The sequence below is a fragment of the Gambusia affinis genome, linkage group LG16 (genome assembly GCF_019740435.1).
Source record: "Gambusia affinis linkage group LG16, SWU_Gaff_1.0, whole genome shotgun sequence".
Lineage (NCBI taxonomy): Eukaryota > Metazoa > Chordata > Actinopteri > Cyprinodontiformes > Poeciliidae > Gambusia > Gambusia affinis.
The window spans coordinates 9,813,082-9,956,209 of record NC_057883.1 but is presented as its reverse complement, the minus strand read 5'-3'; the positions used below and the strand labels follow the sequence as shown (position 1 = coordinate 9,956,209).

Genomic DNA, 143,128 nt, shown 5'->3' with positions numbered 1-143,128 from the left:
TGCAAAAGTGTGAGAATAAAGATATGTGTGTATGTGTGTGTGTGTGTGGCTATCAAGAGAGGATGGGTGGTAATTGAATAATGACAGTCATCCTTCTGATGGATTACCTGTCATTCCTCTATCTTTGCCCCCTCCATCACTGTCATTTCTCTCTTCTGTGCCGCTTTCGCCCCACAACCTCTGGTCAGATGGCGGCCCGTCCAGGGCGTCCCTCGTGCCAGCGTAAATAAAGACACTCGCAAAGTCACACAAGGTTTACATTTCGTTTGTATGCCTGTGCATCGACATGCCGTGCATACTTAGTTTCTAACGCTGACAGGTCAGAGGTGAAGCCAATTTTGAATAAATAAAATACGTTTTAGAAAAGTGGTGACAGAACATTCAATCATTTTCCGTGTTTCTGATATGATATTGAAGTGGAGTTAATTCAACTAACAATATTAAGTATAGGTCTTGTGTTTTGTTGAGCACATAGCATTATAAAATGGGAATGTCTAAAAGTTATACACATTACGTGCTTGAAAGGTTTATATGGATACCACATATTTCCAGACTCTGTGTAAAATGGAACATTACCTGGTTTTTATCACACTCAGACATTAAATCAGACCAATCTTTCTTGCATAAAGTCAGTAAGCACAGTAGCAAAAATAGTATTTTAAGATTTTTTCAAACTGAAAAAAAAAATAAATTTAGGAAATCTTACATGGCTTTGTAATCTTTAGCTGCTAATTCACAACTTTTGCGTTAAATGGATGTGCGGCGCTGCGATGGACTGTGTCTTTGTAGAATGTTTTCACTGCTGGAATGGAAACGTTTGCCTTTTATAGCTCCATATCAATAAAAATCTGTGAAAAAAATGAAATGGAAAATCAATGAAAATCAGTTTCGTGTTTCCTAATATTATTTGCTTATTTATTTTTCAGGCCGGGCGTCTCTTAGTGTTGCAATTCCACAAAAATGCTCGAGAATTGCTTAGATGTTTCTGAACGTTTTTCTTCTTTCTTTTTTCCCCGTTTAAAAAAAAGAAATGGAAAGACAACAAACACGATGTGTTTGTTGTCTTTCAACAAAACACATTGTTGAAATGTGTTTTGTTCTATCTGTGTGTCCTGCTATGTAAAGCTACCGCCCTCTTTAATATGTCAGATTGTTGCAATAAAAAGGCATGCAAATCCACACTTTTTATAACGCTTTAATTATTCTCAGCTGAGAACTTGGACTGCACTGAGGCTGTTCTGTTTGTGATTTTATTGTTGCGTTACAGCAAAAAGGGGAGCAGCAGGAGATCCAAGGAGAGTGATTGCAGCATTTTGCTGCAGTGCAGTTCAATCTACAGTATCTGGTCGTTGCTAAATGGTTCCACTCCATCATGTGGAGGCTTTCTCTATAGGATTAATATTGTAAATGAGGTGAAGCTCTGCCAGAAGGCGTATTGGGTCTCTAGGAAGAGGTCTTTTTGGGGTTTTTTTGTGGGTTTTTTTTTTTTTTTTTTGCTGGGACCACTGATGATAATGGTTTTGTCCCTGATTTACCAGTGAAACCGTTAGTGTCGAAGCGTCATTCGTTTTCAGGAAAACCGGGATTGCGCGACTGCGTCAGCCGGAATAGTTGACACAAAATGAAGAGAGAAATATTCTTCATCATCATTTAATTGATTGAAAAAGGGGAAGTTTACAGCTCTACACATTCAGGCACAGATGACTTGTTTACATTAAGCCTTGTTTAAAGCAGCGGCATAAAAAGCACCAATGATACAAACCCAAGTTGAAAGGAAATAGAGCTCTTTGAAAATTCTGCCAATGGACCACCTGTGAATGCTTCATGCAAGGAGACTTCAAAAAGCAGTCTGATGAGAACAACTTCGTCCAGTTTATGTCGGAAGCGATGTGGGAAACAAAACACTTAAAAGGCTGAAATTTATTGACCGTTCCGACTTTTGTAGAAGACAATCCAGAAGATCAAGCAGCTATAAAGTGGTAAGTGATTTTATCTGTAGTTGCCAAACTTTTTCCTGTAACCAGAATTATAAATGATCACCAAAAAGACCTCAACCGACTAATATCGAGTGGCAAACCCAGCCTACAGCGCAATCATGAAAGTAGCTCCTTCTGCTCTAACACTCAGCTACAAATTACTCATACCTCTTAAACTTTTCCTTGTTTTATTATAATGCAATGACAAACTTTAATTTATTTTACGTTTATATGACAACACAAATTCAAAATGTGTCAGCACAATTCAATTCATCTAATCATTAATAATGAACCCTTCTCAGAATAAATACAGTTGTTCTGCAATGAGGTTGTTTTCTTGTCCGATACCTACATCAACGTTTTGCCCAACAAATGTTGGAAAACCAACATTTGTTTGCACCTCAAAACAATGAGGTTGTTTTGAGGTGCAAAACAATTCACCTCAAAATGTCATCTCTGCTGTGAAGCATGGTGGTGGCGGTGTTATTTCATGGAGATGCGACAAGAAAGCTGGTCAAAGTCTAAAGGTGATCATTCTGGTTGCTGCATTAAGTGTTTTTGTGTGCATGTGCTTGTAGGGTTGTGTGTGTGTGTGTGTGTGCGTGTGCGTGTGTGTGTGTGTGTGACAGAAAAACTGATTGGGAGGCACAATCTCCCCCCACCGACCAATTAGTCATGCCAACGAGGAAAGGAAATCTGGTTCCAAGTTGCAGCAAATATGGACAACTTTCTCGTTTGAAGAATTTATGCCACCCTCTGAAGGTGGCGCCATGAATGAAGAAACATGTTGAAAACATGTTGAAAGCACTAAAAGACTTGAGAATGACAGATGTTGACCTTTTACCAGGACAATAACCCTGAATATGCTCCCAGAGCTACAATAGGATGATTTAAATCAAAGTGAAGTGATGTGTCTAAATGGTCCAGTTACATTCCAATCCTAGATCCCACTGGGAATTTTTTTGTTTTGTTTTGTTTGTTTCACTTTCCTTCCTCTTCATAAATAGGCAGCGATTGTATTGGTTTTCCTCTTAAGAACCCAGTAAAATCCACTGACGTTTGTGGGCACCCTTTTATCAGAATGTGGAAAAGCTTGAAGGGCTTCATAATTTTGAAAGGAATCGTAAGTTTTTTTGTGGACAAAAAAAAAAAGAAAGAAAAGGAAAACAAGCAGGCACAGTTTGAAGAGTAAAAGTGTGGAAATCTTGATGATGCGAAGTAATGAAAAAATTTATTTCCCTCAAGAATCCCTAAGGGGGCAATAGAGGCGACTCAAGCCTCAACGTTCTTCCTCCAAACTGCATGGCGTTACAATACACAGTGTGCTGGCACGGTGCGGCCCACCATGCCAGACGTGAGAAAGCACTGATCCAAAACGGCGAGCTACACCAGCCATGGGAGTGAAGCAACCCTACCAACAGCTACACATAAACACACACACGCACGCACACACATTTCTTCTATCACACACCAGCGATATAAAATACACCATACCACCAATTAGGGCAGTAATGGCTGTGGGAAAGCGTGCATACTTCTCCCAAGCACACACACACACGCACACGTGCACCCACACACACACTGATACAGTAACTGAGACTCCTAACGTCAATGTTAATAGCACCCAGTTGTTCAGTGCCAGAGACGGACCCTGTGAGAAGGAGGTGAGAGGGTGGCGGTGCTGAAGCTGTGGACTAAGAAGGATGCAATTCCCCAACAGAAACACAGGAGTGAAACAGTTAGCAGGATGTTTCTGCGGTGTTCACATGGTTTCTGAGGGTCAAACTCAATGGTTACTGTTTGAACCTTTGAATTAAAAAATGAAGAGAGATCATCTGTAATTACCACGGGTACCATAACTATTATATTCAACATTAGTATCATGTATTTTTACCCAATTACCCATTTTGTTTTACAGGGTTTTTAAAAGTTGATTTGCCCGTTTTTGGCTTTCCTCACTCACACCAAGTTAGTGAAGGACAATGACTAAAATGAGAGATGGGTGGTGAAATTCAGGAACAAAACAAACATAAAACACAAAGCAATAGAAAAATTTTTTTTAAATGGTGTTAAAGCAGAGGGACACAGATGGCAGGGCGGGAAGGCAGAACACTAGCATGGAGACAGCAGGATGGGGTGGAAGTTGATGCGCTGGGTATCTTCCCCCTCTTCCATCAGCAGAAGCCTGTTTGTGGAAAAGAGCAGTAATGAGAGCAGCTGCAGCGGATACACACACACACACACACACACACACACACACGCAAACACGCACATATAAAAAGCAGAAAACACTTATCCAGCCACTTAGCCACCCACTCCTCATAAGCAAACCCACATAAACCCGATTGTGCACACTGGCGAATAGGCGAACATCATCACTCTTACCCTCACACTCGAAGGCCTGCAGTATGGTGGTGTAACTGGGGCCCAGCCAAGAGGTGTAACTACCCAGAACTCTCTGCAGGTGGTGGGTAGCGTCACTGAACAGCAGATCGGATTGGCCGTAGCCTGCCGAGCTGAACAGGCTGAAGCCCTCGGTGGCGTTGCCAAACACATTCTGCAGGAGAGACAGCGTGTGACAGCACTTAATGCATGAGGGCATGCATGGATGTGCGTTGGCGTGTTCAGGGAACATGTGTGGCTGGGAGATTGAGGACATGTGCAGCTGGAGGAATGGCGCAGGACGTGTCAGTCTTACACTCTCTTGCAAGGAAGGAAGGAGGAGTGAGGATTGCCTGCTATGATCTCCACAGTGAGCAGCACAGAGCGATAATATTCACTCTGGATATTTATATACACCCACTGGTCACATTGCTGGTTAAACCTCAGTATTACTAAATTCCTCATAGATTTAACAGAGATTTCAGCTCAAACTGACCTGAGAGCTGCTACAGATTTGTGGGCCAGAAATTGTAGAGGCTATTGGAGTGATTATGAACTATTTAAAAACTGGTTTGAGATGATTTAAGTTTTGTGACATCTTGCAGAAAGAAGTTATCACCAGATAGGTACTCTGGTCATAAAGGAAGGGCATTGTCAGCAACAATACTCAACAACACCGAGGAGCTTAAAAGACACTTAGTTGGTAACAAGGGCCCCAAAGTGTGATAAGAAATCACCCCCAAACCATTATACCACTTTCAGTCTTAACTGCTGTCACAAGGCAGATTGGGTCCCAGGATTCCTGTTGACCAGAGCTTACCTAACCTGCATGAAATCAAGATCCATTAGACCAAACAGCATTTTTACCAGTCTCTTATTGGCCAACTTTTGGAAATCTGGTCAAATTTTGGCCTTGTTTTTCTGTTCTTAAATTACCCAAGTGGGACCTGTAGTGTTAGTGTGACTGATCTGCTTCAAGGTTCAGAGACAGTTGTAATGACTGGCTTTTTGAGTTATTGTTGCCTTAGCATCTCAAACCAGTCTCCCCTGACCTCAACAAGGCATTTTCATCCGCACAGCTGCCCCTCAAGAGATGTTTTCTCTCTTCTGACCCATTTCCATGAATCTGAAACCATTTTCTTTCACATTTTGATGCTCGGTTTCAAGGCCAGCAAGTCCTCAACATCACATAAGACTCAAAATGCATTGAGTTGTAGCCATGTGACTTGGCTTATTCGTTAATTCTGTTGCAAGCAGTTGAACAGGTTCACCCCATAAAGTGGCTGGCGGGTGCCTTCGGGGGCTTAACACAAACTAATAATGACAGCTGATGCGTTCTACCTGTAAACGCTCCAGGTATTTCCAGACGCGGCACTTATCCTCCACGCGCACCACAACGCCGTTGGCGGGGACGGCTGACAGGTGGCATCGCAGATACTCATCCAGACCTGCCTCTGTCCCATCTGGACACAGCAGCTTGAGGTCCTCCAGCTCCAAGTCCAAGGCCCAGGATTCCTGATTCTTGCCTGACCAAAAGAAGTGTAAAACTGATTTTGGTTTTCTTTTTTTTAAAAAGAAAAGAAAAGTTGGAAATTCTGGTAAATTAACATATTTACATTTGTATTTCTTGCTGTATTTCTTCTTCTCCATGTTTTGAGAGCAATATTTCCAATTTGCCTTCTTAATCCTAAAAAATTAACCTTTCCGCATCCAAAGAGACGTTTTTGTAAAAAAGAGGTAGACCACCTTGATGCTGACTTCTCCCTAGACATCAGCTGAGCCCTTCTGTGCTCTCCTGACCTGCCCTAATTGGTGCCACTCTGGTCCTTTCTAAAGCATATGATGCAGCAAGCTTCGTTAAACAGCTGCAGTGTTCGTGGAGCCAGAGCCAAGCTGCTCCTTCTCGTCTACCAGCAGAGTCTGTGCAGCATGACTGTGATAATGATCACCATTAATTTTGGATGTTGCCCAAAGCAAAGCAGCAGATGCACCAAGCTGAGAATTAGGATGCTATTGCTGGACAGAAAAATGCTTGGACATCTGTTTGTTATGATATCATTTCTCTTTTGTTGTTTAATTCCTGTTTTTCATCCATCTTTCTGTCTTTATAAATCTCACAGGGAGACATATTGATGTGCCTCGCCGAATTTCAGTGAAATTTCCTCATTTGTCCTGGATTGCACACAGTTTTAAAAAGCAGAAATACTTTGTGCCGCAATGACATCTTGTGTCTGGCTTGGGTACTACAAGCCCAGTTGGGCTCCGGCAAACACCAGCAGTGTTTCATCGCCACTTGTCTATTATGGAACGTTCAAGAAATCTTTTTTTTTGCTCTTACCATCCGAATTGTCGAAGACTGTTGTGTGTTTGACAAACGCAACATCACCGAGGTTCTCAGCAACACACCTGAGAGGCAAAAAACAGTTAAACCCACTTAACCTATGGAAAAAAAACATCTATAGAAACACATGACCAGTGTTACAGCCCCTGGCCTCTTGAGGCTGTGCAGGCTCTTTTCTTTGTTATGCAGGTCCAGCTGTGAGAGCACATCTTCTGATTGGCTGCCTGGAAGCTGCCAGAGCTACACCTCATTGGACCAGCAGAGGATTACAAGCCAATCAGATGTTGATGAGCCTCACCTGTTCACTATAAAAGGCCTGGAAATCATTCCTCCTGTGGGGGCAGCTAGTGGACAGAGGTTTTGTAAAGCTGTTCCCCAACCTTTAGTGCTTGTAACTGCTTTGGGTGGTTTTTAACTTTTTGTTGTTTGGTCTGCTAGAGCAGTTTGACTTTGTTTGCTTTTTCAAGCTAGAAGCTTGAAAATGCTTCTAGCTTGGTGCTCCTTTTGTGTCTTGTCTTTCAGGTTATTTGTGTTTACTTTGGCTTGACTTGTTTGGACACTTTGTAATTTCATTTACACTTAATATTCTTTAGTTTGTTGGTTCTCCTTGTTTTGTTTTTTTTCTTCTCACCTGTATTATTTGGGTTGAATTTTATTGTGTCTTGGTTCTGCGAAACCTCCTTTTTTTTTGTAATAAATCACCTTTATATATAATCCCTATTTCTCTGGACATTTTTATGTTACCGTCCCTGGACCAGTAGACCTTGGGGGCGTAACAACCAGACTTATTTGTCTCTCAAATTCAGCAGGAATGGTAGGGGAGGTTATAAGCATTTCTCTCTATGACCTACAACAAGCAACAAGTCCAGACGTGTTGCTAAAACAATAGACTTTTCTGTCCTACCATCACAAACACGAAGATGCGGAGTTCCCTTATCTCCTCTGGTAATTTACCTACAACTTTTGGCTATAAGGAATCCAATTGGATTTGGCTTCAATGTATAGAAACCACATCATGCTAACTATAAGTATGAGGTGGCGGGGGGCATCTGGGATGATGCAAGCTTGTTTCTGTTCAATAAACCCTGAAATACCAGAATATTATGAAGAAAAATCTAATGAACTAAACTAGCAAACCCTTGTGTTTTTTGGCCGGAAAATTATCCAAAGCATACGAAGAAATCAGAACGCTGCAGGATCTACGTGTGTCCAATAAGCTAAATCACCACAAAACATGGGTCACTCTTCAAAATGACTTGAAGATTTTTGCAACGCTTCATGAATGGGCGTGCCAAATTCTGGTATTGAGCAAAAGTTGCTCAATAATAGTTGTCACACCAGGAGTCAAATACCCCGACTCCAGGTGTTGCTAGCGGGTTGTTGGTGAAGGAGTCGTACCTCAGGGCTCCTGCCTCTCCGTAATGTCTCTCCCTGTGATTGTTGGCACAGATGTGTCTGTCGTTCTCGTCTCCTATACATGCCTCACAGAGGTTCTTCGGGTTGTTGCCTCTGGGATCATGCAGAGGATCCTTAATGCCGGGCACACAGCTGTAACCAAAGAAGTTCCCCACCGCTGGCAGGAGAAGTGGAGAACAAGTCGGCTGAAATTAGACACTGACAAATGTTGTTTTTGCATATTTTTTTTAGTTTTTCTTATATCTTCTGCCAAAGCAGCTGCACATTTAGTGTTATGTGATTACATTTAAACTAAAGTCCAAGAAAAATGACGTGAAATACTCAACGAGGACACAGTCGTTGTTTTTTTTGTTTTTTGTTTTTTTTGGTAATTAAATCTTCCTGTCTGTTCTTTCAGAGTGTTTTTGAGTGTTTCATCTCATTCCCACATTCCCACGTCCCACCTCCGTCCATTCACCACTCTGCTTCCCCCACTTCCTGCCTCCGGACCTCTCAAATACCTTCCACGCATCAGTGTACACCAACACACACTCGCGCGCAGCCGTCACGCTTGCCTTCACCTTTGGGGAAATTGCACTGCTCTCCTACGCTGATTTGGGATGTGTTAACCAAGTAGCCGATGGGAACCGTCCAGCCCACCGTGGTACGGACGCCGGGGTGACAGGAGCTGCGCTCATGCATCTCCAGCAAGGACAGGTCTGAAGAGGAGCGCCGGGCCATTGCCACCACGTAGTAGCCGATTCCGTCTGGAATAAGGCGGTGGGACACACGTCACAGCAGGAAATCAGAATTAAGAATTCAATCGATGAGGCAGTAGACTGTAATTAGCTGGTTTTGCATTGGAAAATTATCAGATTTTTATTTTTTTTTAAATGCATCAAATTTAAAATCACACACCACTTTTAGTCTTTAAATACAGTTATCAACTTGCATGCACTTGGTTTGGTTAAATATCAATTTAATACATTTTTGGAGACATGTTCTTGGATAAAAGACGCTCTGAAGTTTCTGTTGAAATCTAAAGTACTACCCCAATCAACAAACCTGCCTGTTGCTTCCAAAAATCCTTACTATAAAATAAGTCAAACTGGCCAAAGTCAAAATCGTTATCAGCCAGAAAAAGCCTGATCAGTGCATCTCTACCAAATATTGTACTTCTACTGGAAACATAAATGTTGATACATTTGGGCAAAAATCCCAAGTGAGCTAATTGTACCAAGTGCTCCAACATGTGGCTTACCTACTCCATTATGAGACTCTCCTGCTGCAAGTTCCAGGCCGTGGCAGAGACCCGCAGCGTAGATATCATCTGCAAACATCGAAGCTGCATCTGCTGTGCCGTTCTGAGAAAACAGAGACGTCGTCATGTAGCCTACGAACATACAACTAATAACTAAATGCAAAAATAATATCAGATTCATTTCTTTTGTTTTTTTATTAAAAACAACACATCTTAATTTAGATGTTATTGCAGTGTTACTTTTCAGCATGTTGTGAAAATTTAAATGATATTTAAAGAATTCAGTCAAAATTGTTGCTGCGTTTTTTTAAGATGATAGACTCTATTATAATCCCTTTTGTCTGGGCTGGTAAACACCCTCGAATATCAAAATCTCACCTACAGAAACCTACAGCGGAGGGGGGCCTAGGCCTTCCTGTTTTTCAATACTATTACTGGGCGTGTAATGCCAGATCCTGGGTTTTCTGGACTCAGCTCTGTTCGAGGGGTGAGTTGGTTGACTCGCTACTACCCAAATGGCCATTGAACGAAAACCTTGCGTTATTGGAGCTGACTTCTTCTTCCTCAGCTGCAGTATTGTTTTCCAATCCGTCTCTGTCCTTTCAGTTGCTGAAGGATAACTTTATACTAAGAAATTCACTCAGGATTCTGAAGCAGTTAAAGAATGTACTGAATCTCCCTGGCTTGTCCATCTATGCCCCGATCTGTCAGAATTCAACATTTAAGCCAGGTAATATGGATGTAGTTTTTAAGCACTGGTTAAATAAGGGGATAGTTGCTGTTAAGGATTTATACATTAATAATCACTTTGCTACCTTCACGCAACTACAATCTAAATTTGGTCTTCCGTCTAGTCATTTTTTCAGGTACTTGCAAGCTCGGAACTTTGTAAAACAGCACCTCCCCCACTATGAAACCTTACCGGCACAGCATTGTTTCTTCGAGCTTATAAAAAAGCCCCCTACCTCTAAAAATCTAATTTCTCAGTTTGTTAATCTTTTCAGTTCATCCCCGTCTACTTGGCATATAAAAGAGGCCTGGGCTTCTGATTTACTTGGTGAGATTTCGGACGAGCAATGGGATTTGTCTCTTTCAAGAGTTCCATTAACTCTAGACTGCAACTTATTCAATTCAAAGTTATCCATCGGCTGCACTTTTCTAAAACTAAACTCAACAGGCTATTCCCCTGCGTCTCACCAAAATGCGACAAATGTAAATTAGATGATGGGACCCTGGGTCACATGTTTTGTTCCTGTCCTAAACTAATGGACTTCTGGTGCAAGATTTTTGAATTTTATAGCAACGCTTATGACAAGCCTCTCTGTCCGGATAGCCATTTGATCATTTTGGGTTGCTCTAAATCCTCTCTTGCTCTTCCCATGTCCCTACAACAGTCTCTAATGTTTGGTTTAGTGGTAGCAAAGCGGGTTATTCTACGGGAGTGGAAATCCTCTACCCTGCCTTGTTTTAAGAAATGGCTTAATGATATGGTGTCCTGTATCTATCTTGAGGAGATTCGATATTCTTTGTCTGACAATCATCATAAGTTCCTGGATGTTTGGGGTCCTTTCAATAGATACATAAAAAATAATAGGCTAAAATAACTGTCGTTTACATCTGGACCTGTTTTTTCTAATAATTTATTTTACTCATTTACCGTTTCGTCATGTTTATTGTGTTTATAACTTGTTTTCATCTTTTCTTGTTATTCCATATTCCATGGTGGGCTGTTTGATTCAATGTCCTCAGAAATGTCTCTTACTTGCTTGGTCTCTGTCTCATGCTCGATAACATTCTACAATCTGATGTACATTTATTTTATCCTCTTATCAGACCCTTTGTTAGCTGACAGTGTTTTGATTGTTCTGTTCTGTGAACTTTTGTTTTGATGACTCTGGTTAGTTTTTTTGTTTTGTTTTTTTTTATTTATTTTTTTATTTTTATCCTTGTTGTTTTGTCCTCTAATTTGCCTGTTTATTCTTGAAAATCATAAATAAATAAATAAAGTCAAAAAATAAAAAATAAAAAAAAATAAAAATTGTTGCTGCGTATTCTTCACAGAGTTAGAAATGATTTTTAAAACACAAGTATCTTATTTCCGTCGTTGTGTACCTTGATTTTCTCCATGCAGTCTCTGGTGCTCAGGCCGCGGACACACATCAGCGATCCCCTCACGTTCCTGGCCGTGGCATTCCCGGCTAAATCCAGGCACTTCTGCTCCTCGGCGTCCGACAGCACACACCAGGAAACTGAATCAGAGAAGATTTTTTTTTTTTTTTCGGCCCCCATTAAAGCAAGATCACATGAAAATGTCTGAACAAAAGTCCCCTGTAAACCTTCGACAGGTGTACCTGTAGTTTTCTGATGGGAGACGCAGTCGACGCTCAGAAGAGGCAGCGAAAGCAGGAAAGTCACAGCGAATCTTCTCTCCATGTCAACTCTGGTCTGAAACTGGCTGCAGAATGATTCTGTAATTCAGCAGAGATGAGGACCAGGTGGGATTCATTGGTTAGAAAAAAAAAAAATATTCAGCCCCCTCCCTCTCACATAACCTCACCACAGAGAGAGGAGGTATAAAGCAGGGGAATGTCGTAGGGAGATTGGATGTAGAGAAGAAAACATCATATTATTCCTCCATCCCTTGACTATGAAGTCTAAGTCCTCATTAGATAATCCTTACCTCCATCTCTCGATAGTGGTGTAGTGTTTCTTCATCCAATTATCCACTAAGATTTAAGCCCCATAGACACCGTTTTGGTTGGCTCATGTCATCGCAGCAGCTCAGGTCACCTGGCACAGAGACTCGAGCAGGGGTCTTTAATTAAAAAAAAAAAAAAAAAAAAAGCAACAGACAATTCATCTTTGTGCCTGAGCGGTGTTCGTGGAGAATAGATACCGAATAGGTCTTGCTCCGACTCGCCAGAGTACACAGCTCTAAGAAAGAAAGAACAAACAGCGTCTGCTGTTGTTCATGCCCAGCAGACCCAGAGAAGGGAACACATATCACCTACTGGAGACAATTAAACTATTTGTCTGCCTTTTACTCACATCTAACAACGTCCAGCCACATAAAAACTCATATAAAATTTTTTTTAAAAGTCATATGTAAATCTGTCAGAAAGGAATGCAAAACTGAATCTTCTGGATCAGTTTTTAGTTGAAATTTCAATTTCATGGAGATTTAGAAAGGTGTTTTTTGCAACAATTATAGTAGCAGGCCTCTACTAAATGTTTCCAAAATACCTTGAGTCCTGCTGGAATAAATGGAGCTGGTCTCTGAACAGCAGTTTTCAAGCCATGCCCGCACATTGTCAATTGGATTTCGATCTGAACTTTGACTGGGCCGTTCTACCACATGAAATTGCTTTGATTTAAACCTCTGTGTTTAGGGCGACTGTTTCACTGCAAGGTGAACCTCCACCCCTCCCTGGTTGATGGTATTTTACAGCTCCCAACAGGTTCTCCTCAAGGTTTATTCTCTGTTTAGCTCCATTTAACTTCACCGTCCTTACTGAAGAAAAGCTTCCCCACAGCATTGGCTCAGGACATAAAGGCTCATCTGGCCCTCGGGAACCATTCAAGGCCTATAAATACTCCACAAGAACACAGAGGTTTGTTTTCTCCCTTCCAGGCCTGAAAGAACAAAATGACGTCTTTCTGTCCCGTAGCCCGGTTTCAGCATTCTCAAAACTTCTTGTTGACTCCAAACCAGGACAGAATCATTTCTAGTGTGGTGTCCAAAAAATAGAGTGTGATCGGCCAGAAATTTGCTAAACTGACAAATAAGGGCTCCAGAAGAGTTCTGCATTTGAGTACTTCTCTTTAGTCTTACTTTATGCCACCACTGAGCATTCAGACTCAATGATACCTAATAAAAAACTATTTCGAGATGATTGTTTTACCATCTTGAAGTAAAACAATCTAGATGGTACTTTTGTTTTGCCTTTAAAAAAAACACACACACAAATGGAAAATGCAGAGAGGAAATCCTAAAACTGCGGGACAAACTGCTTCCTGGTAAAAATGGTTCTCACAAATGTCTTCTTCTGGCCAGCAAACGTATAATTTTGCAGTCAAAAGAGTAAATAGGTTTCCAGAGTTACTTCATATCAGTATTATGCTGCTGCCACCATATTTCACTATGCTGTGTTTGGAGTTATGTGTTGTGTTTTTAGATTTCCACCACAAGCAGCACTTCGCATTTGAGCCATGAAGTGCAAGTTTGGTCTCCTTTGACGAGATCAACTTCCTCCCCATGTTTGGCATGTCCCACTTTCTTTCCACAAAGGGAGTCCTTGTTGCTTCTCCTCAGTTTCCTCTCTGATCCGTCCGCCGTGTTCCTCGGTCTTTGTGTTGCTGTTAGTTCTCTAACCAATCTCTGGTACCTTTAGCGAGCAGCTGCATTTCTACTCAGATCTGATTAAATCAGGTTAAATATTCTATCGTATTGAAGAGTGAACTTCATTTGGAGGCTTCACAAAGTAATATTTGTGAACTTATAAAAAAAAAAAAAAAAAAAAAACACTTGCTGTGCATTACATAAAATTCATATTTAAATCGATGAAGTATGTTGTAAGGTGGGAAAATATCAATTTAACTTTGAAATAACTTTGGCTTAGATGGGTTACTAAGTAAAGATATCAGACTTGGTTTATTTTTTAATTAAACAGTTGAAACTTCACATAAAAAAGGACAAAGCATCTCTTACCTATTCTAAATCATCTTAATTAAAAACCGAACATGAGAAGTAAAGTCCAGATGAACACATTCAGTTCTTTTACATCTGCATTGTAGCTGAGAATTCACATCTCCTCACAGGGGGTCGTTTTCTATTTCCTACAAAATATTGCTCCGCTTCGTGTCTTTTGGACCTTATTTCATCTTCACTAATATCAGCATTCACCCTGCATGGGCACTTACTTCCCTCTTTAGCCGCCATCACTGTCATTTATGTCGAAGTTAAATTACCTGCAGCAGCCAATTCCAGGAGCCGCTGTGATCTCACTGCATGAATACATTACAAATATAAATCAGAGTTTGGAAATTCTTGCACGCAAGGTGTGTTTAGGTCCAAAACTAGTCAAACCTCAGCTCTAAAAAAACAAATAGTTTGGACCTTTACTGAATTCACCAACACAATTTGCTTAATTGACTGTTAGGCGTTGAGCTAACACTGATTCACCCCTGTAGGTTCAGGGGCTCCGTGCAAAGTTACTGACAAAAAGTCAAACTTTGAAAGATACGGAAAACTGACTGTAAGAAGGGGCTTCTATGAAGGAAAATGTAAAAAATGAGGAGGTAGCAGTGTTGTGTTCTGTGTTTTCCTGTGTATTTATTTCTAGTTTTCTTGTGTGTCTGAGTCTCTGTGTTGTCCTGTCTCCCCGTGATTAGTTCCCAGGTGTGTCTCGTTCCCTGATTACCTCTTGTGTATTTAGTGTCACCTGTGTGTGTCTGTCTTCGTCGGGTCCTACGTCAGTGTCAGTCAGAATCTACGTCTTGTAACGTCAGGGTACGTCTAGTCCTCGTAAAACCTGTTGCTACCTGTAGTGAGCTTCAGCCTTCCGCTCAGCAGTGCTGCCAGGTCTGTGGACTGTGTTTTCTGTTTATTTATATCATTCATTAAAACTCCTCTCACCTCATCTGGGTCTGCTGCGTTTGCCTCACCACCACCACAACACCACTTCATGACAGAAGGACCCGACCAAGCTGAACGGTGAGGCAAACAATTACCATCATGGACCCAGAGGAAATAAAAGAATTAACGGAGACCATACGCGAGTATGAGGCTGCCATGTCCAAGCCGTACGCTGCTACAAGACGGCTTGGATTCGCCATCCGTTTGGGTCTGCTGCTGGACTTCTGGGTTCCACGTTTTCCGCTTCCTGAGCTGGTGGCATTGCAGAGGGAGGCAGAGTGGGAGCGTGAGGCAGCGTATGCTGTCATGGCTGGAGAACCGCTGCCTCCCAGACCCAAGACTCTGTCCTCCCGATCCACCACCCCCGTTCCGTCGCCTGAAGAGCCAGCAGCAGACCCTCCGCAGCCGGAGCGGCCAGCAGCGCTTCCGCGGCCGGAGCCGCCAGCAGCGCTTCCGCGGCCGGAGCCGCCAGCAGACCCTCCGCAGCCGGAGCCGCAAGCAACACTTCCGCCACCCGAGCCCGTTCCTGCCGCCCAGCCGGCCGCACACCCGAGCCTGCTCGCGCTCCAGCCGGGCGCACCCGAGCCTGCTCCTGCCGCCCAGCCCAGCCGGCGCACCCAGCCTGTTCCTGCCCGCTCCAGCCGGGCGCACCCCGAGCCTGCTCCTGCCGCCGCTCCAGCCGGGCGCACCAGCCTGCTTCCTGCCGCCCAGCCGGGCGCCTAGAGAGTGCTTTCCCCGAGACTCCTAGTGCTTTCCCCGAGACTCCTAGTGCTTTCCCCGAGACTCCAAGTGCTTTCCCCGAGACTCCTAGTGCTTTCCCAGAGACTCCTAGTGCTTTCCCCGAGACTCCTAGTGCTTTCCCCGAGACTCCTAGTGCTTTCCCGAGACTCCTAGTGCTTTCCCGAGACTCCTAGTGCTTTCCCGAGACTCCTAGTGCTTTCCCGAGACTCCTAGTGCTTTCCCGAGACTCCTAGTGCTTTCCCGAGACTCCTAGTGCTTTCCCGAGACTCCTAGTGCTTTCCCGAGACTCCTAGTGCTTTCCCGAGACTCCTAGTGCTTTCCCGAGACTCCTAGTGCTTCCCCGAGACTCCTAGTGCTTCCCGAGACTCCTAGTGCTTCCCGAGACTCCTAGTGCTTCCCGAGACTCCTAGTGCTTCCCGAGACTCCTAGTGCTTCCCGAGACTCCTAGTGCTTCCCCGAGACTCCTAGTGCTTCCCCGAGACTCCTAGTGCTTCCCCGAGACTCCTAGTGCTTCCCCGAGACTCCTAGTGCTTCCCCGAGACTCCTAGTGCTTCCCCGAGACTCCTAGTGCTTCCCCGAGACTCCTAGTGCTTCCCGAGACTCCTAGTGCTTCCCGAGACTCCTAGTGCTTCCCGAGACTCCTAGTGCTTCCCGAGACTCCTAGTGCTTCCCCGAGACTCCTAGTGCTTCCCGAGACTCCTAGTGCTTCCCCGAGACTCCTAGTGCTTCCCGAGACTCCTAGTGCTTCCCCCGAGACTCCTAGTGCTTCCCCCGAGACGCCTAGTGCTTCCCGAGACTCCTAGTGCTTCCCGAGACTCCTAGTGCTTCCCGAGACTCCTAAGTGCTTCCCCGAGACTCCTAGTGCTTCCCGAGACTCCTAGTGCTTCCCCGAGACTCCTAGTGCCTCGTCCGCCGCGCGGCCCCCGAGACTCTTGTGCTCGTCACGCCTGCGGCGGCCCCAGAGACTCCTTGCTCCTCGTCCGCCCGGCGGCCCCAGAGACTCCTTGTGCTCCTCGTCGCCGCCTGCGGCGCCCCAGAGACTCCTTGTGCTCCTCGTCACGCCTGCGGCGCCCCAGAGACTCCTTGTGCTCCTCGCCGCCCTGCGTGCCCCAGAGACTCCTTGTGCTCTCGTCGCCGCCCTGCGTGCGCCCCAGAGACTCCTTGTGCCTCGTCCGCCGCCCGTGCGGCCCCAGAGACTCCTTGTGCTCCTGCCGCCGCCTGCGGCGGCCCCAGAGACTCCTTGTGCCTCCGCCGCCTGCGGCGCCCCAGAGACTTTTGTGCTCTCCGCCGCGCCGCCGTGCGGTCCTAGAGACTCCTCGTCGCCGCGGACGGCCGCCGGACAGCCTCCGTGGTTCCCGCCTCCTGCGCCGCGGACGGCCGCCGGACAGCCTCCGTGGTTCCCGCCTCCGGCGCCGCGGAGGGCCGCCGGATCTCCTCCGTGGTTCCCGCCTCCTGCGCCGCGGACGGCCGCCGGACAGCCTCCGTGGTTCCCGCCTCCTGCGCCGCGGACGGCCGCCGGACCTCCTCTGTGGTTCCCGCCTTCCGGTGCTTCCGCCCACCCAGTTGGGTTTGTTTTGTTTGTTTTTGGACTCTTGGCCTTCGTGTGCCTCCGCCCTCCCGGTTGGGTTAGTTTTTTGTTGTTTTATGGACTCTGGACCCCCCATCCAGCTCCCCTCCGCCCACCCTCGTTGGGTTTCCCGTTTTGGGCGTCTGGGAGCCGCCCGTTAAGGGGGGGGTACTGTTGTGTTCTGTGTTTTCCTGTGTATTTATTTCTAGTTTTCTTGTGTGTCTGAGTCTCTGTGTTGTCCTGTCTCCCCGTGATTAGTTCCCAGGTGTGTCTCGTTCCCTGATTACCTCTTGTGTATTTAGTGTCACCTGTGTGTGTCTGTCTTCGTCGGGTCCTACGTCAGTGTCAGTCAGAATCTACGTCTTGTAACGTCAGGGTACGTCTAGTCCTCGTAAAACCTGTTGCTACCTGTAGTGAGCTTCAGCCTTCCGCTCAGCAGTGCTGCCAGGTCTGTGGACTGTGTTTTCTGTTTATTTATATCATTCATTAAAACTCCTCTCACCTCATCTGGGTCTGCTGCGTTTGCCTCACCACCACCACAACACCACTTCATGACAAGCAGCCATTACGTCAATGATATTTTTATGTTTTTATGTGACCTTTGCCAACAAAACAAAAGCACTCTTCTATCATTGTGGATTTTGACTTTGAACAGGCTTTCTTCTCTGTAGCCAAAAGAATGTTGGATTTTTTATTTTATTTTATTTTTTTTAATGTATTGCTTTACACAAGAATTTCCAGGATCACGAAAATTTATCATGAAATAAAATCAGGCCCATTTATAGGTGAAATTCAATATTTATGGTGTATTGTTTTGTTTTTCCCATGATAAAGCATTTATTCACATTTCTGTCTGCAAATTCCTGTCTGAAAGTTACAAACAGAACAGAAAAAGTGTGAGCTTTAAAATACAGTGTTTACTTTAATGTACCGAGACTCCTAGCGATTTATAGACTATAGCATTGTGATAAAATGTTTCAATGATTCTGAATTATTTTTAAACAGCTAATCAAATCAGACTAAGTGACATAACATTACAGGCTCCGCCATTATCTTGATACATCTGGCATTCAGCTGGAACCACCTGAAATTTCTTTCCTGAAACAGATATCTTAGAAGCAGGAGGGGCGGGGGGGAAAGGTGTAAGGATTTAGGTGAGTTGCTATGAGCAACGGTGAGACAGTGAAACTCTACATCTGCAGCTCTCCTGACCTGCATTAGTTTTGCAGAAGAGAGGCTGTGGAGAATAATATTCCTCCACATTTACTCGCAGTGAAGGTGTGTATAAACTTTGAAATAAATTACCAATTTATTGTAGTAGCGTAATCCCGCCCTGAAAACAGTAAAAATATCAGGCCCTTAGATTAAGTATTTAGCAGGAAAGTCTGTGGCGAACCCACAGGCTTTCTGATTAGTTCTGGGTTCTGAGATGATTTTAGAGGAAGGTTGATTCAGTGTCTGCTGAATCATTCCTCTCTTGATTTGACCATGTCTGTTGGGTCACATACGTAGCTGGAGATTGGCACCAGCAACCCTCCCGACCCCAGTAGGGACAAGGGTGAACAGAAAATGGATGGATGGATGGATGTTGGGTCACATCGATCAAACTCAAGGGCCACCGGCCAAATCTGGCCCCCATAACTACATAACAAAATAAAACTACAACAGAAGTAGCGTGTCTAAGTATTATTTCACTAATCTAATCAAATTAGTTTTTGTTTCTATGGTGCCAAATTGCATAAATGTGAAAGTTTGTTTAGTAGTATTTAATTTTAAAGAATATTTATTAAATGCAGAGGTTTTATTTTTCATATTTACTTATATTTTAACAATTTTGAAATTGATAATTTGATCTATAAATTGTGCTATGACCAAACTTTATTGGGGCATTGATAATCTTCTTATAAAAGTGAGTCTGACACCCCTGCTTTAGATTATTAGCCTGCCATGACCAACCATTGAAAATGGTTGGTTGCACATCATTTTGTATTGATTGCTTGGATTTTTAAAGTAAAATTATTAAGACTTTTAATACTGAAATCAAAGAACCTTATTATCACATACATAGAAAATCACCTTTACTAAGATTATTAAGATCTTCCTGTTCTTGACAAACATGTCAGTATTTTTTTTTTTCTTGAACAAGTGAAAAAGAAGTTCCTAATTTCTTCTATTCTACTGGATTAATTGCTTATACCCTAGGTTAGTTCGTTTTTCCATTTTCACAAAGTAAAAAAAGCAAATAAGTCAGAACAGCACTTTTTAAAAAATGGGTAAAAAAGTTGACTGCCTTGACAGCCTTTACTTTCTCAAAAGTAGAAGTAAAGGAAAACTTATAAAAACGCATTATTTCACATATATACATTAACTCCAGTGCAGCACATGTCATTATGTTAAAAAGAAAGCAGCTATTTCAGAGAATGAAGTTCAGTGCATTTCTTTAACAGAAATATCAGGTTTCTGTTTATTTCAAACTCTTCACAGTAACCTTAGTCTCCTGTCTTTACTTATTTCATCTACGACTGTTCTCACCTTTCAATGTATTCTCAACATTTATACTGTGCTCTCGCTCCAAAGTGAGGACATAAATTCCCTCCACACTCACACATTATTGTGCGTACAGTGGATAAATGTTATAGCCAGGTGCTGCTATAGTTCTTGATGCACCATGCTACCATGGAAACCCAGATACCTTTTGAAAGTTTGGAAACAAGTTGGAATACTACAACTTCTTAGTTGTAGTATTCAACAACAATACTAAAACAAACAAAAAAAAGCTCTATAAATAAATTTGGAAAATGTAAAAACTAGAGAACAAGAAATTTAGAACAACTGTTTAAGAAGTTTGAAGAAAATGTTTGTTTCTTGAGTTAGGTGTTGTCTCGTTAATCAGCTAGAAAAAAAAGAATTTCCTCTAATCTAATCCCTTGTTCAGATTTAAAACATCTCAACAAAGAAACCAACAAACGTGAATGTAATCAAAAATATAATCAAAATCGAAACAATGAAAAGATTGTTCCGCTTCCTGGAGTTGGGAGGCTTCATTCAATAACAGCTTCGTTATAGTGACATCTAGTGGCGACACAGGAGAAAGAAAAACAGCGTCTGACTGGCCCAATGAACTCTGCTTTGGAGCATCCAGAAACAATTAGTCGGTTATTCTGGAATAGTCGTATCACAAGAAAATTTTGGAAAGAGTGTAATAAATTTACAAATTGTAATATTGATACGAAATGTTCCCTGACGTATGAACATATTATTTTTGGCTTTCATCACTCCAATACTAATGCAGACAAAAGACTGCCAATCAATCTAATTATTATATTTGGCAAATTTCATATTCACAAATGTAGATTTTTATTATATTCACCTTTTTTGCAGGTTTGTTTAAGGAAATCGAACTCTATTTATCTACTATTTCTAAAAGTATGAACAAAAAAGCTGTAAACAGACGTGAATATTATAGATCTCTGAATATTTTTATTTTGTCATGTTTGTAATATCTTCTATCTATTCTTTTTATTTTTCATACCAATATATTTACTATTGAGAGCTACACCCTGGCATACTTTATAATATATTGTGTTCTGTTTCTTTTCTTTGTAACTGTAAACAAAGATGTTCATTAATAATAAGAAGAAATAAATAAACTTAAAAAAACTGTTTTGGGTGAAAAAGAAAACCTCGTGACGCCTTCGTGACATCTTTTTTTATATGGTGGGTAGACTATGTTGTGCTGTTTATGAAAAAGATGCTGGGGGAAGCCACATGTGTTGTGATAAAGCAGCGCGCATGAGCTGTGATTATGTAATTGGGACTAAAACATTTCACTGATACCCAACCATTCCTCCTCTGGTTGGACTGGTTCCCGTTCAAACATCCGTGGGGATTATGACCACAACTGCGCCCTGATCTACTGAATTATTGCCACAAAGTGTTTCTACACACACAATAAAGCTGCTGGACTCATCGCAGCACTTTTAGGGTGTCAACTTCCACAGTAGAACTTCAACGACTGGCGTTATTAGAACCGCGTTGGTTTTTGACGTCATTGGTCACGTGACTTTTCCCACAACAAGCATCTCACTGTTTTGGTGTCTTTATTTAATTCATTTCATTCAGTAGTTTATTTGTTTGTTTAATTTATTATTAATATTATTAATTATAATAATGCTATACTAATTGAGTATAATAACATTAATATTATAACAACAATAATAATAATAATAATAATAATAATATTATTATTATTATTATTATTATTATTATTATTATTATTATTATTATTATTGTTATACATGATGCATATTCATAATTAATTTTATTATTATTATATATTATTATGTACTTATTTATTTATTATTAATTTTATAACAACAATATTATTATTATAATACATGATATATGTTAATTACTATTAGATTCTTATTATTATTCACACATGCACACAGGTGTTTGGATTCAACCAATACAAATACTCATTAAAGAAATGTGACAAAACATTTTTGATATTTTTGCAAATTTATTAAAAATAGAAATCCAAGAAATCTGCAAATAGCTCAAGTGAATCAACAGATGTGTCACCTAACTCCATTTTTCTGTTTTGCTTTATGGTATGTGTCAAGATAAATGACTTAAAACCTCTAACAATGTCAAAGTTTTAAAAAAAAAAGGCCTAAACCAGAATTACTTGAATTAGTTGATTACACACAGAACTCAGTGAATAACTGTAATCTATTTATCTTCTATGCTCAGGAAACCTTGATATAATTATTTTATAGCTCCTTTAACAAATCACATTAGCATACAGCCAATTTAATCTTTCATATGTTCAATAAAGGTATGAAAGAACGTGAAAATATTAACAGTAAAAAACAAAAAACAAGCTTGAAAACCAAGCACTGATCAAATAAACGGGGTCATAAGGTCTATGGTAGTTTATAGGCTAAACAGGAGACTCCCCATTCAAATCCAGGGAGTCTTAAATTGTTCCATATCAACAATTTAATCAACTAGTACACATAATGTGTCTTTCTTGAATCTAAAATTCTTATATAAATTATTCACCATTGTCTCACTGACTTACAGTGTGCCTGTCATGCAAGCATTGTGCAACAATTAGAAATAAATCTGGCCCAGTGCATCGTGTCAGCACAAATATGTTGGTGAATCACAAGACGAGTGATTACTGTTTCAGATGGAGATGATAGAATCTATTGAATTTTAGCTTAAAGTGCAGCGTTTTACGTTCTTGCAAACTCCAGTGACTTTTGCTGTTGTTCAGCCTCATCTGCGCTGTTCAAAAAAACTAGTCAACTAGGAATTGCTAATCAACTAGGTTTTAGTCATTGTGAAGCAACGTTTTACACATTAGTGAGTAAAAGCTCACCCACATGAGGCTGTTCATGTAGCTGGAACTACAGGACAGGTCACAGCCTTAAGCTGTAATAGTGAATCATACCCGACACTCCTCCACTACACATAAATAATCTGATTTAGGAATAAAGAAACACGAAAACCAGTTTGCTGCTGTTTTTCTAACCTCAGAATCTCTTAGACTTAAACGTGAATACTTAAGCTTGAAATTTACATTGTATACTATTTGTTGGATTGATAAAAATCTTCAGCTGCTTTGAAGACTGAACTTCATGTTTGGAGTACATTATTGTATATTTATATATACTCAGTTAAATTTTTGGCAATTCGCTTACGAGAATGACAGCATAAATGTGTGCCAGAATGAAAGCATTAATTAATGGCATTTACATTTTGTGAATGTTATATATTATGTAACCCAGTTGTTACTTTCTTTCCCATTCACAATTGTGTCCATCTTTGTGTTGGTTTATCACTTGAAATCCCAATATAATACCCGGAGGTTTGTGGTTGTGACGATGAGACAAAATGGATAACTGGTTCCTGAGAGCATAGCATTAATGTGTCCACGGTGCTTTGTAATAGTTTTAATCACGCCTAATTTATATTTTACTTTCTTTTCAAAGAACAGGAGTCTCTACATATTTACATTTGTGCTTTTTTTTGGCCACTGATCAATTGTTCTAAGTCAGTGTAAGTAAGTGCCACCATGCAATTATAACTGATAACGCTGAAGATGTGTTTGGAAAGGGGAGACTAGTGGCATTTTTCAAGGACAATTATAGCTTTAATCTTTCTAGAGAGAAATATGCAGAACATTTTAATCAGTACCTATTGCAGCTGGTGTGGGGTATCTTTGAGGAAAGAGCCTGAGACGTTGTCCAGGCATGCAGCTTTCACAGAGAGCCAACTAATATTCTCATTAGTTAAGCTGGGAGGCTGTTCAGCTGGGTGGGTCTGGCTTTAGGAGGTTCTGGAAGCTTCGAAGTGAGCAATGGGAGTGATCAAAGCATCTGGGGAAGACAGGAGCAAAAAGATGTGGTTCTTCTAAGCCCTGAGCTCAGTATTGAGGCCTGACTTTTGCTCAGCGTGGATGGTAGAGTCAGTGTTTGTCGCCGGAGAGGAAGATCAAGCAATGTATGTAAAGGAAGCGGTAAGAGAATGGAGATTAAGCATTGCGGATTACAAAGGATTTTGCTTCACATTGTTTTTACAGAATTACACTTTTCTTTCAGGGAGGAGGAAGAAAATGGAGCAATTAGACCCTCCACCAAGAGTTTAATGATTTATGTAAAGGTATTTTAACAGTTTTGTTCATGGGCTGTGGTAGGAAGTCTGTACCCTGTTTCTAAATACAGAATAGATTGAAATTATTGCTCGCCTCTCACATTAGCAGTGCAATACTTTCTTATCATTTATCACAATGTCAGGGCTCCTTCTAGAGAAGGATTTCAGTGTGTATAACATTTTTGTTTAATCTAAAAATTGTTTATTGTCATTTATCAACCCCAGACATTATTTATCTCTGTCAATTAAAAAGCAGAGACATAAAGATAGGCAGAAAGTTCATAATACATTCAAAATAAATAAAAAAGTGTCAATATAGAATATGATCCATAATGACATGTCAAACTAAGTTCAATCATAGAAGAACTTTTTGTGACTATCTCACAGTGGTCAGCGTTCAGATGCCAGATTGCAGTTCAGGTGGTGAACTGTGAACATAATTTGATCAATTCAATTTGAACTTGTTTGTTATCTTGTCGCATGTGACTTTGCAAAACACTGCAAATGCATGCATGTACGCTTCTTAACAAAATATCTAAAGTCGGTGCATGTTGGAGTTTCTAGCAAATGCTAAGCCTTTGGATAGAAGAAATAGGCTCTTTTTAGTTAAGCCGAGCAAAAATGATCCGAATCCACGAGAACAGTATGACTCATTACACCCAGGCACAGCAAATATAGTTTCTAATTGAGCTGATGTTCTATGGTGCTAAGTAGCATGTATCAACTACTATCTATTCAGTCTTAATTGAGTAAAGTGCCAGTTTGTCTTCAGAGGCTGTTGGAGGACTCTGCCGCCCCACAATGCTTCTCGGTGTTAATGTTTTGGTGACGTCTGGAGACGAAAACAGCCAGTGGGTGGGCTGGACCCCTGCTTTAGGACTGTTTTACACTGCAGATAACGTCGCTATGAATATTTGAGCCTCGTATGTGGACACACTGGGCTCCCAGAATGAGTTAGAGGGCGCACCTCCGCCAGGTATGTTGTTGTTTTTTAACCATTCCTGTCCCCGGCTGTCAGAGTTAGCCCTGTGCTCCTGCGATAGCTTAGCTCGCTGGGCTAACAGCCTGTCCGACTGGCGCCTCTCAGACGGCTGAGGTCGGACAATAAACCAGTCTGTGAACGGCCCCAGCGTACCAGCAGGCCTCCATTTACTGAGCTTTACCGTCAAAAACATCCTGGTGGCGTTTCTTTATCAGTCTGAAAAGGTTTTGTCATTTTTAAGCTACTCGCTTCCAAGGGGAAATCTTCGTCTTCTGCGCTACTGTGACTGCGGAGAATCTGTTAAAGTTGGTTAAAACCAATCTGTGCAGCGAGCAGCTTCTTTGTCAGCGGCTCAACTGCATCAATATGATACTTTGAGGTAAAGCTGTTCTATTTCAATCATTTTTATTTTACGATTTGATGCAGGCGCGATGCTAGATTCTGTAAACACTGAGGGCTTAGCCGAGCCTGGAAGTATGTAAGTTACAAACATTTTAAACTAGTTTCTGTACCAAAAACAATGAATGGGAAGGGAACTTTAAAATTGTGCCACTATCAAATGTATTGGTTAAAAGTTAAGAAATATTACTTCTAAAAGCTGAAAATTTGAACCTCTTGAACATAGCTTGATTTCAAAATGTTTCCATTTATTGCACTGGAATGTACAATACATAATTATTAGAATACATGTTTGTTAATTGATTTGTAATTGACCCTTTAATTAGCAAAAGGGTGTTGTTACTTGAGAATATATTTGTTGAGAGCTAAAGTAAAAATTTAAAAAGAAAATATTTAAGCTTAAATGCTTGGTTGAATGAAACTTGGTTAAATCCTGAAATTAAGACATGTATGGTTAATCAAGCATGTGCTTATGCATCACATTAGTTGATTATTTCTATTTATTTATGCCCATTGGTACCTAAAAACATTCTATAAAAGAGTATTTGATTTGTAAAGAGCCAATTAGTTTTGTGTTCAATCAGACAGAAGTTATTTACGTTTGTGTAATGTTTTTTTTGTTTGTTTCTTTTTAGGTTGTTAGTTAGGATTTTGCTACAATCCCCACTATTAAGGTAGCAAAGGTTTTCCTGACCGTTCAGTGTTTGCTCAGAAAATGTGAAAGAGTCCTGTACGTGAAGCTGGGTTATTGTAGGTTGAGGTAGTAAAATGAAAATTGAAATAAACTTGCTGACTCTGGGCAGGAAGCATCCAGAATCTGTTTCAAATTTAGCAGGGATTATTTTTTTTATGTACCAAGATGATACTTAAATAACTTATTGCAGAACTTTAGCACACCTTTCTAAGTTTATGTGATTATGTGTTTTTTTGTGTGTGGCTGTAACTCTCATAGTCCTCATCTGTCCTGAATTTGCTGCATCCCATTTGTCTGTCCCACAATTTCTAAATCAAAATCTAAAAACATGACGCTTCACATCTTTAGCTCATTTTAAAGAGGACAAACATATATTTAGATTTTCTTCTGTAATAATTCGAGTCGTTTGATGCTTAAATGGACCGTTCACATCTTAGGCTATTCAGCTCTTGGCTGCCAGACCTCATGTTACCCTTAGTCTAATCAAATAGAGATTTTTCTCTGAGCCTCTGAAAGTTCACTAAAATTCTAAACTGTCCTTTTCTTTCGGTCTGAATCCGTGATCATCAGAAAACAGAGGGCGGTAAATGAGATTATGCACATTGCTTCTGTCCTCATTGACCTCTCTCCATCTCTGGCATCTTTTCATCTGTGTTGTTAGCATAGGGTAACATGGATCTTGGCAGTTTCCTCGTCCTTCTGCTGCTCCTCTTGCAGGCTCTACAGGCATCAGCTGAGGACTCAGGTACTCTTTTGCATCTTCTTTATCTTCAGTGAAGGTTTTTATGCATTAGTGTGCAAATGTTGCCGTCAATTACAAACTGAAGGTTTTAACATTTTGTCCTGTTTAGTGAAATTTTATGTCATGGAGCAACACAAAGTGGCTCCTAATTATTAAGCGGGGAAAAAAAACAAAACTGTTCCAGATTTTTTTCACAAGTACAATTCTGAAAAGTATCTCAAGAGTTGATATCCCAAATAACTGGACATCTCACAGAGTTGTGATCAACCTAACCAGTCAGCCAGGCCTACAATGATATTTGATAGTTTAAATCAAATGCTGTGATTCAATTGTCTATTATATATTTTCCCAATAAAATTTGTGGGGGGAAAAAAATGTGACAAAATGTGAAAACTGCAAGATGTTTACAAGACACATTTCCTGTAATGTCAGGTGAAGATGTGATGACTCCTGCTTAGGTGTAGTAAAACATAAAAATATTTATTTCTGAAGAGGTTTTTCCCTCAGATGATTTCAGTCCTTTCTTTGTGTTTTTCTAACCTCATGTCCTTTTACAGAAGGACACCTGATGTGTCTTTGCGAAGGCTCCAAATGTCCTCAGACCCCAGAGTGTCGAGGCACCCGGTGCTTCTCCTCGATTAAAGTGAGCGGCGGTGAGGTGTTGCTGGAGCATGGCTGTTTTAAAGAGCGACTGCAATGCTTCACGGCGCCGTCCTTCCATCAGGCCGTCCACTGCTGCTCCAAGCACATGTGCAACGGAAACACCACCAGGAGCTTCCTGATGTCGCTTCTTATATCAGGTCCGACAGAAAGGCGTCGGACAGTAAATCAGAACGAGTGCCTTACCCATAAGCATCCTCTCCTTTCTTTCTCTGTTTTCCCACAGCGCCTGAAGGGGAACCGGTTCGGTACCGGGTGGAGACGTTGGCTCTCTTTGTGCTCGCCCCAGTGGTGGTTCTGGTCCTGCTGTCTGTGGTGTCGGTCCTGGCCTGCAGGAGGCTCCACCGTGGCCGCCTGCAGAGACTGCAAGAGTTCGACACTGAGCAGGGAGATGGTCTCATCACCTCCAATGTCGGAGACAGCACTTTAGCTGTAAGAGTTGTACAGATTAGTAAAAAAAAAAAAAAAAGTCATAGTGAACTTGGACAGGATTCAGTTTGGGCATCTGCTCGTCTTTTCTCCTGCAGGATCTTTTGGATCACTCGTGCACTTCAGGCAGTGGTTCAGGTCTTCCCTTCCTCGTCCAGAGAACGGTAGCCAGGCAGATTAGCCTGGCGGAGTGTGTTGGTAAGCAGACTTTGACTTCTCTGATTAGCCGTGTTTTCCTCTACTAGTTTGAAGCAACTCAACCAGGATATGCACAATAGGTAGACTTTTTTTAGTTTTGTGCCTCCAATAAGGCGTGATGTCCGAGGCAGTGAATGAAAGCATATCGCAAGACTTTTTGTTGTCCGTCATTTTGACAAAAGCAATAAAAAAAAAAATCCATCGTACCTAATTTTGCTCGTCATTTTTTAAAAGTAAAAATGACATTTATGTATGTGTTTTATTATTATTCAGTCTAGTATTTAACAAGTGAAACAGAGAATCCATATCGTGCCGTCACGCATCAAGCAGATGAATGCATGTGACTTTTTCACCGTAGTGACAAAAAGCATTGCATAGCTACATATAGATATCAAAATTGTTTTTGGACAAAACAATAATCACTTCGAGTGTAGAAACGTTTTGTGTGTGTGTTTTTTAAATTTGGCTGTTTCCCTCAAATTAAAACCTTTTCTAACACAAGTCTTCAAAATACGCATAAAAACCCCCCTGATGGAAACAAATTGCCGTACCTAATAAATTGAATATTGGTTGCTTTTCCACTTTTTCCGTTCAGCCATTTTCCGAGTATGTTATAGTTATAGTTTCTGTTATAGTTCCTGAACAGAAAAAATACTCTTTGTGTTTCAGGTAAGGGGCGATATGGAGAGGTGTGGCGCGGTCAGTGGCAAGGGGAGAACGTTGCCGTGAAAATCTTTTCCTCCAGAGACGAAAAGTCTTGGTTCAGGGAGACTGAGATCTACAACACTGTGATGCTAAGGCATGAAAACATTCTTGGTGAGTTAAACTTGAACTACCGAACCAAAATAGATGGAGGAAAGAATCAAGTGTTCATAGTTTTTAGTTTGGTTTGCTCGTTTCTCCCAGGATTCATGGCTTCCGACATGACTTCTCGAAACTCCAGCACTCAGCTGTGGCTCATCACTCAGTACCATGAAAACGGCTCGCTGTACGACTACCTGCAGCGAGTTGCGGTGGAGACGTCGGAGGGCCTGGCGATGGCGGCGTCCATCGCCAACGGCCTGGTTCACCTGCACACTGAGATCTTTGGCACCGAGGGAAAACCGGCCATTGCACACCGAGACCTGAAGAGCAAAAACATCCTGGTGACCAAGGAGCTGCGCTGCTGCATTGCAGACCTCGGTTAGTTTTTATTCCACTGCTTCATCTCCCATCATTAATTTTATTTTTTTATATATATATATATATATATATATAACAGATTCTGCCCTTATCAAACCTTGCAGGTTTGTAGACTGTGTGTAATTAACATAGCTTTCCTTTTCTTTCTATTTTGCTGTGATTCTGTTTGTGATTTGCAGGGCTGGCTGTGACACACACTCAGGCTGACAACCTGCTGGATGTGGGCAACAATCCCAAAGTTGGCACCAAACGCTACATGGCACCTGAAGTGCTGGATGAAACCATTCAGACCGACTGCTTCGACGCCTACAAGAGGGTTGACATATGGGCCTTCGGACTGGTGCTGTGGGAGATAGCGAGGCGCACGTACAGCAACGGTGAGCGCCATGTGCGAAACTCGGGTGCCATGGTGACGCAATCGTTCCAGTTTCTGTGTGGACTAGAATAGTTTTTGTAATTTCGCTCTTTTTTTTTTTTTCTTTTTTTCTTCTGTTGACTGCAGGTATCGTCGAAGAGTACAGACCTCCCTTTTACGACCAGGTTCCAAACGACCCCAGCTTCGAGGACATGAGGAAAGTGGCGTGTGTGGAGCAGCAGAGGCCTTTCATTCCTAATCGCTGGTTTTCAGATCCGGTAAGGGGAAAAAAAAACTTTTTTCTTCCTGCCTTTTTTTTTTTTTTTACTCACATTTGTTACAAACACACAAATTAGAAAATAAATTGCTATAAGAGCATCTAAGGAAATAACTTTAGTAAGACAACACAAAACTACAATGACTTAGTTCTGGTTTAAGTGCTCTATGTTTAGTTTTTCTTAAGTTGCTTCACTGACTTTGCAACCGCAACCCTAACACTAGTGTCAGGTTTGCACTATTAGATGTCCAGAGGTTTTGCCATATCGGCTAATGAGCCTTGGCTTCTTAAAACTAAACAGTTTTCTGATGCAATCATCCATAGAATTGTTTTTGTCTGAAGACTGTAGTGAAGACATTGATTGTGGAGTTTCCTCTAACACACGTTGTCTCCCTCAGACACTCTCTGCTCTGGTTAAACTGATGAAGGAGTGTTGGTACCAGAACCCCTCTGCCAGACTCACAGCGCTGCGCATCAAGAAGACCCTTGATAAGATCCACAGCTCCCTGGAGAAGGGCAAGGAGTCATGAGACGGAGGCGCCTGCGTGATGTCAGAGGCTTGACTTCGACATGAGCTTGGATTTTGTTGAAACAAGAGGCAATCTGAAGGATGGAGATGTACAGGAAAGCTTCTATCCTTCTCTTGCTCTTCCTTTCTCTGTTGTTGCCTTCCACCAACATCCCTCTGTTTGACTTGAAGACATTTGGAGCTGTCGCATTTGAACAAACCGTAGCCGTGCGAGCTACCGCCGCGGACTGTTACAGAGTGTGAAGGGTTGGCATATTATAGTACCCAATCATACCGCTTCAATGCACAGTTTACACGGCTCTGGGTCTGGCCTTTCTACACACACACACACACCAAACACTACGTGCTGAGTCCAATATCTGATCTCCAGCCAAGCATTTCTTTTGGCATGATTTTGTGGCATTCTGCTGAGAGACAATCAGATTTTACTTCACTCACTCGGCGTGATCCGAACAAGCCAACAAATACTCAACATGTTCACTTGCTAAAGGAAAAGAGCCAATGGAATCAAAACCTTTTAGTCCATTTTAAAAATGATATTTATGTATTGAACCTCCACTGTTACCACACTACTGAGGACTTATGTAAGACTGTTATACGATGATTATGTGTGCAAGCGATTGTGAACATATATAGGCATTAACGCTATTGGACTGTAACTATTGTCACTACCAAGTAGGAAATAATTTGTTGAGAAATGCAGAACGTTTAACTTTTTGATATTGAGAAATGGGATGAAACGGGATGTGGGTGAATATAAAGAGAGGAGAACAATATGCTGTTTGAAGTTTGAATTACATTCTCAATTGGGAAGAATATTATATTCATTTGGGGCTTTTAACTGTTTTAATTGTCCTGTGATGGAATGAACATACTTCACTGATCATTAAAAACAAGAATTAGGTGCAGAAGTTTAAACTTATAGAACCTTTTACCAGGAACATGATTCAAATGGATACATACAGATTTTCCCTAGCATTTTATAGTTTCTAGTTTGTTTACTGGGCGTTTCAACTGGTCAGTGAAACCAAACACAGACCAAGACTGGTTTTAGATTGGATGAAGCAGGCTAACAGTTAGCTCCTTAATTATGTCAAACATTTTCCAATGATGCTTAAAATCCAGGTCCACACAGGAACTCAACCAATTTAAATAAGCTCAAATGTTTTTCACAAGAAGGGCAGTCAAATGTGCAACTTTTAATTTCTGCTTTAACTTGGTATACGAATTTAGGAAATTTGTGAAAGTGTAATTATCTAAAAATAAACAAAAAACGTTTTTCACAAACATTAGGACGTATATGTTGAGTAAAAAAAAAAAAAGCAATTTATAATATTGGTCAGTGTCACTACAGGGACTTGTGATGAATGAATAAAAGAGTTCATAACAAACAAACTAAAGATTAAGTGCATAATTTAGTTTCCTGAAAGAAATTTCCATGTAAGGTTTTATTTTTTTAAAATAAAGCTTCTAGCTAATGCCTGCTGTATTAAGTTAGATATTTTAGTTGTAGGTTTTTAATGTCTTGACCACCTTTCCATGTTTAAAAACTTTGTATGCTGCATTAAACATATTACAGGCACAATGTGCCTGAATTACCTCTCAAAGAAGGCACAGGACATATTGATAGTGTGATAACAATTACATATCTTGTATATTTATATCTGAACCTGTGTGAAAACCTTTAACCATGTGTTGATTGCAGAAAACTAAAGCCAAATTGGTGCTCCAGACTTTTTTTTCTTTTCTGCCATACAATGAAGTTGTCAAATCCAAAAACCGTTAAAAGCCCCAAAATAACATTTTAAATGTCGATGCTTCAGACCTAAACTATAGGCAAGTGAATTTAGTCAGATCTAATATCTCACATTAAGACAATGAAACCCACTCTCTCTGCCCTGCATACTTAATTAAATGTGTGAAACTCGAGCTGAAAGGAATAGACAGGATCTGCTGGTGTTGAGCTACTTTTTCCTTTTTCTGTCATTCAGACGACAGCAGTTGATTTTTTATTTGAGTCTCTCGTCCTCAGTAATGCGACGGAGCAGAAGCCGACTAAATAACTGGAGGGAAAAGAAAACACCCCACATTCATTGGACACTTATTTATATTACTGGTTCAAAACTAAAACATTGCCTAGGTGTACAAAGAAATGAGCTCACTAGTGGTGGCTATGCTTTGAAGAAAAATACCGCTTTGTCTTTTTTTTAATATGTAATAAAACATTTACTGCATTCTTGCTTGACGATTAAGTGATTATCACAAGTTTAGTGTCTAAGCTTTGCTCACTCTCATTCAATTTCAATCTGAAGCCAATACACACCTATGAGACATTATCCAATGCCAATTTCTCTACTCTGGTCCATCATGATGGCCCTCTAGTGGAAGCCAAAAGGTTACATTAACATGCATAATTAACAGTTTCTTTTCTTTTTTTTTTTCTGAGCCACACTGAAAGGTCTGCCCTGTCCTTTTTAAAGCTACACCAAAGCAAGTCAAAGTGAATGTTAGACTGCAACTTTACCAAAAAGATCTCATTGTTGTTTTAGTGCAAAAGTGGCAGCTCTGAACTACAAACGTACAAAGAAGATTGCAGACAATGTGGCAGATACGCTGTAAAGGATGGCTTTTGGAATATTTCTATTTAAAATCACTTTAGATCATCTGGTAAAGTCTTATACGGGTTCAGGATACCTTTGGGGTCCAGCAACGTCTTCATTTTACCCATGACGGCCACAGTTGGCCTTGATTTACTGTAATAGATGTAATTCCTCTTTTTAAGGCCCAGTCCATGTTCTGCACTGATGCTGCCATGAAACTTGGCCGTCCATTCGTAGATGAACGGCTCAATGGACGCCAGCAGGGCGGGATCCTTTGCAGAAGAGGTGATGTTAAGGTGGAGGTTGCCGTCACCTACAACGGGAAGTGAGAGGAAGGGTGAGAATAGGACGAAAAACCTCCTGACTCATCCTCCCATCCTGCGGTCTTACCTACGTGTCCGTATCCCACCACGCTCCTGGCTCGCTTTCCCAGATGCTGCCTCATGTCCGTCACCAGCTGGTAGATCCGCTCCACCGGGAGGGAGATGTCGTACTTGTAGGTGAAGCCGTCGTGAGTCAGCGCCTCGGTGACACGTTCACGCAATGACCACAGCGTCTGGAGCGGCGGAAATGGAAAGTCTGAATACGTCATTCAGCTCTCAAAACCGATGCTCTAAAGCAGCAGCAGGAGGAAACGCGGCTTTATTTTCATTAATATAAAAAAGAAAAAAATGGTTCCCAAGAATATTAGATCCATAATTCTCTAGAATTTTCATTCATTTTAAAATATGAAATACATTCACTGTGAATTTATGGCAGACGTGTCTGCAGTGTTCGGGCTTTAAATATGAAACCTGGAAGAAAGACGAGACATGAAGGAGGGAAGGATGGCATTTGGAAAGGAGGATGAAAAAAAGCAGGGAAGAAGTAAGAAAGGGATGAATTGACACACAATATGGGATAGGGAATAAAGTTAGGATATAAATATTTTCTCATACTTATCCAGACAATATAAATGATTGTCCAAAACAAGAAGCTCCCATGAGGTTGATAACTATTTACAGTGGGAGCAGAGAAAATGCTGTGTGTTTTATAAGAATACATGCTAGTTGAGATTAAAAAAAACAAACAGAAAAAAAAAACTTTGCTTGTTTTCATCTTCAGCATGTTATCTTAGCTTTTAGCACTTTCAAAAGCAGAGATTTGAAAGTTTAGTGCCTGGAAAAAGTTCAAATGCTGAGTTTCCCATCAAAAAGCCAGAGATGGGTTGACTTCAGTTCAAAAGGACCGTCTGCAGCGGTTTCATTTTGAAGAAACATCAACATAATCACCTGAAGCAAAAGTTTTTCAGCTGATTCCGGCGCTGTGATCAGATGATCTTTGATCAGCGTTGATTACGTCACTCATTTAAAGTTTTGAGTGGTGTATTGCAGTGGTTTTGAGACATTTTTCAGGGCTTGCTGTGACTCTCTACTCAGTGACTCAGAATAGACCACAAAGTCTGAGTTTGTTAGAATGAAAACACGAGTCACCCACTGCAGGACTGTAGGCGTCTGATGTGCTTTTAATAGTCCAGAGACACAAGAACCGCTCTTACGATGCAAAGATATACGAGTCTGGATTTTTTTTTTTAAATTGTTCATCCTTATTATTTTATGTCACATTTGGTTGAATAGGTGAACCCATAAATGTGAAGAACATCCCCTTGCCTTTATTTTTGATTCCTCGGTTGCTACAGTACCGTCTGTAACTAATAACGACATCATTGCTTCCTCTAAAAAGTTGTGGAGCTTCTGTGAGTCGTGGCCCGAGTCAGATCCAGATGTTTCGATGAGAATGTAAAAGGGGCAATCTGCACAACAGAAAACATATATCCTGTAAAAGAATTCATACCACTAGAACCTTCATCACATTTTGTCTTATTACAACCACCGGCTTCAATAAACGTGACTGGAATTATATCTCATCATGCCTCAACGCAAAGTAGTAGTACATACATGGGAAGTGGAAACAAAATGATTGAAATAGTACAATTTTACACATAAAAATAAAAATAAAAAAACTGTGTAAATGTAAGCCTGTGGAGATGTGCAATTGAAATGAACTCAATAATTTTCAATTCTGACCAATTTTGTTTACAGAGACATGATAATTAATTTTATTTATGTACTGCTGAGTTTATTTTAGATATTCTAAATATCTTCCAGTGCTGAGTGCTCTTTACAAAATTAAGGTTTATTCATCTTTAAGAGGGAGAAATTGCATTGTTCCGTTATTATCAACATATTACTTGAATACAGTCTCAAAATAACAATATTATCGTTTATCACAATAATTGCAGGGACAATTAATGAAGGCAAAATCTGTTGTCATACCTGTTCAACCCTGTTTCTTGATTTTTCCCCCCCAAAAAATCCAGAGCAACCCACTCTGTTCAGGGCTAGGACTTAAATTCCTAGTAAAAGTAGCCAAGAGGTTCATGGTAACTGGAAGACATCCATTACCTTCTGTTGGAACGCCACATAAATTCCCAATAAAATACACTGAAGCTAGTGGTTGTAACATGAAAGAATGTAAAAAGGTTGCACGAGTTATGTGTTTTTATAAACTACTGGCATGTGTGTGCATACCAGAGATAGGATTGGCCAGCTTCAGGTGTGTGTTCAGCAGCCTCATACACTCACTATCCAGGAACTCGAAGGCTGACAGGATTTCTCCCAGCATGCCTTTGCAGAGCTGAAAGCTTTTCAGCAGCTGGTCAAAAGTTTCACAGCCTACAACGGAAAGCAGAAACACTCACTGCTCTGCCGAACCGCTGTCGTTTTTACACCCAGGGGACGAACGCGGAGAAACTCCTACCCAGGAAAACGACATTAACGGATTTTGGCTTTCGAGGGCAAAGGATGGAGACGGCAGTGATGACGCCCAGCGTTCCCTCTGAACCAATGAACAGCTGCTTGAGGTCATATCCTGTGTTATCCTTCCGCAGCGTGGACAAACAGTCCAGCACCTGTCCATCTGCCAGCACCTAAACAAGACACGCATTAACAATTTGAGCTTTGGGTCAAATACTGCACAATCCTCACAAAAACAAACGGTGTCAGATGGAAAAGTAACTGGGTTTTATTTGAACAATATTATACTTGTGAAGCTTGTCAAAATTAGTTTATTTTTTTCACGTTCATTTTGTTGAGGCAAAACGTTTGTTTTTCTCCTGACCTCTCTATGTTACGCTTGACGGTTGGTGGTTACCATGGCAACCAGTAACAGTCAGCTCCTCCCCTTCTCCTGTGTTTAATTTACTAGTATTCCATTTTAACATGCATTAGAAAAATGGAGTAACATGCAATGCTTCGTGGGTAATTTTGCCATGTTTTATAATATTTGGTTTTACCCGTTACTGTTGTACTATTTAGCTGTGTTTAATTTTACAACTGCTATCAACTGTTCATTGGGAACCACCGCTCTGTTTCTTTATATATATATATATATATATATTATTGCATTTTATTTAACGCAGAGGGGCAGAAGCTGCTGGACGGATGTTAACCACCAACGGGATTTTCTTTCTTGCTAAAATAAACACAGTGAGCCTGAGTGTGTATGTTGTGGGCTCAAAATATCCACTCACAACTTCAAGGCCTAGCACAGTCCCGTGCAGGGAGCCGTATCGGAGCAGCCGCAGGCCGCCTGCGTTGGTTGCCACATTGCCCCCGATCTGGCAGCTGCCCTTTGCTCCAAGATCCAGTGGCATGATGTAGTCTCTCTCCTCCAGGTAGAGGGACAAGTTCTCCAACACACAACCTGCCTGACAGGTCAGAATACCTGGGGAGGAGAATCTAAAGAGGCATTGTTCAAGCGACTTTCCTTAAAGCCGAGGCTGGTTTAGGTTGAACCTTACCAGAGATTTTATCAAAGGAAATTATGTTGTTCATGAGAGAGGTGGAGAGGATGATCTCGTCATACACAGGCACGCTGCCACCGACTAGACCAGTATTACCTCCTTGAGGGTTCACTGCCAGGTTGCGACTTTGACAGTAACTAAAGAAGGAAAACAAAAGTCCCCGTGAAAAATGACAATACGTTTTCAGGGCCTTGAATAAATATCCACAGTCCTTGAGTTTCTATCCCATTTTGTCACATATTGACACACCAACAAAATAGTACATAACTTTAAAGACAAAGTATTTGTTGGGTTTAAAAAAAAAAAACAAAAAAAAAAATTAAAGGTGTGTTGTGGATTTTTATTCTGCCTCTTGTGGTCATCCTTCTGCATCTCCATTCATCTTCCCATTAAGAAAACAGTTTCTATAACTCCTCCTGAAAAAAAGCCTTGCCACAAAATCACGTTATCGCCATTGGAGTGATGCAGTTAAGGTGATATTCAGTTGTTTTTTGGTTGTAGACCAAAAGATGGGCCTGCAAATGTGGTTTCATCTACCTTCTAGATTTACTACACAGCTTGTAATAAATTTCTTATTGCTTTCAACCACTGCACTCTCAAAGTCAGAATATGCTAGATGTATGACTAATAGTTGTCCTGTAGATTGGTCTTGCTCTCTCAAGCTCCTCCAGAGTTACAATAGGCCTCTTGGATGCTTTTCTTATCAATGTTCTCTTTTCGCCATCATGTCAGTGTAGCTGAACAGTCAGGTCTCGGTGGGCTTTCAGCAATTTTCTGATTTTTTTTTTTTTAAATATTAAAAAATAACCTTCTCTCCAGTTCAAATTTGTGCAGTGTGTTCAAATGTTATATTTTTAAAGAAATACAATATGGAACAATAGCTCAAAGCATTATTTAGTCACTAATATACCTGAGAATTCGTGACACTTCCTGTGTTGTCTGAGGTCTCAGCAACACTTCACTTGACCCTGCAGGACTCAAACACAAGCATCTAAACATGCAGTAAATTAAGCAAATGAAGTTAAATAAAAAATGATATATGCAATTCTAGGATTCACCTCTCACAGACTTCAGCCAGTCCTCATTACTGGACTGTACCAGGTCTGGGTCAGTGATGACCCTGCCTGGCAGTGTCTTCCTGAAAAAGGTCAAATCCTCCACAGTTACCCGGGAGAAAGGCAGCCTCTGTGGAGCAGCGGCCGGGGACGACGCGGATCCATCTGGTCCAAGGTGAAGCTCACGGGAGAAGGTCGCACTTTGTGGACAGCGGACCCTGAGAAGAAGCTGCACCTGGAGGTCAACAGGTGGGAGTCCCGCTCTGGACAGGAGTCTCAGAGATGTCCTCAGCTTTCGTGTCGTCTGGAAAATTCCAAACATGACTGGGAAGACAGAACGAGGAGGTGTGGATAGAAGCCACAGAAAAAAAGTGGGAAGAAAATCATATTTGATATTTGCACGTTTTTTTTTTCTTACCTAGTAGTGATACAAGAAAAGTTAGGTGAGCTATAACAATTATGTTAAAAATTACAGTCACTGCTAGTAATGCAAAATTTCTTTCTTGAAATGGTCATACACCAAGAATAAAATTGGTGGTCTCACACCTGCATTATTAGCTTGGAGTGTTTTATCACTGCCCTAAATTACTTAATACATAAAAATATATGTTTAACCCACCGTAAGCGTTTATTTCACTGCGCGCACTTCCCCTTCCGTGCGTCTGTATTTTCCCTTCATCTCACCCAGAGCCGTCTGATATAAAGTTCAAGGACACCTTAGCAATTTACAGATTTCAATTTGTTTACCACTAGCATGCTAACAGAAGCCGGAAGTTGTAACTAGGGCAAAGAGCTCCGGGGCAGCCAATCAAGAGGCCGCTCGTACATTCAGCCAATAGGCGAGGCTTCAGTTGTAACTGAACAGCCAATCATTGCTTACTATTTCAGTTTAGCTTTATTTTTGTTTTTAAAAAAATAGAAAGTCTTCTAGTTACTACAAATAAATGGACCAATTTCTTTCCAATGTTCTACAAATTATAACATTTAACTTTTGCAAGTCTTCTTTTCTCATGTCACTTTTTTAAGCCTATTTTTATTGTACAAAGCATATTTATGGGTGTTCCATAATTAACATAAATACTCCAAAACCTTTATTTTTTGCTCCAGTGCAACTACTGCTGCAAAAGTGGATAGAATTACAAAGAACTCCCTTTCAGTTCTTCAACTTCACCTCAAATCAAAAGTCGGATGGTTGAAGGCTTGACCAGGTGGGTGTTTCTGGTAAGACAACGATCCAAAACACACATCTATGCTGGTTTAGGAAAGCTGATGTTAGGATTCCTGGTACTGGGATAAGGCCAACTACCAGCTTATGCATTGGCCTCCAACTTTAACCTCATTTAGTATTTGTAGATAATGTTTACTAGTCAGGTCTATCCCATAAAATTAAACTACTGAGGTGAATTTTCCCTTTCAAATATACAACCATAACATTTTGAACATTTATCCGCTTATTAATATAGTGTATGTCTTGGTCCTGTGTACAACTTGATATCATATGTGAAGCTTAGAATAAAACCCAACTTACTTAAACTTGTTCATCTACTTCTATTATCTTAACAACATCCAGAACTATAACAGCAAAGGGATCACACTGGCAAAAGAAATGGATGGACAATGCAATTATCACTTGATACAAAAGAAAACACAAGAAGTTATAACATCTTATTATGCACACCAGTTAGAATCCAAGAAAAAAAAATAGAGAACTTGAGTCCATACAAAATTATTTATTAGAAACCTTGACAATACCTTTAGTTTTTCTCATCATACAGTCTGCAAAGTACACAACATGCATTATTTTCACATTCCAGTGTTTTCTTTAAATCATCTCAGCTTACAGTATGGACGGCTGTGTACATTAGTTTCAACCATTTGTAATTTACACTTTCAGCGAATGTCAAGAGTGCATTCTCTGATGACGCAGTTGATGAACAATGAGTCCTGGGTAGAAGTGGATTTTTAAATGATTTTATCCAAACTGATGAATAGTTAATACAGATGAAGAGCTCACCCGGCTTAAATAACATTGAAGGACAGGCCTTTGTATTGTCCTAGCTGCCATTGCAAAGAAAAAAAAACAAAAAACCCTCACCTGACAAATCATGCGGACTTTCTGGATATGTACAGCATGCAGTTTTCTCAGGTTAAAACTTGAACACTAACCTGGCAACCAGAACACACAAGCGATACTTCACAACTAAAGGATAACAAGAGCTGAGGACCTGCTAAATGTTTTCAGGGTTAGTGGCTCATCTCGGCACCCGTTTTCCAGTTTGAGCCGCCTGAACAGAGCTGTAGCGACTTCTTGTGTCTGCACCACGTCACTGCAGAGCTCCTCACTGTCTTAAGAAAATAAGCCACTTTTCTTTACTTCACTGCTGATGTTTACAGCAGGCTGCTCCAGCCAGGACGTCTGCAGGTTGATGGCGCTGAGCTCCGCAGCCTCAGGATGTTTCTTTTCTCCTCGTATTCTCCCCAGCCGGGCGCTTCATTTGGGGCCGGAGTGATCCACTGTGATCTGCTGCTGATCGAAGTCTGATATGAGCTTCTTGATGTGGGCCAGCTTGTTGTGTAGATATTCACAGCGAACTTTGTCCTGATTGTAGTTGGGATTGGACTAGAGAGACAAACGAAGAAAACAAAGAACACTGATTACCTCCAGGCGAACCAGAGGAAACATTTGTTCAGAAAAAGAGGAGAGCTACTTTTTTAATTTTCCGGTACTCTTGCAGGATTTTATTCCGAACAGTCTGTGAGAAAAAAACAACAACACAGAAATCAGAACAAGCAGGAAATATCCACACCTTCAATAAAATGTGTATTTTTCTTCTTATAGCTTACCTTGTATTTGTGTGACTCGTGGTGAAGTTGCTTGAGCTGAGTGTCCAGCTCCATGAACTGTTGCGTGACGCTGTCGATGCGAGCGTGTAAGTCTCTGTACTCGCTGTACTCGTTATTGAAGTCCAGTTTATAGCTCTGTCTCTGGTTGTGGCTGGAAATGGCCGTGTACTTCCTGCACGAAAAAAAACCACACTGGTTTGAGCAGGAAAGCGTCCATTATTGCTATCCTATAAAAAGGTGAACCAATCGACCTAAAAATAAATAACATGATTTTTTTTTTTTCCACATGTGGCAAACATGTGAGATCCTTCATAAGTTATGGATCTACCACAACTTACAGATCCCTGAAAGTTGCATCTGTAAGTCGACTAGAGACTTAACAAAAAAATAACCACTGAACCGAATTATAAGAGTAAAGAAAAAAACTACTTCATGTCAATAAAATATTGAGTGTTTAGGTTTTTATTAAGATGGGAAAGAATAATCACAAGGGCTGGATATCAAGAAATTCCCAATTCAATTCGATTTAGGTTCTTTGGGTTACATTTAAATTTGAAATCGATTTGATTCAATGAAGCCTTAAATATTGCAATATTGATTTTGTAATAAATAGCATACAAATAATTGATTGGATTTCATATGAATCATTTTCTGTGCTACTTGCTCACATTTTTGAGCAGTTAAACATCTGAAAATAAAACAGTAGCACCATAATACTTGTGCTCACTATAAACTGCAGAAGTTAAAACATGACAGTACTTTGTTAAAATTGAAGTAGTGACTATAAAAGATAATCAATTCTCCTTATAGAAACAGAGATAATTCGCTCTCTTTTGAATGACCCATTTTATTTAAAAATGAGTTTTGCATTCTTAGTTTGGATTAAAACGCTCGGTGCCCTGCGAGCGTTTTAATTTATACGTCTTCCACAGAAAATGTTAGTAAAATTACGGCTGTAACGTTTTCAGACCTCAATGGAAGACGCCCGGTTTTGTAAAGACGCGTTCCTATGTTTGCTCTCCTGCAAGTTGCAGGGGAACAGGAGCGCAAACAGTCCTGTAATTATTGCTTAAACAGGAACGCAACTAGGTCAAACAAACAACTTACGATAAATAGTCTGCTGAGTCAGCGTCAGCTTGAGGTACACTGGAGTCAAACATTAGCTTACTCGTCTCTGAAAGAAACAAAGAAAAGCTGTAAGTCAGCAGAAAAGTACAGAGAAATTAACGGTTTCACCAAGTCGGTCAGTTCTTACCTGTGCATTGCAAAGGAGCATCGTTATTTGAATAATCTGAACTGCAATCTTTATCTTTTCTCCTTTGCTTTTTGTCTCTCCATTCTTCTTTCTCCTTAAAAAAAACCCCATAAAAAATATCAACAGATTACCTAAAATTGAAATCCCATTAAAAATAAAAAACCACCTTAAAAGCAGGTACCTGTTTTCTCACCTGATCTTTGTGTTTGTGTTTGCTCTTCTTCTTTTTGACCGTATGTCTGCTGAGATCGGGCACCATCAGAGGCAGAGAGGGGCGGTCCGACTTGGGTTTCTGTTGCTCTTCTGGGTCTCTAGGTTCCTCTTGAGGAGCATCCGTCTGTTCCAGTCTTTTAGCCACTTCTGCTTCCTGCTGACAAACTGCTGACAGCGAGTCAAAAAGTCTTCTGGGGTCAAGCGAGTTGTTTTGCCCGTCCTCTGCTGTTGCTTCGGCACCTTTCTGAGCCTCCTGTTTAGAAGACCTCAGTCTGAAATTCTCACTCGTCGATTTGCTCGTCAGGTGAGATATTCTGGGCTTTTTGCCGGCCAGAGGGTCGGCGTATTCATCGAGGAGGGAGTGTTTTTGGCGGTGTGCAGGTGATGAGTTGGGGGTTTCTCGAAGAGGGCTGACCTGGGCCTCGGGGACAGTCAGGAGGTTCTGCTGTGGTTGGAAAAGTCTCCTGCAAGGAAAGCATTGTACATCAACAATCAAGCAGGCAGAACGCAGAAATAGAATGTTGTTTTAAGTGGGAAGCATGGAAAGCTGCGGCTTTTTCCTGGTTAAGCAGGAAAACACAAAAATAAGGAACCAAGTAAATGACAGATGCACCGCAGAGTTTCCCCCAGAAAACTTGCTAACCCCACTGGTAAGGTTGCTGGGGAAGTCCAGCAACAGCCAACTGCGTTTTTGTGTAATTTATTAATTTTTTTAAAATAAAGACAAAAAACTGCTGGCTATTCTACTGGCAGCCAGTAAGAAAGCCGTCACAAGGAAATGGCTAAAACCAGATTCACCCACTAGCGATGAATGGATTGAAATTGTTTACCAGATTTATGTTAAGGAAAAGATTTCTTTTTCCCTTCAAGTTGAAAAAGAAAAATTTTTATAAGATCTGCACCAAATGGACTGAGTATGTAAGACCATTTAGATCTGACTTCATTTGATCGTTAATTTTGTTCATTTTTGTCATCGGTCACAATTAAAGTTGGTAATAGTCTGAAAGAGAAAATACCAGAAAGGCAGTGTGGTCAAAACCACTTGGATTCTCTGCTTCTATCCTCATGTAGGACCTTAAACGAGTAATGCTGTAATTAATAAATGTGATGGAAGTCTTTCTAAATAAAAATATAATAAAAGTAATAAGAAAGTTAAAAGTTGATATAAAATTTTAAAATAGGGTTAGGATTACTGGAAGACATTATTGACAATACTTTAACTATAGAGTCTAATACCAAAAAACATCCTTTAAATAAATAAGTTTCTTTGCGCTTCAGCTAAATTCTAATTAAATAAACCGCCAGTGGATCTTAAAACAAGCTATTTAATACCAGTCACACTTAAAAGTAAAATAAATAAAAAAACACACGACATATGGGCTCAGATCAGTCTCACTGTGCCCTCAGGTTGGTGGCACACATATAAAGTCATGCAGGTTTCTATTTAAGGCCGAGTTCTTGTCACGCTGTCAGTGGTTTGTGTTTTAACACGCGAGCCGATCAACCGATGTGACTTTTATACTTCATGCGTCTGTTGCTGCAGGATTCTCTAAAGATGAGCTGCAATAGAGGAATCATGAAAATGCCGGTACATGTGAACCTACTGTGGAAGAGCACCTTGTTAAATATTTGAAGCCATTTCAGTTCTGAGAATGTTGGCCTTTTGATTCATATTTAGCTAATTTTAGAATGAGCTTTAATTTCCATTTTTACTGAGAACTTTCAGCAAATTACATTTCCAGCTAAAGAGTGACTTCATGCAGGTGACACCAAACTTCATTCGGTTTATGCGACGCCGAAGGAGGCTGTTGATGATCCTCAAGCTGCCGTTCAGTATGACTGCATGACTTAAAACCAAAGTAATGTTGTTTACAAGATATCACTCTCTGATCTTCACCCTCTGCAGCGATCTGACGTACAGATTTATTTTCTATTTAAGTGCGAGTAGTTTTCTGCTCAGGCAGCTTGGAGACCGGCATTGATGAATATAATAAAGATGAATGATTAAAACAGCAAATAACTGCCTGATAGAACAACCAAACAAACAGTGAGGATTCATTTTTATTACCTGACAAGGATTCGTTTGAGCAGCTGCTGGTCCCCTGAGGTGTAGCCTGGCCAGTCCTTCTGCAGCTCCTTGTACAGGCCGTCCTTCAGGACAAATGTGCTGTCTCTGTTACTGAGCTGTCCCACCTGCAAAACAAACACCGCCACCTCCGTCAAGTCTGTTCGAATTTCTTCCTGCGCCGCATGTCGAACGGCAGTAAAACTATTCCGATGTTTTATCGGATTCATTCCCACAACGTCAGAGGAACTTCATCACCTCCATCATAACTGCGTCCAGCTCGTCTTTGTCTCCGTCTGCAATCCCGTCTTTCTGCAGCCTCAGGATCAGCTCGGGCCTCTTGTACGGCCTCAGAGCCAGCAGGTGCATCATTCTCTCCTTTAGGGGTCGCTCCCTAATGTCACCGACACTTTTCCTACTCACTGGACAGGGACCCTTCCTCTGCCTTGGCAGGCTGACTCCCTTCTTGATGTTGTTGAGGAGGGAGTGAGACGAGTGTTTGGGCTTGGTCAGCTTGGCCAGCGCTGGAGCCGGAGCTCGCACGGTCACCTTCTTGCCTGAGAAGGAAATTAAGGAAAAAGGAAATAAAAAGAGGCGTCACCAATAAGAACATTTAGAAATTACGTTCACAGCATCTTCCAGATAAACAGTCACACTACCCCAAAAAAAAAAAAAAAAAGTCAATTTATTCCTTATTGCTACAGTTAGAGCATCGCACTCACAAATACTGTTCTAAACATAAAACCTCCTCATTACCAGACAAGTTTAGGTTCCAAGTCCCAGACATGAACGTGCTTTGGGAAATTTGTGCAAGAGCCCCAGAACAAAAGCTTAAGTCTTTGTGAAGGAAGCGGCTGTAGCTGGTGAGAGAGCGTCGTTCTCCACAGTGAGACTAGTCCTGTACAGACACAGGCTCACAGTCCATTCAGACAGGAGGAAGCCATTAGTTCAAAAAGCAACACAACAAGCAAGATTATGGCTTGCAAATACACAAAGAGGCACAACCCCAAGTTGTAGAGACATGTCTCGTGGTCTAATCAAACTAAAGCGAAGTGTTTAGTCATGATGACTGTCGTCAGCTTTGGAGGAAACTAAGCTAGCACACCTCAAAGTGAAGAGCGGCACTTTTACGTTCTGGCTGCAGGAGGGGCTGAGGAATGAAGATTATGATCAAATATTGAAGCAACATCTCAAGAGATCAGCCAGGAAGTTAAAACATTGTCACACATGGAGCAAAGGGTCTTAAGGTCAACAAAGTCAATGTTTCCAAGTGGCCATCGCAATGTCCTGATTTGCGATGATTATTGTGTAAATAGCTGAAAAAGCTCTTTGCACAATGGGTTTAATGCTTGCAGAAAATCCAGGTTTCCAACAATCTGGAGGATTCAATCTGGCACTCTGGAGATTTTTAAGCCACCGGGATATGTACGTTTCAGAAACGTCTTTATGACGGAAACTGTCAAGATACATTAGAAAAGTACAGAAAATAGAAAAAGCTGAATGTGAAATAATGCCAAAAAGTGTTGTATTTTTTTGCTGTTTTTTTTTTTTTAAAGTTAGTTCAAGTTTTTGCATTAAACATCCCAAAATATCCTAATTATTCATGTCCAAATCAGCCATAAAATGTGATGCATGAGAAGTAAATAAAATAAAACGAGGCCAAGTAAAACAATTTTTAATTCAAAACATAATCCTGTATTATGTTATGTCAGTTTAAATAACAAAGTGTTACTCAATCCCCAGAGTCTATGCTAAATAGGTATCAACAATGAGGTTGTTAAATCATTTTAGACAGGATTAGACATGAGAGGAGGAAGTTATTATATCTCAACTTTCTCCACTTGCAGAGTTGTGAGTAAAAAAAGAAGAAGACCTCAGTTCACCCCACCAGAAAGTCACAGTCAGGTTAGAAAGACACACACACACACACACACACAGAGCGCAGTGAGCAGATGTAGCAATCTAATTTAAGACATAACCACACTGTTGCACAACCCTGGCATAAATAATGTTGATTCCCCCCGCCCTTTAAGTTTCCTCTAAAACGACAGAGTCATCATAACTTAACATGCTAAACTCCATTTGTGTGTGTGTGTGTGTTCACTGAGAGATGATGACAGTGACTAACATATCATCTCAGGAGGAAGTGGTTTGGTGGTTGGATATGCAACAACAGTGGTAATACAAGGAAAAGCTAAAGCGCTGGCTCGACAACGCAGAGAACCAAACTGATGGTTCTGGATTCACGTTGGTCCATTTTTGTGCTAAACTGAAATGCAATCATCAAGAAAGAAAAGGGACAAAATGTACAGGAAGAAAAAAAAAAGAAAAGAAAAAGAAAAGACAGCAACCCTTAAAATATCTGTTTACTGCACATGTTTCCAAGGCAACCAATGCAATATGGCTGACAGCATTTCCAGGATATCAGAAGCACAGTAAAGAATTGCCTTCAGGCCAAGCGCCTGCCTTGCGCCGGGTTTCTGGTTGTATAATCGCACACACACACACACACACACACACACGCTCCAGACATGCGAGCGCTTTTCCGTTCTTCTTACCCTGGTAGCGTGCGCCGTTCTTGATGACGATGGCCCCTCTGCTGCGCGTCTCCTCCTCGGCCTGGGCCATGCTCTGGCGAGCCTTATCGTACGAGTCATCTGTGGCGTTGACTGTCATCTTCTTCTGAATCACTCCGAGACATGTCAGCTCCTCGGCAGCACTGAGAGCACAACGGGAGACAGTCAGCATTCAGCCTGCCATGATTTAGGCTAATAAAAAAATTAAAAAAAACCTTCGGAGAACCCGGTTGCTTAAATTGATGCCTGCTTGCATCAGCCAGACTGTTTCGCCGGCCGAGTCCAGTTCAGTTTTTAGGAACAGCTCTAAAGCGCGTCAGCTCTGAATCTGTCAGGACTCCACGGGAGGAATTTTATTTTCGTCCTCGACGTTATTTAAATTTTCTTCTCTGCTTCCCGGGTTTGCTCCAGCAATCAAATCCAAAGATACTCCAAAGATACCGTCAACAATGCAACTTTATGTTATAATGTTGCTGCAGACAAGATGACCTGTTAGCTGTTAAGGGAAGTAATTTGCCTAACCAGAAGCCCAACGGTGGCTGATTTAAAAAAAAAAAAAAAAGACTAAACAAAAAAACTTCTCTTTACTAGAGGAAAATTAAAAAGTCCAACCTTTATTCACCTTCTACACAGAGAAATTGGCTACATCAACAAGTAGGAACTCAAAAACGTTGTCTTCTTTTGATAAGAAATCATACCATGCTAAAAACGTCCAGCTACTAACACTTGAAATGTACAAAATGCTTTTAAAAAAAAACTGTAGGAAAAAGACAATAAAAGTTGCTATTTTCAAAACCAGTGAGGTGTTTCATGATTGAAGGGCGCACACCAACACAAGAAACTATTTCAAATATAAACTACTTTCTACAACAGGTCAAGTAAAGCTTGTTCAGGCTGCAAGAGAGCAACAGAGAGAAATACTTTCAGTAGATAACAGGAAGGCTCAGGAGGGTATAGTAAAGGCACTTCCCTTTTTCCTATTAATCACAGCCTGGCATGAAACCTATATAGGATTTGGAAACGGTGGCAGCTACCAACCCAATTGAACATACATCTAAGTACTGCTTTTTGCAACGTTAACCGCTATGACTAAATGCTAAGATGAGGTCCCAACGGTGGCTGTTATTTAGAAAAGCCGGCTGTTCACTTGCTCAAAATGAATAATGCAGTCGATATTTGCGTTTTTGCTGGCTGTTCCTTTATGGCTTACCCCGTGTCGTGCTGCTGGACGCAGTCAAAGCTTCCGTGCGGACTGTTTCGAGCGACGTTAGTCACTCCGAAGGTGAAGATCCTCGCTTCATTTCCATTTTCTGAACAAGGTACGGCAATTCTCTACAACAGAGATTGGATATCTTTTAAGATCCAATACGAGGGAAAATACAGTGTTTAGGGAGCAGAAATAGCAGGTCATCTTACCCCTTGATTTCCACTGAAGGTGATGGTAGGACGGGAAGACCAGCTCTAAAAAAAACACAAAAAAAAAACAGGAGCTGTGAAGAATATAAAGAGAAGCAGAATTTTCTGCGTAGTAGTTCAGTACGAGTGTGACATTAACACACAGCTCTTGGAGAAAGTAATCAACTTCTCCATGTTTTGTTACTTTACATAAACAAACCAGTGAAATTCATTTGGTTTTTGTACAATTGACCAACAAAATGCAAGTGTTTGATTTTCAAGTGCAGAGAAAAGACAAGTTATAAAGTATTTATTTTACAAATAAATATCTGAAAATTGTGGGACGCATTTGTTCTCAGCTTCTGTGTCTTTACTGCACGTTTTTGCTGCCGTTAGAGCGGCAGGTCTTTAGGAGTGTGTCTCTTGTCAGATTCTGGACTCGATTGTTTATCTGGCTGTAGGTCGGGGGTCATTTCCCCGTTTGAGGGCAATTATCCAAGTTTTAGCTCAATCCATCTCCCTTTCCAATTTGACCAACTTCCCTTTTCTTGCTTAAAAAAAACATCCCACAGATTGATGATGTCACCACCTTTCACATGTTGACAATAACGTGACCGGTTAGTTTTCTGAGGCACGCATGACTTGCTGAAAAATTTACTTTTGGTCATGTTTGACCAGAGCTTCTTCCATGTTTTCTGTGTCCATGCACGTGATTTGTGGCACGCCACTCTTATCGTTTTAATTCAATAGTGACTTCATTCTTGCCACTAAATAAGGCAAAAACGTGTGAGATCCCCAACTAAAAGTTGTTGACTGATGCTTTCACGACTTTCCTTCATGGCTGCTTCTCTGCTTTGCTTCTTGTCCAGCCTGCAACCTTGCGACAATGATTGGATTGTTAAATCAGTTACCAATTGTGATATGTGCCTATTTTTTCCTGTCTTTTTCATCGATTCTTCCTACGTTCTTGAGATTTAATATTTTCTACAGTTTCATTTGATTGGTGATCATCTAATGTCGTGAGACTCTGTCCAGCTGGCTAAATATTACCTTAGCACTTAAAATGCAAGTTCATAACACTTGGAATATATGAACTGATCTCCAGACAGTCTTTTGCAAAAAAAAATAATGAAGCAATATTTGCTATATATTCTTCAGATTTACTGTATAAGTGCATTTTTCTTTGAAAATAAAACCCAAAATCCTTTATTGTGTAAATAACATTGAGATTTGTACCTAAAATAGACCAACAATGTGAACAAGTTCAAGCACAAACTCTTTAGCAAGTGCTTTTATTTACAGTAAATACATCCATGACCCACGTCTGCGCAACATTTCAACCATCCCTCCGATTCACCTTTGATTTTATGACCAATAAACAAATGAGTTGTAAAAAAAAAAAAAACATTATTTTGATTATCTATCCAAACATACAGCAGATTCAGCATTCTAAATTTGTTCAAAGATCATGACACAGCAAAAATAAAGATGCGTTATCACGTTGAGTGAAATGAAAAAAAGCTGACGCCTGAGGGGGAAACACAGAGATCACAGAGCCAAAGGGACACCCCTGCAGCCCTGATGGAAAGGATGCAGTAACTACAATCTAACAGACCTTTTTAAATGGAGAGTCCACCTGTTGGGTGCGCAGTGTGAGCTGGCTGCCAGCGCAGGGTCTGGTCCTGCTTATGCATGTGCAGATAGATGTCTTACTTTTTCCTGCGTGACGTGCGCAAGTGCGATCTGGAGAGCCGTGAAGCTCTTCTTAGTTTAGGTGATTTCCCCCGCCGTTCTGTCTCATCACCGCTTCAGGTCAAATTACGATGAGATCAATCGGGGGTTTCACGTGTTAAGCATTCAAAGGGGTGCCTGTAATCTCCTCACCGAGGAGTTTCCAACCCTCGTTACAAGGAATTGCTGAATTGAGGAAGTGCCTGCTACATTAGACTTCCTGCAGCATCTGGTTCAGTGGTGATTAACTGGGTTAAATGGTTGATTAAATGGTTCAGTCACTCTGCCACGGCCTAGTTTTAGAAGAAAGTATAATATCATTCAATGTCCACATTGGAGTTTCTTCAGGCCAATCCAAATATTCCCTCCTACTACAAACCTTCACCCCCACAGCTTCTCCTCCCTCACTTTCTGTGTCCTGTCCTCCACACTGATTTGATGCCCTCATACTTTGCCAAAAGCCTGTTTGGACTTGGCCAGCAGGTTGCTACAAGCTTCTTAACACATACACACATACACGCGTACACACACACATGTTTCCGCGTTGCATTATGCAACATGTATTGGCAACAAAAAAAGGGGGCTCGTTGGTAGCAACCACCAACGGGGGAAGGTGGCGGTGAACTTCGGCCGAAATTCACAGCACAACCCCCGTCGCCTCGATTTTAAATCAATCGACAGCCCCCGTAACAAGTTTATGCAGCACAATACACTGAGAGGAAGAGCAGCGTGAAGACCCACCTTGCCGTTTTGAAAGGTACCAATGGCTCTTGCCGCGCTGTCAGTGAGTTTTACGTGAAAAACAGAGACGTTACCGCCGAGGTTTAGTTTACCGCTGGACAGTCCGTAACACTGCTTCTCCCTCAGAGCCGACATCGCGCCACAATCCTCCCGTCCCGGTCAGAAATATTCCGAACCAAAGCAGCCCGACGAGATATAAATGGGCAAACATTGGCCAGTCGGATCCAAAGAAAGACCTCCACGGAGCTGTGAGGCTTCTGCTGCTGCTCCGCGGCGCGCTATTACGGCTGAACTCAAAGCGGATCCTATTGGTCGAGAGACACGCACAAGCCATTGCGTAGGTCTTACGTAACCACTTCCACTCTTTTTGTTGGGCTTCTCGTCCTCGTCTCGCTATGCTAATGATTCTTTACATGAGGTAATGGGGGAGACTCATCTTTGCGAATACTATGGAAGGCTGTAATAAGATATAATTCAAACCACCAGTCATGATGGTGGTCTTCCACCAGAAAAAGGGCTTTAGAGGCTAAAGGCTGATATTGCAAAGGGTCAGTTTTTTGGGCCATGTGGAAGTGATCTGATCGTTTCGAACCTCAACACTGCGTCTAGCAAAGCTTTTCATTATGAACAAGGTAGTTGGCGTGTTTTTCCCCCTGGGTTTTGTCGTTGGATATTTGGTTAGCACCGGAATGCAGAAGGTTTTTGACAAAATATTTCTTGGTAGCGATTCAGATGAAAGTTTCTCTAAGGACGAGAGCACTGAGTCTGCATGCAATGTTTTCGATGCTTACCTTTTTGAACCTTCCTCGACTTGCGGAGGTTCTTTCCGAGCCTTCCCTGACTGGGAAGCAAGCTTCTCCGAGTATGATGTTTTTGATGCTTTCCTTTTTGGTCCTTCACCGGCTGGGGAAGTTTTAGAGGAGCCTTCCTCGCCAGAGCAGCAAACTTCCCCAGCTGGGGAAGCTTGCTTTTCCTTTTGGTCCTTCACCAGCTGGTAAGGAAACTGTCCCAGCAGTTGAGTCCAAAAGCTCAACTTTTGCTTTGATGAAGACGGCATTAGAAGACTGGACCCATGGAGAGAGTGCTGTCCAGACCACTGACATAGGGAACAATTTCTCCAATCTTCCCTCAGAGAAGGAGACAGTTGAGTCTGGAAACTCAAGTTTTGATTTGGCGAAGTCTGAACTAGCAGATTGGTCCCAGTTCGCAATCGATTGCTGGATCCAAGAACCGAGCGCTTTCCAGACCACTGTCCGAGGGACCAATTTCTCCAATCTTCCCTCAGAGAAGGAGACAGTTGAGTCTGAAACCTTACCTTTGACGAGTGCACCACTAGAAGCCTGGACCCATGAAGAGAGCATTTTCCAGGCCATAGGGGTACAACTTTTGTTACTGTTGTTTCTCGTGCTTTTTATTTTTATTACGGTTTTGCCTTGACTTTAGTTGTTTTTTTTATGGGGTTTATTTTTTCTATATATTGTCTATACACTTGCTTCTTTTTTCAGTTCAGTTTCAGAAATACTTAATTGAGTATTACTACAACTGGTATTTTTTTAATTGTTACCCCGCCAGTTTTAGAACACCCTATGTGTTGATGAACTGGACTAAATTGTTCAAAACGGGTAAAACAGCAGTGAGTGTGAACCAAAAGATGAACTGCAGTGTAAAGATTGGAAGGTTATAAAAAGGCAGAACCCTGTGAAAATAAAAACATCTGAAAAAATGGATAGTAAATTGTGGGTTAATATGAGTAAAAAAAAATTATATAGAATTAGGAACTCGAACATTAGATGAGTATGTTAATTATTTCCCTCCATGCTGAGAAGGTATTAAACATAAAAGAAAAGCTTCAGCAGGAATATTTAATAAAAAGGAGGTTTTAGAGGGAAAGAGGTCCTAACCAGTAGAGGGAGAAGAGGAAATCTTAGATCAAATAATTCAGGGTGTTAATGTTGTGGAAAAGAAGGACATCTGACCAGAAACTGTCCTGAAAAACACCACATGTGGGTATAATTAGAATCATCTCCGAGTGCACCAGAGTCATGTAATAAGACATCGTATCCCAAATTAAATGAAGTGAATGAAATGGAAATTGATCAAACTAAGGAAGTTTTGCTAAATTTACAAGATTCGCTATCAATGGATAACATTAAGCCTGAAATAACCCTATTGGTTAATGGGAAAAAGATCTCTTTTTTTGTGTGACACTGGTGCATGAGGAACTACTTGTAGAGAATCAATACCTAACTCTTAATAAGACATGATTAAAAGCAACTACAGAAAGAAGAGAGTGTTGCAAATAAAATAAGAAATACATTAAAAGAAAAAACAGGAGAGTGTTGCAAATAAAAATTTAAATAAGCAGGAGGAAGCAACAAGTATGTTTATTTAGACTAGAGAACAATGAAGCCCCAGGGAGAAGGTGCAACTCCTACCCCCACCAGATGACTGCCAAGAGTTTGTGACGATGCTCTCGGTTAGGTAATTAACACGTACAGTGCGTAAAACTTTAATCAGTTTATTCAAAGACGCATATTTTACAAAATACGTTGGTTTATTTCACAACAAAAGCTGGATGGTCATTCCTGCCATATGTATGAAATTATATATTGGATGGAGAAAATATGTTTTTTTCTTTAGCGTCTTCCAAAGTCACATTTTCTTTCCAGAAATATGCAGTTTGTGGAAATATGCTACAGTATCTATCTTACCTCCTGACACCGAGGCAAAAGTCCTGTAGATGCACCGCAGAGCCATTAGCAAAACACATATTTCATGGAAGTGGGACGTCTGTGGCAACTCTAATGATAACTGCCAGTAAAAATTCTACAAATTCTAGATAATGAAAGTGCTTATGCGACAGGAAAAAACTGAGTTATAAACATCCACTTAAAAGAGCTTGCCAAACAATTATATAGTAAAGTAGTTTGCCATACCAGTCTGAGAAGGGACCATGTTTTTACAGCTTCACAGTTGTAGCCTTTAAAACCCTCTTAAGGCCAGAAGTACATAAAGGCCACATCATGAAACTGTTGTAATTGTGAAATAACAAAAACAATGACGATGTGCTCCATCCTAGTTTATCACAGACAACTGTAACTTTCAGGATGAGGCAGTTATTCAGTATTATTGCGTTTCTTTGTGAGGAAAAAAAAAAAATGCTTAAAAGGCAGAACAAAAAAACAAAACAAAAAAAAAGGCCAAATCTTGTCTTTGCTGAAGGGATGGTGGAAAAAGAGTACAAGACTGTCTGAGCCACACTGATAAAACCAGTTGAACTGCAATTCTGTGTTCGTGACATATTTGTCTTGAGGACTAAAGCTGTGCAGTATGTTGTGTAAATGCACATAGCTGTGCTTACAGGAGCTGTAGAAGGAAGTGCAGTGCAAACCTAGTCAGAGTTGGCTAGGAAATAGATCCTGTAAATGGGATTTGCTGCATTACACTACTGGTATAGGTTAGAAATGGGACATACATGACTGTTTTATGGTTTAAGTTTTCTGTTTTAAGTGCTCCCGAACAGCGACATTTTTTCAAGCGATTAATAGGGAAAGCAAAGGGCTTTACATAAGCTAGATACATAAGGCAGCATTTATGACCAAACAGATACATAAAAAAGAAATAGTGAGTTCCACAAGGCTTAGTATGGATTTAAAAAAAACGAAATGTACAAAGATGCAACAGAGGTGAGGTTGATGTGAAGGGGAAGACTTTAGGAATTCATAACAAACAGTAAATATATAGTTTGAATAAATTCATTAATTAATAATTTTTTTAAAAAGGCATGGGAATAAACTAAAATAGGAGAAAAGTTAGTAAATCATGATAATGGCACAAAATAAAGTAAATAAAAAAATGTAATCAGTATAAAGCTAAACAGTGCAAGGAAATTGCATTGATAATTACATGTGGAATAATTTATCATAATCACCTAAAATCAAACAAAACCCTAATCCACAAAGATCAGCCTCAAATTTGCTTTTAAAATCAACAATGGCCTCCCCTGGGAAAGAGTCTTCAGAGAGGCTTTTTTGCCTTTTTGAGGAAAATTATGCATCACTAACCCCCCGTCCTAAGACCTTTAATGGCTTCAAAAGTGATTAGAAGCACCTCGGAATCAATTCTTAAACGTAGAGCTAACTAGCAGTGAGGAGACATGAGAATGATGCTGCATAAGCTCTCTTTCTGGTCTCATAGTAGCTGCAGAAGCAATAAACTCCATGGAGGTTAAATAAAATAAAAATGCATAACATTATGCATGTTTTCCTTGCAAACAACAGACCTACATCATCCTGTCTTATGGTTAAAGTGAAATATTCTTTATTGTCCTTCAGTGAGAAAGTCAGGAGTACATAAAGGCAGCAGTAAAGTGACAGCCAAGTAGAAGAATATACTTTCACATCAAGGTAAACATTCACCTTAAAGTGCCTTTAGCTACCATGTGTTATGATTTGTTGCTATGTAAATGAACTAAATTGAATTAAATAACAGAAAGTAGGAAAAGAGACTGTACCATGAGGGCAGCTTAAAATACTATGGAGATATTAGATGTCATATGCCATATATATATACATACATGTTTTTTTTATTTAAATCAGGGTTACAAGAGACACTCATTTAAAAGAAATGGAAAAAACAGAAAAATAACAGCAAGTAATGGTTGTAGTCATACAGATGCTGGGAAAAAGGATCTGCTATAATGCTCCTTTGTGCAACTAGGATGCAGAAGTCAGTCACTGATTTTTTCTGGAGAATAGCTTTAAACTGATGGTAATCAAAAGATTTGTCAGATATACTGATGTTGATTCTTTAAAAACAACTGTGAGAGATTTCATAACATAATATTTGCCCAATATCCACACATCAGTTGTCTGAGAAATTTTTCTGAATCCTGCAAGCCACATTTATTTAAAAAAATTAGCAGAAACAAACCCCTAAAATATTCCATTCTTTGTTTTAGGAATCTAGAGTTTCACTTTCTGGACTGAATCATTGAAATTGCTAAACTCTAACAGTTTTAATGAACTGCTGAGAGCTGAGCAGAGAGCCTGTGCACGTCGAGGGTTTTTTTCTTTTTTGTTTATTTGCGTCTATTTGAACACAGACGGTGGTCAGAAGGCAGATGAGAGCCGTTCAAAGCTGACTCATATCAAAGACCCTCTGGCTCTTTGTGATGCTGTGTTTGCAACAGGTGACATTTTGGGCTGGAAACTGTTTATGACTTTGAACGCCCGCCCTCAGCCGAACCTCTCCTGCGGGAACAGGGAAAGGGAGAGCAGGGATTGTAGAGCAGGTGGGAGGAAGCCGGAGAGAGAAACACATTTTTCCCTCTGCAGATATAGAAGCTTGTTGCTCCTTCTAAAAACAAAGGCAAATGTTGCAGAGGATAAACGGCGATTTTGGTGTGAAATGATTTCCTCCCTGCCGAATTCACAGCAAAAAGAACCATAAGGTAAGTGATGTGCTTTTTGTTAATTTAATACACATCCACCAATGTCTTTCTCCATTTTGTGTTCTCAACTTGTATTTTAATTTAGGAAGTTTCAGCAGATGACGAAAAATATACAAAAAGACAACAAAAATAAAATATATAATATCCTTCCCAAATACCTACTTTTTTGTCTCCTTCGACTATAAAAACTTATGTATGAAGATATTTGGATCTAGAAATGTACAGACTATACCTAAAAGACACCAACAAATAGGAATGATTTTCACAATTTTAGATCAGAAGATTGGTCCAATGTGGAGCCAGAAGCTTGTTGATGAAATGCAAATGTCAAAATCTTTTCCATGCCCTGCGACAGACTGGCGACCTGTCCAGGGTGACCCCCCCCTCTCGCCCGGAACGTAGCTGGAGATAAACACCAGCAACCCTCCCAACCCCATTAGGGACAAAGGGTGAACAGAAAATGGATGGATGGATGGAAAATCTTTTCCAAACATCTGTTTCTCTTAGTTGCATTGCATGCATGTGTTTGACTATGCATCATTTGAAACCTCTGTAATTTAAAAAAAATGTACCATAAACTGGAACCTCTGCATGCAATTTGAGTTGCGTCCTGCATTTTCAGACCAATTCCAATGGGATCATTGGAAGCACCAACACGATTACGACGTTCACGTTGATGAAGAGTGTACGTAAACTTCTCACCGGGTCAGCAACTAAAATGCAGCCAGACTTTGTTTCGCCTCTCAGGAAATGGGGGATCCTCTGACAGACTCCACCCCCCTCATCAGCGCAGCCTCCTGCGGGAAGCTTCGGCTGGTCCGCCTCCTCGTGGAAGGTGGCGCTCAGGTGAACGGGAGCAACCAGAGAGGAGAGACGCCCCTCCTGGCTGCTTGCAAGGCCCTGGGAGAAGAGCCAGCCGGGAAGGAGAGTGTGAAACTCCTGAATTTCCTGCTGCAGAATAAGGTCAAACCGTGGTGACAAATACTTCCCCTTTCATGAAAACACATGTGCAACAGCAGCATAACGGTTTATGTCTTTCACAGACTAAGTATTTTTGGTCCGGGGTTTTGTGCAAATATCTTGAAATAAGACAAAACTAACATAAGTAGCTTTCCAGCGTGATACATAAGCTTGTTTAAAGTGAATAATTCCTTAATATTGATGAAATAGTGTTAGGTATAAGTGAAATAATTTCCCAGTGGAATATGGAAAAATATGTTCTTCCACTAGATGATTTCACTTTCAACTAGTACTTTTTCCACCAATATTAAGGATTTATTGTCTTAAACAAGCTTACATGTTGCTTAAAAGTTACTTATAAGTTAGTACTTTGTTTTTTATTTCAACTGTACTAACATATGTGCACAAGAAAGTGGACAAAAAATACTTAAATAAGCCTGCGATTTATGTACTTCATCCACCTGCGTGTGTGTTCTTGAACATTTTTGCCATTGTGGAACACAAAACCTCTCATCAAAAGTGCGTTATGAAACAGACACTTTGGTTGTGCATCTTCACTCAGGAGCCACAACACAAAACCAACAGACCCAGACCAGTTTTTTTTTGTTTTTTTTTATGGTGGGAAGATGACACAAACAGCATTTAGATCAGCTAAAGTTTGAATTTCAGAAATATTTAAACATCAGCTACAATCAGGCAGATCCCAACGCACAGGACCAGGAGGGTCGCACTGCTCTGATGTATGCCTGCATGCAGAGAGCGGGCGCTCTGGTGGCGTCCGCCCTGGTGGCTGCAGGAGCTGACCCGTGCACAGAGGACGGCTCTGGAGCCTCAGCTTTGGTCTACGCCATCAACGCACAGCACCAACCCACAGTGCAGGTTATTATCCCAACGAAAAAAAAAATAAAAAAAAATGGAGAAAAATCCTAAAAAGAGGATATTAGAAACAAATGTAAAAGTACCAAAAGAGCAGCCAGATGATTCGTGCCACACTTTTATTTCAGGTGCTGATAGATGCTTGCCGGGCCAAAGGTCGTGACATCATCATCATTGCTACGGAGACGGGCGCGAACAGAGGCCCAGTGACCAGGAGGTACCTGAACGTCCCCCCGTCTCCGGACTCCTCCCCCGTGTCCTGCATGTCCCCGTCCGACATCATCCTGAAGACGGGCTCGCCAAGCTCACCTGAGGGGGGAAACATCTTCAACTTCAGAGGAACAAGTGAAGATTTAAAGAAAAACAACAACAAAAAACATTTGACCTATCCTCTTGTCAAAAATTGGTTAAAATCGTGAGAACTGGTTGTGTATCTTTAATAAACCAGGATATGTGAAGCACGATCCATGCATACAGTGTAGCCGAGCATAATGTTAGTCTGCTTTACCTCTTCTAAAATCACTTTTGATGCGAGTCTTGGAACAGCCAAGTGTTTTCAGGTGTCAGTTATCGTAACCCTCAGATGAAAGACTAGAAAGAATGACACTTTTGCTCTAAACCAGGGGTCTCAAACTCCAGGCCTCGAGGGCCGCAGTCCTGCAGTTTTTAGATGTGCCACAGGTTCATTCCAGTACAAAACACTGGAATGAAATGGCTTAATTACCTCCACCTTGTGTAGACCAGTTCTCCAGAGCCTTAATTATTCTATTCAGGTGTGGTGCAGCAGAGGCACATCTAAAAGTTGCAGGACTGCGGCCCTCAAGGCCTGGAGTTTGAGACCCCTGCTCTAAACTGATCAGGGTTGGCAACTTTCCATCTGGACAAAATCTAAAGTCATCTGGAGAAACGTTTTATAATCAGTTGTAATAAAGACAGAACCAGCTAGGTGACGAGAAATGTTATTGGACAGGTCAAAATGACACTTTTAGCTCCAATAACACTGTCAGGCATGGTGGCGGTCGCTTCATACTGCAGGGTTGTTTGGCTGGTAAAGGTGAACTACCTCCCAATTATTCAATCAAAGATCTGCAGATAGAAGACAGAACTTTGGTATAATCAATGATCCCAGCCTCACATCAACACTGGGTTAAGAACGGCTAATAATTAGCAAATGCCCTCTGAAGACAGTTTCCTTTTAAATTTCTCTGTCTACAAAGTTCTTAGCCAGGAAGTTTCCAATTGTAAATGCATTCAGTGTTAGTTCAGTCTAATTCCATGAGGGCTGGGTAATTTCCAAGCTGCAAAGTAGAAACGTCTCGGTTGTGAATTTCTAGCATTGAATCTTGCATGTAACTACATCAACTAAACGACATTGTGTTTAGCCAGATTTTTCCTGGACGAAAGACAAAAAAAAATTTTTGGAAGCATAGAAATAGTATAATTTAGTAATAATTCCGACTCAGGCTTTTCTGTGTGAACTATTTTGTTTATGTCCAGCAGGCAAACATGGAAGCGCCAGCAGACGCTTGTCGTTCGAGCTGAGTCGGTCGAGTCCGTGCAGCGGTCCGGCCTCCAGACAGAGGGTGTCATCTGAACCGTGGTTGGCCATTAGCAACCTGGACTCCCTGAAGAGGGCTTACGAACAGGGAGTGAGGGAGAGGAACCTCAAGGAGGAAGGAGAGGCGCAGGGTTTGGAGGAGGAAGAACGTGGAGATGCGGACGTAGATGAGGAGATGCATTTCCAGAGGAAGGACGACGTGGCGCACAGACTGGATGCTGGGTTTACTGGGAACGCTCATAAATACTGGAGTAAGGACTCGCTTTTAACCAAGTCAGACGGCGGTGTCCCCAAGAGGATTCCGTCACCAGAAGGGTCAGACATGAAGCTCTCAGCCTGCTCGTCCCCTCGCTTTTATCTCCGCAGGAACACCCTCCCCTCTGTCACGGCGGTCAACCCTCCGCTTCACCTCCCGCCCTTAACGACGCAGCCAGACTCTCACCTGCAGGTGCCAGCTAACGTTTCACCTGCAGGAAGCAGACACGTGTTGTTTCAGCCGCGCCCGCCCTGCTCCTCTCCCCCGTCCTCAGCATCTGCCAGAGCGGCCCTGCTCCCTCTGCTCCCCCAGGCCTCCTCTCTGTTCGCTCCTCCTGGCTTCAGTCACAGGGAGAGGAGCAGGAGGTCACTGCGTCGTCACTCGGCGCAGTTGGAACAAAAATAATCTGGAGTTCAGAAGCTGTGAAGCTATTAAGAGGCTTGCGGTCTGGTTTTATTTATTTTTAAATAAGTGAGTCCAGCTACATCTGCACCTTAATCTGTATCAACTAGTCGGTTCTTGATCTGCACAAATGGCACTTTCTCTTTCTATGAAAGGTGAAACTGTCAGGTTTTTTTTTATATATAGCTAACCGCTAAAGCAAAACTAGCTGACATCTTTTCACTCAGTTTGTGTGTTTGAATGTCTTTTTGTGGCCTAATAGAAAATAAATATTTAAGAAGAAAAATGTTTGGGTTTCAAATCTAGAAGGAACACAGGAACTCGTGTTCATGGCAAAAGGAGTGAAGTCATTTTATTTCTTTTTAATATGTATCTACAACAAGGGGGACACAGGCAAAAACGACCGACAAGTTGATGGAAATTAAAACAAAACAATAAAATAAAGTACATTAATCAGCATCGATGTAGATTTCCAACCTTTTTTTTTTTCCAATAAGCAACTTTTTTGTGTGTCTAAAGTAACTTTACAATATAAAGAAACATACGAAGGAACCTGTTTTTTTTTTTTAACTACACAAGACATTTAGGATCAGAAACTACCCTAACATGATATACAAAGCAACTTCCTGCCTCATATTCAATACTGCTTTGTCATCAGGAGGAAATAATGAGGAACCGAACAGAAAAAAAAAAAAAAAATCTTTACTCCCAATTCTGACCAAAAAGTCCTCTCTTAACCTTCCCCATCCCTTAATGTTACAGTATTATACATCAGCACGATAGAAATACAGTAATGATCAACATTGTGACGGTTTTGCTTACAGGACAGAAAGAGAAGTCGGACTGCATTTTATACAACAGTATTAAAGTACATGGGAGAAAACGCATGTTGATGCACTTTCTCTACCTCATCTTAGCAACAAATATGTCCATGTGGCTTTTTCTCTCCTTCTTTCCTCTTACTTCCACAAACGTTTCTCTTGCCTGATTTTAAATAGATTAGAAAATCCTTCATAGTAAAGTATGTACTCTGATCTCCGGTGTGCTGGACTGAGAGCCAGTGTCCTGTGTGCCCTGCTTTGTTTGTTTGTTTGTTTGTTTTTTCTTGTCGAGTCAAAAGAAGCTGAGCTGCAGTGCATCCGAGACCAAGTGTCACTTGTTTTTGCACCCGGTCTTTGAAAATTCTGCCAAAAATTGCAAAACAAAAAGAAGAAGAAGAAGAAAAAAAAATTCCTACTTTGTATTTTTCTTTGCACCATGTTTAAAAACATGTGTTGATGAGTTATCCCAGAACTAACTACAGGTAATTTTCCTCCTTTTGTCCTGCTCAGTTGCAGCACCGAGAGAGACCCCCCCCCCACGTAATATGGGTTGTGAGGCGAAATAGCATAATCCTCTATAGCAGCTCCGGTTCTTAAGTTTCATATCATTTCTGGTTAAAAGTACACACAGTTTGCCTGAATCAGCACGCTACTGATCAACTGTTCAGTTGTGATTTGAAATATCAAAACATGTCAATGATATCAAAATGCATTTTACAGTATTTACAAAAAGGAAAAAAAACAAAAAAAACCAAACAAACAAAATAACAACGGAACAAATAAAAAAACATGGAGAGTTGTACAAAACAAATTCAGAAGTGAAGGAAGGGGGGAGGGAAAGTGGTGTTTGTGTGAGAATCCCAGCGTGATGGAGAGATGAGAATAAAGGGAGAAGGACGGAGGAGGAGGAAGAGGAGGGACATCGCTCTTTTAGTCAATGGAGCAGAGATTTGCGGCACCCAGACCTTCCTTTCGGCAAAGCCAGCTCCAAAACAGCACAGGCAGACGAAAAGGATCGCAAAGTTTGCAGAGGACGGTGGGGTGGAGTGGACAGAACCTTTCGGGCTCAGATGGAGGACTCTGCTGAGTGCATCTGCAGATTTATACAGTTGCTACCAATTCTGCAATTGATGACAAACAAAAACAGGGATGACACTTAAAAAAAAAGGAGAGAAAGAAAAGGATTTATAAACAAATTAAAAGTACATAAATAAATAGAGCTGTGCATCATTATTATTATTATTATTATTTTTTTTTTTTTTTTACTGCAGCAAAGTTACAAAAATAGGAGGCAGAGCTGCTGCTGGTGGTGAGCAAAGGAGTAAAAAGGTCTGGATGTTGTCAAAATGCTATAGGTACCGTAATGGATGAAATAAAATCCCACCAGCAGGGGACAGTGTGCTCACAGAAAGCCATGTGATGCGCAGCAAATTACAGGTGCTTCTCAGTGACTCTGAATATCATCAAAACATTTATTTCAGTGTTTAAATTCAAAATGTGGAACTGACAGAGTGGTATATTTATCAACAGCCAATAGAAAATCTGAAATGCAGCTTCAGCTAAGATGGTGCCCTCTGACCTGACAGTGATCAAACAACCTGCTGTAAGCATGTTAATGGAAAACTGGGTGGAAGAAAAAAAGTGCTATTGCACGACTACATGCACCAACATGGAGGACAGCTGTCACATTCCTCAAGCCGACACAAAGTCAACAGTACAGCACAAAGACTGTACTGTTGTTCAGCAGCACATTTTTTTGTTTTGTGCAGTCTGAGCTTGATTAGCTGGTAAACTTGCATGACTTAAACCCCCGCAGAGAATCTACTGATGCAGAAATTAATGCAAAAGGAGCCCGGATCAAGTACTGAGTGCATACTCATATAATGAGTATACGAGAACTCTTTTTTTTTTTTTTTTTGATGGTTTTCATTCAAATTTAGTTGGAAACCGCATTTCGTATTTTCATCAGTCGTCAGCTATAATCACTAACTTAAATATACACTTGCAACATTCAACTCTGGTTAATTTAACATTTTGAATTGAATTTCTGATATGAATTAACTTTCCAACGATATTCTAAATGAGAGGAATCTGTATTTGAGACTTGTGTGTGTGTGTGTGTGTGTGTGTGTGTGTGTGTGGACATGTGCTGTCTTCATTTAAACAGTGTGCCCCTAAAAACAAACAAACAAAAAAAACAAAAACCTTAATCTTAAAATGATAGCAATATCATAATAATAACACAATTAAAATAAAAATAGCAATGATACATTACATACACAAAAGAATTTTGGAAAAACATGTTCACTGATCATCACAACAACTCTGTTACAAATGTACACATACAGAAAAAAAAACAAAAAAAAAAACAATGTAGGGACATCGAGGGCCCTCTATGGAATCTGTTGGGAGCAAAAACAAAAACCAGTAAAGATGAAAAAAATAAAAATAAAATCCTGGTTTGATGAGATTCCCAGCAGCTGCAAAGAGAGTCCATGAGGGACGGCGGCGCGCTCCGGTCTCCTCCGTCCCCTCGCTCATTGTCTAGACCCCGAGAGAAAGCCGGGGAGGCTGGGGCCGGAGTCTGAGAGGAGGCCCTTCCTGCTGCCCTGCGACTGCTTCCTGTTCACGCCGGCGGCCATTTTGCACGCTCCGGGAGGGCCCGTCTTAATTAGAGTCCCAGCATGCTCCAGGGCGCTCCCGGAAGGCTGCGTGGCCGCACCGGTTCCCGAAGGGAGGAGAGGAAAAATGGAGGGCGGGTTGGGGGCGGTGGAGGATGGACGCCGTCAGGGGAGGCAAGGGGAGAAAAAGGTGTGTGTGCGATGAGGGGAGGCGGGTCAGTCCGAGGGTCAAGTTAGGATTGAAGAAAATGATAAAAAATTAAAATTAAAAAAATCAGGTGCAGAGTCACAAAAAATTGGGGGAGAAAGATTAAAAAGAAAAAAAAAGAAAAGAAAATCACACACTCATCGTCATGTTGGGTGAATACTGAAAAGAGAGAGAGGGGACAGGGGGGAGGAGGAGGGCAGAAATGAGTGGAGATATCACTGACAACGATTAAACACTAGAGGGCGCTCAGACCCAGGCCTGCAGAGCCACAGGAAGCACAGACTTGAGCTCTGAGTCAGGCTGCTTACCCAACAGGCTCCATCAGTCAGCTCTGTCCTGTTTCTGTTGTCTTCAACAAACAGGAAGGGAGGTCAAACTGCTTTCAGAGATAAAGCACGCTTTACGGCGGCGCTCTCAGGTCAGGGTTCCAAAACGGCTTCCTTTTCAATTTTCCAGACTCGAATTTACAAAACAGCTAGTTTTCAGACTATTCTGGATATTTGAGCAACAGATGTTTAACCTCTACTTCAATAGTGAGATAAATAGGCACTTTTTGTCCTCCCGACTTTTTCAGATGTTCATTTGGAACGAATTGGTATTCGCTAAACATAGTGGAAAAGGGGCAATAGATTGTATAAAGAACCTCTTTATGATATCTGATACCTTTATTCTGTTTCTAAAACAGAAAAAAGGCCAGTGGGTCCTTTTATAACCGCATTAGCTACAGTTCACTAGCTGCAATTCCTGTTAGGCTACAATATTTATCAGATTGCCAATATCATAATTGTCCAGTTGAATGGACAACTTCTGTCTTTTATATTCTCCTGTAGATGCAGGAGAAGATGATGTTAAAACTCAAGCAGAGTGACGCGATAATGGAAAATAAAGAGAAGAAAATATGGGTTAATCTGAATCAATATAGTCATCCAGAGTAACATATTCTTCTAATTTCGTGGAGAAATAAATCCTGTTTGACGTTTAACCCAAACTGGATTTAAGAACCACGTGTCCTGATTAAAACCCTAATTTAAGTTGCTCTACTCTTCAAAAGGCCCCTTTTTAAAATTGCTAATAAATGTGTTGGTCTTTCAGTAACTCTGAACCTAATTAGGATGCTTGAATAAAAAAAAAAAAAGTGTCAAATAAAACATGAAAAATTTAATTTCGTCATAAATTGAGGTGGAAAGCACAATTTCAAGGAAATCACCATTTAGCTATCACTTAAACGAATAAGGAAGAAAGTTTTCAATCTCAAACATTTTTTACATATTCTGCTTCTTTTTTTTTTTTTTTTTCCTCATCATTTCAGACCTGAAAAATGACAAAAGCAAATTCCAGAGAAGACTGGGAGGAACCCTGACACAGGAAACCTGCTGGACCTGCAGAGCAGATGCAGAGAACAACTTGATCGCTCCAATAATGAATCAGATGTGTTTTTAGTTGACAGCAGCTGCAGCCTTTTTGTTATCAGAGCTTGTTGCCATCCTGCGAACCCCATGGCTCTGCAGGCTGAGGGTAAGAGAGCATCACAAATTTTACACAACGCAAGGGAGCCAAACCCATCACCTCCCAAACCGTTACGGCATTTTAACCAGACCCAACATGTTTGCTTTGAGAGTTTCAGTTCAATCAATCGGCTATAATCACATCACTGATACGGAGGGCACAGAATGAAGTTTTAAGAGATTAGTAAGCGGCTACAATGCAAGCAGAACACAAGCTGTTATGAAGAGTACATGTGGATAAAAGTGAGTTTCTTTGTCGCTAAAAACTAAATTTAGAGTGCTGTGTCCCAACATGTAAAGTTCAGCTTAAAAACAAGCCTAAATCTAGAAAATATCTGAGATTTACAAAGAGATTGCTTCTAAAATAAGTCTATTTTGGATCTTGAGGCCCAGAAACCCAACAACCATGTTTGAGTTTGAGACACAGGAACCAAAAATCTTACAATTAAGATGAATTTTTGACAATAGGTATGGATTCCTGTTCGTGTTCAGATCTTAATATTTTCACTCATCATGGACCGAGTGTTAACAACTTAGAGCTTTTAATGATTCATTTCAATGAAACAAACATTTTAAATCATTTTTAAAACTAAAAAGTTATTTAACTTCACTTATCCCCACCAAGCTGGAGAGAATCAGTGGCATCTGTAGTCCTCAACAGGGCTATGAAAGACTAAGCTGTTCGTTCAGAATGACAAAAAAATTCAGAAACATTTGAGGAAAGAAGGCGAGGCTGTCAAATATAATAGTGCAAATGTTAAGCACGGTGTTGGCAGCGTCATGGTGAGGGGCTGACACTATCAGTTCCAAGTTTCTGGAATGAGGAAGACTTCAACTTAACAAGAAGAATATCCAGTGGTCTAGCATTTGCAGGAATTGGGATTCACAACCGCCAGAGAATAACTAAAAACCACAGATACTTGAAACTCCCTTTATAAACACTTTTAACGGCATATTTTCATAGTTCAAACACAAAGTTAAAATATGTATTAGTGCTACCACAGAAACCAGTATCTGCAGTTTTCCAGTTTTCTGCTCGTGGGGGTTCAGCCAATCAGCACCAAGGGAAAAGATCGGTGCTCCTGGATTGGTTGATTTAATTCTAGTTTCTAATTTGTGCTTTAAAAGTGACTGAAGCTGTTTTATAATTCATTCCACTCTGAAAAAGAACACTCCAAATGAATCATTAAAGTAAATACGGCCTCATGCCCACGAATCCAGACTGTTTTAAAATGCCCCAAAAGGGTTTGATTGAACTTTGATTTGATTTACCTTGTTGGTTTTGAACTGCAGAAAACACAGATTGCATAAAAATAGAAACAAAGGAGAAGTATAGTCTGCGAAACTGAGATTTCTATTAAAATATGTAAAGTTTCTCTTAAATAAACTTCTATAATAGGGACATATTAGCACTTTATTTCACTCCTAAATTTCAATCATCTAAACCCTCTGCTTGCATTCTTCCACTGGTTTATGTCAGGATTGAGAGGACAAACCGTTAAAGGGTGTGAAATGTCGCCAACACACTCCATTCCACTTACACTTTCGCTTTGGAATGGGTTCAAAAAGTTGCCGCCCATTTCGCCGTCGTCCCGCGGCGTTCCGGGAGGATTGTTCATGCCTCCCATATTGTTAGGAGAGCTCTGATGGGAGAGAGGGTCGAACGGTAATAACACAAGATCTGACTGAAGCGCCGCTGGAGCCGAGAGGAAATGCTTAAAGAAGATGTTTACTCACCTTTGGCAACCCATCCATATCCCCAGACCCTGAGGATGTAAAGCACAGATTTGAGTACTTTCAGAAAGAAAAAAAAAAAAGTGTTATGAGAATCACTAAGTCCCACTGTGTCTCAACCCACCTAATGATCCATTCATGTGATGTGGCTCCATGGCTCCCATAGCTCCCATTGGCCCATCAGGCCCCGGTCCCATAGGGAACTGATGAGAGGGAATTATGAATGACTGAGATCGTTTTTCTCTCTGCGGACTCGTAGACATAATTGTAATCTTTGGAGGCAAAGCTGAAGTGATTTAATTCAGACTCCCCGGGTTAATCCTAGTGTGTCTCCTGATGTTAAACAACACTAATACAGTCAGAGCAACTTCGTGGAGCAACATTTACATTTTCATCTTTGCCACAAATAATTGATTGTGCAACAAAAACTCACATTGGGTCTGTTGCCTCCAGGTCCGATCGGGTTCATCATTGTGTAGATGTTTTCACTGGAGTTGGTTGAATCTAGGAAAAATAACGCAACTACATTAAAGACAAGTTATTTAAATGATGATGTCACAAAAAAAATAAAAAAATTAAAAAAGGATTTAATGGAGTGAAGGATATAAGATCAAAATAAAGACGGGGAAAGTGAGAAACGAACAATAGCAATCGGTGGCGAAAATGAAGATTGTTTAGTGAGGAAGTGAATTGAGAGAGATAGATGAGTGTTTGTGACAGGGGGACATAGTTGGGTGACGCACCACCTGGGCTGGGCATGATGGGAGTCCCAGGCGGACCTCCTCCACCCGGTGGACCCTGGGAAACAAAATTAAAGGTTTACAAATCACATAAACAGAAGACATGTCTTAATAAAGTGGCTTTATGTACAGTTTGACTCACCACATAGTTTCCTGGTGATGATGAGGAGTAAGCTATCTGCAGAGGGAACAGTGGTTAGAACCAACTTACAGTAAAAATCTGTACAGTGTGTATTTGTATTGAGCCTGCTTTACTCTGATAATTAAACCTGTTGAAATGATGCGAGTTTGGCTCGCTGCAAAACCAAACTACATTCAAAGCTCTGCACGAAGCATAATGAAGCACGGTGGTGGCTGCATGGTCAGAGTTAAGTTAAATCCAGGGGCAAAGCTGGAAGAAAAACTTGTTCTATGCTCTCAAAGACATGAGGCTGGAGGAGAGGATGAGGTTCGAGCAGGACAGCACCCTCAAACATATGGTCAGAGTCTCATGAAACTGTTCAAACTGAAGCACAGAATGGCCTAGTCAAAGACCAGACATTACTTCAACTGAAAATCTGTGAAAAGACTTAAAAATAGCTGAAGTTGTGACTGACCAGGGAACATTTTGAAAAGAAAAATCTTCTTTTAGTTTATATATATATATATATATATAAAGACATTTTGTAACATTTTTACTTTGTTATTAAACAACTTTGTGTTGCTCTTTCAAATTAAATCCTCAAAAATACTCTGTACTCATTTTGACAAGCAGCAAAATTTTGATACACCTGCTTAGAAATGACCATTTAGAATGCAGAGTAGAATATGTTCACTGATCGCCTGCTATGTTCGTGTTCAGTGTGTTCATGCAAAGACTCGGACTCACTGAGTTAGCATTAGGTCCTGGCCATGGCCCCCTTCCTGCAGGACCCCTGAGAAAAAGATGGAGCAGGACAACAAACAAAAGGAGGAAAATGTGTAGAAACATTTGGTCAGAAGGAGAAAACACCTGAGATGAGACTTCCCGACAATGAAAGACTAACTAGAAAGCAACTGTTACTGCATTAAGAAAAATCTGAATCTGCGACCGATGTCTTTCAAACCGGACAACATCAGCGGACACACAGAGCTTAAGAAACTCACCATATAATCTATATAGTCTATGCTGTCTTAGACAAAACAATCTCTAATACATTTTTATGCAACGATAAAGGGTAATAGAATATATATAAAAAATATTATGGACACAAAAGCAGTTTATGTTCTAAAAAATAAATTAACCAACCATTTCAGATTTTCAACTTGCTCAAATATTCAAGCTTCAAAGTCAACATGCTTACTGTGTCCAAATGTTCAAATCAGAAAAGCAAAAACTAGGTTTCAAGATGAATTGTGTTTTAGTTTACGGTTGATCCATGACATTCCTCTGATAATCTGAAAACCTGGAAAACTCTACAGGAATTCATGCTGAAGGAAAGACCGGCTGATGATATGCTGGTTGTTTGTGTAACTCATGAAGTGTCTGTACATGCAGATTCATAATCCTACTTCTGTTAATAGTCACTGTCATTGGAGTCATATCGCCACTTACGAGTATTTGTACTCTCAGTTTAGAATATGTAGAACTATTCTTGATCTAAATGATGCAATTTATTACTTTATTTGTAACTTATGTTTGTGACCTGGATTTCCTCCAATAGGGATCAACTGGATCTCGTATTTGAACTACTTTGTAAATGCAGGTTGTGCCAACTGCAAACTGACAGTTTATTTATTCTTTATGAAACGGCCAATTTAAAAAAAAAAAGTAACCCAAAGAGTAGGTGAAATTAGCAAACAATTGTAGCAACTTTCTTTCAGCTGTTGAACTGCAGTGGCAGCAACAGGTGGAGGAGGGGAGCCACCGCTTTTCTTCAGCTACTCAAAGGAGGAGAAGAGGAGCTACAGGCTGACTAACGTACTTGTGAACTAATGAGTATTTCACCGGACTTACATGTTCATTCCTGGCATGGGACCCCCCATGGAGTTGGGAGGAGGCCTCATGCCTCCGTAGTTCTAAGAAACGGGACGTAAAAAAATGTGAGAAAACTCAAAACGAATTTGAATCAGTCTAAAAAGAGGAAAAAACTCCTCCAGTTTCCTTATTTGTACCTGTGGTCCCATGGCCATTCCTCTGGGAGGATTCATTCTCATTGGTCCACCCATGTTAGGATGTCCTGGCAGAAAGAAAAACAGAACGAGAGTCGGACCATAAACACACAGGCACATATGTCTCAGCTCCTAAAAGTCAGGAATTAAGTCAGCAATGCAACAGACAACGGTCTGCTGAAATCCCATTAGCTGCAGCCCTCTAGACTCCAGAAGGTCAAAATCAAAACACACTCCTGCTTGAGTTAAACACACTCATCATTTAGTTAAAAAAGGCCAAAAAATACTTAGAAGACTAACAAATGTGCCATTTTTACTTTTGCATTGTTTAAAGGTTAGATTTAGCTAGCTATTGAGGTGATTTCAGAAATGAAGAAAAGCATATTTAAAACGTTGTTGCAACTGGTTGAAGGCCTAAAGACCTTTGCATGCACAAGGGAAGCTAGAGGCGGTTCTTCAGCCATACCTTGCGGTCTTGTTGGGTCCAAACTGTTTGGCAGGAGAGGCTGCGATCCTGGGATACCCCCAGGCTGGGAAGAGAGCAGACATGAAAACTCAACAACATAACAACACACGCAGCTCATTTTATGGAAATTTGATCCAAACAAGCGATTACCTGATTTGGCATTCGGAGTGAGGGGCGTGGACCACCTGGATACCGCGGCGACATAAAAGGCTAAAGGGAACAGGAAAAAGAAAAAAAAAAAAAAGTGGAAGCAGGACGACAGAAAAGAGAGGAAAAGACAAGGGCGGTGGGGAAGAGAGACAGAGAAAATGACATTTCTATTATTGATAAATCCAAGAGCACTCAAACAGAAGAAGCACAGAGAACACACAGATGGACACAGCGCGGCTGGAAAATGGATGACAACATCGGAAAACTGCAAAATCAGCAGCACAGCCGACGTGGAACCGAAAAGAAAAACATCCTTGAATGAGCTTGTGCGGTATAAACTTTAAAAGTGCACTTATACCCAACAGGATGGACTGAAAGCTCGTTTTGAGTGCCGGTGTGCGAGAGTCTTCCCTGCTCTCGGTTTGGTGTAAGCCGACTCGGCCCTGTGGTCTGCCTTGGCGCAGTCGGAGACACCTCGGGCCAACGACACGGTTCAAAACCCTTAGCGGAAGCGTGCCCACACTCTCTCGCACACAAGAAAGAAACTGGAAACCGCAAGAATGAAAAGCCGAGCCGCCGCAGTTAATGGGCAAAAGCCTAGCTTCACCTCCACCGTGGCGTCTGTAGCTGCTGTAGCTGAGACGCGACGGCTGAACTTCTTTCATGTTGATAACCAAAAACTCTAATGAAACTGGCGGACATGTATGCGATTGTTAATTTTGCTTGCTGCTGTTTTATTTATTGGATGCAAGAAGAAGTAAGTGAGGGGGAGGGGAGAGGTGTGTGCGCGTGTTTGTGTGTGTTCAGGCTGGAGTAGATAAGTGTGCAACCCCCCACAAGCTGCTCCGGGGGAGGGGCAGGGAGTGAATTATTCATCCCGCACGGGGACAGACGATTCTCGGCCTTCGAGAGGAGCCTGCCCTACTGCCTCTGGATGCTTGGCTTTGTAAAAAAATAAATAAAAATTATTGCTTTTATTTAAAAAAAGAAAAAAAGGAGCTCACAACTGCAGGGGCTTCCTTTAGCAGGGAGTTAGCCTGAGCAAATGTAGCTCATGCAGGGCTCAAGGGTGGTCGGAGGACAGAGTGCAGGTAGCAAATGGGAAGAGAGAAGCGGGAGTGTGTGGGTCAGGGAATGACGGGGTGTTTGAGAGAAAGTGTTTGCTGCTTCTTACCTGGCCATGGGGTCCCATCATGGGGTTGCTGGGGTTGTGTGGGGGGGGCTGTGCATGGGGGGACTGCTGAGAGCCGGGCGGTCCCTTTAAGAAAGAAGAGCCATATCAGAGAGGGGAGGGGGCAGAATGTGGGGTTCACACCTGGAGGAAGAACCCGATCAGAGTCACAGGAGAGAGGAAAACCATGTTGGTAGGGAGTCTGGAGGGAGTGTTTACGTTGGAGGAGGAAGTTGAGAGGAAAACGCTGCTTTTTTTTGGGGGGGGGGGAAAGAAATTAACACTCCAAACTAATTGACAAGTATCATCTTTATACACGGCCTTAAAGTGACCCTGTTACACCATAAGCGCTGCTCATTTCCACCACCTTGTTATGTCCTGGGACTGTTCTACTTTCAACCACACGGGGGCAGTGTTATCAAAGGCTTACCACAACAAGCCAAGCAGAGGCACAGACTCACAACCAGAGAGAAGGCCAACCAAAAACCAAATAAACAAAACAGAAATACAGAAGCATTTCTGGAAACCTGCTTCATGACAGAGTCAAGTTCCGGTGCCGACACACAAATACGCTCATACATCATACCGTTGACTTCTCCACCCGGGACAGGAGGTTAAAAACCTCTGATAAATACGTCTTTATGAGACACAAGGTTCAATGTTATACTTTTTCTCCTCTTTTCCAGCTCTGCCCTCCAAAACAATGAGTGGCAGATTCACAAATAGCAAGTGGAATTTTCCACCTTTCCCTCCAAGACATCCGGACACACAGGGAGAGAGAGCGAGAGAGAGAGAGAGAGAGAGAACACGTCGGCTACCGGAGAGCGTCTGGGAGTGTGTGCGCTCAAAGTTAGCCTGAGAATAACTAGTTCAGAGTAACCTGTTGTGACATATGTCTCAAAGCAACGTCCACTGCTAAGACTCTTAAAGGTATCATCAGAAATGGTACAGTGCAAAAACTTCTCACTTCACAGCTTTTATGTGCAAGCCCCACATAGCAGTGGATGGAAGAAAAATTACACATGCTTTTGAAAGTTTTTATTTTATTTCATTTAAATAATTCCTGCTTGATGCATCTGCCAATATATTTTGCTGTGGGAGTTCTTTTTTTTTTTTCAGGGTTTTCCACCACTCAGCAGGTTTTCTCATGCAGCCACAAAAGGTTTCAGTCTAGTCTAACCAGAGCGCATTCTTCCATGTTTGCAATGCTAAACTGAAAATGGGGTTAATTGCAGCTTTCAACAACTATCTCCTTTTCAAATCCTCCAAAGTGGCCAGATTTGTTATGTCTATGACTTAACACCGTCAACATGTTATCCCACCTGAGCTGTGGATCTCTGCAGCTCCGCCAGAGTTACCAGGTTCCTCTTGATTGCTTTGTTGATTAATGCTCTCCTTGCTCAGGTTAAGAGTTCAGTCATTTCGTAGAAGGTCTACAGTTGTCGCATACTCTCTCCTTTTCTATTGTGATCAGCTGAAATCTTGTGACTGATCAGTGGATGAGTTAAAGATGAGCCCTGATTGGACGGTGCTCATAATTTATGATGTGCTTTGCATTGGATCTGTGAACCCTGATATCAATTTTTCAGAGGGCCGCAACAAACTGTAAGCTGTTATATTTCCAGATCAGACAGATCATCTCTTCTGTCTCTAAACACACCGGATTTAGACGACACTGCGAGGATAAGAGGAGCCAGAAAGATGGCAACATCCAGTAAAGATTGTAAATACTGCATTGTTTTACTATTATTGCCTAATGAGACTTACCTGAAGAGGTCAGTGCCTCAAGATATTGAAAACAAATGTATGAATGTTGTGAGAAGGGTAAATTTTCTTAAACACATGATGATTTTCAACCAAGTAGAAACTTGGATTTAGGACAATTGCTAAGGACTTCAATTACAAAAATGGCCTATTACTAACAATTAAAGTGTTGTTTATCGTCTCTAATTATACCACTGTCACCTAAAGCAGGTTGTTTCTTACACTGGTTATGCAAATGATTGGTGCAAAAGCGCATTGACATTCGAAAACCCCCCAAAAAACTAGGTGTTAATAAGGGACGCGTTTCAAGCTGGAAAATATGCGAAGTAAATTCTAGACTTTTTCCAAACTTCATTCTCAAATGAAACAAATTGTAAAAACGTATAAGTAGGGAACTCCTCCTGTTACCCATAAATAATATTAATTACATGAGATGGCGCCATCTCTCTACCTTATGACACAAACTGGTTGCTGACTCTAAACGTTCAGGGCCAAATGCCGCTCCAATCGGGCTTATACTGGTCACTACTGATTTCTAATTTGATGTTTTGATTCAAATCCCATCAGCTTTCTGAACACCATGAAAACACACAAGTTCATTTATGTAACACTTGTTTTAATTCTACAATTAAATCTAAAATTGGTTGATTTTCAGCCCCGACCTGAGGACCAGTCAGTTCCAACCTTTTTCCTCCAACCAGTGAACACACCACGCTTAATAGCATTACCAGGGATTTCGACCTCCTCTGGGCTCCAATGGTAGAAATGTCAAATGACCCTTCTCTGGTAATTCTAGTGTTAATGCAACCAACAACAGTGCTGTTTAGTGTGGCCGCAGTCACTGAGGGAAGAAGACATAATGCTGACTTTGTTCTGCATAAGTGAAAGGTTTAAAATTAGGTTGGAGGAGTGTAAGAAGGCAGGTCTGCGTTTTACTTGGAGAGAGCAAGACTTTCAGCAGACAACAGGAAGGCAAATGAGAGGGCAAATAGCACAATTTTACCCTGTCGACCTTTAAGCCAACATGCTGGATTTGGAAATGTTGGCAGCCATTATGCAAACATTTAATATACTAAACAAACCATATTTTCTAGAATATACACACAAAGGTGTTTACGTAATGCTACCCAAGCTAACTCTGCTAATTGCTAACAGAGGATAGAAAAGACAATTAGTAAAGTTTAAAAGTGTATGACAATTTAAGTCAAACCTTTTTTTCTAACACCATGTGACGTTGCCTCTGCTCTTATTTTAAATAAATAATGACCAATGAAGACTAAAAATGGCATTTCAGAAACCTTTCAAAATATTTGTAATGTTATTACTCTTGAATAGAAGTTTGAGTTGGAAACAAATGACAGTCTTACAACAACAAAAAACTCCGTTGTCAGTGCATCTCTACATGGAGGTATGCATGCTTATTAAATAGGCATGCTTTTTTAATAATCCATAAGGTGCATTTGTTCTGTAAAAAAAAACAAGCATATTGTTCAGAAAACAATGTGCCAAACCGGCCCTCGAATATCTAAACATTTAATTTAAATCAAAGTTATGTGTGAAGGAATTCCTTAATGTTTAATAAAAACACAAGTAAGCGCTTGCTGCTATTAAATATTTAATTATCAAAGCAACAAACTGATCAAAGCTCAAAGGCTTACTAGCACAAAATCCCCTCTCAAACTATAAGGTGGAAGAAATCTTTATAGCTGTCGCCTTGATCTTGTTTGAATTGTGATAAAACAGGATTTGCCTCCCGTGCAACACTTCACTTGTAGGTGTGTTGCTTCTTACATGCCGTTTATTTTTTTCTTATGGGGTCAGGCATGCCACTGACCACAGCACTAATAAGACTAGAGACAAGATTCTGCAGAATGTGTTGTGAAGCAAAGCAGCTTTCTGGAAACATAAGTTCCCCTGAACACAACAGACACACAAACCCGCGCCCAATCTCGCTCTCCCACCGACGGTAAAAATAGCACTTCCATGCATCTCTCGTCGTCACCCTCCACTCCCCTCCTTCCTTATTTACAGTCGTGCTTTCACTATTCCTCACCACCAACGAACCAGCGCACCATGAGGATGTGAGGCCTCAGTGCTGGTAGCAACCATTTTTTACATTTCCCTCCTCTTCTTCCACTCTAATTTTCCTCCTGCCTCCTATGTTGTGTCACCCGCGTTTTAGCTCCCACTCGTCGCCGCTACCTTATCGCGCCTCCTGCCAAATGCCACCGCTGTCCATCACGCTGCTGCCTCGCAAGAGGATGTGAGAGCATGTGTTTTTGTTTGTGGGTGCTCGCACACATCGGCGTGCCGCCTTCTCTTCGCTCTTAGAGGCTCTTCCAACACCAAACCCCTCCCCGCCCCCATTTGGCGCTACAGAGCTGGGGCGGGTCAGAGAGGGACGGAAACAGAGATGGATGGGTGGAACAGAGAGACGGACACGGGATGGTTGAAGCGTCGATGGAGTGAGAGCCGAGCCACAGATGAATGGACGGAATCAGGTCGAGTAAGTCTTAGCTGGTTTTGAGTAAATAACCCCCCTCATTTACTCAGAAGGTAAATAAAACTCCCAGAATTGCAAACCTGAGTTATAATTACAATGAACTGCTTAAACAGACATGCTTGTTGAGTTTGTGTCTCATCTTCCCACGCTTACTGAGAACGCTGCAAATAATAATAAAAGATATTCATAAATCAAAACTACTTCATGAAACATTTACACCTCTGTTTAGTGTTTTGCATTTATCTGGTACCTCTAAACACAGCAACACAAATTGCTCTCTGTGAGATATTCAAGGCTTAGAAAGTTGATTCATAATCTAAATATGGTTTACTTTTGTTTTGGTTTTTTTCTGAAGTGTTTGCAGAAATGTTCTATTGACTCTAGGAATACATAATTAGGGTGATTTCAGAAAGTAATGGTTGTACTTGATTTTATTTTACGTATCTTAAAGTATCAGAAGGGGCTAAGTGTGCTCTGATAACTGTGTCTGTGCCACACTTATCAGATTTTAATTTTTATATATATATATATAAAAGAAAAAAAACATTTGAGAATCATGTATTATTTTCTGTCCACCAGACAGTAAAACAAAACAATTTTGTTGAATTAAGTTCAGTGGACAACTTCTGAAGAATTAGTCTTCATACTACAAAACTGCCTTTGAATTTTAAATCATTTGGTTTGTCATTTTTTAAGGAGTGGTCAAAGGGATGAATGAGAGACACTGAAAATGTAACAAGTGGGCAGAGAGGAGGTGGGTTTTACCGGGAAGAAGCCTGGAGGCATGGGACCACCTGGCATGGCGTCGTTGGGGGGCATGTTGCCCATCACCGGGCTCGGCGCTGCCGCTGCGCTCTGAAACACACAGACGACAGCTAAATCAGCCTCCACTCCACAACGCTGGCGCACTGGGCATGAGATCACAACACCTGTATTACACCAGTTCATGCAAAATTTTTAAGGACTTTGTTTAAATGGAAATTTAACTTGTGTAACACAACAGTAGAGTCAAATAACCAAGCATTATTCCTACATATTTGTCCATACTTTTCTAGACCAACAGTTTTGAGTTTACCCGTCAGCTTTATCTCCTTTTTAAAGAGATATGCTCCAATATTTTGAATAGGTTTCTGCATTACTCAGGACTTAAACATGGAACCTGTTAGGAACAGACTGATAACACTTTATTAGCATCTTTTCTTAAAACAAAAACATTTGGGTCAGAGAGATTGTATTAAATTAAAAAGGTCAGACTTCCATCATGTCAACAAATGAACACATGATAAAACCAGTGAATATAAAGATATTAATTTTATACTAATCTAAAAAAAAAAGAAAACAATAAAATCAAATTCAATATTTTTCCAGACCTGAAGATCATGCAAAATCTGTAATAATAAAAACCACAGAAAGATTAGCAGGCTAAACATGATACAGTGTGTTCTTGACAACATGCGTGAAACAAAATACATGTTCAGAGTGCTTACATAAGCAAGCTGGGAAAAAAAAAAAAAAAAACAAAAAGATCAGACCAGCACTCAGAAACATGAACAGGAAAATCACACAGACACACAAAGAGTTGCATCACAGGCTCATAAAGTGCAGCCCCTCGGTACAGAGAGACAGACAGGGGAGGACCGCAGGCTACAGGCGAGAACAGAGAGGTGGAGGGGGTTCAAGACCCCCGATCCAGCAGCACGCACACCTCCAGATCGCGCGCGTCCATGTGATGCTACTGTACGCCAGGAAGACAGGACTGCCGTCTAATTACACACACATACGCAAACACTCTCCGTTCCTCCTTTATCTGCTACCGACACACAGAGACTGAAACAATGCACCCCCCTCCCATCATTATGCTAATTCTGCTTGTGAACATGAGCAGGGCACTGAATCCCAGGGGTAGACGCGGGGTCGCTGCCTCCTTGCCTCCTCACCCCCCCCTCTTCCTGTGTCCTCTGTACAGCTTCCTCTGCTCCATCAATGACCCCTCCCCAGCCCCCACCCTAAACCCTCCTTGTGCCCCGACCGTTACACTGTGCCTCCCCCTCACAACCTTTTCTTCTGCTCCTCCTCTCAGCCCCCTCAATCCCCCCGCCACCCCCACAGTAGGGTGTCAGCAGCTTGCAGAAGCTGTTGCTATGGCGACAGGTCCTATCTGCACTCTGTCCCCCTGGCATCCCCCGCTCCAGGAGCGCAGAGAGAGAATAAGAAGATGCAGGGGAGAGAGAGAGAGAGAGAGAGAGAGAGAGAGTGAGAGAGAGTTTGGAGATAGAGGAGTGAGAAAGAAAAAGAAGAAGAAGAAGGAAAAAAGAGGGCTAGCAGGAAAAACACTGTTTGGAAGAAAAAAAAAAAAAGATAAGATTTTTTTGTCATTCTAGTCAATTTGCAGATCTTTTCTTATTGTTATGGAGCATCATTGGTAATAATTCTTCTCATCCACTTTCACATTTGCTCAACCTAAACCGAATGCAAACTAAAGAGTGTGGAGACCGAGCGACTGCCGCCAGCGAGATTGGAGCGTAGATTTAGCATGCAGTCGGGCTTTATCAAAACCTACTGGCCTGAGGAAATACAACAGGATCCAACAGACTTCTTTTTATTTATTTATTTTGTTCCATCAATGTGATTTTCTTTTTGTTTTCATAATGAAAGAGGAGCTTGTTGGTAAAATCTCGCAAAAACTGTGACTCATACAGAAAGTAAATCTATTGGAAGTCCAGTCAGCACAGAAGGTAAACAAGGATTTCTAATGCTAAAGTAACCTGCAAGTAGATGAACGAGGCATTAATAATGAACTAATTAATTTATTTTAAAAGTTAAGTTGAATAATTTCTGTTCCTGCTGTCAAGTTCGGGGAAAAGTCGGCTGCTGAGAGCCGCGTAAGAAACACACAGTCAAGAAGCTTTAATGCTTGGCATAAAGCACAACTGACGAGAATATATTCCTTTCATTTAAAGCAGCTAAAGGTAGCTCAACAAAACCCATGGGACACATTTTCAAATGCCTAGAAATATTTACGCTGTTTAAACCGTAAACTGCATTTTAATGGCCTTACCCTACGGAGCTGCACGGATGCTGTGTCACAGCAAAGAGCGGGAACATCTCCCCACAGCTGCTTTTTGATGTAGCCTGGGTGAGAATAACACCCCATCTGTACTGGAAACAAACCGTATCCCATTGCAACGGCCAATTACGCCACATTTCAGTCAGTGACACCTAAAATGAAGCATTCTGATTGCTGATAATATTATAACAAGATATGTTTCAGTTATTTTTGTGATTTCTTTAAGAAAACACATCAACACTGTAGGACCAAGCACACATACCTGTGGGTTACCTTAGATTTTCTATATAGTAAATCACCAGCAGGAATCCACTAACGCTCCTAAGAGCTTAAAAGCTGATCACAATCTCACTGCTAATCAGAAATTTGTTAAAAAATCATCCACAGTAAAACTACATCATCTCAAACTACAGGAGGTTTTGTGTGAGCTCTATACTGCTGTCAGGCAGGCGAATTAAAAGTTTTGGTGAAGTTAGAAAACTAATCAACAGCAATGTTGCTGATATTGATATAAATTGTAATTCATCCAGTTTTTCCTCCTCAAATGTACCTGCTTTCTGTCACCCCTGTTTTTGGATGGATGGACAGATGGATGAACAAGTGGATGGATGGATGAAATTTTTAAACAAAGTTATATGGACAAAGTCTCTAAATATCAATACTTTCCCATACTTTAAAAAGCATTTTAATGAAATTTCATACTCTATATGAAACCTGGTGACTCTATGACTCATGTCAGTTTAATATTATCTTCACTCCCGTTCAGCTCAAATATGTAATGATAAAACCTTTACTGGCACAGACGTTTTAATGAGAATGTCTTGACTCGGTTTTTAACTTTCTGAAGAACTGGTTAAGAACTAACCAGCCCTAGCGGTGGTTTAGCACTGGAGCGTCTACTTCTTATGGCAGAAAACTACAACTCAGACATTTCTAATCTTGGGTTTTGGCTCACTGAGAGGACCGTTAGGTTGCGTTTGCTTTCCGTTCTCTGTACAGATCCCAAACGCTGATGAATAATCTATTAGAGAACAAAAGACTCGGGATCTGATTGGGTGGCGGAGCGCGGTATGTAGATGGGTTATACAGAATAGCATTGATCCATACCTCTCCATTTCCCTCTTCCCCTCTCTCACCCGTAGGACCTACCGGACAGATCAATAGTGCTCAACACATTATTGACCTCCGCCTGATACCTTTCACAGGGATAAAGACAGAGACATAAACACTGGATGGCAAAAGGGAGAGGCAGGAAGGGAAGGCGAGTGCATTCATGTGTGTGCGTGTCTATATTTGTGTGTGTCCCTGTCTGGAGAGGTACTAATCTACATTCTGGTTCACACTGATATGTACCTCATCACCGTCTCCTTGACCTGCTGTCCTTAGCGCACACAGAAGAAGGGACGGGGGGAGACGAGGTAAGGGAAGAAGGGAGAGAACCCGGAGGAGTAAAGATGGAAGGTGGACGACAATAAAAAAAAAGCTGACAGTAGCGATTTAGGCGATTCACCCGCCCCGTCAAAACTGAGCGTTTTAGTCGACAAGCAACAGGAAACGGCTGAAACTCTTACAATCATGTCTGAGAAACAAATGCGAGTGCAAACACCATCTCTGAAGACCCAGCTGGTCCTCAAAACTGGCACAACTCGCACCGTAAACACACACACACACACACACACACACACACACACACACACACTTCCACAATAGGCTGCTGCCAAGGTAGCAGCGCCCAACCAGACAAGAGGAGGAGTGTGCACCAACGCTTGGCAGCGCTAATAACTCTGCAGACACAACATCCACTTAGCTGGGGCTCTGGAGAGAAGGCAGGGGGAGCTGCAAGAAAACAAGTAAATCAGAACCTAACCAGGACAAAACCAGAATGCTTAAATCTGAAACATTAAAGATTTGATGTTCACACCCATATTTACCTCATAACACCGGAGCATTTACGGTCAGTAAAAAGTATTTGTATACCCTAGTTTTACCTTCCTACTGCTGTAATCGGGATACATTTGAGGATATTTGAGTATCAATGATTTGTTAAGGTCATGCCACCAAATTTAGGTTTGGACTTTTACTAGGCCACTCAGAAACTATCTCCAATACCTTCCAAAGGTGGATCTGCAGGTGTGGTCCAGATCATCGTCCTGATACATCAGATCTACCAGGAGATGCAGCTTTCACAGAGTTTCACTTCAGTCAATGTACAAAATATTTACCCAAAGGTTATGAGGGTAATTGAGATATTTTTGGCAAATGTGAAATGAGGTGCGTTTTATTTTTGGACACTTTCCCTTTGATGCCATTTGTCCTCCAATCTCAAATGCCTTAGAAGATGTTCTGGGTTCTCTTGTGACCTCCTCGATCACACGTGGGTTCGCTGTTAGAGTAATTCTCTAAAGCTGGGCAATTCCAGATGGCTTCATCAATGTTTCTGACTTCTTAATTTTTGAAAAAAATGCTTCCACTGCAGTTCACTGGAGTCCCAATGCCTTACAAAAAGGCTTTGAAACTGTAAATGATGTAAATGACTTTTTTTCAAATCTGCTTTTTAATTGCCTTAGACTGGGAAATGATGTGTTGCTTTCTGAGATTTTTTTAATCTCTTTAATGTTGCTAGACAGGTTCTATTTTAGGTGACTACTTGGTTCTACAAACCTAGCATTAGTCAGGCCAGGTGAGCAGAAAATGCAGTAATTGTAAATCAACAACTTGATTTTTTTGCCCCCAATTATTTATTTAGTTTTGTATTTAGTCAGATTATCTGAAAAACAACATTTACCTGCAAAAACGGTCAAGCAGAATAAATAAATAAAATAAAAAAATCCAAGTTATTTACATGTGGCACTACAAACATTAGTTTCTCCTGATGCTTTGTTTATTCTTCTCCTTTTTCATCAGCAGCAGTCAAAGGTACAGAGTTCAGCTGCTGTTAATAAGTAGGTGAAAAGTGGGTTAAGACAGAAAACGCAACACCAGAGTCATGTCTGCTATATATAGTGGCCTGGTCTGTAAGGTATTTTATTATATAGGTGAGTCATTACTGTCCTTTTCTGTGTGCATGGCTGGCACTCACATTGTGTTGCACAGGCAGCTTCATGTCCCAAACACATTAAGCAACATTTCTGCTGGCAACCCAAAACAAAAACAAGAACAGGACTTGGATAAACTATGATTGAATATTAATATAATCCTGAATTGATTAAATATTTAGATTGCTTACACTACCGCTGGCAGAAATGGCAACAGCACATTTTGTTCTGAAATCTAGAAACCGTTTTTTCTAGTGAGTCAAGTAGTTTTTGGAATAATTTTGGAAAAACTAAAGAAAATCCTTATTTGCTTTGGTTAAAATAAATAAATTAAAAAAAAACAAAGAAAAAAAAAGTCAACAAACTGTTTTAGTGATTCTATAACAAAGATTTTAACAAAGCCAAAAATCAGAACCTCACTATTTCCCCTTGATTGACTAATTGATGATTGACCAGATGCCAAACACTTGTTTCCTGTTCCAGTCAGAAATCAAAACTAACTCCCACCGTTTTTGGTTCATAAACACCTCATCGAATATCACATACATCTGTTTTTAAGTTGAACACGAATCAGATAAAGGGCATGTATATATGATGTGACTTATAAATAGGCACAGTCTTATCCTGTGGTAAATTTTTCTTTTTTTTTTTACATAAACTTGAATCGGTCAAAACAGGAATTAGCCAGTCAGACCTCAAAGTAGATCAGAACAGCCCAGAAAAGTTTGATTGGTGCCGATCTAGTAATGGGTGTAGAATATGTTAATCCAGGTTTGACTAGTCTATTTATTCAGATTTTAAGATTAGTGTTAATGCCAAAAATAACAACAAAAAAACACGCTTTTCAATAAAAGTTACTTAAAAATCAAGACATTTTAATCCAGCTTAGTCTCAGTAAAACTCTGAAATAGCTCTTTAACTGAGTACTGATAGGAAGCTATGAAGAAAACAGTGAGGTTTTAATCTTTCAACTTGTTAGGTTTTTGTTTTTTTTGCACATTTAGTATTTTCTTGCTCCAACATCTCATTACACCCGTAGTCATTTGGTTTAAACTTTTTCACATTACACCAATACTGAATCTCAGGGAATAAAATCTGCTGAAACTACAAACTATAGTCCAACTATCTTTATGTTCTCTACACTGGTCGCCTCTCTGACGACCTGCAGGGCATTGTAGGTAAACCACCAGATTAGGTGATCAATCTTCTCAGGAACAGAGGGAGCCAAGAGTGAGAGTGAAAGAGCAGGAAAGTTTGAGGGAAGGACAAAGTGATAAGCCAAGTGAGGCAGCGGTAGACCGGAGGGTTGGGGAGAGGAGATATAGTTAAGATGGCCGGGTGGGAGAAGAGGTGCAAAAAGTAATGTGGAGGCGCTGGAGAGAAAACCCAAGCTGCAGGAGAACAAGATGTGAAGAGGCTGAAGTTTAAGAAATTCAGAGGGGGAAGGAAGCAGAACGGAAGAGAAGGAAAAAATAGTAAGGCAAGACATTAGCGCGTTTAATTTTAGTCGGAGTATGTAAAGAAAATGAGAAAAAACATCCCTGTGTCTGCTTGTGTCTTATGGATGCACCGATGTGAATCCACATTTGACCTGGATGTGTGACATCACGTCTTTTTAGCGAACAAAACCAGACAGCTTTATGTTCAGGTTCGAGACGGTATCTGGAGACAGTGTGGGCTGTATAAGGCACATTCCTAAAGCACAAAGAGCAGCAGTGTGTGCTTCAAGGCCCACCGATGCACCACCTGTCTCCGTCTGATGTGCTTCCACACCAGCAGACTCCTGGATCCAGAAGGGAACCGGTCCCTTTCACAAAGCCATTTCTTCTGCAGTGCGCTTTTAGCGTAATGAACAAAAGCAAATACAAGCATTATGATGCAACTGATTATGCTTTCTAAAGGTTTAATCCTGATTAAGACACTAAGTTTAAACGGATGAGACCGATAATTTGATGCCTATGCTGAGCATCTTGAGCACAGGCAACACGTTATAAAATCAGGTCCTGGTTGTCGAAATAAAAGTACGGAGGCTGCGTGTTTATTTGTGTCTTTGAGCAAAGATCTGAGATGCAATCACGAGTGATTACTTAAAAGTTACTGGCGGCACGTTCTGACACCGGAGTGAACAAAGAGCTGTCCTCTTGTGATCGGATCAGTTAGGATGCACGTTAATGCCAGGTGTGAACAAAGCTTATAAGCTATAAGCAGATCATCCCGAGGGACTCAGCAAGTGGAGAGTGAGAATCTCATCAACAAATAAACTACCTGAACAGAAGCCAGAAACCACATTTTCAGCAGAAATATCAATTAAAATTTCAACAGAGTTAAATAGAAAGCCAAGGTTTTTTTGGTGGGGGTGGGGTGGGGGGGGGGGTGGAGCATATTTAAGCATTATAAGCAGCTAACTTCCAGAGAGAAATCCAGAGAGAACCGAAGAATCTCAGCCAGACATAAAAACTTTACATTTTTTATTTAACATTCCTCTCCATCTCTTTCCAGAGTAAAAAATATTGATGGAGCAAATAACCCTTTAACCCCTGCTCTAAATTTTTCTTTGCCACAGAACAGGGGTGGGCACTCCCGGTCCTCAAGGGCCGGTGTCCTACAACTCTTAGGTCTCCCTGGTCCAACACAACCTGAATCCAACAGCTGAATCACCTCCGAAGTGCAGTCAGGTTCTCCAGAGTCCTGCTAATGACCTCATCATTTGACTCAGGTGTGTGGAAGTAGAGATACATCTAAAAGTTGCAGGAGACTGGAGTTGCCCACCCCTGCCATAGAAAGTAGCAGTACTAATACATTTAGCCGTGTCTCTGCTGGGACCATTTTTCCAGCCTTTAATCTTGTGTAGCATTTGTTTTTGCACTAGAAACTACACCTGGGCTAGTGTTTCAGATTGTGTGTTTTCTTTAAGATAGAGCAATTTCTGTCATTATCTACAAATTACCTTGCTTTTCCACCCATGCAAAGTAATAATTCCCCAGTGATTCAGTTATTAATTGTATCACTTTCTGTGACAGGGTTATTGTTGCTGTTACTTGTGGGTTCTTATCGCTTTATTGTTATTACAGAAAGTACTCCTGGCTCACTGCTCATTACTTAACTGTTAAAAGTAATTCAGCTTTTCTGCCTAGAACTATCGGCCATTTTGAATCCTCAGCGCTGCTGTAATCTTTAATTACCACAGAAAGTTCCCCTGCAGAAGCGCATCTGTGTGTCCTTCCTGTTCTTTCTGTCTCTTAGCCAACTGAAGCAGATTACCACCAACACTACAGACGGCTCTGCTAAAAAGTGGTGCTTCTTCCTTACTGTCGCCACATGCTTGCAAGATATGAGGCATTGCTGCAAAGTCAATGATCAGATGCCATCAGCTGGGCAGAGAGGTAATTCTGACTCACTGGCATGATCATCTGAAAATAGACTGAATGGTATTATAACTTTGATTTAATGGGAACATCTGAATTTAGACTGTGTGGGTGGATTGTCGTGATATGAAGTGAACTTGACTAGGCGTGTCATGATAACAAATTTTACTGGATGATAAATCGTCCCAGAAGTTATTGCGATAAACAGTAACAGTGGCATTTTGAGATAATTTTCAAGTAATAATCCAAGTGACGTCCTTTCAACGATTAACAAACTTTCATTTCTGACAAACATTTAACACTGGAGCTAGAAGATATTTTAAATATCCCAAATATATCAACAAACACCCCCAAAATAATAAATAAGATGAACACTGCAGTTTCTGTAAACAAAACCGCTCATCAAAACTGAAGCCAGTGGAGATCAATCCGCCAGTTTCAAGCCTTTTGTCTTTAATAGAAAGAGAGACAAACAATCATGCACATGGAAATTATGGAGATCGTTTTAATTTATCATGCAATTAATTGATTTTATTGCGAGAGGCTTGACATTTGAGTTTTGCTGTGTATCTGAACCATATAACCAAACTAAATAAACAGAATAAAAAGTGTTGTAATATAACACTTGAATTAGTCATCCATATTGCATACCATCATGGCAGGATTAATTAACAGAAAGCAGGCAAATTAAATGAAAACATTCACCAACAAACCTGAATCCTGACATTAGATCGAAAATGTATTTCTGCATCTGTATTTAGCCAATCATAGAGATAAGATAAACACAATGAATTAGATCCAACGGGCTTTACTAGAAAAGGAAATCAATTACGCAATATAATTTTAAACCCTGTAAATCAGACATGTGTGTAATTCAATTATTAAAACCTGCTACAACAGAACCTTTGCAAAGAGTTTTAGTTACTGTTGAGGCAACTTCTGAGGTTTCTCTGCATCCAGCAGCGAGAACAGTGATAGTGTGTCTTTAATGCCAGCGTGCGATCCGGCATGTTCACAGGACTAAAACTCTTTCGAGGTGAAATTTCTTTTTTCCTCCGGCGCTGCCTTTAACTGGCTCGTTCTTTTGAAACCAGCAGAGAGGGGACCTGTGCTCAGAGGCTAGCCTCAGGGGGCTGGAGCCAAAATTAAACCGGTCCCGTCTCTGAGCTTTACTGCCGTCAGGGAGCAGACAGCAAGTGTCCATGTCACATGCCCATCTACATTTATACACGCCGTTAACTGGAAGGAGGGTGTGAGCCCAGTCACCCTCTTACGGGCAGGTTGCCAAAGATGCCCCACCACCACCAAAACACACACGTACACACACAAATCCCTGGCTTAGCCTCAGCCCAGTGCTGGGATTACCGGATTAGAACTCTATTCCATTATCTCCCCACACTATACAGTATATACACACACACACACACACACAGTCTTGGTCAGAGAGGACAGACCGAACACAGACAACAGTGTCAATCACAACAGCTGATGTTTACACGTAAAACCATACAGTTACAGTGTTTCTTTAACGGTAGCAGGAAAATACCATATTGTGTCTAACTTTGTTGTTAGCCATGAGAAAATCACTGCTAATGAGTAAACAACTAAAATTGGTAGCATACTACAAAGACAACATGTTCACCAAAAAGTTTGAAACAAAATGCTGGGCTTTTTCTTTCGCATGATTAAATGTACGTTTCTTAAAGTTAGAAGAGCTCCGGCCAACAACCTGCAGATTGAATTTTTTCGACGTTTCTTCACAATTGCATAAAAACGTTGACATTTTCCTTCATTTTTCCAGTTGATAAATTTGGAAAACTTTCTTCTCTATGCAATGGTTGTTGTCTTATGTAATCCCTTCTGAGGATAAAGAATATCAGGTCATCGTGACAACTTCTGCAACATTTTCACATTAAAAAAACCCAACCAATTTTCTAATGTATAAAGAGAATAATCAGTCAACATCTTCAACAGCCACTGTAACTAGAGATGCATCAATAGATTGGCCCGGTACCAGAATCAGTACAACGTTTTCTTTCCTAGCTTTCATCTGTGATCAGCAGTAAAAGGCTGAAAAGTTTTACTTCTTTTTTGCCTTTGGTTCATTAAATGCATCAAACTCCCATAACTTTTGGTCTATAAACACATCAGTCAACAACAAGTCCTTCATGATTTGTGATTCGCTGAATAAAAGGGATAATGTCATATTTTCTATATATTTAGTTGGATTCAGAATTGCTAAGCAATGCACATACAGTGTATAGCCTTCTCATCTGCATTTTATAATGCATGAAAAGTAAAAAAAATTATTATTATTAATAATAATAATAATAATAAAAATCAGAATTGGGAGGTCAAGACAAAAGGAAAAGTGGAAATATTAATATTGACCAGAAGATTAGTGCATTTCTAGCTCTTATATATGTATAAAAAAAACCCCAAAGGTTAAGAGTTGTCACACTGGAATCCACTGTGTGACATCTGAAGCCTCCCAATCTATAATCTACACTTGTTCTTTATGCCTCATGATCAGCTAAAAGGAGGAAGTCCCAGTCATGAGATGAAAAGGTCTGAAGAGACTTTGAACGAGAAACACGACAAGCAGCAGGAGGGAGAGCAGAGACGCTTTATGATCTTGTTTCAGGTTCCTTCAAATTGCAGTAAAACATGCATCAGCAGATCATCAATGTTGACGATGCCACAGAATAACTTGTCATCTGAAGCACTGAAGGCCTTTGGACACCATCCATCAAGACCACAACACTAAGCAAATAAAACCGATTAAACTTTAAAACAAATTCCCTTCAGAAAGTTAAAACCAAGAGCTGGAAAACGTTCAGAGTAAATGTCAGTTTTCCAGCCATCTCCAACTGGCTGCAGAAACGTGAGTTTGTAACATTTCACCTGTAACCATTAGACAGCTTCAGACACGTGCAAAATAATACACAAACAAACGTGTAATGTTTTTGGAAGCTCTTGAGCAAAGATGCAAAGCTCTGAGTTTGTTAAAATAAGAGTCCAGAGAAAGCAGGTTTTTCTCCACAGCATGAAGTTCATTTAGGTGACATTTGATCTGGGAGACACACAGATGAGAAACACACATTGAGGGGTAAATGTGGGGTTGCCCAAAGACCAGACTGGTGAGTAAACTGAAGTAGTTTCAGTGTAAACGTAACAACAACAACAACTCTACCTCTAAATCTTCACCTGTTTCTGCAATCACAGAATAAGAATCGTCTGAATTTCTAGGAACCCCTGATTAGCAATCCATGACTTTTAGTTTCCCGGGGTATAAATACGATGCGACACAGCCAGCCATTCTTTTAGGAACTGAACACCACGCTGGACGAGGACCTATATTTATCTTGCTCTCACCCACACTGAACTGAGACCTAAAAAAAATATTAAAAAACCCTCTGAAGCTCATTCTTAGGAAACTGCAGCAGAATGTGACATCTTATCGCCCAGGCTCTCTGTAGGAACCATTAGGCACTGGACGGCAAGTTGACTGGTTGATAAAAACCATCAACCTGTTCTGTCCTACCATCACAAAGACAAACTGTAAATCTGTGATTTGGTCAGTTAGATGAAGATTGTAAAAAAAAAAAAAAAAAAAGAAAAAAGAAACAACTCGTAGCTGTGTGTCAGAAAACTAAGAATGAATATGTAGAAACGCATCATGACCACTCAGCCTGTCGCAATAAATTGCAGTCTAAATCAAAACGAGTTCAATAATTTCTTGTTTCTCTCGCTTTCTTCCAAAGACCAGTGACAAACGTCTTCATTGGTCACAGCTATCTCCTATTTGTTTCTCACAGACTTCAGTTTCCATTTTATTTGTTGTATCAGTTGTTTTGTTTGTCTATCAGGGTATTTAAAATGTCCTCCAGTTCCAATGTTAAACATTACTTAGAAATTAAAGTTGATTAATCTTTGAAGGTATACTTCCATTATTACTATCCAAATGTCTCTGTGTAAGCATTATATTACATTATATTAGCTGAAAATGGACTAAAAGCAACAATAATGTTTACGCTTCAACCTTGTGAAATGAATGCTTTCAATGGAGACCATTTTTCATAGAGAGATTATGCTACTGCAGTAAAAAATGTAATAATTTCAGGCCTTTTTACGTGTCTTTTCATGGGGCAGCAACAAACTCGCCACCTCATTGCACGCGTTTCTCTCAACCAAATGTCCCTGAAGAAGATGCTAGCATTTCAGAGTTTCACTCTCAAGATAAACCAACACTGAGCGATAGCCGACATTCAATATTTGTCACTTACATAGTCATGGAAGGCCTTTGCCTCGCTGGAGTGTTCGCACGTCTCCCTTCGGTCTGGAGCTGCACAATACAAATCCCAGAATACGCTAAAATGAAGAGGGAAAGGAGAGGTCAGAGGTTAGCAAACAGAGCGCTCCAAGCCCATGTGTAACAGCTACTCATCATAACCCATTCACACACTTTCATTATCTCCCTAGCACTCTTAAACCACCTCTTATGCACTTGAGAATCTTTGTGAGAGGGACACAATGCCAGTGTCACCCTCTCAATCAACTGCTCACTCACTCAAAATACACACATGTACTTGTATTATCGTACTAGGGCCCATGTCTTACTATAAAGTCCAAAAGGAGCAAATGCTCTCATCCCTGAAACACCATGGGGAGTTACTGTCAAAGGTGTCTAGAGGCAAAAAAATAAGGAAAATTCGATTTACTCAAGTAGCTATCCAGATAAAAATGATCAAGAAAGAATAAAAAAGGAATTCTAGTAAAAAGGCTACTCAAGTACAGAATAATGATATTTATTATTTTTAAATGATGGAATCAGACCGTGAAAATATAATACAAGTTTGGTATTACATAAAGTAAAACCCCATAAAAATACAAACCTTCTCAAATTAATACTTCCAGTATGTAGTGTAAATATTGTATTGTGTGAGGGGGTAAAATGCTTCATGTGACAACAATACTGACAATATTTACTTTATGATCAGGCCTGAAATCATCACATTTGGGTAACTTCACTACACTTGTGTTCCTAACTTTTTTATTTAGGTGCACACAAATTTTTACCATAATTACATTCAACATAGCAGCTTTGCAGGTATTTTTTTTCTTTCTAATTCACTGTCCATAAAGGTAATATGGATTAATAAACGATCGACTAAACAAAAAGTTCTTTGTTTGATTTGTTCAAGACGGGTTGCTTACTGAACGTGTCTAAAGAGCTGAAATCGAAACTTAAAAACATCAAGATAAAAGGAAAGAAAATTAAAGAAGAAAACATAAATTATAATTGCAAACCTTTTAATATTTCGCCGATGAACATCTTAAACTTAATATTTCACTGTTTCTCTTATGAAGGGTTTTGTTTTCTGTCAGCTGAGAGGCCGCAGGTACAAAAGACATCATCGGCGCAGCACTACATATTTTGCAAAAAGTTGCTCAAGTAAATGTCACTGAAACAATATAGCTAGTTTTTACATACTGTTTACAAATCTGGGCCTCGGATAACCCCGATATTCATCTGAGAACAGGTTTTCTACTACATTTAAGAGAAGAGAGGCTAATCAAACTGCTAATAGTTGTGCTGAATGCCTGTGTCAGAGGTTCTTACTGGTACTGATTTAATAAAAACACTATTAGAGCACTGGAACAGCAAGACAACTACTGAGAGGGCTAATCAGCCAGACTCTTCAGTTGCACTTCACATCAGCAATCTGCATTGCTAACAAACATGCCAAAGGCCTGAGAGTTGGACTTTTTCATTCACCTAAAAACACAGCAGCTTTTTCAGTGTCTCCATCTTCTCCTGAACTCCTTTATTTCACTAAACAGATCCCAAATTACTGCAAAAGTTTGTTTCTTCTCCTTCAAATACTCCCTTTTGGAGAAGAATGCGCTTTTGGTTAATGTTAGCAAAAGAAAGGTCATTATGAGGAAAAGTTAAAAAAACAAAAACAATGGCAACTTTTTATTTATCAAAAATCCTAAATAAATATTATAATTTAAAGGGCAGTATTATGTGTTTTCCAGCCACATACTGCCATTTCATAGTACAATAAATCAACCTTCAGTTGTTTTCTTTAAAATGACTAAAAAAATATATACTTTGTTATTGAAAGTCTTGAATTTGGGCCTCTAACGCTTTAAAAACTCAACATCGCTCGTCCTTTATTCCTTTGATAAAAACAACTATATAAAAAGGTATTTAAGAGTTCATCATGTCGTTTTGGAGTCAAAGTTCAAATTTGTGTAACTTCACCAGCTCAGCTCTTGGAGGCAGAATAACCTGTTCAATAACACAAAACCACATCTTTGTATCAAGATGAGCGTTGATGAAGAGCACCTCAATAATTTGCAGGCACCACCTTGTGGTATGTGGGGACGGGCCGTCCTTCTCCTACACACCTGTTACAGATTTTGTTTTTAAAAATGGTGAATTTGGTGTCAAACGGTTTCCCACTGTGGTTTTAAATTTATGCAGAGCAGCAAAACACAAAAAAAAATAAACAAAATTTTTGAAGAATGCATTTGAGCTCTTGTGTTTGACGACTGCATATGTCTCACAATTCAATTATCAGACTGGAGTTTAACACACCGACTTATTGAGAAATGTCTCAAGAAACACTTGTATGATTAAAACTATAATGTCTTTTTAAAAAGAAGCCATAAATGACCTGAAAAGCTCGTGTAATCTGAGCTACAGCTCCTTTAAATTTAACAAGCCGCTTTTGTGACATTTTTGGACGGGTAAATGAAGAAATGTTTGACTGCACTGTATCCCACAATGCACCAGTGAAGTAAAATCCAGTGGAAATGCTGATCGGGGCTTAAGGTGTTGACCCAACAGGTCAAGTCTGACAGAGGAGGAGAAATGACAAGGAGGAGGTGGGGAGGTGACACAAAGGAAGCTGGAATGCAACGGGTTAATCTGCTAAAAAGCCCTCTCTAGTGTGAACAAAGGGGGTAAAGTCGGAGGGTGGGGGGCAACACAAAGGGTGAGGAGAGGGGGAAGGAGGAGGAGCGAAGATGGGGGTCCATTCCCCAACCATCTGGATCTATTGTTTCAGAAGCGGCGGCGAAGGCTGGGGAGCTGGAGGAGGGGCCAAGAAGGAGGAGAGAGCGGCGGGGGTCAGGGCCTCGCTTAGTCTGGTCAAGTAAAAGGCTGACGGTCTGCTGGACTTTCAATTCTAGGAGGACATTTTTAAATCATCGACGAGGACATGAATCTCATTTCCCGCACATTTACATAATGTGATCTTTTTTTTTTTTTTGGGTTCAAAAGTATCCACCAGTTGTAGGTTTCACTGATATAGTAAGACATTGCAGGAGGTCAGGGTAAAATAAACAGGCATGGAGAAGGCATGCGAAACATAAATGTGGAACCTGCTTATTCAGTCACTTGTTTCATGAAGGCAGGATTAAGCCGCTGCATGTGGAAAACATGACAGGGATACTCACCACCACCACGAATGAAGGAATCCGGGTGGCTCCCCTAATGTAATATTTTTCTCCCATCGAATCTGAGAAGAAAACAAGGAGGAGAGTCATGAGAGATAGCATCTGGTTTGTAGGTCCAGGGATTAAGAAAGTTTAATCACTGCAGAAAACTGAGAACGGCTTCTGACATCATGACGGGCATCTTTCATTCTTTAACGTTTTGCTCTGAAAACACGTTAAAAACATGAATCCGGATTCAAACGCTCCCAGACGACTGAAGAGGTGCTTTGAGAAAGTATTTTGATGCAAACATCTAAATATGGAGTTCTCCAAAGAACGTCAGCTTTGTTTTAGGTTTTCACATTTTATTGGAGAGTTAGCAGGATGTGGTGTAAAACTAAAGCATTACATAACAGCCAGGAAATCATGTTTTAGACCCTTGAACTGACCGCACAGAAACAAAACCAAGAAACATTACTGAGATAGAAATAATAAACCCGACTTTTAACATTTTTAATTTTTTTTTTTAAATCGGACCGTTGCAAGGGAAAAAAATAAAAAAAATAAAAAAAATCAAGAAATAAAAATATTTTAAGACTGCCTAATTTTCCCCTTAATGGCCCTGACAGGTGATCAAAAGGTCGTTAAATCAGTTAAATGTAAGAACTTTTTTTTCCTAGAGTTTAGTAAAAAGCAATCTTGTTTGATTTTGCGTGCATAACTAGGGCAATCTTGTAAGTCCTTCGATTTCCGTAAGGATTCAAAAATCAAACTCTAGAAAATAACCTGCACAACAACTATTCTTCTTTATTCATAGCCCTTAGAATAATGACAAAAATGTAAAAAAAATAGACATTTGTACTAGCCAGGAAGGGGGTTTATTGGTGCATCTGAAAAACATCAAGAATAAAAGACATTTCCTAAATACTGTAAAAAAAAACAACAAAAAAAAACATTAGGAACCACTGTTCATAATACTTGAAGTAACATCAATATTTCATATTTTCTGTCAATCACACTGAGGTGCACGAGTTAGATTTTTCTTCCTATATAACGTTGCCTTGGCTCATTAACACCACCAGCTATGTGTTTATGTACAACTCTATAAATGTTTTCTCAAAAGGACATTAAGCTGTGAAAAACCTCTGAGAAAATATGCAGGTATAGATGAACTTTTAATAAATATGGACAAGCTGGTCATGTATTACTGAACAATAACAATTCTCTTTTAGCGGCCTATGAGAAGGTACAGCTTCATTTGAGCAAACTCTGGTTTTATTTCATGGCGACATGAGAAAAAAAGATCTGGGAAATGTGCTGCAGAGCAAACAGATACAAGGTTATCCTTGTTTATTCATCAAAGCATATGTTCTTACCTTTATACAATTTCCACTAAACTCTAAACAAAGTGCACCAAAGAACCCCGGTTGTTGATTTTCTTATGGACAAACGTGTTTTTAGCTTAGATATATCAAATCAATTGAATTTTTTTTCTGTAACCGATATGCTGATAAGCAGCTAGAGCCGTTAAAGAAAGACTAAAGACCTCAATCAATGGCCATCGCATCCATGCAACAATTATCTGCGACATTTTTACATTTTTTTGTGAATAATCTTTCATACTACACCATGCATTTTTCACTTAGGAATCCAAATTGCTCAAAATGTCCTGTTTAGCCTTTCCCACACTTACGTCTTCTGAGATAATTGCCCTCGTCTTACCACTTCACCACCTGTTCAGCACATTTTGGTTGGTAAAAAGTTATTCAGTTTAGCCGTAAATTACCTGGAGCTTTTAATAAATATTGACATGCTGTTCGTTTAATTATGTCCTTACTAGTGTTTATCCTGCTGTGTAAAAGCGAAAACTTGAAAGAGTGTGTATTTGCGTAGATCTACATTAAGACTGAGGAATGTAGAAAGCCGTTTTGCCTTCAGAAGCACTTTGGCCCACTTTGCAGGTAACATGTTTCAACAGGAGCCGGCTGAACTTAAAGCAGAGGTGATTTCCAGTGAAAGACAACAATTCAGGAGGACTTTGAACGTTCAGTCGGAGCCAAATGTGTTCTGCACTTGCTTGAGTCGAAGATGCCATCTTACCTCAGACAGGAAGGTCTGTGCTGACTTCTGTGCTCCCACGTGTAGCAGGTACTCGTACACATACAACGCTAACCTGAAATGAGAAAAAGAAATGCTAAATTTAAGTGTTGTGTGAAACAAGAATTGGAAATCGGAAGAAAACGGTTTAAAGCAGCGCATGACATGGTGACCGGCTCGTTAATGAGGCAATGAAGCTTCAAACTGCTTCACCACTAGAGACCAAGCACCCTGTGCATAAGCAACACTTCGGGTGTGATTGTCTCTCATCACTCCCAGATGGGACCGTCTGGTTGCAGAGAAACAAGCTCAGGGCTCCCATTCGTCGTTATCTTGAGGTAAAATGTTCACGAAAGTCAAATGTTCGTTTTTGTGGCGCATCTGTACCTTATTTTGAAGGGATGTGTAAACGTTACCATAGCGACCAGAGTCAGAGAGCGTTAGGGCAGTTGTCGAGACGAGATGAGAGGAGTAGAGCTTGTGAGTTTTAGGTCTGGTTCACACGGCACGATTTAAGGATTGTCGGCCGATTTTCCAAACCTCTGTGACCACAGAGCCGATAAAAGTCCAACAGGTTCGGTCGGTTCGTGTGTCCAGCCACACGGCAGGAGCAACACGCCACAGACGAACCGATTCCACTCACGAACATCCCGATTCCAGAAGAAAATCCAGTAAAACCCCAACAAACCATAAGTGAATTTAGAATAATTAAACACAGGTTACGTAGTGATTAGTTTGAGGACTCATTTTAAGCAATAAAAGACGTGACAAAAATAAAAGGCGTTTGATAAAAGACGGTGGGTGGAGTCGCTCTGTTTGCTGCACCATGCACTAAGCCAGGCTCTCGATGACAAGCTGATGAGTCAGCGGTTTGGGACTCCCCTCTGTGTTTACATCAGGGCGCTTTCTGATTGGCTACCTGTAACATTCAACAGGTTGCGTTCTCGTGCCCCGTTTAAATCTACAACTTTCAGACTTGTAAGGACTAGCAGATAAAGACAGATACTGAACAGTTGTGTTTATGAACCACAGGTTCAGGTCAACCTGAATTTAAATCCATCTAGAAGTCATAAATACAGTTTTTCACTATAGTAAAATCAAAGCTACTGATAAAAACAACTGTATCAAATTGTATCCAGAGCTTGAAAATGATAAAAGTTAATTATTTTCAAGAATTTCCAAATCTGCATGGGAACTCTGATAACACAATGCTATTCTGAGGTACCAATAAATAAAAAGTTAGGTCTAAATTGTCTTTGACAGCTTCTGATTTTTCTGACTTTTTGCAAACAAAAACATTTGTTCACAAGTCGTGCTTGTAAAGCCAAAAACATAAGAATAGTATTACGGCAACGATAAGATAATTTCCATAAAGCTACTAGCTAAAACCAGACGGATAGATTGGCAGTAGGATGAGAAATCTCATCTTACTGCTATTATTTACAAATGACAAAACTTTGTCATTTGTAAATAACATTCTTCACTTGTTGGAACACCTTATTTTCTTTTTCTTAATTTGTTTATTCAGTTCCCTCCAATGAACCACCTTACCCAGGAAAATGTAGGTCAGTATCTCCATCAGATGTAAATTGTGCTTTTATCGCTAATAATTGATGTTTAGCAGTGTATACATTTTATATATTTCACCATCCTGTTGAGATTGTAAAAAACAGAGCACATTACTCTACATAAGAAAAATGGCTGCATGACGCTCGCTAATGTCAGCCCAGTTTTACTCACTTAACTGATCTGTTAAAACCGTCAACAAATACAAATGTCAATTCATTTATTTGGTGGATTCCTCTTTAAAACCCCATTAACTAACCCCAGTACTAAAAGTACTGGAGTAGCTGGAAGATTTCTTTAACCGTTAAAAAAAAAAAAAAGATTCTGAATTTTAGATTATTTTAGCAACAGCAATAAGTGTTTCAGTGCTTTTCTGTTTCAGACAAAGTCTACACGCTCATATTCTACATTTCTGTTTCAAATGTCCTACTAATATTGAGATACTGTCAAAATGTGGTAATTTTGCCTCGTTTGGACAGAGGAGAGATTTATTAGGTGGTTTTCCCAACTGGAAGTTTTCTGGTGTAATGTCTGAGTAGTAGGTACAGATATAAGTTAATGAAAAACAATCTTTTGTTTCAAAAAAACAACAGCTTTTCGAAAGAAGCAGTTGTTGCCACCTATTCTTATAATGCTGTGAATTAGGGATGCACCAATTTGAACATTTGAGCCAATATCGATTTATAATATTTCTGCCGTTGTGGCTGATTACCAATATTTAACAATGGTCTAAATATTTCCCCAACCCTTTTGAAACAGTGAAAAAGTGTAGCAGATAAAAGTTAATATAGGGTGAAGCCTAAGTCTTTGAGTTTGAAGGGTTTGAGTAAAGATCACCAGCAGCACAAAGATGGTTTCCTCTACTGGCTCATAAAGTACATGAGCTGGATAGATGAGTATTAGTAGACTGAAGTGAAATAATTCAGATAACGCTCTAAAACAAAAATCCCCTTTATCTTGTTTAGAAAAATTTTACATCTATAAAAAACCTTTAATATCAGCTATCACTATCATACACACTAGTAATGTTTTATCTTAAGTGTTTACAAGATATTGGCAAGATACAATATAGCCAGTTTGAATATATCTTACTGTATGCTAATGTTTTTTTCATGTGAGAAAGGAAGCATTCTAGTGACTTGTACTTATGTCTTGATAATCCAGCGAAGGGAAACAAGTATAAAACTGTCATCTTGCTTAATTTTTTGCCCCTCCTACAAAAAAAAATAAAAGTATTTAAATTAAATTATAATTTCCCCAACACTAAATTAAAACTAGAAAACATTTGCTAGAGGTTGCTACGGCTACCGGATGTGAACTATGTTTCTATTCCCAAACAAATACAGTAACTGGAACATCCGGCTGCACGTGATTAGGAACACATGAAAATGCAACATTATTGTTAAATGTAGGATGAGGACGTCAATCCTGAAAAACGCACATAATCAAAGAGGATTGAACTTAAGCCACTTTCTAGTCCATAACCTTCTACTTGACCTTTACCATCAAGGTCACCTAGATGTAGGTATAAAAGAGGGATCCAATTTAACAAATCTGTTATTGACAAGCACATTTTTATAGCATTGCTATAAAGATCGCACCAATCAGAGCTTTGCCTTTTTATTAATGCTCATATTTGGGCAAATTGTGATTCTGATTACAGTCAAGTAGCTCTAAAATGCCATGAAACACACCAACAGCAGACAGGGCATTGGCATTGTTTTAAAGACTTTTCAAACAACATAATCTCTATAGGTCAACTCAGACAGATGATGAAAAACATTATGAGGAAATTTACTTTTTTTCCAACTTTCAATAAATACAAAACTGATAATCATGCAATAACTATATTTAATTTATACAAACAGGAATCCCCACTAATTAGAAAAAAAGAAGCTCTGGTCTGACAATTTTAAAAAAATATATAAAACAAGTCACTGCTAGTAAAACCAAACAAAACTTCCAAACTGGAAATCCACCAATCTTATCAGGCAGGGTGGGAAACCCCCATTGGCTCAACATTGTACTCCAAACTCCTTCACTTAGTCATGTTTAATAGGCTGTTAATGGACACATCAATCGACCCGGAGTGTGGATATGACAGTGCCCTGTGTGCCCACAGCAGACACTCCTCTGACAGGCCAATAAGGTCCTAATGAGAAGGACAGTAGCTCAGTGTCATCGTCACCATCAGCAGTCAATGAGCTGATCAATGAAACATGGTTTCTGAGATAATCAGGCTGTTGTGCGCTTTGCTTTTAAACAATGATAGCTCTTTAGATTTTCCTCTGTACTGCGCGGTATAGAGACTCAATTTACAGCTATTTAAAAGACATCTTCTGCTTTCTTATCTGCTTAACTGAAACATGGCTGCAATTTAATCAAATGCAAAGCAGATTGATAATCTTCATGACGATAAGAGAGATTATTAACTCTAATACTGCCTTAATGTTTTCATCAGTTTGCTTCTTGAAAGCAAACATGTTTTACTCTTTTCTGCAACACTGCCCATTTCACCATAGGCTTTTAAATCTTGGTCACCAACATCAGTTACATAGAAGATCATCAAACGGAGCACAGATAACAATGGAAAGCCAAGGTTTAGTGGACCCGAACTAGTCTGTCCCACCAAACACTGCGTCTAAAGATGCGATTGAGCATTGCCCACACTGATACTGCAATAACAACTGGAATTTGATTCAGCACTTTTTATCATTACACTTATATTTTGCTGCCTTTAACGTCTGTTTTCCATTTTAATTGAGACTTAAATGAAAAGGACGAACTTCTTCTTAATTTACTAGGTATTTTTAGAAACATAGCCCCTCCAGCATGGGTTTACATCTCTGGGACATCCACAGAACACCTCACCAGTGAGGCGTCCAAAAGGAATCCTAACCAGCCATTTCAACACCACTGTTGTGGCGTCCACAGGCCTATCAATGTACCACTCAAGTTTTCCCCTAATTTGTGAACAGAACCCTGAGAAACTTAAAATTCTTCCATTTGGGAAGCATTTAAGTTCTACAGTTTTACATGTGGAGGGGTTGATTTTCACTCCGGTCACTTCACACTCAGCTGCAAACAGCTCCAGTTAAAGCTAGAGATCACGATGCGACGAAGTCAAAAGGACCACATGAACTCCAAAACGATGATACTGAGGTCAGAAAAATGGATCCTCTCAACAACTTGGTTGAGTCAAGAAATTTTGTCGATAAAGGTTATGAGTAGAATTGATGACAAAGAACAACTCTAACCGGAAACAAGTCCAACTTAGTAGACAAAGTGTGAAGCTTTGCCTCTCCCAGTAGCAGGTACCAGGAGAGACGAGTACCCCGTATCCCGTATTATCATCATCATCATCAAAGTCACAGGTGTCAAACTCCAGTCCTTGAGGGCCGCTGTCCTGCAGTTTTTAGATGTGCCACAGGTACAAAACCCTAGAATGAAATGGCTTAATTAACTCCTTCTTGTGTAGATCAGTTCTCCAGAGCCTTGCTAATGACCTAATTATTCTATTCAGGTGTGGTGCAGCAGAGGCACATCTAAAAGTTGCAGGACAGTGACCGTGGAGGACTGGAGTTTGACACACCTGATCAAAGTGGTTCTGAAAGAACAGCTAAAACCCAAGTAGTGGAAACTGGTAGTTTTAAGCAGCAAGATTAGAAAATTTGAATATTTGCTAAAAACGTTGGATTTTATGCCGAACACTGCGATTCTTTTTGCACAGCAAGAGGCATCTGTTGTAAAAAGTAGAGTTATAAACTAATAATGGAGAAAGAGATTGTTTTCCCCAAATCTTGCCATGACTCAAGCTAGGATGTGGAGAGCTCCACCATGTTTGATGAGGTCTGGCTTTATACCAACAAGGAAGGACATCTTCCTCAATATTTTTAATAAAGACCGTATTTGCATGCTGTACAATAACCGAGTGTTAAACTGTGAACCTTCAGCGCTCTGCTTTTGTATTTGACATTCAGGTTTTTCATCGCACCAACAGAAAGTCATTAACAAAAAACGATCTGCAGCACCGGCGAGTCAATTCGAAACATTGGAGCAACGTCAATCAATTTTTCTCACCTGCCTCTACTAATCACAAGTACACCCGTTTAATCCAAGATTCTGAAAAATTATCTTTGCTGAAACACCAGATGACATTCATGTATGAAGGAAATACAAAATAACTGTTCACATTTGTCGCAGTGAAACAGAGCGCAGGTTCTATAAGACTCCAGTTGAATCTTCGTGTCTTGAAGGCTGCGTGTTTCTGCCACAGGGGAGGAGAAATGAACACTGCTCCAAAGTGCTACAACAGATACGACCCATGCCTGACCTGTACTTACTACCAATAGTATGCAAATACGTTGTTAATATGCAAATGTAGTCTGCGGAAGATATGAATAGGCAAACACTGAGCCAATGATTCTTACATGATGATATCTCAGCCCTAGACAGAATCACAGGCACTTTCAACTAACAGGCCAATATTACAGTCTGTTTCTCAGTAATTTAAGACGAAACAAAATTATACGTTTAAAGATTTAACAACAACAAAACTGACCTGCATCTAGAAGCAATGGAGTTTCCACTTAAGAGGGTTTTGTTTTCAGTTCTGTTTTAACCTTAAAACAATCATTTGCATGACCCAATTTTTTTATAAATTGAACACAATTATAGAAAACAGATTTAATTGACAACTCCGATACTGAAGATCTATGTTTTGACTTTTTTTAAAAACTGATTATTAAACTGTCCAGTTTGCTTATGCCCATTTAGAGTGAAGTTTTCATGAAAACGGATCACAACTCTGGTTCTGATCCACATTTTAGTTGTTTGAGGAACGTGCCAATTAGGCTTTTATTTGTTTTTTCTTAGTTCTGACCTGTCAAATTGGGATTTTCTCATTTTAGTCCAACAGAAAAGGTAAACATTAATCAAGAATATTTACTAAGTGTTTTTGAAATAATAAAATGTTCATTATTATTATAAGATGTCTTAAGCCAAGTATATTGGCCCATTTTGATAACCAGTGGATTGATCGATGAATCTCTAGTTAAGTTTGTATTGGGATGAAAACTGTTTGGAAGAAATGGAAACTGATATTTGTTGATCAAGATGTTAAAAAGCTAAAATAATGTTCCTCACAAGCAGGTTGGTCCTAGTGAGGACATTTCTCCAATGCCACCTTGTGCATGTAATGAATATCAAACTTGTTTAGAAAAGGTCACACTGCAAAAATCCCTTGAGATAACTAAATGAAGTATGTGCCTCCTATTGGAAAATCAGCAAGGCGTTGTAATTAGTAAACCTTTAGCTTGGTCTGCCCTCACCAGTAATTGGAAGGTGAGGAAAAAGCATATCTATATTTTCTTTTTGCCACACACAAGTGCAACCAGGTTGCTTTTACAATTACTCGCTTCAGTGTGGAAGTTCAACAATTTAGAGTAAAACACAGAGAAACAAAAAGTTGTACAAACAGAAACTTTTATTTCCACTATATATGTTCAGGCATGTCCGCTATTGACTGAGGGTCCAAGAGAGAGCGAGGCTTTTAGAAGATAATAGGGTGGCTGAATGGATTACAGCAAAGTTGCTCCGTTTCATCCAGTAGAGTCTGTTATGAGACTGGCTGGACATGTTTGGAAATATTAGCTTTATAGTAGGAATCTACATTAATGTGTCCAGACACGCTACTTATTCTAGTTGCTATTATAAATTGCTAAAGACTGCTTAAAATGTAAACTCCAGGATAATAAAGCTTTCATTTTAAACACCAAAAAGTCAAAAACAGAGAAAATAATTTGACCGCTGATGCGAGAAGGCTAAGTTAAAAGTCAAGATATTTCTTCTTAATATACAACGGGTCAACGTTCTACAAAAATCAAGCATTGCTTCTGTATTTACTAGGTTTCAAATCTAATTATGATTTAACATTTATTTTTAACAATATTCAAAATAACAGACATTATTCCAGTATGACCCAGCGGCTATTTGTGGCACCTGGACTGATTTTTTATTTAAATTTTTTTTCCTTGTTCCCCCTGGTCAAAATTCAAGAATAAATAAATTAAAACATTAAGACAAAACCATGACTTTTAAGTTACTTATAAAAATACAAAAAAAGGTTATCTTTTCCAAGCTTTCTGTTTTCCTTCAAATTGTCTTGGTAAATAGGACAACAACTAGTTACTGCCTTATACTCTAAATTACACCTTGGTTCAGCCAAATCTGCTTTCAATTGCTGTATAAAACCTTGGTGAGTGTTTTCAAATGAAGATTGACCTAGATCCTGTTTTTATTATGACATTTTCTTATTTGTCCAGTTTTCTTCAATCTAGCACAAAATAAGCTGGTTGCCTTTCATTTGACAAGGAAAACGTGAAAATTATTTGATGTTTTGGACATATGATCATGTTAATACAAAGAAAAACATTTACTTTATTCCTTTCATTAACATAGTTTATAGTTGACTATGTAAAAACAAATATATATATATATATGTATATATATATATATATATATATATATATATATATATATATATATATATATATATATATATATGGTGATGTTAGTTCTTAAAAATTAGATATCTTTGGCCTGCAGGTACTTTTGATCCCATGTGACAAAACGTTTGAACACTCCCGCTCTATCTGGACGACTACAGTCCCATAATAACACTGTGACAACAGTGCTTGGCTGTAAATGGGTCAGTCCAGGTTAAACATTAGTAGGGTTTAGTGTCACGTATTGATAGATTCAATCTGTCCATGTTTATGTATATAAACGTCATGAACTGTCTGTCAGAAGGTTCCCTTTCACACTAAGATACATAAACATACAAATAGGCAAAACTTAAGAAGAAGAAGTTTTATTAATTTCAGCAGCAAGGCAGTTCAAACTTAGGAAATGTACACATGTAGCTGGGTCTTTATCAAAACAAATATCTCTGCCGCATCGTTTAATATATAAATATGTACACACATGACCAGTTTCAGAAAAGTTTTCACCCCCATGAATCCACATAATCTGGCCCAGAACGTTGTTTTAAACATGCCAAACCCACAGGGGGCAGTGTAGCACAGAGCTGAAACCTATGTCAGCCAATCAGACAGCTTCAAAACCAAAAACGACTTCCTAGTAGGAACTAAACATGATGACAGGAGGTCCGTTTGTGTGGACAGATATATAAAAGGTTTATAGGTTGAACTACTTTTAAATAGTGTATTATTAGAATATGTATTAGATTGGGAATCATGTCAAAGAAAACTTGCTGATATATCCGTGCATTATTTGTCAGACTGTAATGCACGGGACCCTAAATATCTATTTTCCCATGTCCACACAAAGACGGAGTTTTCTCAAAACTCCACTTTGATCAGAGTTTTAATTCATAATTATTTTTAGAGATATTAAATGAATAAATGCATAAAAATTATTTTTGTTTTCTGAGACATCCAGCTACATGTGGGCAACGCAGAAGCCGTCTTGAATTCCTTACTTCCCAAAACAATTCAATCTAATCATCGCTACAACTACTTTAATGCGCCTGATTAAACACAGGTCATACTTCATAACCACAGCTCTAGAAATGCCCAATAAAGCCAGAAGGATGGAGACTTCCCTTCCACTGAGCAACAAAAACACTTGACCACTGTAGCCAGGGGAATCTGACCACTTTCTGAGGTTTCCACCAATTTGTAGGTCACAAAGCGCTCTTTGACCGCTGGTGTAGAGTGTAAGTCACTGCCACTTGCAGGTCAGTCTAGCACTGGCCCACACACACACACACACACATTACACCATTCAAGCAACTTTACTGGTGCCGAATCTCACTTAAACTCCTACAGATTTAAAGTGATTTGGAGGAGTTTTGAAATGTCGAGAAAAAGGATCCAGCAGTCTTCAAATATTGATACCATCTCCCTGCTCTGTGCAGGCTTGATACATGTGCATCCTTAGAGGAGTTTGACCCACAGTAGGAGATGTTTATGGACTCCATTCGCATGTTTGGGGATGGGAGGATCATGCTGCAGATGCCCTCCCATCCTTCATGAGACCGTCGATGAAAGTTTTATGTGTGGTGTCGATGTGCGTGTGTTTGCCTTTGTGTGTGTTGTATAAGGGGCTGCTTGTGCGTGCACCTGGCCTGCTGCATTATTAAAGTTTGCGAGCTGGCTCACTGAAAAGCAGGAGAAGTTTGAGGAGATGAGCCACTCCGGGAGCAAAGAGGAGAAAGATTCGCTTCCTGCAGGACAAACGAAGCAACAGACCCGAGTTTAAAAGTTAACCCAAAGAGCAGAAGAAAGCGCGGTGCCCTTTGACCTCCCCGTCCCGCCTCTCTCCCTCAAAACTTCTAGGATGCGAGACATCGGCGCGCAAAAGCATTCGCTTCCACAGAGAGTGAAATTTCCCTGGTGTGCACCATCAGTACATCTGACACCTTGCCCGGGGCTCGCGACAAAACCCCCTCTTTAAACATGGATGAGTCTGCCCACCACATCTTCCTCCTCTTCTTCTTCTTCTTCTTTTCTCCTCCATCTCTCTCTCAACGCAAAGCTGAGAGCAGCTGCTTCGCTCAGTCTCAATAATTCAACAGCAATGTGAGGGATGAGGACCGAGGTGCAGCAGATGAAGAAAGAGATGAGGAAGAGCTTTGAGAAAACAAAGAGGTGCCTGTTGATCTAAACTCTGGTTTTGTCCCGGTGTGATTGCAACTGCATTAAAATAAAATAAAAAAAAGTTCAGTGCAACAAAGTTTTAACACCAACCAAATAGGATGACAACAAGGAAGGCTCACCCAGGTCAGTGGCCCCTGATTGGCCCGCTAATGCACGGGGTGATTATTGAACTGATGTTTAAGGACAATCTGGAAGCGATCTGTCTTGTTGAAGTGTTGAGAAGGGGAGCTGCGTGCGTCTTCTGGGCGAGACTGAGGCATGCAGACAAAGAGGCTCGGAGGGGGCTGCAGCTTCCCTTGCAAAGACCCTACCGATCAGCGTCTATTTCGGGCAGCAGCGTGGATCGCTTTCGCCGGGAAGATATGCACGGAGCGGGGTACAAAAGTTGCAAAGCGCCGCTCCGCTTTTAAACGAAGAGTCGCCGAAAACACGCGTGGATCCAACGCAGCCGAGCGCCAGCAGACTCGCAACCCCTGCGCGAACAAGCCACGAACACGGCTGGTGTGTGACAAAGCCCCCCACAAAACAGCTGTATCCTATTTTTACCGAGAGCAGACACACATATACACACAAAAAGGCAATCGGATACAATGCCAAATGCGCAGCTACAATAAATCCAAATGCATTGTTCCCCCATGGTGGGGGGGCTGAAGAGAAAGGAAGAAACTCGAGTGGGATCCCCCCCCCACACTTCCATGCTCCTTATTGGATATTTAAAGAACACACGCGTGTAAAGAAGAGGGGGAAAAGTGGCGCAACTTTAGCAGCCTCTTTGGGTTGAACATGAGCAACAAAACAATTAAATACAAGAGTGAAACTGGCTGCAGCTAGCTGCTGGGGCTAACTTAGCAGACATGCCTGCAAGTTGGAGGATGCTAAAGAAGAAGAGGCAAGAAAAGGCAACAACACCCACAGAAGTAGTGGCAAAAACACAAGCAGCACGGCTTCACTTGCAAGAAACAAAAGAAAAGTTAAAGTAACAAACTTGTGCATGAGTCTGAAGTTGCTGAACTGCTTCGACATCAGTTAGCAAGTTTAGCCACCTAGCACACTCCTCTCTCTTTACTGGGGTTTGCTGTTGTGACACTGCGATAATTTACTCACTTTTCTCTCGCTTGGCTATCGGAGGGGACCACAGCTCCTTTACCCTTGCCGTACATCTTGGAGGCTGTTCTCACACTTTATTTTATCCCACTCGACACCTGTCAAAGAAAGCAACCAGGAAAACCTACTATCTCCATAGCTACCCAGTTAGTGTTGTCTCTCTATCTCTCCCTTCCTTACGCTCTCTTTGCTCCGGTTTCCTTTTCTTTTTTTTTTCTACATCCCCAACATTGCCCACAAATCAGGCAGGGTTTCAGCCGGAGAGGGGAACTTGAAACCGTCCAGTGGTGGTGCTTTTTTTTTTTTTTTTTTTTTTTTCAATCGCTGTTCCTGGATTCAGCTCACGCCCCCCCTGTTGTGAGACGGTGGGGGCTTCTTAAAGGCACAGTGTCCAAGTTTGTACAGACTTCGCTCAAGTTCAAGTTCTATTCTTCAGGCCTTCGTGCAACTTTTCCTTTTTTTCATCTACAGCATCACACTGTTGCATTTAACTATTACTATTAAGTTTAATTATTCTAAACAATAGAATGTACTATATATATACATTGTAACAGGAAATAATGGGTGGCTTTGGTCATATTTGTACACCCTAAACAATAATTAACCACCTTCAATTTACAATGTACCTAATAAATTAACTTAAAGCTAAATCCTGATGTTTGCAGAACCAAGCAGCTCCAGGCTGAATGAGGCCCTAGGCAGAATATATTTTGGGGCCCATCACCCACAACAGCACCACGGACCTCCAGAGCAGATACATTTTATTGCATTTGAGAGTACTACATTTTATTTTTTAAACATGTATTTAAGAGAGAAAAGAAAATTAAGCAACAATTATCGATATTTATTTATTTATTTTGGTTTCTTTTCTTTAAATGTATTTCCTTCACTCCTGATCACTCTCTCTCTCAAGCGATTACAGGATCACTCTAACTATTTAGGCCAAACAGGTGAATTTTTACATCTTTAAGTCAATACCTACAAGAATTTGCAGGTGCTAATTAACACAAGTTTCAATCGATGAAATGAACTAATTTATCTACTACATAGAAACTTAAAAACATGAACCCAGCTTATATTCGGTCATAAAACCCCCCCAAAAGATTAAGATTTTGACAAATACAGTTTTAATGTGCTTCCACTAGATTGTTTTTGCTCCCCTCTCTAGTCGCTAAGCTTCCTGTACTTTACATTTCATACTGATTATTAATTTGTGTCCACCAGATTGGAAGATTCAAACCTGCATTGGAAAGTAATAATTTATTGCTTATTGCGTTACTGTTGTAAGAAAATGTGTGCATGTGGATTCAACGCATATTAACAGCAGAAGGTCAGTTGGAAGAGTTATTTTGGCCTGATCAGGGGTCATTCTCAATGAGAGTCAAGTCAGCCCAAATGGGAATAAGAACTACAATGAAAGGAAAAGGCTCTAATGGACATGCCGTAGAAAATAATTTATGTGAAATTTGAAGACATTTCATATAGCTCAGAAATTCCCTCATTAAACGGCTCACAATCATTATGAGTTGCTATTTTTGCTGCTCAGATGGCTTCATTTTCTGCAGGTTTACATTTAAATCCAGGAAGCATTTCTTGATTTTAACTTTAAACATAAATGTTTGCCCTGCAGCAGATTTTGGTGTCACAACTCCAGCTCTTAACAGGTTGATTTTGAATGGTGCCAGGTGTTTTTTTTGTTTGTTTTTTTTACACCTTGCATTCAATCTAAACTATGAACATACAAGACTTGAAAGAAAAAAAAGTGATAGGCGTCTATTTAAATCAACTTTTAGGAATACAAACATGCTCTGCTGTTTGAGTAGAGAAACACAAATAGTCCCATTTAACAGATATAAGGGATGGAGCGGCTGTAACTCAAGCACTTTGTTGTTGTCCAGGTGTGGTGCCGACTCTTGACGGTTAAGTTTAATTGTGTCATGTCTCTTTAAGAGTATGTGGAGAGCTCTTTGTGGAGTTTGTGTGTCGGGTGTGTGTGGGTGTGGGTGTGTGTGCGTGTGTGTGTGTGTGTGTATATGTAAGGCAGGGACAGGCAGCGCTCTGTTTTCCTGCTACTTGCTGTGGGAAGGGCACAGCTGACTGTCTGTCTGCACGCACGGCCCTGTGTGTATATGTGCTTGGACATGCATGTCTGCAGGAGAAAAAGAGGGAGAGCGAAAGACAGAATAATTTCTGCGTATGCGCTAAAGCCTTCTACTATATGAGGATACAAACACCTGCTCTCGCAAGCGGACATATTCATGAAAGAATAGACGAAACAAAAGAGATAGAAAAGGAGCGAGGGGAATCATTTTATAAAGGATCGACTTTTTCCCAATAATCTTGTTTATATAACAAATAAGTGCACAGATGGCCTCAGTTATGGGACAGATATACTTTAAACAGAGTAGGATTTTACGAGTTCCTATGCTCCACTATAATTTGGAGTATATTTTAATTTGTACTGAGTCCAAAGTGGGAAACAGCTTTACAATGTTTTCTGTTTTATCTACTACGTTACAGACAATTATTTGGATTTTACTTTGAGCACAAAGATAACACACCCATCCTTTGTTTTTAAAAATCTGAGTAATTGGCTTAATAAACATAGAGAGTAAGGTAGATATCATTTTAAAATCGCATTAGTACGTGTTCTCCAGCCACATAGTGTCATCTGATAGAACAATCAAGTAACTATGCCATGTTCATTTGTGATAAAAATGCTGCACATATCAAATATGACTTAAAATAAATTTAAATTCACAATTTAAGACTTTGAAACTGGGCCTCTGTCTCTTTAAAAACTCCTGCTCTTTCCAGCACTCCACCTTCAGGAAGTCATCACAACAGTGTTGTTTAGTTAATCCTTTAACAACGTTTTTATCAGCATTTCACTGAAAAATAGTTTGTGTAATGAACTCAGGAGATGTGGGTTTCCACCAGGTGTTTGCTAATTGCTGCTGGCTAGTGTGAAGGAACTGAGTGAGGACGTTGCGTTGGAGCAGTGCTCTGTGATGCAAAAACATGTCTTGGAAACTGCAGCTCCAAAGAGGCGGCAAAGGTGGGGCTTGGTCTCCCCAGGCGTTTTGCACAGCTGAATGGTTGCCATGGAGATTAGAAGCTTTCTCAAACTTGCATGAAAGAGTCAAAGCAACAGGAAACGACGTGGTGTAAAGCTCAAAAAAGTTGATCTTGCTTAATGCCGCCCCTTTGAAGAGTGCATTGAAAGTATCCATACTTTGTGCTGTAATAATTGAGAACATGACAAATAATTTTAAAGGTTTGTGACATTTCTTCAAAGCAAATAAACTGATAAAAGACAAACCTGTTGGGTGGTTATGATGTTAAAAATTTAAAAAAATGCAATAACCTGGTTGAGAAATCCGTACTGCCTTGGGCAGAGAGCCTTACAGTCCACGTCAAAAATGACAACTGAATGCAAAAACCCAACATTTATTTGTTTTTACTAACCTAAAAGCACAAATAAACTGAAAATAAATATTTTAAGTGTTCATTTTTATCACACATATTAAATGCTATCTTTCTATCTGGAAGTAATTATAAGCAGTTTGTATATTAGCTAATTGCATCAATCACTTATCAATATCAGTGTATAATTTCAAACAATGTCCACAGTTTAAAGTCCTTGTAATGAAATGATAGACACTGTGCCACAGAGATCGAGTTTTCTAAGACATCCACACTGCTGGTCAGATGGCTGAAAAAAGGCTTCTAGACTTGTCGAAGCTTATATGAGGGGCACGTCCAGCTGTTTGAAAACCCTTGCTGTTATAAATATTGTGATTCTGGAGTTTTCTCTGTGCAGAATGCTGCTTTGGAGCCACTTGTTGCTGCACACTACCACTCAGCTGGCTGAAAGAAGACTCCTACACATTACCCTGTCTACAAGACAGAGAAATTTGGTTCCAGTTATTAACAGGCAAAATCATTTAAAGACTGTAGAATTGCCACCCCTCAGTCCTATTAAGGTAAAACTGTTTTATTCTTATTTAATTTTAGCTGCAGTAGGGATTGTATTTTGGTATACATTTTTGTTTTAAAAATGCAAGACCTTTGTATTTCTAATAAAACCTATTATGAAAATTATGCTATTTTAGGATATTAGCCACCATATTGGATCTTGTATACACACTATAATAATTTGTAAGTCTATTCTTTATACTATTTACCTTTCTCACCAAGACTTAAATGAACTATTTGTGATTTTCTTTTTACTGATTCTATTAAAAAGCTAAAATTCAGCTGACTTTGCTGTGGACAAAGAAGCAGAGAAAGAAGAAGAGATAGTGCACCCCCGTGTTTTAAGCCCTAGATCACAAACTCTATCACTGTCTTATCATAGCACCACTATTGATCCAAGAACCCAATAATTCCTGGGAACACTGGCTCTTCGTCTTTTGCTCAGAGTTGAGATAAGCAGGGACATTGTGTGCTTTCTCTGTCTCTGCTTTTTCTGTTATATAAAGACACAGATCGGGATGCTAGCATTTTGTCCCCTTGGCGTCCATTTGATTTCAAAATTTTCCAATTCGTCCATTGTTTCTTGTTTCACTCTGTGCTATTTTGCACATCTTCCCCATATCTAGCTGGTACGTTTGACGAAGATAGTGTGGGTTTGAACTGTTAAATAAATAAATAAAATCAGCACAATACATTTACAAAAAAAGTGTTCTTTTCTATAAGATATAGAAATCCCAGCTTTCAATTCTGCAAGCTGAAATCAAGCCCACAACTTTCCAATTGCAGGACAATTACTCTACACACGTCTCCAGAATTGCCAGTAAAATGCATGTCACAATTAAATGAATCTAAATGTCCCCAAAGCATCTAAGTCTGCACTGGATTATAAAGCTGCTGCCTTTCTTATACTCAAACTGGTCCAGTTTAACTAAGTGAAAATTAAACTACTTTAAGCTTAATTTAACTTAAACTGCCTTTTCAGTCTTTCAAACACATGTATTAGCCACATTGCAGTGTTCAAAGCAAGTGAAAAAAGTAGCGGCTTGTAGCAGGAAAATTACAGTAGTTACTTTCCACCCCTTGTGGGTCGTCATGGTCACATCAGCAAAGTGTTTTCTCCAGAAATCACAAGTATTAATCTGAAAACTGGCTTCATTACTGTGGATATCATTTCCTTTTTGAATCTTTTGCATTAACACAGTTTCTGCAATTTCATAAGTAATCGTTCAGTTGTTGTGAAAGTTGGCAGCAACGGTGTCAACATCACCAACACCAACATTTAGAAGAAGATTCTCAGTAATGCCAGTCTCCCAGTCACGGTTGTAGCTCGTGTTTATTGACGTTTGTTTCAGTTAATAACCTCTTCATGTTGTATTATAGAGTAACAGTTTGACATCTGCACCACAGGGTAGAAATCTTCACAATAGAACATGTTTTTTTTTATATATAACTTTTTCTTAATAAAAACTCAGTTTCCGTATGGATGCTTTTTAAAAATTCCCCTGTCAGTGTGGACGAGGACTAAACTGCTCATTTCAGGCTGAGTGGCAGTTCAGAGAAGCCATCCAGTCTCTGGTTAGCAACCATTCTCTTACATGAAAATATTTCAGATTCAAAAAGTAAAATTAATCAGGTTTATAAATATGTTTGAATATTTTCTGTAAAAGCCTTTGTTTCAATAATGCTGCGTCTTGCCATTCAAATTTTAGTTATTCCAACGTCATCATCTTTGTCCACCTCTTCTTTTATTTCTGACATGCTATCATCCTCTTAGTTCTCCTCATTCACCCTTCCATCCCCATCTCTTATTTTTTTTTCTCCCTCCTCTTCTCCTCTGCAGTCATTTCAGGCTCTCCAAGTGTCTTTCCCCCCCCGACATTTTCTAATTCTCTTCCCCTGCATCATCTCCTGCTTGTCACTCCTTTGCATCTCTTCTGCTGTCATTGGATATTCTTGGTCTCTCCTCTTCTTCTCCTACCTCTCTCGTACATTTGTGTGCTGCTCCTTCTATCCTCCCTCGCCTACACCCTTCCTCCTCGTCTTCCCACCTTGCTTCCTCCAGCTTCTCTTTCCACCGCGACTCATTTCGTGCTCTATCTCTGCTCCCCGCAACTACGCCAGAGAGCCATTCTGGACAGACATTCATCAGCGGCCTGAGATGATAGATGCTGCTCACCACAGCTCCAGCAGCCAGTTAGCCCCAGGTGATGCCTTATGCATACAGATATCACCTGGCTGCCTGTAGTCGCCTCGCTCGTCCAAGATCAACAAAAGACACAAAACACTCCTCAAGTTCACACTTTGTCCTGCCTGGTGTGTTTGCGACCGACTACCGAGCAGAAACGAGAAGTTTAATACATGTATAAATTTAATGATAAGCATAATTCGGCTTTAATAAAGTGTATGAATGTGAAAGGGGTGGATTCATCTGTGTACATATGGGCGTATTGAGATTGTTAGGTATGCAAATTCCAGGGGAGTTAGGTTAATTGGGTCTGAAAAAGAGGTGGGTGTGTCTCTCTCCACTATGACGGGCTTATTTACATAGCAAAGCTGTAATTACCCTAACGAAGCCCCCCCATCCTATCAGCGAGAGTGTATACACACACACACACACACACACGCACACACACACACACACACATACGCCTACATGCATGCACACACAATCTCATACACATGTGCAATCCCCAAACAGGTTGGAGCTCAATCATGCCAAACCTGTATTTTTCATCACTCCAGCTTCCTCTCAGAAGCCTTCAATTCGCATGTTCAGTTTCTAAATGAATGGCGTCTTTTGGCATGCCAATCAGCTGGGTTTGTTGGGACGTCTCTATCGGAGCTCACTGGCTTCTTACAGAGACGTGGGACTCCTTCCAGCCCTTTGGAGCTGCTTCCTTCCTTCTCCTTGTGCGCAAGCTTTTGTAAAAACAGGCTTTCCCTTTGTGAGGTCGGGCAAGGAGAAATTCTTTTACCCCGCAGAAGGTCAGGCGATCCCGTCCCTCCTGACATTGTCTGAGAGGAGGGGGCACTTCATCACAGGACGGGCACAGAACAACGGACGTCCACTCTTGACTCTCGCGAAAACAATCTGAATTTATTGGATGTTTTCGGAGACGACCAAAAGAAATAAACGGAGACACCCTGAGAGAAACATTGTAAAGTCTGCAGCTTGTTGCTTATACTAGGATTTTGATGTGTGTGTACGTAATTATTGTTTCATACAAAAAGTTTGAAATATAGTATAAAACATAAATAACATGTAGAACTCTAAAACTCTAGAAACAGATGCAAATCTTTTTGTCCCTGTGCCATTTTATATCCTTTGCAGCTTTAGTCACTTTGGATATTTCGGACTGACAATGCATCAGTTCACTGCAGCTAGGATTACATTTCAAACTTGCTTTGATGCACAATAACTCAAAGGTGTCTTCCACATTCTTTCCCATGGGGAAGAGGGGTTTTGAGACTCCAATGATACCAGCAAGAAGTTGCTTAGAGTTCTAGAAAGTTATCATAAAAGAGAAAGGTAAACTATTCCTCACTTTATATCATGCACCTCACGTGGAAGGTTTTCTGGACCATCAAAAACTTCAAGGTGAGTCAGATTGGATCCATAGAGACTGTACCCTAAAGAGTGTAGCAAATCAATGGTCTTACCAATGTGAGTAAAAGGATGGTAAAGAACCCTCTGCCTGAAAGAGGCAGTAAGTTTAATAAATGGACAATAATAGGAGTTTCAATGTCTTTTTCTCTGATGAATCTTGCTTTGAATTATTTCAGACATCTTAAAACTCACCTAGGAAGAGGAGCAAAGGTCGTTGAGAGATCTTACAATTGTCCTTATTTTATAGTCTCTTCTCATCGCTTGTAGTCACAAACTTATTGAGCAAGAACACAACGACTTCAGTGTATGTTAGGAAAGCAGCATGAAAGGAGATAAGAGCTGAAAAGCAGCCAAGCAATGCCTTTTTGAGAACCAGGCATTTCACATCATTTATAGAAGATTTGAGATCAGTGGCATGAGAAAAATAACATCTCTACATGCCCTGTAATAAACTTTATTTTGAGTGTTAATACAACAAAGTGATCAATCATATAAAAACAAATACTAGGCCTTAGTCTCAAAGCGTGCTACCAGCAAGAAGAAACCAACGAAGGTGTTGTTTTTTAAGGTAGCAATTATTGAATGACAATTTCTGTAGTATTAAGACTGGATGAACACTGGATACCTAGAGAGAGGAATAAATGCAAAGAAGAAGAAAAGAAGTGTTGCACAGTTCTTAAAATTCATAATATAATGTTAGATCTTGAAGTTTGGTTTGGTGGCTTTTTCATTTTTATACTGATTTCAGACAGCCTTGTTGTTTGTCTTTCCATCTTGAAATTACGACCTCTGAGAAGGAACACTTACTTTTTCATTGACAAAAACACAACAAAGTCAAAAATCCCAGGCCCTGCTGTAACCATTGTTTTTAAATATTTGTCACTTGGAAAACACTAGAAAAACTTATGCATGAACATTCAATGCTCTGTCAGCATTCAGTGTGTGGTTCTAAATGGTCAAGTAGTTATTTGTTGAATTAATTATAACATAGGTCATCAGTTATAGCCAAATGCTCATGATTTTTCACTGAGGCAGACTGAACATCTGCATAGCTTAGCCAAACATGGAAAAGAACTAAGAAAAATAAGAGGTGTCTTTTCTGCAATGTTTAAGTAGAACCTATTGGACTCAGTGTTTCCATTACAATGTAGCACAAAGGTTCAACATCACCCTCATGGTTTTATGTGGAAAGAGAATGTCATTTGTTCAATGCCTAAATAATAACACCTTAACAATAACTGCAACCTTCTGATTTGGCTTCAGCTGTTTTTTTAATTTTTAAAAAATTTTTTTACTCTAATAATTCTAGAATCTGAGAGAAACATATTCAGAAATAAGAACCTTGGCACCATTGACTTCACAATTATTTGAAGGGCTGTTTAATAAGATAAACCAAAAAAAAAAGAAAGAAAAAAAACCACATAATCTTTATCTCGCAGCATGCAGACAGCTACAGGAGACATTCCTATTCAAATTCCCTCTATCATTACTGTTAAAAAGGTAATTTTGAGTAAATACTGTGTCCTCCTCCCACAGCGTATCTCCACTATGTGTTATTGAATGAAACGGTTAAATAAATGAAGATTCTGACCAAAAAGGAAAAAAAAGTCAAAATGTTTGATGGTCTGAAGTCTCACCATCTGCCAACAATACAACCATACTCTCTGAACAACATTTCTCACATAGAAGCAAACAGCTGAGCTAACTGGGCTGTCAGTGAGCGTCCAATGCATTGTGAACCAGTTAAATGCCTGTCTGATTTCTCCACTTAGAGAAGCAAACACAGTGACTTTCATTGAATCATGACTGTCCATTTTCACAATAATTATCATGACTGTCAAAATTAACGCAGACGTGAACATCTATCCCAAAAAGCATAGATGCAGACACATGAGACTGTGTCTGCATGACTTTATAAACTTCTTTTAAAAATGGATGAAACTTTGATGGTTAAGGATTGTGTGTGGGGATTATGAAAACTGGTGTAATGTCAGAATGAACCCTTATTAGACTTTGGCTGTAACAATGCAACTGAAAGTTTTCTCCTTAAACTTAAAGTAGTTTGTCCAACACGTGTACATGATAAAATGGCGAGTTTTAATTGTTCAACCCCGCTGAACTCCATTTTTATTCACAAGCTGGTCATTCCTTGTGCTGGAGCATCACTGTCAAAACTTTCTCCCTGCAATAAAACTCAGAGCTGATCAGATAAGAGCGGATAAAGACCTGGGCGGAAAAAGACTTGTCTTTGGAGTCATCCTCCAACGAAGACACATCAGTTCTGCACACGTTTCCTATGAACCTGCTGGACATAAAAAAGAGGACTTTTAAAACCTTCGAACTTTAAAAAGCTGTTAAATAGCCAACTTTAAGTTAATTTGATCAACAATTTCAATAAATGATTGATTAATAAATATAATGTAGTAATTGCATAAGCAAAATGGTCATGTGAATTCTAATTCCAAGCACTTTTGGTGCCACCATGTCAGGTTGGCACAAGCTCCCTCTGAATCAAATTCTCCCAAAGAAGACGACATCAGGAACACTTGATGTAGTCAATCCGGAGCTGTTAGCTGCATGGTGAGCTTGAGATTGAACACTTCTAACACCTGCACCGTGTGTTAAAATATTGCTGAGTCAAAATAACACACCACAAACTTCAGGGAAAATATCCTTCCTTTGCAGAAACAGGGAAATGGATTCAAAACGACAGCAAAGGCACTCAGCGGCCATCGACGTTTTAGTTGCCACAGCAGGACCCATCCCAAATGGTAACCGAACTCCAGGACCTACACCACGACTGACCCAAAGAGCACAGGAACAGTCACCTCTAATTTACTTTAAACTATATGAAAAACCCAAAGTGGTTTTGCCAGTCCTGTCTTGTGGCCTGATATAGCAAAACTGGAACTTTTCAGGCCGACTTGAGGAGGAGGATTGAAGAATCCTCTGAAAAGCTAAATCTGCTGACACTGAAGCAAGGCTGAGGTTTAATAATGCCTTGGCACTGTTTTACTTCGGCTGGCACAAGAAATATGAAGCATGTAGCATAACAAATTTAGTCAATTTGAAAAAAAACTGAGAAAGAAAAAAACACCTGTGTGTGGTTTGTGATGATGTTTAAAGGGGATCTTCTATGCAAAATGTTGTCTTTTTGTACAGTTTTTACTTCCATTTAGGTCTTTGTTGCTTCTAGAAATATTTCAAGCACTAATAAAAAAAACATCCAGCTAAATGTTTTGTTGATGTCCAGAAATGAGACATTTCATTATAAAGTAACAATTGCTGGGTGCTACACCATGACCTAGCAACCTCAACCAGCCCAGACAATCACCTAGCAACCCATGCGGAGCTCCAGCACATTTGGTCAGCTGGTTTTACTGCTGTGTGCTGTACAATAGCTACTAGAAAAAAAAATCTCTTGATGTTGGCTGCAAGTCAAAACCACAAAAGATTCATAATTAAATAAAAAAAACAAAAAAAAACCAAAACAGATAACTCATAAAGGTGCAGATGAGTATTGCACCTTTACCTTTGTACTGAATATTGACTTAATGTTCATAAATTGCTTATTTAGATGTACAGCTGTACAACTGTGTCTGTTTGTAGCCACGTTCATGTGCATAAGGTGTAAGCGTGACATTGGAGGTGTGACCAGCAGCAGTTTACTTGCATAAAAGTGACAGAGTTCTAGAAAAACTCATTGTGGAAGAAGCTCAAAATAGGCAGAACTAACCAGGTAAAAATCTCATAAGGTAAGAATGATTTTTTTGAAAAAAAAAAAGAAAAAGTTATTATTATGTTTTGTATAGCCTACGGCATGACATGTTATAACTTGTTCAAACAAGCATAATTTGTTGCCCTTAAGGTTTGCCATCATTGGATCTTCAAAACAGGACAGTTATTCTCAGCACACCTTAAAGTCACAAAGCATCAGAAGTCCAGGAAGATACTATCAGATGACCAACCCAATTTTGATATCAGACAAGAATAACCTGAGTAAATTAAAAAAGCAGTTTTGATTTCATTTCTTTCATGGAAAAAGCTATCCAAACCAACCTAGACCTGTGAGAAAATTCAACTGCCTCCCTTGTTAAATCATGAACCCACTGTGATTAACCAGATATTTTGACCTTTAGCTCAAGCCTGCTCGGGTTCAGCAGCAGTAATGATCTAAAGCACACAAGCAAATTCACCTCAAAATTGCATTTTTTTTTTTTTTTTTAACTGGACTCCATAACAAAGGACATACGCTCCTGCAAAGTGTGGAAAACAGAGCAGGGAGTGTTATGATTTCACTGCGACTCACCGTTAGCATCCACCATGGATTGCTTGTTGAATATCAGCGACCATTTGAAAAACAATTAAATCTGGACACTCGAACATGACAATGACCCCAAACATCTCTGTAAATTCACTAAGGACTGGCTGAGAATTACGAAATAGAAAGTTCCGGGGCTTAGTCAAAGCCCAGATCTTGACTTTATTGAGATACTGGGGGGTTGCTAGAAAGGTGGTGCACATGCAAGAGACCACAGACACCAAACAGCTGAAAAGTGAGGAGTGACGCAAATATTCCTCAATTTTAGATTTTATTGAAAGAACTGAACACTAATCCATCCAAGGTAATGCAGCTTATTGTTTTTGATGGTTTTCCTCTGATAGATGTGATTTGCTTTTAAGTTGCGAGGGACAAAACAAGTTATGTCAAATGTTTCAAAGTTTTCTAGTTATACGCAAAATATTCTCACTTTTTATGTCACAGAACCTGGTCTTCTAATAACGTTCCTGTCTTTAATATATCCACTAAATCTATCAGGCTGTCAATTGATACCACAGACCCGACAAACTGCGATGGCAGATTATTAGAATGTGTGTTGTCCCATTGCCACGTTCGGGATCTGCCCTTCCCGCTTTCTGCACTTCCTACTCCAACAGGAATTTAATCTTTTAAGCCATCGTTGTTTTTCCTCGCCCCTATTTTTACTGCTGTTGCTGCTGCTTGGAAGACCACAGACTGCCTCTGTATGCTGATGCCCCGCTCCCACCACCCCCTCCTCCTGCTCTGAGCCTGTCTCTCTGTTTCCTTCTGTATCTCTATTTGTCTAACTCTCACGCTCACATCTCTCTCCCTCTCTTTCTCTTCCTCCTGTCCTCATCTCCTCCTCTTCTTTCTCCTGCACTTCTTCTTCTCTCCTGCTTCTCCACAGCCTTCCTGCTGCCCCCACCCCCAACATACACGTCCACTTTTTCTCTGTCTCTCTCTCTGTTTCTCTCCCTCCTGACTGCCAATCTGCTGTTTCGTTGCTCTGCTGTACGTGCCACAGATTCAGATGGCAGTCAAATGCTAGACTGAGACAAACACGGAGACACATGCATGCAATTACAGTCACACAGACTCACACACGCAAATGCACATGCAGATGGGCGACGCATGAGGAGAGACTTAAAGCATCTGTATAAAGACACAAACCTGCACACATCTGTGCGCTCACACTGTCCTTTGCATTCAAGTATTTTAAGGCAGAAACAACGGAGAAAACACGAGAACAAAAGCATAAGTGGAAAAATAAATAATTCAAACATTTATTACAGCAAAATAAAATACGGGCAAAAAGTAAATATTTCTGACAGCGACGTAAACATGTTTGCATCGGGTGTTTGTGCGTTAAGGTGAAAGGGAGAAAAGCAAGCACAAGAGAAAAAGAAAGACAGGACGGGTAGAGACGGGAGGGGGGCGGAAGAGCGGGAGAAGCGGAGAGGAAGGAGGTCAGCCGGAGCTTATGAAACATTTTTTAACCTAACCCGGCCTATTTCTGACAGGGCAGATACGGCGGACTCACAGCGAGACACACAAGTTCCCATGGTTGACGACAACATGCCTTCAGGGAGCGACACGGAAATATGCACGCGAAAAGGAAAGATTCACACTGTAACCAGAACACAGAGGAAGTTAGCATTTTATGTAGCATGACAGGACTGTTTGGAAACTCAAAGTGAGGAAATGTGGCTGAAACAGTAGCTGGGCTTTAAAACATTTTATCCCGGTTTTGCTTCACCTGGTCCCCTTATGTAACAATGCTTGTATAACCTTAATATCAATTCACATGTGTATGTATACGAGCTGCTGTAATGTCACAAAGACGTAAACTGATCTGAATACAGCAGAAATTGAGCTCAGTGAGCTGACATCGAGCTGAGGAGAGATTTAAATGTAATTTCACATTGTGTATGTACCCCTTTTTATACATTTTTATTAAATAAAGAATATTTGTTCATGATGTTATGCCCAAGTTTAATAAAAATTGAAGAGCATGCTAACAAGCTAAATTTAATTCCCCAACTTTTGGTTTAAGATACTACCTAGCTGATATTCTGACTGGTGGAGTCAAAAGGCTTTTTGAATTATATATGTTTTAAATAATTTCATTCATTTTTTACTCCTGTTTTTCAGAGGGACTTTTTGCATATGGGTGCTATAATGAAAGCCATACTTTTCCTTAAAATGACCTAAAGTGAGACTTTGAGAAATTACTAAACATTTATTTTACATTTATGTGAGACTTATCAATATGAAAAAAACAAACAAAACGTTTAGAAGCCAAAATGTAATAAATAAAAAACCTTCTATAATCTGGTTGTATGAGCATAGATACCCCTAAAGTAATAGTTTAGTAAACTATTTATTTGCAAGGCCTTTCTTACTTTTCTAGTCACAAAGGATTTGTTGTTGTTTTTTCTCAGTGAATCCACTCTGCACCCCAATGAGTTCTGCTGCCTTATAAATATTCATAACTCTTAAACTATTTCCACATTTTGTCACATTAAAATCAGAAACCTCATCATATTTAATTGAGGTTTTAATGTGATAAACCAACACAAAAAAAGTATATAATTGCAAAGTGAAAGAAAGGTGACGTGTGGTTCACCCTTTTTTTTTTAAAGGAATAATATTTATAAAACTGTGGAGGGCATTAAACCCATTGTAACCAAATATTATCAGATTGATAAATTGATAATTGATAAATTGATTAATTGTGCGTATAGTTTAATCTCAGAATAAATACAACGGTTCTGTAAAGGCCTCAAAGGTTTGTTAGAAAACACAAAGAGTCATAGAGACCATTCAACAAACAGGTCAGAGAGAAAGTAATGGACAAATTTGAATCAGAGTTAGTTTATAAAACAATATCCCAAGCCTTGAAGATCAACCAGAGCTCTGTTTGGTCCATCACATTGGCTTCCACCTAACCAGAGAATCAGGCACAAGACCTATTGTAACTCTGGAGGAGCTGTAGCTCAGGTGGGACAATCCAACAACAGAACAACTATTAGTTCTGGACCTGAAAAGTCTGGTCTTAATGCTGGAGTAAAGAAGAAAATCATTTTTGGTTTACTTCTCTACTAAAAACACAAAGAAAAAAATGTCCCATGTAAGGGACGTTTATTTTATTTTATTTTATTTTATTTGCCTGTGGAAGAAGGTGTTGTGTTCTGCTTAGTCCAGAGCTACACTTCTTGGCCTGTGTGTTTGCTGTTATGTGCAGAGCTAGTTTTTGCTTATGCCTTGTAGGCAAAATCTGACACTGCAAATCACTGTGAACACATCATGCACAAAGTAAAACATGGTGGCGGCGGCAGGGACAGGGAAGCCACTTAGAGTGGAAGAAAGATGGAGCGGGTCAATAGGAAGTCCAGATCTAAAATCAAAGGAGAATCCGTCCCTCGACTTGAAAAGTGCAGTTCCCACACGCGCTTCGTGCAAACTTTCAGAGCTTGAGGCGTGTTGCAGAGAAGAGCTGGCGAAGTTTATTCTGAAGATGTACAAATCTAATAGCAATATACCCCCAAAGACTTGCAGCTGTCACTGCAGAAAAAGGTAGATCTACAGAAATATTGACTTAGAGGAGTTTAATATTTGTATATTATTTGTAAAAAAAAAAAAAAAGAGAAAAAAAAGGACATATTTTTCCTTCCACTTTACGGTTATGGACTATTTTCTGTTGGTCTGGAAAAAAACACATAAAAGTTTTATATTTAGCACTGATTTATTCACTGCTGTTTAAGGCCTGGTTAAAAAAGCTTAAAAGAAATATGATAATGGCAGAACCTTTTTTTTTTTTTGCACAATGTTATCCATTATAGAGGGGAAATCACCTGGATTTGACTGAACAACAAATGAAGTCAGTTTATTTTCTTCAAATCATTACAAAACCCTACAGTCTCCAAAAATAGTAACCCATCCATCTTTCTGTGACATTTTGCAGTCCACCTGTATACAGTCACTAATTAATTAGAACATAAATTCAGATGAGGCTTCATAGTCAGATTAAAAGTGCCTTTTTGAAGTAACCTTTAAAACTGGGCGCCAGGTTCAAGGTGACATCGACAAAGAGAGACTATGCAGATACAACTTACAACTAAAGTAGAATCTTTCCTTTGAGAAAGAAACAAAAATATCAACAATAATGCTTGTGCCTTACTAAAGCAGTTGACAGATAAATTTATGAAAATGAGTGAGTTAATCTGCACATATACTGTATATCAAATCCAGTGGCTGTGCCATGTCAAATTAAAACAAACGTATAGAAAATAAAAAACTATACACTAATTCAGCTCCTTCTTCTGCTGTGATCATTTCCCACACCACAGCGCTCCTTAAGAAAGTTTTGCCTGTCATGGCATCTGATTTGATTCAGATAGTAAATCTTCAATGACATCCACATGAATACAGACTGTGCAAGACCCACAACACTGGTACTGTTTGACCTCAGTGCAGCACTTGACATTTTCATGTTATCAAAGTGATTAGACAGCTGGGTTGCTCCGCTACGTAGTAGGTTTGAATCTTACCTACATAACAGGGACTTCTTAGCGTCAGTATGTAACTTTTCAGTCAGAGCAAACAGAAGTTGCATGTGGGATACCCCCAGGTTAATATGTTTAATATCTTCATGTTTTCTCTAGCTCAGGTCATAACAAGTAGATAAACAATAAGATTAGCAACCATAGCAATGCAGATGACATAACCAGGTGAGTCCAAATCCATCCAAGCACTAACTCGATGCTTGGAAGAAATTAATACATGGGAAGTGCAATAACTTTTTCCTGGTGAACAAAACTGAAGTTATTATTTTTGGACATAATGAGGAACAATCTAGAGTGGGTGCAAAGCTTCAGTTATTATAACTTGAAACTGGTGATCAGGCCTGAAATATGGATATCACAAAGTCGGCCTTTTGTCACTTGTTTATCTTCAGTTGCATTGATTACTACAAGTATTTCTTCACAGGTTTGCCTTAACAGTCAATCAGACAGCAGTAGCTGATCCAGAACGCTGCTGCTGGCATTCTCACTAAAACCAGGAGGTCAGAGCACATCCCTCCAGGTCAAAGTCCGTTCACTGGCTCCCTGTAGCTCAGAGAGTAGACTTTAAAGTACTTTAGATGATTTATAAATCGGCTGCACAGTGGCGCAGTTGGTTGAGCTGTTGCCTTGCAGAAAGAAGGTTCTGGGTTCAATTCCCGGCCCCGGGGTCTTTCTCCCGAACCTTTTAGGGACAAGGGTGAACAGAAAATGGATGGATGGGTTTATAAATCACAGAATGGCTTAGCACCAAAATACATTAAAGATCCATTGTCACTGTGTCAACCTTCGAGACTTATCAGGTCTTCTGGTTTTGGTCTGCCCTGCATCCCCAGAACCAGAACCAAACATGGGCATGCACATCTGAAACACTGAGATCCTTTAAACCAAAACTAAAAAAAATATATTTGTTTAATGTTACTTGTGTTATTAACATTAAGTGGACCATTGATTAATTCTATCACTTCACTTTATTTTGGCTAAATTAACTTTTCAATAATAATATTCAGATTTATTGATCATGACTGTATAAGACCCTACGTCCTCAATTAGGACTGGCCTATCACAGAAAAGGGAAAGAATACATGAATAACTTCCATAAAGTATCTAGAAGATTGTCAACTACTTATCAGGAATGAAATACAAAACAAACACATCGTATCCACATACACAATGTCTGAGTTATTTGATGCTTCTAAAATGAAAAGCAGACGTATCATCTGTACTGGACATATGGACTCAGAATTACATCCTGAAACCTGTACTGGACTGAACACGTCACACTGGACCCTGCAGAATCTGTCGTATTGTTCAGATGAACGTGCAGAAGGACTGAGAATGAGCAGCCAGCTGTCTCGCAGACCGGTGAAATTAATCAATTAGTCTCTTTCTCCCTGAGAAATTGTGAACGAGTGTTTCACAAACAAAATGGCGATCCATTCCCAGTCAGATTGTCTACGAATGCATAACCTTGACTGAAGTTGTGTAGTCATTCATGGCAAGCTGGATGTTACCTGTTCAGTCGAGTCCTTTGAGGTGTGACGAAACTTTAAAAAACCTTTTTAAATTTTTTTTTTTAGTTTGCTACCAGTTGTTTCACTATAAGTCATTCAGACAGGGTGAAGCTACCATTTTCTGCTATTTTTACTGCAAGTGTTGATGTCGCCATTAGCTTGACTGTTCCTTTACACCAGCGCTTCTCAATCCCAGTCTTCAGGCCCCCCTGCTCTGCATGTTTTAGATGTACCTCTATTCCAGAGCAGCTGATTCAAATGATTGCATGACCATCAAGTGCTGCAGAAACCTGTTAATCACCCACATATTTAATCCAGGTGTGTGGCAGAAGGAAAACACCTAAAACATGCAGGGCAGGGGGGCATGAGGACCGGAATTGAGAAACACTGCTTTACACCAAATAGTTGAAAACTTATGTTTCTGATTACGTAAAGCAGAAGTATGTTGTCATACAAGCTTTACACTGTTTGAAGATTCTTTTATAGCCTAGTTCTGCTTTGAATTCCTCCACAATCTCTCCCTGACTTGTTGGCTGTGTTCCTTGGTCTCCATGATGTTGTTTGTTCACAAAGGTTCTCTAAGAACAAGCCTCTAACGTGAGCAAAAATAGTGAATAAAGGTGGTACCGAACTTTGTGTTCATCTGGCTAAATGTCACACAGACTGCACAGTCAGAGGCTGAAATGAAGTTTATTACAACCTACAACTCTGACAATGTTTCACATAATGAGAGGAGTTCAAGGATGAACTCCAACTCCAAATTATCTGCCTTGCCCTCTCATCTCATCTCTTCATGAACACCTTCTTCTTGCCCAGGATGATGTGGTTTGATGCAATTGCCTGGTTTAGGCAATTGCAAGATAATTTATTTACCAATTGGTCTGAGTCGGATTTTGAAAAATAAATTACAGTTTGATCAAACTGGATTGCTGGTATGATTATCGCCATTGTTGTGACTGAGATTAAAGCATTTGGATATGAATAAAAGTTAGCCATTTTAGTGTAATGTTCTTCTGGACAACATTTGTTGAATTGGATTGGATCTAATGACTAGAGAGTTCATAATGTGAGAAATTAGACTGCTGGATTTGGGGATTAATAATTGTTTAAATTTGTATTAATACCATCGGAAATGCTCATTCATTGCTGTAAAGTTCTCCAGTCCAAGTATAGAGTAAAGATACATTGTATGAGCATTTTAAAGGATCTTTTATCCAAAATGAAAGCTCTTTAAAAAAGAAGTTTAAAGGAGATAAATGATTGAAGTTCCTAAGAGCAAAACTACAGGAGCAAACTCAATAGTTTTGGTGGACCATCAAACTTTCTTTTCTTACACTTGAAGGCTAACACTTCATTCCATACCCTTCATAAACATATGTCATACATTTGGTATGGATTTAGCTGTGTGCCAAGTTTCTTTTTTCTTTTCCTTTTGTGTGAAGAATCTACTACATGAAGGGCTCTCTCTCTTTTATTTACATTTGACCTGAAACCTTGCGACAGAAACATGTGTTACCCTGGATGTCAAATTGGAACCAGATTGCATGTCCTCCCAAAAGCGTTTGAACAGTTACAAGACCCCCTCTTTTTTTTATCGGAGACACAAACTGTGTGTGTGGTGGTATAATTGGCTGCTCAGACTGTCTACAGATGTTATTTCCTTTCAACTCGCAGAGTAATTTCAGATGCTGTTTTCCTGTCACCTTCATAGGTTGAGAACGCAAGTTTAGAGTGTTGCAACATTTAATTTCACACACCTCTCTAACAAGCTTTAATATTTTAGCAGCTATCTTAAAAATTTTATAATTTTAAGCTAATTTGAATAATTGACTTGTTGGATTGTCATAGCTGAAGACTCTATTTGTTCACAGAAACAAAGAAAGCCATTAGCTGGAAATCTCGGTTTCTGATTTTTCTTTATCACGTTTTCACAGCCAATGATTAGTTTACCCTCCATTTTGTGACACCACTTAGCTATTTTATGCTTTACAAAGGAAGCAGCTCAGAGGCAAGACACTGATTATTCTTGTGTTGGGTAAAGTATTTTAGTATCTTATTTAGAGTTAACAGCAGTCAGAACAATTAGACTGAGAATTAGCAAGAACTCTGTTAGCTAAGGCAAAGCTAACAGAGTTAAAATCTAAACAAATTACTTCACAAGCATTTTGACAGAAACAATATGTTAAAAATGTCACCTTAATGTGATAAATTGTTGCTTTTTAATTTATTAAAACGTAAGCCATTCTTAAGCAAAGCACTGTTGTGATTTTATGCTCTTGTTAACTAAATTACCTACAAGTTGCTAATGCTTATGCAAGTGTTCTGCAACAAATTTAATCAAACAAACCAAAAAATAACTTGCAACTTTTCAGGTGAAAATTTCACACATCTACATAAGAGCTAGGATACAAAGAGAAAGAAGTGTTAGTTAACAGGGAAGGACAACTCTTGGTTAATGCAGCAGCAGCAAGAACTTTGTGAAAATTGCAAAAATAAAAAAAAATTATTTAACATTTTTTATATACCTTTTTCATTGGAATTGCTTTTTTATTATTTGCAACTGGTTTTCTTGTTTTTCTAAACTGGACAATCATAACATAGGACAATTACACTAAATCTTGTAATGTCCAGAAAAGGTGCTCACCCTGATTGACCTTCACATTTTGTGACATTAAGGCTCTATGGCGTTGTGTTCAGTCACTTACTGTTACAGCCAAGTTAAATAAAATCCAGTGCAGCCAACTGCTTTCCAAAGTCACCTAGTTAGTAAACGGAGGGCACATGACTGTCATTTCATATAAATCCAGCTGTTCTCTGAAGGCCTCAGAGGTTTGTCTGAGAACGTCTAATGAACAAGCAGCACCATGGAGACAAACAAACGCAGACGACGAGTCAAGCAACGTTAGATTATAAAACATTACTTTCAATGACTTTTAAATTATATCACAGTGCAATTATTCAAAATTATGGCACAACTGCACAGACATGTAAGTCTTCTTCCCGTCACGTCAAAGGTGCTGGAGAAGACTGGCTTAGAACAACTGCTGAAATATTTAGAAACTAAAGATCTTCTACATCCTCTTCAATTTGGCTTCAGAAACAATCATTTCCGCATGCTTATTGCCAGAACAGGTTAAGCACTCTCTTGACAAAGGACTAATAGTTAGTAAAGTGTTCCTCAACTTCATAAAGCTTTTGAACCATAATTTCATCCTTTGATTTATTGGAACAATCAGTGTCTTGGTTTCTAGTCGTACACGAAAGACAGTGAACAATGTGTCTTCGTCAATAGTAGTAAATCTTTTGTCAAAACTGAAACAGGAATCCTTAAAGTCAGTGTTTCAGACCCCATCCTTTTCAACCTGCATATTAATAATCTTCCTGAATCTTCACATGTCTGGGGAAAGCTTGTTTAGCCGTCAGTGAAACACTGAAAACATCAGCATGGCTCAAAGACTGCTGCTTAACCCTGAGTACAAAGAGAACTAAGTATATTTCTTATTAAATTAAGAAAGCTTCATCAGTCCGTTCAGATCAACAGGGATCCTATTAAACAAGAATAACAAATAAAAAATAAAAAATTGGGATGCTCAGTTAAATTTTTAAAGCCACGTTATAAAAGTAACCAAAACTATTAGATTCTCTTGCGACAGACTGACGACCTGTCCAGGGTGAACCCCGCCTCTCGCCCGGAACATTAGATGGGGATTAGCACCAGCAACCCTCCCGACCCCATTAGGGACAAAAGGTGTTAGAAAATGGATGGATGGATGGATATTAGATTCTCCATTTGTCCTGGGAAAACCTGAGGATTCCCAAGGAAAAAAACTGAAAAATGACAGTGAGGGGAGGCCGGGATGTCACGGACCTCCTTCTGGACCCTTCGGACCTGGTCTTGAATGACAGAAAATGTATGTTTATTGAGGATGAAATCCTGGAAATACACGGTTTTCTCAAAATTAAAAAATTGTTTAATGCTGTCGAATCTCCATGACTTCTTCTGTGACAGAACTAGTTTGTGCTTCTAATGACATTAAGGGATAATCCAGATTTTTTTTTAAAGTGTCATCTGCAGTCAGTATCTTACCTTCAGAACACAAAGCTGAGAGTTGCATCAGAACTTTTCTATTTTCTTCTAAAAGTTGAATTTAAGACGCAGGACAAAATACGCAACCCCACAAAAAGAGCCGCAGCTTCTCAGGTTCTCGTCCAGCTGCACTGCATTCCACAAATTAGTCCTACCTGGATCTTATATCACTCTTTCACCCTCCCAGTATTTTAGGCCAGCCTGCCACTTTACCTCCCCTTTCCCCCAGATTCTTAGGTCCAGTCCGTTTCTTCCGTCCCATTATTTGACTTGTTCCGCCCGGTTGTTCCCCAGTTTGTCGTTTTCACCTTCTGCATGAGTTTGCCATCCTCGCTTTTGGGTTTGGATCAGTCTCCGTCACGAACAGCAGTTATGAGACATACCAGTGGTCAGTTTGGACATGGAGCAAAGTTCTTGGTTTGGGGATGTCCAAGTCTTTTTGCTTTTTGGAAAAGAAATAATAATAATAAAAAAAATCTTTGCCACGGTTGGCATAACTTCATTTGGAAAGAATTCTGCTCTACTTTGTATTAGCCGATTACATAAAGTCACAACGAAACACACTGTAGCTTGAAAATGTTTAGAAAGGACTGTGTCCGACGCAAAGATGATGCTGCGTGAAACTCTAGAAAGTAGTGTTACTTCAAAATTACTTTCTGTGGGCTGGTATCGACTAAAGTTAAGGGTTCTCAATGAACCAGCTGTCTGACAATAACATTAGCAATTTTTATTTAGAAACTCATGCCAGTTCCACGCAAAAGAGAAATGTCCCAGCAACATCGTCCATCTTATCATCATTGTCCTGCGCTTGTTTTAACGGTCAGAAGGAACATTAACGCAGATTTGAACTCTGGCTAGAAGACAGAAGAATGTCACATTAGATGTTTGCCAAGGCCCTACCCTAAGCTTCATTAATAGTTGGGTTTTATGTTATTCTTGCTTCGGCCATTTTCAAGTGAGGAACAGTATTGGTTTGAATTTTCAGAGGTCGTCTAAAAGGACCCAGGATGAAGCTCACCCCGACTGTCCTTGACGGAGAAATATTCTGAAGGTTTTAGATAAACGTGTTGTTGACTGTCTTGCCCCTCGGCCAAAACTAGAGGGCCTCCTGTCCCCCGCATCCCCCCGGGCCCCCTGCGCGGGGCCCCTCAACCTCCCTGTCTTTCTTCTCCTTCTCTTTTTCTCAAACATTCTCCCTATCCTCCCTGTTGATCCTCAGCTTTCTCTCCCTTTCCTTCACTCTCCACTCACACACACACACCCACACACACACACACACCCAACCATTCCATCCTTTTTGCCTTAGCTCACTGCCCATATCTTTTTCCTTTCTCTCTTAGGCCCCTTCTTCTCGTTCCTTCCCCTCCCTCTTAGTCCCCCCCTCCCCAACATGCAGCCCCCACCTACACTTCTCCACCCCACCATCCCCCATCTTCTAAAACAGAGTGTGTGTTCTGCCACACACACACTCACACACACCAAGAGAAACTGGTGCTTTACCTCCCCTAGGAGTTGTTCTTAACTCGCTGACTGAGCGTGCCTCAGTCAGCGAGCGTGCCTCGCACACACACAGCTCTGTCTGCGTGTGTGCGTGCCCGTCCGCGTGTGTGTGTGTGTGTGCAGGCATGTTCACATGTGTGTTAATGTAGAGCGTGCATGGTGGTGCTGGTGGGGGGGGGGGCTCGGGTGGAGGGGTCGGGTTAGCATGTTTTTTGTGTGTCTGCACTGCTGACTCCACACATGATCCCCATTAGAGGCTGGCTGGGGGTAGACACAAACTCACACACCACACACGCTTTTATCTTCACACACACACTTGCACACATTCCTACTCGCACACACACACACAAACGCCCACGCACACCCCAACAGACACACACCAGGTATACAGGTATACATTCATCTGGCACTGTGGGATTCTGTGAGGCCCGATTCCACTGCATCTCTTAGGCTTTTTTTCAGAGGCAAGGAATACATTTTTTAAATGATGGAGCTAAATATATGTATATATATATATATATATATATATATATATATATATATATATATATATATATATATATATGACATTGTTCTTGTTGCTTGGGCTTGCTTTCCTTGAGGCTCGGCAACACTTTGGATTTGGGAGGTAAGGAGCGCTGGAGGTGACGTCATCGCCAAGTGAAATATTATTCCTAGGCAACCAAAAGTGTCCAAGGAAACCAGATGTATCATGAGCATGAATGAGAGTTTTGGAGGCTTGGTTTACTAAATCAGATGGGATGAATACTAAAAGCATCATTCACAAGGCAGCTGAAAAGGCCAACGCTTGAGTGGAAAATCACAATCACTCAAAGTTTTGCGAAAGGCGAGCTTTAAATACAATGCGGGTTTTATGGAGGGATAATTCCATATTCCCTAAAGCATTGAAGATGTTTCGTATTGCACACAATTGCATCAACTGATTACGACAGAAATAAATCTGTTCTCAGAACAGTCAATGTATACAGCGCCTTGCAAAAGTGTTCGTACCCGTTTAATGTTCTTGTTTGTTCATGTTGCAGCCACAAACTTCAGTGTGTTTCCTTGGGATTTTGTCTGATATACAAAGACAAATCTAAGCATTTAGAAAAGGCTTATTACAAAAATAAATCAGAAAATTGTTTTGTTTATTTGGGTTCAGTCACGCCGAGTTAAGTCTTCATAGAAAAAAATTTTTTCGGCCAATTCTGCTTTGCAAAATTGCTCTAGTTCAGACGTCCTGGATGAAGAGTGTCTGCGAACATTTCAGTGCTAACTGCCTCCATTCCCTTAATTTGTCATAAATGTTGAATTTGAGGTTCCAGGAAATATGTTATATTTTTGCATTTTAATCATTCTCTCATTCTTAAACCTAAAAATAAAATGAATGATTGCTTAAAAGAACAAATACATATCTGTAAACCTCGGTAAGAAATCTTTTTGAAACGCATCATGTGAGTTTTGAGGCTCGAGACTCATTTGTTTGCTGTGAAAAGGAGTCTAGAAGTAGTTGACCTAAATCCTACTCAAACCTCACCACACTCAGCTGTGCACTGCTCCAGTGAAAGCTAGAGATCCCAGTCTGCTGAAGCCAACAGAACCAAATCAGTTGCAGCAAACAGAGACCAGATCCAGAGGTCACCAAAACGGATCCCCTCAACACTTTGGCTGAGTACGTTTTAAAGTATAATTGGTGTTTGAACTATTAAAATAGTGTTCTAGAAAATTTCTGAGCTTAGTCTCAACATTTCAGAGTTTCTCCAAGCAAATTCAGCTCTTTTCAAATTCAGAACTGATCAAGTTTCTCCCCCAAAAATTTCTCAGATTAGTCGCAAACTTTCCAAGAAATTTTCTGAACATTTTCAACTTTTCAAGCTCAGAAATCTCTGAATTTTTCCTAGAAAATTTTCGAGATTACTCTCAAAATTTGTGAGTTTTCTGGCGGCACTTTACTCCTCCTTTCTTGTTATGTGCAATGGCCCTAACACACTGCTGTAGTGTTAATACATTACCAAGTTACTGAAACATGGTAACATCAGAAAACATTCAAAATTTTCTACAGTCATTAGGCTTTGTGTTTATTCAAGAGAAACCTGTTTACCAATTTCACACTGGGAAACTGGTGATGAGTCACAGGGTGGCAGCCAAATTAAACTGACTTAGCTTTTCCTCCAAAATTAAAGAAAATATATCAATGAATCACTCAATTGTCCAAGTGTCAGATGTGTTCCTGCAAAATAGTTGAGCAGCTTTTCAATGGGGAAGCGGTAACTCCGCTTCGAGAAGGTCTTCGGGTCAAACTTCAGCCGTGAAACAAAACCACAGCTGGAGGAAACTGAAGCACTAACGTTAGCTTGAGGCTTATTGTCGTCACGTAATGTAAAAACACGCTGTTGCTATCTTGAATCAAAACGGCGAAATCCACCGTGAAATGCAAAGTCTGAAGCAACAGCCTCTTAATTTGTGAGAGAAAGCTGCAGGGGAACCGGAACGAATGGCTGGGAGTGCCGAGTAACTTCGGTTTGTTACTGGATGTGCGGCAAATCAAGTATTAACATGTTTGTTTCATTCAAAGGAGAGGATGAAGAAGGGCCACCCTGAGAAAGAGCCACAACGAAGCTGCTTCTGACCTAATCAAACAAGCCTCAACAGAGCAACCTTCACATTTTTTTTTTTTTATCTGTCAATCTGAGATTAGGTGTAAATCATCAATGACCACAGACACATTTAGATTATGGTAGTCATAAATGTAGCTGTCAGTACAAAAAATCTAAACAGGCAGGCTTACTTTAATATAATACATTGAGCATGTTATAGCTTAGAGACATTCAGCCTCTCGGTTAGCAAAGCTTCCCAAATCTGTTTGATTGTGAGGACATCGTTTGGCCACAGGCTTGTTAAGGTAAACGTAGATTATCTGTCAGATTTCATTTTGCCTCTCCAAAACTGCCTGTCAAAGGCCTTCTGCTGGCTGAAGCTGTAATTTTGTTGATTTGAACCCAATATGACGCTGAAAAGGAAATCCTGAAATGTACTGAAATGTTTTGGTTCAACACTGGTTCTTGCGCGAGGCTTGTGCTCCTAATTTCAGCTCAATCCATGACGCTGACGGTATTTTGTTCGTCTGTTAAAGCTTAGTGTTGCTTTTGGCGTTGTTTCCAGTTTGGTTTAATTAGGCAATAAAAATGTTTAGTGTTTGCTTTGAAAGAAAGTGCAAAGAGATCTTATGTTTCCTCTCTATAAATCGTGCATTTCCCCAAAGGACGGAAATGAAAAAATTTTTACTTTGACTTTCTTTGAGGTTATTTAGATCCACTAGAACTAATGGCAGGTTTGAACTCTAGAATGATTTATGTATAATCGAGCCTTTCAGACAGTAATAAAGGAACAGGTTAGGTTTTTTTTTTTTTTTTCTTTTATTCCCCCGAATTAAAAAAAAAATCTCCTCTTACAAATTTCTAAAGAAACCATGTCAGAGAAAAGTTTTGAATGCACACTTTACTGGTTATGACAGCTCAGCGTGTAATGAAGTGTTACAGTTTGTAATTTTATCTCAGCGCTCTGAGCCTCGCTGCTTACTCTTCACCCTACGCTTCATTGCAACTGTGAGGAGTCCCTGTACAGAAACCGCCATCATTTCCATCTTTTACTGCATCGTCATAAGAAAATTATAACAGACAATGCTGCTAGTTAGGTTTGCGCTCACTGGAACCAGTAAGATTTACAGTGTGAAAGATAAAAATGACTCTTCTAGACAGGAGTTACACAGAAGTCTTTGAATCTGTCTATGGACACCATGCTGTATGTCTGTTAAAGCTAGTGGCACCAGTTGAAAAGGTCTCCACGCCAACAAACCTGATTTAAAAGCTACAATCCCCCTTTTGCTGAAATTCTGTCTACACCCCAACATCAGAACTGATGTTTAGCTTGTTTACTGACAGATTTAATTCTGTTCCGAAGTCATTTCTCTATTATCAACGACTCCGTAACCTGGGAGAAAGACAATTTGATGTTTTTTTAAATAATGATCACTTTGCAATGCTTTTCATTTGGATTACACTTTTTATTCATTTGGGAAACCGGGATCCTGATTATTGCCGTTGTTTTAAGATGCTCTTTGCATTTTTAAATGACAATGTTAGTAAAGCACAAAACCTTCGTGAGGCCAATCAGCTGTAACTATGCAGAACGGAGTCAGGCGTTGTCCTGAGTGCCTTTTCCTGAGGGGTAGAGGGCACTTTGGTTTTAATCTGTTTTTCAGAAAGTCAGATGATTTATAGCTACCAGTGTCGTATCTATGAATATGCCTTCACCCACTTGAGTTGGGGAGTTTCCATTCATGTGCAACAGGTTACCGTACATTAGGAGCAGCTGCAGACTGTAATGAGTGACAGTAATTGTCCAGGTCAGTGTAGTTTCGTCAATCACTGTGGCAGGCGGCTGTTATTTATGAAGTTTTGCCGAAGGGCTCAGCCTTGCTTTTGCCTTTCTGCCTTAAATTATTCCACAAAACTTTATATTGAAGATTGCGAGGAAGTTTTAAGTTGTCCATTTTGTCTGCTTCGGTTTTGAATAAGAATAAAGCAAATTCTTACAACCCATCCTCACCTCTCACCAGCTGTGCTAACGGCTATAAACGCTTCCAGAAAGTCGATGTTTGTGTGACGCAGAACAGAAATGCTCATGGCTCTAATGTTTTGCAAAATGAATATGAACAAGCACAGTGTGAACCGGGATCAACTGCAGGCAGTGACTGTGTTTCCGTTTACATTACAAAGACAAAGCTTGGTGTGGGGAGGATATCAAAATTAACCTCATATGGGCTGGTTAGCTTACATTGTAAATATAGTATTGTTTACAAAGGCACTAATACTGCTGCACAGCAGTTTATAAAGTTTCACATCATTTTATTATTAGAACAAAGCATGAAGGCACCAAGTTTTTTCCTCCTGATGAATAAAGCTGAAAACTATTTTCCAAGTCCAAAATGTTTCATTTTGAAACATGCCCTGTGATGAACTGGTGACTCGTCCAGGGTGTACTTCAACTCTCACTGAATAACCACTAGACACGGGCATCGGCTCCCCGTTTGAGCAGGATTTAGATGAGCTACTCCTAGACTCCAAACAGCCATTTTTATCTCCCTCTCATAGTAAACAAACGCGTCTCGAGCCGCAAAGCTCACATGATGCATTTGAGAAATAGAGCTTTCCCAGGTTTACAGAGACACGCTCTGTGCTCAGTTTAGTGGCTAAACCGCAGAACCTTCTTATTTCTTAGGTTTTAGAACAAGGGAGACGATTAAAGTACAGAGAAGAATACATTTTCTTCAATCACAAGTTCAACATTTAAGGGAAATTAAGGGAAAACAGGCAGTCAAATGACAAATAAACTAAACATTTTTTGTAACATGTCAGTCTCTTGAAATTGCATACAGATATTTTATGGAAATGGAAAACCAACCAGTAATATTGGTTGGGAAACCAACCAATATTATTTAAGTCATTAAGAGATAATATGGAGAACCCCAAGTGGCACAGGGTGACAGAGTTAGCTATTGGAAAAAATATGAGTTATAAAGCATAATATCAGCCTTTTTCTCAGAAGAATGGGCAAACTGAATGTCTTAATTGTAGTGCAGACATTAGAGACCACATTTTTTAAACAGTAACTCAAGAGGTTCCAGGAGAACATTGCATTGTAACAAGAAAATTTCATTTTCTCAGTGAATTTACCATTGTGGCCGTTTTGGCTTCAGCCCAAAGCTCTGGGGGCGCATCGCAGGCGAATTCTGCAACAAGTTTGCAGCATTGGCAGGTAAGCAGATTACTTTGCCCAATGAATCTTGAAAATGATATTATATTGTTGGCTGGGAGTGCGCTATTTAACAGTCATTAACTCTTAAACTGTAATTTTACAGCTTTTCTGCATCACTGCGTTGTATATTGAGAACATCAGCCGGTGCAACTTGAAGAGCCAAATCCACTTTTATTTATTTACAGCTGTGATTTTTTATTATTATTATTTTTAATTGAAAGTACATTTTGACTTTCAATCTAAAGTAACAGCTTCTTTTCAAGCACATAGACGTCATAAATCAACATATCAGTCAAATTCTGTAGCTCTGGCTAAGCTACTAAAATATTTTTAGTTTTTTCCAGTGAAGTCATTCTTTAGTTGAATGTGACGGTGGAAAACATGAACCTTTCTTGGTGAAACTCTACATGTTCTGTATGAAGAAGAGGGACCCCAGATCCTGATGCTTCCACCGCAACATTTAAATGTCAACAAGCTGCCCCTTTGGTGAGACTTGTAAATTCTGCTTTTGTAAAATTACCACAGGTGCCATCATGTGTAAAGATCAGGGGCCCCCTGTTAAGTAGGCAGTTGTTAGGAAATTTCCACATATTAATGTCTCATTAATTGTTTTTGTATTCAGCTTTAAAGAGCTGGATTTATTGCATTGAAGCAACAAAATGAATCTTCTTCTAATCAATAACCAAATTCTTATGTAATTATTTTTAACTCTAACCCCGAGTAGCTGGACTTTCCATTTGGACAACGTAGCTTCAGTGAGATGCGTTTCGTATTCATCTAGCAGTCATGCTCACCTTTAAGGTGTTGGAGGGGCTTCCTGCATGTTCACGTCACCTAACCCTAACCGTGTTTCAAAAGAATTTGGATTTTTTCTTTGTTACAGAACTTTTATTTTTTATTTTTTAATTTCTTCTTGCCAGTCCTTGGTGAATTAACTTCTATGTTTTGGGATTTTGTTACGCTGCAGGGTCTAGTTCAACTTCAACTCCAAATACTTTTACAGTTTCCCTTCAGCTCCATCCGATACGTCGTAGACTGAATCCTCCTGCTGAAGTAAACCATTCTGAAACCACAACACTTCCGCCTCTGTGCTCTATAGTTGGTAGCTGGTTATTTTCCTAGAAAGCTGTGTAACATTCAATGCAAAAATGTTGTTATGGTTTTATATTCAGACAATTCATCTTTGAATTCATCTGTCAAAACAAAATTATTCCAGACGTTATGGACTTTTTCTATATTCTCTTTGGGAGACTTCAGTTTGACCTTTATGTTTTTCTTAAGTGAGCAACAGTTTCCTTCTTGCACACCTCTGTGTTTTCTATCTAGCTGTATTGGTAGGCATTTTCACATTAAAGTAGCAAGACCCAGCAGACATTTAAGTTTTTTTTTTTTTGTTTTTTTTTGTTGAGACATCTTTTAGCATGTTTCGGTCTGCTTTCAGGGTGAATTTGCTAACATGGCCAGACCAGGGCATGCTGGTTGTTTGAAAACTCTTTATATTCCTTTACCAGCCCCATAAACTGCAACTAAAGTTATTTATTTGTTTGTCTTTTTTTTTTTTTTGGTGGCCTCAGACACACAAAAATGACTGGTGAAATTAACACAGACAGTAAAGAGCATTGAGAAAATTTTAGCTTTTTTTTTTTTGGTTCAGAACATTAAGGTAAATATCTATTGATCCAACAGAAAAATCTTAAGATTGTTTCTCTATGTCGTTCATATTTCTAATAGATGAGATCCTTCAATGTCAGTGAAATATGAATTAAAATACAAGTATGAAAGGGTCACTATTACAACATGATAATAAAATCTGCTTTTTTTATGACAAAAAGAAAAAGTAAAAGGTCCTGGCATGAAACAGTAGACTAAACATAAAATATTTAGACCTAAAAAAAAAACTAAAAAAAACTGTCCAATACAACATAAAAAAAATTGGGAGAAATACCAAATTAATTGATCATGAATTTAAACTGAAAGATGATAGTACAAGTTCAAACTTTTAAAAACAAGACTGGGGGATTTAATTTACCATGCAAGTTCAAAATGGACTGTAAGCTACATAATTTTTGTAGCCATCAACAATGGTCTGGTGTAATCATGGCTGGGAGAGGCAGAACGATACCAGAGTTTATTTCAAACCGGTTGGTTTCCTGTCACTATTAAATATAGTCTGGAAACTTCAACAGGGTTGAAGTTGAGGCCAAGTAATAAACTGAATGTAAAACTGTTTTAATAATATTTAATTCCATTTAGACGTAGGTTTTGGATCATTATGCACGCAATAAAGTAGTTTCCGCCATTACTGTTGGGTGAAATGGAAATTGGGTGGGATGTTTAAGATCACTGCGATGGAGTGGCGACCTGCCCAGACCGCAGCCTGCCTCTCACCCGTTGACCGCTGCAGACAAACACCAGCACTGCTCACGACCCCACTAGTGATAAGCACGTATGGATGGATGTTTAAGATCAGCCTGAGAACCACAAAGGCTGGAAAGTATCCTAACCTAAAATCTACATCAACACCGCCGTCACAATCCCCAGTCAACCTGCTGTAACATTAACCGTGACCAAAAAGCAAATGCTTGCCCTAAAATGAGTTGACCGAAATCTGATGCAAACCATATGGACGAATCAAATGCCTTCTAAAGAGACACTTTATAGTTAGGAGACAAAAACTGGGATTTCTCCACAATGACAAGTCCAGACAATGACCTGCGCAAGCTGTCAAGCCAGACGTTGGAGGCATTATGCTGCGGGGACGTTTCGCTATACAAGACTAGTTCTAAGACTAGTTATATATATATATATATATATATATATATATATATATATATATATATATATATATATATATATATATATATATATATCCATCCATCCATCCATTTTCTAACACCCTTGTCCCTAATGGGTTAGGAGGGTTGCTGGTGCTAATCTCCAGCTACGTTCCGGGCGAGAGGCGGGGTTCACCCTGGACAGGTCGCCAGTCTGTCGCAGGGCAACACAGAGACATACAGGACACACAACCATTCACACACACACACACACACACACACACACACACACACACACACACACACACACCTAGGGAGAATTTAGAGAGACCAATTAACCTGACAGTCATGTTTTTGGACTGTGGGAGGAAGCTGGAGAACCCGGAGAGAACCCACCATGCACAGGGAGAACATGCAAACTCCATGCAGAAAGACCCCGGGCCGGGACCTTTTTGCTGCAAGGCAACAGCTCTACCGACTGCGCCACTGTGCAGCCCTATATATATATATATATATATATATATATATATATATATATATATATATATATATATATATATATATAGAGAGAGAGAGAGAGAGAGAGAGAGACAATCTGAACCAAATATTAAATATCTTCTTCACATTCTATATGCTAAACATGGAGATTTAGACACAGAACAGCATTATCCATTTCTGCAACAGAACAGCAAAAAAACACACAAAAAACAACAAAAAACAAAGACAGCATGAGAGATAATCAGTCTTAAGTCCTCATCTAAACTACACCCCAGTCTGTCCAATGCCTGCCGGCTCTGGGGATTGTGCTGGAGTTTTAATCCACTTAAAAGCAGAGGACCTCTGCTGCTGTTTCCAAGGGGCTTGACCCATGCTGAATGTGCGTGCATGCACTAAAACAATGTATGTGCACAAATCCAGCCTGGCCTCATACACGCAACGCTTTCCAATGCACTCGGTGTGAAGCTGAATGCACAAGTGTGAGAATGTGTTGTAATTAATAAATTAGGTGCAAATCAGAGGGGACGCTCGGGAGGAAGAAATATAGTTGTCTAAAGCGGCTAAGTTGATTCAGATGGTGGTCCGCGTGTCCAAATAGGCCAAACTGGTAAATTGAGTGAACTAACCTTAACTGGATTTATTGAAGAAAGGTCAATAGGCATTTTCCATCTGTTATAGATGAGCAGATTTTAAATATCACCACAATTGTGAAGGGAAAGTCCCTTAATTGTTTGCCACAATGTTCATTTCAAGGAGATACCAACAAGAACAACAACAACAACAACAAAAAACGCAATATTGTGAAGAGATATTATAAATCAGCCATGGGGGGGGGAAAAACAACTAGTTTTTAATTTATAAATAAACTAAAATATTTTCCCCTCAAGTTTAAATGTGTTATTCTGCTCTGCGGACATATTGTCATACTTTTGCCTCTTCTTGCTCCGCCGTTTGTCGTTATCTAATTTGAAATGTACTAATTCCTTATTCTTGCGGCGGGAGGGCGAACCGCTGACTTGAACAGCTGCTTCATGACCCAAAAAACTGTCAGTCTTTCCCTGGAATAAATTGTGGAATATACCATGTTTGGGTACAGGGGGGGGGGAGCCGAGTACGTGCGCGGTCGGGGAAACGCGGTTTGATCGACAGCGTTCCCCTTTTGGTGATATGCTAAATTTTAAGGACTATGAAGAAGAATCAGGGCACGATGGCCCGTTTAAGGTGGGGAATGAGAAGAATGAAACACTGGCTTGGAGCTATCCGCCCCTGTGCTTCAGCGCCGTGTTTCTTGAAGACCCATAGTAGAATCAATTCAGCGAGAGGGGAGCTTGAAACCGTCCACTCATGCTTTCCTCCGAGTCTGAGAGAAACACAGTTGAAGGGAAGGCACAGAGCAGTCCGCCGCTCTACAAGCTCACAACAGGCCGGCTCCCTTCAACAGCGGAAAACAGCAGCTGAATCTGCTCAGAAATGTTAATAATACTGACAAAAACACACTGTGAAGATACTTAGTTGCTAGCATTGCTCCGTAGGGTTTTTGTTTTGTGACATAAGGTGATATTTGAGAGGGCTAAGTCACTGTAGAGCAAACTTCTCAGATTCTGAGTTAAAGAATATTTCTCTCAAGTCGTCCTGGGGCTCCTCAGCTCACTGCACTGATTTTTTAAAGTAGCATTTCAGACCTGGTGATTGAGATTACCAAAGAAAATGGTTGATTTTCTCATGCGTTTTTTTCCCTCTCTCATTATCCTTTCAAAACAGCATGTCACCACAGTTTACGTTTATGATTTAGATTTATTTGAAATGTCCTTCTTTCAAAAAGCTCATCATTTCATGCACTCTTGCAAAGTTTCTGGGCTCTTTGAAAGAGAAACAATCCCCCAGCATCACGAATCATCCAACATACTTAACAATAGCCATGAGTTGCATTGTCACACATATCCTTATATCATCTAGGGCCTTGCGTCTTTTCTATGATATAAAAAGACCTTCTCTTCTGCTCGTCTCTTTATCTCTTCCCAAGGGTTTTCAAGAAGGCCTGGGACTCATTCAGCCTTGGAAGGAAGCCAATTTTGGATTTGGTGAACCATTTTTGTGTTGCTAAGGCAGTATATGTGTTAGATCTTTACCCTGGCAGAAGACTGAGTGACAGCCTAATTAAGAATGTCATGCACTCTAACATGGTTCCCATGCTCTTTGAAGGAAACTCACACGGCATCGCAGATTGTTCACCGTACTTAACAATGGGCATGAGGTGCTTTGCCATGCAGTCTCCCAATATTATTTAGATCCTTGCCTCTTCTCTTTAGCTCATTCCTCAAGTTTTCAATATAATTTTTACATTTGGGATCTACATTTTTTTCCTAACATTTTACATGTATAATAATGCATATTTAAAGTGTCTTTCAAAACACTCTAGGACACCGTAGAAACAAGTCAACAACAACATAAGAAACCAGGAAACTATCATCAGTTTATATAAATAAAACATGTAAACAGATTTAAAGAGATGTGTTTTTAGGTAGTTTTTTAAAAATGTGATGCTATGATGAGAATGTAATTCAGCAATTTAGATTGGACTGAAGTTTGAGAACCCTGATCTAGAACCATGGGTTGGTGTTACTACACTTTCTTCTCTCCCATTTACCACAAAGGTTTCCTGTAGGAGGTCTGTGACATGAGACTACCATAGACGTAGGTTCATTTGATGTTTTGTGAACCATTTTGTGCCAATCTAGCTATGGATCATTGTCCTGATGAAAGTCCCAGTGACCACCCATTTTTCAGTTTTTCTGACAAATCTCTCAAAGATTTTATTTTTGAATTATTTCACGTTGGGGTGCCCTCTACAACGCTCCCAGAGCCTGTAGAGGAGAAACAGGCCCACAGCAATACAGATCCTCCACCGTACTTGACCGTGAGCAGGAGGTGCTTCCACATATTCATAACCCAGAAAGCTCAATACCAATCCCGTCTGGCATGTTTCTGTTTTGACAGAACAGTAAAAGAAGGCTTTTTCTCTCACTCCTCCCAAACAGCCATTAGACTCCTAATGTCTGTTATGGAAAGTCGGTGACCACAAGATGGCATTCTTTCCAACAGTCCTCTAATTTTGAGCGTGATAAATGTGGGTCCTCATCAAGCCAGTGCCTATTCCACTATACATTTGAAACAAAACGTCACGGACTACTAAACAAAAAAATGATGGATACTCCAAGCAATTTAAGAAGGAAAGTACACATGAAAGGAAATGCTAAAGCCAGGGATACTTTTGGCACTAATGATTTTGTAAACAAACTATTATTTGCCAAAGGGTCGCTTTTTCCCCCCAATAAATAACTGGTATGCAAAAATTTGAATACTTCCTAACATGTTCAGTGTGCTATTATGGCACAGCAGCACTGATTTAATTTAGGGATGAGTCCTGTAGTTTTTCTTTTGAAATACTTGAACAAATCCAAAATTTCCTATCAGTAAGTGACGTGTTCATCTTGCTTTCTGCAAACTGCAATGGTACAATTAAAATTTCCGCCAACGAATCCTCAATATCTTTATGTTACATCGCAGCCTATTGGTAAGGACTATGAAACAAACGGCGCCTCATCAGCCTTATGCGTCGATCCCTTCCATGAGGACGCCCTGCTTCTCCTGCTTCTCGCTCGTGTCGTTCGCATGCAATCAGCTTTGCAGTCTCATATCTCTTTACCCATCAGCTGCACCACATCAGCAAGAGGTGCCTTGCTTAAGGGCATGTGTTTACAGTGAAGAGGGTGAAGATGCATGCAGTGTAAGATGACACTATCAGGGAAAAAAAAAAAGTGGTGTAGTTGTCAAAGTTCCTCCAGTGCAGCAACTCAGCCCTGAGGTTAGAAAAACTCTTAAGCTTTATTTTCATATTCACCTGCTGGGTGCTTCTTTTTTTTTTTTTTTTTTTTTTTAAATCTGGGGGCTTGCCAAAGATTAGCTACTGAATTGCACACAGATGCGGAAATGTTTGTTGAGTCCAAACTTAAGCACAAAAACACAAACAACTGGGTTGCCCTGAGAGCAGAAATCTGCAGCATTTCGATCTGTTCGCCG

At 40.1% G+C, this 143,128-nt stretch overlaps 6 protein-coding genes across 19 annotated transcripts; 2 read left to right on the top strand and 4 right to left on the bottom strand.

Annotated features, from left to right (window-relative positions):
* Positions 1-4,019: 4,019 nt before the first annotated feature.
* Positions 4,020-12,150, bottom strand: LOC122845979 (otolith matrix protein). 2 transcript variants are annotated; one of them, XM_044142608.1, is made up of 10 exons: positions 12,036-12,150; positions 11,707-11,823; positions 11,468-11,604; positions 9,356-9,458; positions 8,676-8,861; positions 8,098-8,272; positions 6,697-6,764; positions 5,700-5,884; positions 4,362-4,533; positions 4,020-4,161 (listed from the first exon to the last, which is right to left on the bottom strand). In XM_044142608.1, the coding sequence occupies exons 2-10, from the start codon at positions 11,786-11,788 to the stop codon at positions 4,151-4,153; spliced, it is 1,119 nt and encodes a 372-aa protein (XP_043998543.1). In that variant the 5' UTR covers positions 11,789-11,823; positions 12,036-12,150; the 3' UTR covers positions 4,020-4,150. The 2 variants fall into 2 exon arrangements, with proteins under 2 accessions (XP_043998543.1, XP_043998544.1); XM_044142609.1 differs by lacking the exon at positions 12,036-12,150 and adding an exon at positions 11,913-11,960.
* A 12,574-nt stretch (positions 12,151-24,724) lies between these two features.
* acvr1l (activin A receptor, type 1 like) lies at positions 24,725-32,642 on the top strand. Of its 6 annotated transcripts, XM_044141834.1 has the most exons (11): positions 24,728-24,937; positions 25,185-25,322; positions 26,698-26,781; positions 27,336-27,578; positions 27,665-27,870; positions 27,966-28,065; positions 28,735-28,881; positions 28,972-29,247; positions 29,427-29,624; positions 29,750-29,880; positions 30,278-32,642. In XM_044141834.1, the coding sequence occupies exons 3-11, from the start codon at positions 26,709-26,711 to the stop codon at positions 30,407-30,409; spliced, it is 1,506 nt and encodes a 501-aa protein (XP_043997769.1). In that variant the 5' UTR covers positions 24,728-24,937; positions 25,185-25,322; positions 26,698-26,708; the 3' UTR covers positions 30,410-32,642. The 6 variants fall into 6 exon arrangements, with proteins under 6 accessions (XP_043997766.1, XP_043997767.1, XP_043997765.1 ...); XM_044141831.1 differs by having other exon boundaries at positions 24,725-24,937; positions 28,735-29,247; XM_044141835.1 differs by lacking the exon at positions 25,185-25,322 and having other exon boundaries at positions 26,703-26,781.
* On the bottom strand, positions 32,498-38,687 carry d2hgdh (D-2-hydroxyglutarate dehydrogenase). The gene is made up of 10 exons (XM_044141836.1): positions 38,527-38,687; positions 37,911-38,231; positions 37,763-37,820; positions 36,850-36,989; positions 36,580-36,773; positions 35,808-35,976; positions 35,579-35,722; positions 34,658-34,800; positions 33,399-33,564; positions 32,498-33,321 (listed from the first exon to the last, which is right to left on the bottom strand). The coding sequence occupies exons 2-10, from the start codon at positions 38,227-38,229 to the stop codon at positions 33,059-33,061; spliced, it is 1,596 nt and encodes a 531-aa protein (XP_043997771.1). The 5' UTR covers positions 38,230-38,231; positions 38,527-38,687; the 3' UTR covers positions 32,498-33,058.
* A 935-nt stretch (positions 38,688-39,622) lies between these two features.
* Positions 39,623-51,061, bottom strand: LOC122845574 (RNA polymerase II elongation factor ELL-like). Of its 2 annotated transcripts, none has more exons than XM_044141827.1 (12): positions 50,728-51,061; positions 48,277-48,321; positions 48,071-48,192; positions 46,843-47,003; positions 44,543-44,841; positions 44,288-44,412; positions 42,200-42,683; positions 42,007-42,100; positions 41,859-41,925; positions 40,752-40,923; positions 40,616-40,660; positions 39,623-40,527 (listed from the first exon to the last, which is right to left on the bottom strand). In XM_044141827.1, exons 1-12 carry the CDS (start codon positions 50,860-50,862, stop codon positions 40,399-40,401), a joined length of 1,878 nt encoding a protein of 625 aa, XP_043997762.1. In that variant the 5' UTR covers positions 50,863-51,061; the 3' UTR covers positions 39,623-40,398. The 2 variants fall into 2 exon arrangements, with proteins under 2 accessions (XP_043997762.1, XP_043997763.1); XM_044141828.1 differs by having other exon boundaries at positions 42,007-42,097; positions 50,728-51,047.
* A 6,334-nt stretch (positions 51,062-57,395) lies between these two features.
* On the top strand, positions 57,396-60,879 carry LOC122845792 (ankyrin repeat domain-containing protein 34B-like). Of its 2 annotated transcripts, none has more exons than XM_044142218.1 (3): positions 57,396-58,018; positions 58,144-58,360; positions 59,516-60,879. In XM_044142218.1, the coding sequence occupies exons 1-3, from the start codon at positions 57,878-57,880 to the stop codon at positions 60,232-60,234; spliced, it is 1,077 nt and encodes a 358-aa protein (XP_043998153.1). In that variant the 5' UTR covers positions 57,396-57,877; the 3' UTR covers positions 60,235-60,879. The 2 variants fall into 2 exon arrangements, with proteins under 2 accessions (XP_043998153.1, XP_043998152.1); XM_044142217.1 differs by having other exon boundaries at positions 59,513-60,879.
* Positions 58,238-106,699, bottom strand: zgc:110158 (uncharacterized protein LOC553590 homolog). Of its 6 annotated transcripts, XM_044142212.1 has the most exons (19): positions 106,589-106,699; positions 106,409-106,506; positions 95,061-95,133; positions 92,982-93,043; positions 89,798-89,882; positions 76,810-76,899; positions 71,781-71,864; positions 70,607-70,666; positions 70,457-70,520; positions 69,994-70,058; positions 69,836-69,897; positions 68,729-68,774; positions 68,003-68,038; positions 67,864-67,918; positions 67,554-67,624; positions 67,245-67,323; positions 67,124-67,152; positions 66,928-67,029; positions 60,558-64,040 (listed from the first exon to the last, which is right to left on the bottom strand). In XM_044142212.1, the coding sequence occupies exons 2-19, from the start codon at positions 106,462-106,464 to the stop codon at positions 64,011-64,013; spliced, it is 1,149 nt and encodes a 382-aa protein (XP_043998147.1). In that variant the 5' UTR covers positions 106,465-106,506; positions 106,589-106,699; the 3' UTR covers positions 60,558-64,010. The 6 variants fall into 6 exon arrangements, with proteins under 6 accessions (XP_043998148.1, XP_043998147.1, XP_043998145.1 ...); XM_044142213.1 differs by lacking the exon at positions 60,558-64,040 and adding an exon at positions 58,238-58,324 and having other exon boundaries at positions 106,409-106,699; XM_044142210.1 differs by having other exon boundaries at positions 106,409-106,699.
* Positions 106,700-143,128: the final 36,429 nt, after the last annotated feature.

Bases quoted from the DNA above. Each gene is read 5' to 3' on its own strand.
- LOC122845574 (XM_044141827.1), bottom strand. From the start codon at position 50,862: ATGTCGGCTCTGAGGGAGAAGCAGTGTTACGGACTGTCCAGCGGTAAA. The intron at 48,322-50,727 runs GTGGGTCTTCAC...TGTTTTTTTTAG, and splicing joins GTACCTTTCAAAACGGCAAG to AGCTGGTCTTCCCGTCCTAC. The intron at 47,004-48,070 runs GTAAGCCATAAA...TTGTGCTCTCAG, and splicing joins GTCCAGCAGCACGACACGGG to TGCTGCCGAGGAGCTGACAT.
- LOC122845792 (XM_044142217.1), top strand. From the start codon at position 57,878: ATGTATGCCTGCATGCAGAGAGCGGGCGCTCTGGTGGCGTCCGCCCTG. The intron at 58,019-58,143 runs GTTATTATCCCA...CTTTTATTTCAG, and splicing joins AGCACCAACCCACAGTGCAG to GTGCTGATAGATGCTTGCCG. The intron at 58,361-59,512 runs GTGAAGATTTAA...GTTTATGTCCAG, and splicing joins CTTCAACTTCAGAGGAACAA to CAGGCAAACATGGAAGCGCC.
- d2hgdh (XM_044141836.1), bottom strand. From the start codon at position 38,229: ATGTTTGGAATTTTCCAGACGACACGAAAGCTGAGGACATCTCTGAGA. The intron at 37,821-37,910 runs GTGAATCCTAGA...TGAGTCCTGCAG, and splicing joins CTGGCTGAAGTCTGTGAGAG to GGTCAAGTGAAGTGTTGCTG. The intron at 34,801-35,578 runs GTATGCACACAC...TCTGTTGTGCAG, and splicing joins GCTGGCCAATCCTATCTCTG to ATTGCCCCTTTTACATTCTC.
- acvr1l (XM_044141832.1), top strand. From the start codon at position 26,709: ATGGATCTTGGCAGTTTCCTCGTCCTTCTGCTGCTCCTCTTGCAGGCT. The intron at 26,782-27,335 runs GTACTCTTTTGC...GTCCTTTTACAG, and splicing joins GGCATCAGCTGAGGACTCAG to AAGGACACCTGATGTGTCTT. The intron at 27,871-27,965 runs GTAAGAGTTGTA...TTTCTCCTGCAG, and splicing joins TCGGAGACAGCACTTTAGCT to GATCTTTTGGATCACTCGTG.
- zgc:110158 (XM_044142213.1), bottom strand. From the start codon at position 106,464: ATGTACGGCAAGGGTAAAGGAGCTGTGGTCCCCTCCGATAGCCAAGCG. The intron at 93,044-95,060 runs GTAAGATGGCAT...TTTTCTTCTCAG, and splicing joins CACAGACCTTCCTGTCTGAG to ATTCGATGGGAGAAAAATAT. The intron at 69,898-69,993 runs GTACAAATAAGG...CCCGTTTCTTAG, and splicing joins GAATGGCCATGGGACCACAG to AACTACGGAGGCATGAGGCC.
- LOC122845979 (XM_044142608.1), bottom strand. From the start codon at position 11,788: ATGGAGAGAAGATTCGCTGTGACTTTCCTGCTTTCGCTGCCTCTTCTG. The intron at 8,273-8,675 runs GTGAAGGCAAGC...TTCTCCTGCCAG, and splicing joins GCAGTGCAATTTCCCCAAAG to CGGTGGGGAACTTCTTTGGT. The intron at 4,534-5,699 runs GTAGAACGCATC...TCTCTCCTGCAG, and splicing joins AATACCTGGAGCGTTTACAG to AATGTGTTTGGCAACGCCAC.